The sequence below is a fragment of the Adiantum capillus-veneris genome, chromosome 5, assembly GCF_014529385.1.
Source record: "Adiantum capillus-veneris isolate H3 chromosome 5, ASM1452938v2, whole genome shotgun sequence".
Classification (NCBI taxonomy): domain Eukaryota; kingdom Viridiplantae; phylum Streptophyta; class Polypodiopsida; order Polypodiales; family Pteridaceae; genus Adiantum; species Adiantum capillus-veneris.
In genome coordinates, this window is record NC_140935.1 from 56,073,900 (window position 1) to 56,218,078 (window position 144,179).

The following is a 144,179-nucleotide window of genomic DNA, read 5'->3' on the forward strand; positions in this document are numbered from 1 at the left end:
ACACAACGTTTTAAAACGCTGCCGAAGATGCTCGCCAAGGAGGGTACGACACAGGAAAAGGAAGCGTCCATAAGAACCTGTGTTTCAAAACGCAAGCGACAGAAGGGAGTCGATGGCACCGTCGGCAAGGTGAGGCAAGACGGTTCCCTTCACGTGTCTTCTCGCTTGTTGCTCCACAATACAACTCCTCCTCTTGCGAGGCTCTTTAAGAACGCAGCTATGATACAATTTCAAAGTCGACGATATGAAAGTGTAGAGCCCCGCGGGGGGGGGGGAGGGGGTGTCTTCTGAACCAATCGACCTAGGCAATGAATAACTAAATGTACAATACAGTAGGGGCAAGGGGTCACATATAGCTATACCGCCGCAGTAAATTGCCCTACCCAGACTTTGACAAATAAGTAAAATAAATACCTAAAGGCCAAAATAAATAATGCTAACACATTGAGGAGTTCACTTGAGAGATGCCATAACTCGAGAAGTCTACCTCTCTTACTCTATCTCTGTGATGCAGGCGCAGCGAAGGCCTCTCTCTCTCTCTCTCTCTCTCTCTCTCTCTCTCTCTCTCTCTCTCTCTCTCTCTCTCTCTCTCTCTCTCTCTCTCTCTCTCTCTCTCTCTCTCTCTCTCTCTCTCTCTCTCTCTCTCTCTCTCGTGTCAATAGATTTATGCTCTCATTATTTGATAGTTGGTTCTTAGGGAAGCTTAAATCTATCTGAATGTAGTGACAACATCTTTTCTGGCTTATAGTGTATAGAATGTACATTGATACGTTTTCTTTTTAGAGAATTACCTGCAACTTTGAAATAACCACACACACAAAACCTCCATAGGTGGAGGCAACCCGACTATTCAAGTGAGTCTTCCTGGCCGAAATATCAACCACATGGGAGACACCCCTAATGGCTATAACATGTCTTCGAGCAATCAAGGGGTGTTGAACCCACCACCTTTGAACTCATAGCCTATGACTCTTCCAACTGAGCTAGCACCTGTTCACACATTAGCACAGAGAGATACCAGTATAGAAGGTGCTCCAAAGATAGTTTTAGAAGGAGAGCAATGAGATCTTGATGTACCAATACTTAAGGAAGAGGGAATAGAGGACAAAGGTTCAAGTGGAGGAAACTATAGGATGCATAAGAGGGAAGAGCCAAAACGATGCGAGTGGGGAGAAGGCAGTGGTGATAGAAGCAAGGAAACAAGTATAGTGTTTAATGCAAGAAGATGGATCATCCACATTACATGAAGAAACATCACCATCTAGATCAAACTTTGTCTCATTGAACATATAAATCAAGCAAAATCGAACAATGTTTACGCTACTTGCCCTAAGACTCGCAATTCCTTCTTGTGAGAGGGCACATGCACATGAGCCACACATCCAAAATCAAAGATGTGAAACAACAGCCTTATATCCTTTCATCTTGTAATTACCTGCTTTAATGCCTTAGCACTTGCTACTAAATGTGAGGACAGCTGAGGAGATCATTTAATGTAACATGAACTTTACCACAAAAAGAGGGAGAAGTTTAGCTTTCTTCAACAAATTTTGAGAGATCTTGAGAGATCTTGAGAGAGAGAGAGAGAGAGAGAGAGAGAGAGAGAGAGAGAGAGAGAGAGAGAGAGAGAGAGAGAGAGAGAGAGAGAAAACTTCCATGAGTCAATTCAATAATTTCATAATCAATGCGAACTCCTAGCGTTTGAGACACAAAACAGACATTATGAAATCTCTGCACATGCAAGACATCACGCAAGATTGCATCACCAAAATAATATCACCCACACCAACCTCTAGTGGAGTAGAATCATCACCAATACGTTGAGATGGAGAGGGACTAATAACCATCCATGTGGTGGAAGCTAAGAGGCAAATGTGAGAAGGCCCTAGTATTTGTAATCCACTCCTTGGCCTTAGCCTCAAGGTCTTGTTGATTAGGGTATGCTATAAACCAAGAGACACAAAGGAGAAGAAGAGTGAGCAAGACACTATCTTTGAATTGTGTTCTTCGTTAGTGTTCTCTCACTTTGTCTTTGGTGTTGATCATGTCTTTTGATATTCCTTCGAGCTTGTTAATCGAAATCGCCATATCATGCTTGCAAAAACCATTCTTCATGATGAAGGCCACAAGAAGTAGAATCCAACAAGAGATGAGACACGCAGTGGTCATGACGATAAAGACACCATCATATGCAAACACCGCATATCCAAAAACTCAGCTCCTGCAATACACACAAATAATTATGGCCTCTCACAGTCCAGACGAAACTAGTGGGTTCTGGGTGCATAGTCCTGGTCATTCTTCTTGTGCACTTTTCCGGTGTATGAGGAGAGCGGCCAGGAGTGCCCTACCCGACTCCTAAAACAAAACAAAACAAAACTTATCAGAAACTGCACCTTTTGTGCAGAGCAAACAAAAATCTCACATAAAATTCACAATTACGAAATTGGCATATTAGATGAAAATTGGCACGAAAATCTCTCTCTCTGCGCAGTGGTTATAGCTAGAGATACACTAGAGTGCAATAGCCTATGAGACTATAGCAGCAAGTGTAATTGTTGGGCCTCAAGCCTTCACTTGGTTGTTGAGGCAACGACGCCTGTGCAGTGAATGCATTCTCTCAATTTCTCTCTTCCACCCAAGTGAACTTCACCACAAAAAGAGGGAGAAGTTTAGCATTCTTTGGCAATTTTTGAGAGATCTTGTGAGAGAGAGAAAGAGAGAGCGCTTAGATGAATCAATTCAATAATTTCATAATCAATGTAAACTCCTAAATCTTTGAAGTAGCATTCGAGACACAAAACAATACATTATGAAATCTCTTCATAATCTCTGCAAATGCAAAACATCGTGCAAGATTGCATCACCAATAGCCCCAACGTGGTCTAAGCCTAAGTTTGGATGACATCTCAAGGAATTGGTAAGGAAGTACAAAAGAGCAGTTGGGGTTTTGGAGTGGGGGGAAGAAACCAGGTACTTCAAGAACTCCATCTTGCACTGGTCTGGCTGACTTTCTAAAGTTGTAGGACCCACCTTAAAGCCCCTATTGGATAGAAACGACCAGGAAAGTGAATAATAAGGGTCTGAATTGGCTGGCTCACTTTTGGGACGGTAACATTACGAGCTACAAAACTGTTGACCTTCTGACAACCCAATATCAAACAACTTGATGGCTATGAGATATTGTTAGTCAACAGAGTGATCAAAGAGCTTGACAATGTTGTAATGTTAATCTATAAATCCGGCTTTGTGTGGAATGTCTGGAGATGGCCCGGAAGTAGTCTCTTATGGAAACCTGTCTAAAGGCATATATCATGCAATCATACATGAGAATAATTGGTCTATCTCCCTCAACATAATATGGAAGAGACAATGGCCGGAAGAATGGTGGGAGAAAGTCATGGAGAACATTTGGAAGCCAAAGTGGCTGCATCTTATGAAGATTTTTTTTATGGAAGATTATGTGGGGTGCTCTACTGACGGGCGTAAAGATCCAGAAGTAGGAATTGGGTCAGATAGAAGATTGGGGTGCAGGATAGCTAGTGAGGATCTTGTCCACCTATTTATGGAATGCCAGGCAATCAGAGGCTTGGCAAGAAAAATTTGCAAGTGGGTCCAAAGGACATGGCAGATCAGATTCTTCAAGACTGATTGTTCCTTGCTCTTCCCATATGTACTCAAACTGTCAGGTACTTTTTTCATCATATATGGGCAAGCAAGGAACCGCCATGTGTTTATAGGAGATTTTGACGCGACAAGCATCTCAGAGATTATACAAGAAAGCAGAGTGGTGATCTATACATTCGGACGCAAGCAAGACTCAAAAAACTAATCTAGGGCTACCCATGGTGTGTGTGGTCAAATTGCGATAAGTAAAGCCTTGAACTATAGTTCACCTACTTTGTTAAGCCGATGATAATAAGCCTCGATGAGAGGAGAGGTAGACATCTGACTTGTAATCTTCAACACCTTAAGGCTTGGCCTGAGCTTGAGGTTATTTTGTAATTTTATGTTGTGCTTAATACAATTCACTCACATATCGTGAGTTTTGAAAAAAAACAAAACACAAAAGATTGCATCACCAAAATAATATCACTCACACCAATACGTCAAGACGGAGAGGGACTAATAACCATCCATTTGCTGGAAGCTAAGAGGCAAATGTTTGTAATCCACTCCTTGGCCATAGCCTCAAGGTCTTGCTGATTGTGATCTGCTTCGGGTGCAGGATAGCTAGTGAGCATATAGCCCACCTACTCATGGAATGCCAAGCGATCACAGGCCTAGCAAGAAAAATCTACAAGTGGATCCAAAGCACATGGCAGGTCAGATACTTCAAGATTGATCTCTTCTTTGGTGGCAAGAAGTTAGCAAGTCTTGCTCTTCTCATTTGTACTCAAACTGCCAAGTACTTCCTTCTTTCATCATATATGGCAGGCAAGGAACCGCCGGGTGTTTGAAGGAGATCTTGGTGTGGCAAGCTTTCTCAGAGATTATACAAGAAAGCAGAGTGGTAATCTATATGCTCGGACGCAAGCAAGACTGTTTGACAAAGATTGCACTTCCATAATGTCACAAATAACATTAACAATTGTATACCAATTCATCTGGATTGTTGCAACACAACCATCTGTAATGGTTTACTGGTACTTTGTATGGTATTGGCAACTTTTGAGAGGCATCAATGACCATGCTACCCAGCACTTTATTGTTTTCCAGTGCCTGCAACCTATCAGCTAATGTTTTGATAATAATCAATGTAATGATGGTAGGCCATTCAGATGTGCTTGCCAACTCTAGACTCTTCTGTAATTCTATAGTTGTCTCTCGAGTGGTATTAGGCAATAGAATTGTTGTTGTAGCAAATGTCCCAAGAGCTTGTTCAGAGGGAGTTTTTGATTTCTTGTCAAGTGTTGACGAGGCAATAGAGTTGTTGTTGTTGTTGTAGCTAATGTCCCAAGAGCTTGTTCAGAGGGAGTTTTTGATTTCTTGTCAAGTGTTGACGAGGCAGTAGAGTTCTTCATACGAGCACTTAATTGATCCAAAACTCTCTGGTCAATTTTTGTTTCTTTGTTGCCGGCTCAGATGCACCAATTTCGACCTTCCCCAAATTGCTCTTTGTCTTGACCATATAACCATAGCTATTTGCCATGTCTAGGAGTCCAAACCACTGGTCTGATCCTTTAGCACTTTGTCTCCACTGATTTTTAGCAACACAACTGAACATTTATATGTGGTGGCAAACTAGTTGCTCAATAGAAAAAGTGCCACATACCACGCTTTGAACAAATTTTGTGTTTGAACTTTGAATGTCTGTAATTATGCTGCTAAACAGTATCCAACTAAGATTGATGGCCACTTTACTATTCATAGTCCATGCCAAAATCATGCTAAATAATTTTTTAGACATACATTGGGTTATCTTTATGCTGATGGCCTCAGCTCAAACTTGCAAGTTGCTCTATTTTACAGTGCCTAGACTAGAGTGCCCTGACCACCATCCTTGCTTTTCTTACTGGATTGATCAATTTCATTCAAAAAGTAGTTGATGGTGTCTATAGTGTAAGGTTGGGTTTTCTAATCGAAGGGTAACCCTGGACACATGTGAAATTTTTGCAATAGTCATATGAAGATTTCTACCATTAATAATGAATGTTTTAGTATCACATTCAAAGGTATCTATGACTTTGCCGGGATGATGGTGGCACCATAGCATTTAAGACACAAAACAGACATTATGAAATCTCTGCACACGCAAGACATCATGCAAGATTGCATCACCAACTAATATCACCCACACCAACCTCTAGTGGGGTAGAATCATCACCAATACGTCCAGACGGAGAGGGACTAATAACCATCCATGTGGTGGAAGCTAAGAGGCAAATGTGAAAAGTCCCCAATATTTGTAATCCACTCCTTGGCCATAGCCTCAAGGTCTTGCTGATTACCAAAAGAGAATTTTCACACAAAGGAGAAGAAAGGCACTATCTTTGAATTAAGTTCTTCATTAGTGTTCTCTCACTTTGTCTTTGGTGATGATCAGTCTTTTGATATTCCTTCGTTCTTTCCTTCGAGCTTGTTAATCGATATCGCCATATCATGCTTGCAAAAACCATTCTTCATGATGAAGACCACAAAAATTGCACTATCATTTGCGTTTAAAATCTTTTTTTGCGGGATTTGAAGCCTTTCTCTGTTTAGAAACTTCCCCTCCCTTTGCATTGCCTTCATCGAGAAGTAGAATCCAACAAGAGATGAGACACACATTGGCCATGACGATAAGACACCACCATACGCAAACACCCCATAATCAGAAAACTCAGCTCCTGCAATTCACACATACTTATCAGAACGCGCAGCTTTTGTGCAGAGCAAACAAAGACCTCACGTAAAATTCACAATTACGACATTGACAGATTAAATGAAAATTGGCATGGAAATCGTTGCTGTGTCTTTCCAAACAAAAATTGAGGAGCAAAGAAACAAGGAATTCCGAAACACTAAACTAGACAACATGAGCCAGTAAAATCCCCTCAAAAACACTGTTTCTAAGGGGGGCAATGTGACAAGGGGTGACATTCCAAAATGAATGTCCTAATTTATACCTTGTTGAAGGGCTTTAATGAGAGATCCTAGAACTCGATAACAACAATTCAAGTGAAACATTCTCAAAAAAATTCCGCTTCATTACCTCTAATAACCTCATTTAACCTGCTCAGAGGGCTTTTCAACTTCTTTTCCACAATTTTTGAGACCTTACCGTCTTTGCCAACCCCTTCTCCTGCACTCAAAACATTTTGTTCTGCTCTCGTACCGTTTATCTTGGGTAAGATGCTCAGCTTCATCACACAAAACTTTTGGCCTTGAAGAAGATCCTTCTGCTTCCACCAACGTTTGCTTTAATGCAGCATTCTCCTTCCTCAGTGACTCTATTTCCGCCTGGTGTCGAAGCAACTATTTGCAGAACAAAAGCATCAGTAAACATCACAAATTGAACAACCGCTAGCTCAGCTTGCTGTGAGCTTCCTTATACACACGAAGCAAAAACAAGCATACCGTCAACAGTATTGTGTTTTCAGTCTGCAACCTGTTAACCTGCAATAAGCAACCTCATTGAAGTAATTGCACTTAGTTTATTTATTTTTTGATTCGTAACATTAATGGTGATGGATGTTGCCAAGATATGATTAAAACAAAAGCAACAGCCTTCTATACTAGAAGAACACCCATAGGAGCCTTCTGAGGCACCACAGCTATGAATTGAGAATAAAATCTTACAACCATTGCTGATGTCCATCGATCATGGCTATGGACGTTCCATTCCAGTCTTAGGCCCCTACCATTCACATGAGTCTAGAGGAGCCCTTCAACTAGTCTATGGGTAAAAAGAATGTTTTCAACTCTTACGGCAGCCATTATATGCAGGACTCTTAACACACTAGACTCTCTGTTTGCAGCAAGCATGCCCACCGAATGAACCCAACAAAATGTCTATGTAATAGTCTTGGACACTCTAAGCGAGAAATTAATAGCAACACACGAATAGAAACTGCAAAAAACTGAACTAGGCTTGAATATCTATCTATCTATCTATAAATATATATATATATATATATATATATATATATATATATATATATATAGAGAGAGAGAGAGAGAGAGAGAGAGAGAGAGAGTCCGATCGAGAAATCAATAGCAACACATGAACAAAAACTGCAAATAGCTCAACTGAACTTGAATATATATATATTATATATATATATATATATATATATATATATATATATAGAGAGAGAGAGAGAGAGAGAGAGAGAGAGAGAGTTGACACAGGACGGCGGAGTTCCATCCTCAGATGCACTGGCCAAAAGACTGGCGCCCCTTTCAGTATTTCTTTCTTATTGGTTCGCAAAGATACAACACCAGAAGGGTCCAACTCTCTCTAAGACTCTCTGTCCAAATGCTCTCTGGAGACTGTCCTAGTGGCTCTTATAAACAGTACAAGGGATGCCCAAAAGTAGATCCCCAAAAGCTCTGGTTCAAAAGCACTTGACTTCAAAAGCTACTGCCTCCAAAAGTTGGTGCCTGAGTAGCAGATTCCGCAATTTGCGTCCAGCATGCCACATCAGCACTCAGCGGAAATTCCGATCAAACTACACGACGACACGTTTTGCCACGTCAACAATTTTGCGTAAGTTTTAGGGATCTGAGTAACTATTTATGCCCCTATCATCAGGTTTTTTTAAAACCCTAACCCCTTGTTATAGCGAGCTACCATGTCACAAACTTGTGATATACCCCCCTCTTGAAAGAATTGTAATCGCCCTTGATTACCCTTGCAAACAAACAAAAGCCAAAAAATTTCTTCAACAAACACCGACTCTATGTACTCATGCACCAGAGTGTGCGCTTCCAACACTTGCACAAAACATCTGTCACTAATCAATCACATTTTTGTCAAGGGTCCAAAACACAAATCACGATCATTGTAACCTATTTAGCAATCACATCTAGACCCCTTGCCAATCATTCCACGGATGTCTTAATCCACTAAATCTTGTTACTATCATATTCATATCCTTTCATACATTTCAAGAAAACCATGCCCATGACCATCCCCACAAAACAGTACATTTATAGAGCATACAATCCACAAATCAAACACTTAGTTTACACTGAACACTGAAGTGCAAGCATTCAGTATAGCCATCTCATCAAGTCCAAAACTCTTGATCACCTAGATCCTTGTGTAGCCATCTCATCCTTCCGGAACTCTTGATGCACTCAAAACAATGTCCAGTCATCTCATCTAGGTTGATAAACACTAATTTTATTTGTTAGTTTCCTTTCCTTGATTGTTATTTAGTTTTTGGGGACCCTCTTTTTGAAATCACAAATGCCCGGACATTGCATGGCCAATGAAAATGGCCGTTGGCCAATAGTTTGACCCACAAGAGTCGAGGCCAGACAGCCAGGAGATGGCCGATGGACAATGGAATCTCACTACAAAGAAGTGGCTACGCTCAGTTCAAATCTTTTAGGCCCCTCAACGAGACTTTATAAGTTAGTAGGTACTAGGAATTAAACCAAATGGGACAAACTGGAGACATGGCAGCAGATGAACAATTTGTAGTCCAACACACATCCAAAAGGTAGAATCCCAACTGGGGGCGCCCAAAAGAGAGTAGAGGCTGCATTTCCAGTTTTTTGTGAGTGCATTTTCAAGTTTGAAGCTTTGATGGAAAGCTTGCCTTCTTCCCTTGTCTCATGTAGAGCGATGATTTTCTCTAGTGCATCTCTCTCTCTCCCTTTTGCACATATGGTAATTCCCCACCAGTTGGCCTACTCAAATGACCATGTATAGTTTGCTAAGGCAAGAGCTTGAACCGGATTGGCTAATTGTTTATCCCCCATAGATACGCACAGTTCCATCATGAAAAATTGCCAAAACGGAGAGTTTTCTGGCGTGAAAACTCGTCCAAACCACAAGGGAACTGTCGCATTGCGTGTGCGAGATCTTGAGACACGCGTGGACGTGTTTGCTCCGCTCAAAACGATCCAAAACAGAGAATTACAATCTGTTGTGTTAATTTGCAGGTTTAGGGTTTGCACCTAAACTGCCTAAACTGCGAGATAACACGAAGGGAGCCTCGGGGAAGCCTTGGGGTGCTTATACACAACTTTGGGCACCTCACGTGGCCAAAAATGAAAATTACAGCATGCTGGAATTGACTTGCAACTCACCGGAAAGCTTCTAAAATGCAAGGGAAACCGTCCTAGATGTGTACTTTTGACCTACAGGGTTTTTTGCACCGTTATGCTGCCCAAATTGGGTCACAAACCTGAAATATCAGCCCTTGACAGGTTTGGACAGCTTGGTGAGAGTTTGGTGAAAGTGTTCGGGTCATTTATTTGCAATTGCCTAAAGATATACTGTCACAAACTGCTGATAAGTAAAGTAACTGAAGAACGGAGCCAACCTGCAGATCCCGGCTCAGAGGCCTACAGTTTAAACCCTAGAAGCAGCAGCAAAAGATGAAGCAGGACCAGCGCGCGCGCACACACACAAGATACACAGCCAGCTGATGACGTGGCAGATGTCACGTGACATATCCAACCCTATGTGTCCGTGGACAAGCTATAGCATGATCAGGGTTGGGTTAAGTCAGTCCAGTCAGTCTAGATTAGAAGTGATCTGGTACTTTTGTGAGTCTATTCGTAGACCGTGCATGCCCAGTCACTTAGTGTAGATGCATATCCTCTGGTTGCACACAGCATGATCATAAGCATTCCCATCAGAATCCATCAGAATCCTTCAGGGGAATTTTCCACTGCATTTAGCCTATTTTACCTATTTTTGTACTTATTTTACAGCATGATCATAAGCATTCCCATCAGAATCCTTCAGGGGAATTTTCCAGTGCATTTAGCCTATTTTACCTATTTTAGCCTCATTTTTCACTTATTATTTTTAAGTGACTTTTGTTGAAAAGTAGGTAGGGCAAATTGAGTAAGTTTGTATATAAGCAAACCTAAACTAGCACGAAATGGCAGAAGAGACAACAGGAGCCAAGCTCAGTAGGCAACTTCTCCAACAAGACCCCTTGGTGGATTTCCTGCAAGCAAGAAGAACCATCCCTCACCTAGCGTTTTCTCCATCAAGCACCCTCGCCTAGATCTGCATCAGCATTGCGTTTTCAGCATTTGGATCATCGCCAGAAGCAAGCCTTGCACTAGCGTTTTACATCAGCCTTGCCATCGCCAGCAGACCCCAGATCCTAGCGTTTTTTGAAATCTGCAGCCCTAGCGTTTTTGGACATTCCTAGCGTTTGTAGATTCCAGCCTTTACAGATATGAGCGAGACTTCTTTCCAGGAAGTGCACGCCAGTGGCAGAAAACCACACCACCACCCCCAAAACCCGCTCTCAAGAAATCTTCTGCTCACAAGAAGTATACAGAAAAGGAATTAGAAGAGGTGGTTGATGCACGAATTGTTCAGCTTTTTGACGGGCAGAACAAAGCTAAAAAGCACGGCAAAAAGCAGAAAGGCACTGACTTCCCGCGCTATTTGGGTTGTCAGTCGACATTTGAAAAAGCAAAGAAACAGAAAAAGTGTGTTCCATTTGAAGGAGTACCCAGTTCTTCTTCTTCTTCTTCTGACAGTGCTTCTAGCTCATCTAACTCGAGCGAAGAAGACCGCAAAGGCAAAAAGCGAAGCAAGAAACAACGCTTCGGAAAGGGCAAGAAAAAGGCAAAGAAGCCTAAATCTCGCCCAGTGAGAGACAGTTCTACAGAGGACTCGTCTACAGACAGCTCAGACTCTGATGACAAAAACTTTTATTGAAAGAAGAAGAATTTTTATAAAGTCAACCAATATGACCTTTTGGAAGATAAAAGCAAGAAAGTCCGAGAGACAGTCAATTAAATTTGACACATTTTTGGGATATTCCGATATAGAGATGCTTCGAAGGCTTTGTCTTTGTACAACAGTTTGACGTCGCTTTCGCGGGAGGACGCTACTCGGAGAGCTGCCTCTTACTTTAAGAGAATGCTCGAACTTGGTGGTCCACGCTTCTATTAAACAAGACTGCGCCAGTTAAATGGCTCAAATTTAAGAAGCTTTTTATTTCTTCTTGGCTGACTCGAGAGTATGAACGCGATATACGAGCTGCTTGGAACCATCTTCGGATGACCAAGAAAGATACAGTGGACACTTATTGCAAGAGATTCTGGAGCTCTTTTCTACCCGCCTCTTCATTCAAGAAGATCTCGTTCAGAGAACAGATTGAGCGGTTTACCTTGGGTTTACCTACAGAGATCCGAGATCACTGCTTGGAACAGAAGTCAGCTTCTATTCAGGAGTTGATGAGTCTTGAGAAACGGGGTTTTGCCATTCACTCTGGCAGTCTGACCTACCCCACCAATGAGGTCATGACACAAAGAGCCGAACAGACTTCGACGAATGAAAGTAGAAAGAGAAAGAGCAACTCAGTAAAGAAAGATGCAAGACCCAAGCTTACTCCTTAGGAGCGGGCTCGCTTCATCAGAGAGGGGAAGTGCTTCGAATGCGGGGAAACTGGGCATATCTCCGCGAAGTGCCCCAACAAGGCACCAAATGAACAGGATAAAGAAAGGCCAGAAAGTTCAAAAGCATCTGAGAGACGTGGCAGAAAAGGCAGATAAAAAGCAGAACTGGTACCACATTGCGTGGGGGCTGAACCAAATCAAATGAATGAAAGTACAAACTTTGCCGCTTTTGGGGCAGAGTGAAAGATCAGGAAGCTCTTTTGAAGGAGCCAAGGCCAACTTCTTTTCACTTGGAATTGGCGGCTCGATTTAAAATTACGTCCAATAGGCTGAGGCCACAGGCAGAGGTAGTTCAAGTGGCACCCGGACGGGATGTTTCCATTACACTGAACATTGGCAAACTTCGTATGCAATGATAGGGGTGTTTAGGGCACGAGGAGTTTTACGTATTTGCCTTGGAAGGTTGTGATGTTCTACTCGAAATTCCTTGGTACCACAACAACAACGCCGTGGTTGACTACCGGGTCGAGAAAGCAACTTTGACAAATGAAGGGCTCAGTGATTGTCCTTGATGAATTTTAGTTTCTTTACTCACTTTTTGGGAGAGAATTGAATGATGGATGAAGGTCGAATATGTTTTGACATGAACAAAGGAACGCCAAGATTTTTCTCCACACTCATGCCAATTGTTTTTCAGAGGGCCTGTTAGGCGGGTTACCACCTGCTCGTCCTGAAGATTATACTATTGATCTGATTCCTGGAAGCACGCGACCAAACCAGCCACCTTACCGTGTGAGCCGAGCACAGAACGAAGAGATTATAAACCAAGTGAAAGACTTCTTGGAAAAGGGTCTTGTCCAGCCTAGTACCTCACCGTATTGCTCTTTAGTGTTGTGGTTTTAGAGAGAGACGGATCTTGGAGAATGTGCATCGATAATAGAGCTCTCAACAAAATCACCATCAAGAACAGATTTTCGATCGATGATATACTCGACAAATTACAGGGATCCTCGGGCTTTAGCAAGATTGATTTGAAGAGTGGATATCATCAGATCCGAATCGCGCCCGGGAGACAACTACAAGACAGCCTTTCGGACGACTTTTGGGTTATTTGAGTTTTTGGTGATGCCTTTTGGCTTAACCAATGCTCTTGCGACATTTAACCGGATGATGGATATTATTTTTTCGAGAGTACAGGCTATTTGTTGGCACTTTCTTTGACGATATCATTGTTTTCTCCAAGAATGAGGCAGAACATAGAAATCATCTGCTTCAGGTCTTTCAGGTATTACGAGATCACAAGTTAGTGATTAATGCAAAGAAAAGTGAACTTTTCCTACCACACATACACTTTTTGGGACACATTGTCTCAGCAACAGGAGTGCAAATGGATCCGGCCAAGATAGAGACTATCCGTGATTGGCCGATTTGAAGAATGTCCATGAAGTTAGAAGCTTCTTGGGATTGCGTTCGTACTACAGGCGGTTCATTCGAAAGTTTGCAGAGGTTGCTTCCCCTTTGCATGTTTTGACACAGAAAGGAGTCCCTTTCTCGTGGGGATCCACAGAGGTGACTGCCTTTCAGACTTTGAAAGAGAAATTGACTACGAAACCAGTTTTGACTTTGCCGGACTTGCAAAAGTCGTTTGAAGTATATTGTGATACTTATGGTCGTAGTCTGGATGCGGTCTTAATGCAAGAAGGCCAATGTCATTGCCTACGAGAGCCGATTGTTCTCAAGGCCGGAATTGACAGCACAGAATTATGAGAAAGAGCTTTTGACTCGGTTATCCATTCTCTTACTCAGTGGCGGCACTACCTACTCGGAGCGGATTTTACTGTCTTTACAGACCATCAGAGTTTACACTACTTCTTGTCATAGAAGCAGCTATCGGAAAAGCACATGCGGTGGGCAAACATCTTGTCTTCACAATTTACTTCCGGATTGTCCATGTGTAGGGACAGAAGAAATTGGTGGCAAATACTTTGTCCCGAAAGCCGTTGGTTCTGGCTATTTCGGCGATACATCATAGAAACTTCGAGGTATTGGTCGGTCAGTACGCCACAGATACAGATTTTGCAGATGTATTCCGTTGAATACAGAAAGGGGAGATGGTAGCGGACTATTCCATTCGGGATAGCTACTTGATAAAGAAAACCATGTTGTGCGTTGTACAGCCATTGAGGGAAAAGGGTCTAACCGAATGCCACTATCCGCCTTTTACGGGTCACCGCAGCATTGCTACCATCTTGAAAGGGGTAGAGAGATACTTCTTTTGGCCAAGACTCAAGAAGGATGTGGACGAGTTTGTGCGTAGTTGCTTGGTATGCCAGAAGGTCAAGTTTGACAGGCATAAAGCACAGGGATTGTTACAGCCTTTTACCCATACCCACTTGCCCCTGAGAAAGTATTGCAATGAATTTCATCTCCCGAGAACACAGCGTGGGCACGATTGTTTATTGCCCAGGTCTTCAGATTACATGGCATGCCTGAGACGATTGTCTACGACAGGACCCCAGGTTCACGAGTTTGTTTTGGACGGCTATTTGGGAGAACATATGCACGCGGTTGCAGTTCTCGTCATTGATCCACCCGCAGACTGACAGGCAATCAGAGATTGCTAATTCAGTGGTACTGGATTTGTTGAAGTCTTCTTTGTTGGATTAGAAGGCTACTTGGGAAAGGTTTTTACCTTTGGTGGAATATGCCTACAGAAACACGTTTAAACTCTTTGATGGAGAAGGTGCCATTTGAGATTTTTGAATTTGCTACAAAGGTTCTACCCTTCCTTAGCACGGAAGATAAGATTTTTCTTTGAAGCCGACCTGTTCACGAGGGACTTGGTCCGGAAGGCTTTGCAGAAATTTCAGGAAAGACAGAAAAGGCAGCAGATCGCCATTATCGCGATTTGAAATTGAAGGAGAATGATTGGGTGCTCTTCCATTTTGGAAAGGCACGCCTAAGAAAGAAAAAGGGAAAGGAGCGGCTTCTTTGTAAGCTTAGCATGACATAGTGTGGACCTTTCCAGGTTTTCCGAAAAGATAAATGATATCTCCTTTGGACTGAAGCTGCCAGAATACTCAGAGGATTCACAAAGTTTCTTTTTGTGAGTCTCTTGAAGCCTTTTGAAGGCGATGTGCCTTTTGATGAACAACCCGAATTGGACGAAAACGAGCAGATACTCGTTCCAGAATAGAAATTGGCACGGAAAGAAAGAAAGAAGGTAAAGCGAACTGACGGTTCTTGGTTAAATTCAAGACCTACTTCGCAATGGATGCGAAGCGAATGGAGGAGGAAGACCTAGCAGATATTCCTCGGAATGCGTTTCTTTACCTTGAAGCTTTTTGGTTTAGCATAGTCTATTCCAAATGGAACCCAGAATTCAACTTGGCCGGAGATCTTGTGCAGTGGGATGCACAAGAGGGGAGTTACTCCGCTCCTTTGTCAACAGATGCCTCGATTTTTGAATACTAGAGTCACTAATGTCTCTCTGAGCTTTAGGGATACTGAGAGCTGACAGTATTTTGTTGGATGACTTTATGAAATGGAATTCCGGAAAATATGAAACTGACTTGTTCTTGACTTGTTTAAGTGCAGGAACTGATAGACGAAATGACTGGAGCATTTTGGTCTAATTGATCTCGAATAGACATGGTTGCAATAGGGGTTAGTCAATCGGACATCTATGAGGTCCCGACTGGATCTAGATGCGATTGCTAGCTACATTGCCGATAAAACATGGTCTAAGATCCGAATGAATATTGAATGTCATGTGATGTCCTGTGATGTCTAATGATGTCCTGTGATGTCATGTGATGTGATTGTCGTTTGGTACAGGTGCTAGATGTGTATTCCTAGTACGTAGGTACTAACAGTCAGTGTCTACTAAGGCAATTTCTGGTTTTTTTTGTTTTGTAGGCATAATCAAGGGCGATTACAATGCTTTCAAGAGGGGGGTATGTCACAAACCGGTGAGGTGGCATGCCAGTGCACATTCAGACACACCCGGATGGTACTCCCCTGGTGGCTGTCCCTGTACGGACCCGTACTGATGACGTAGCTGCCCATAGTTAGTGACACGTAGCACTGCTGACGTGGCGTCCGTACTAACACGTGGCAGCAGGTACGGATCTCCACAAATTGCGGCGTGTTTTACGACAAACAGCAGACTACGGCAGCTTTTGGAGGCTTTGCTTTTTGGGCTTGCTTTATTAAAGCCTAAACAGAAGAAAGAATTCTTTTGCTTTATTTTATTAAAAGCATAAGGAAGAGAGAGAAAGTGCCTTTGCTTTATTTTTTTATGAAGGCTTTTAGAACCCAAGCTTTTGATTTTATTTCTCAGCTTTTGGGGCTCTGCTTTTGTCATCCCTTGTACCTTTAAATAAGCTAGCAGGGCTTCTCACAACTCAGAGCATCTGGACGTAGAGTCTGAGTGTGAGCGCCTGCCCGCACTCTTGTACTTTGACCTCAGATTAATACAAAAAGAAATACGGAAAGGGGTGCCAGTCTTTGGGGCCAATATCTCTAGGCACGGAACTCCGCCGGGCCAGTGTCGCATAAATTGTGAACTGTGAACTGTTTTGAAGTGGTTATTTGGTGCTGTCACGGTAGATTTTTGACTTGGAGTGTCCAATTTTGTTACAGGAGTAGTGAGAAAACAAGAGTAGTGAGAAATGTTGTTTTGGTATTGTTTAAACCTTGGAATGACGCAGACGAGATGTCTGGGGAGCATTTCGTTGAATGCTTGGAAACCTCGGAACGACGCAGACGGATTGTCTGGGGAGCGTTTCATTGTATGCTAGAAAACCTCCGAACGACGTAGACGGGATGTCTGGGAAGTTTGGTTGTATTCTTGGACCTCAAAGTGATGTAGACTGCGGTCTGGGGAGTGTTTGGTTGTACCAGTCCTCTGAACTCATAGCCCGAACCTTTTTAGGTTATCTGCGGAGGCAGTGACGAGGTAGACGTTGAGTAGCTTCATACTTCAGACCGTTTGTCTCGGGGTAGTGCCTTAGCGGTGTTGTTCGTTGTGTCTTGTGACATGCATATGTGAGCATTTGTGTTGCATTGTGATGTGCCAACCACTCAATATTCCTTATTGGATGAGATACTTCTGGGAAGTCAACGACCTAGGAGATTAAGAGTTCCGATCTGGAATGAGACTCCTTATTGAATGAGATTCTTCTGGGAAGCCAATGACCTAGGAAATCAAGAGCTCCGATTTGAAATGAGAAAACTGGTTGTCCCTCGGATTGTCCCTCGGGATGACCCTTGCAAATTTTTGAGCTAACTTGAGTTGTCTTGCAGATATGCTGTAATCGGGGACGATTACTTTCTTTCAAGAAGGGGGGATGTCACAAACTGCTGACGTGTAAAGTCACTGAAGAACAGAGCCAACCTGCAGACCCCGGCTCAGAGGCCTAAAGTTTAAACCCTAGAAGTAGCAGCACGAGATGAAGCAGGACCAGCACACACAAACACACAAAAAAAAACACGCAGCCAGTTGATGATGTGGCAGACCTGCATGGATTTCCGGATTTTGCGCTGACAAGTGTTGACGTGACAGTGTACGGATTTTCGCGTTTTGCGCTGACGTAGCACTGTACAGAATTCTGTACTGATGCTTTAAGACTAGTTGCTTTTGATTTTGAATGATTTTCATGTAATTGCTTTTTATGGCCAAGGGCCTTTAAATTTGAGCCAAGGGCTCATTCTCTGGCATGCTTCAATAAGAAGGTGCAGAGGGTGGAGTACCGGCATTGTACTGAGTTCAAGTAATATAAAAAAATACCTAAGGGGCGCCAAGGTTTGGGGCCAATACTCCCTTGGGTGGAACTTCGCCACTCCCCGTGCCGTCTCTCTTTCAGTTGAGTTCCGGAGGGGTTCACTTTACATAGTATATAACCTATCACGTGAGTTCAACAAAAGGGTATTTAAATCCCTTAAAACTTACATAATAAATTTACATAAGGATATGTTATTTACAAATCTCAAAAAAATTTACAGAATTTTTTAAAAAAGGGTTCATTATATTTCCTAGAAAATTCACATAATAGGGATTTTAGAAAAAGAGCCTGAATGCACGTGATATAGTGGTCTTAAATATAGTGAACCCCCCAGGGTTAAGTTGTTATTGAAGTGCATAAAGTTGTTCACTCTGTTCTTTTTCCTTGGCACGTAGTGCCCGTCTTGTGACATATATCGAAAGAGGGCGCCAACCTTTGGGGCCAATAGGGTGTCTATCTACTTGGGAGCACTCTAGCTACCAAGTCGTGAAATGTTTTGAAGTGGTGAATTCCGGTTATAGGTTTGTATTCTAGAGTGCTACAAACCGGTTTCATGGTTCAATTGCCAAGATAAAAGGGCGCTAATCACACTAAATCGTCTGTGTCCTAGAGTGCTACAAGCCGGTTTCATGGTTCCATTGCCAAGATAAAAGGACGCTAATCACACTAAATTGTCTGTGGCATGTATAGGATGCATGCAATCGAGGACGTTTGTGATTTATAGAGAGGGGTATGTCAAGACTGTGACAAAACACTTCATTTGTTGGTTTCCTTCCCTTGATTTTTATTTAATTTTTTAACCCTCTTTTTGAAATCACAAATGCCAAGACATTGCGTGGTCAGTGTGAAACGGCCATCGGTGGCCCATTCCACCTATTCCCTGTTACTATGGAGTGCACCCTGCTATAAATATGTACATGAGGACTCTTGGACAGAGGATGTAGCTCTACGGATTGCACGTCCTGCTTGGATATGCGGCTTTTTCAAGGTTGTTCGGATATAGATTACTCCCCATCCAAGCCTGCCTCGAAGATTACGAGATTAACTATGATGGCATCATTAGCTCTCTCTCACTCACCCCATGAGTATAGTCTCATGGAATGGTCGCCTTGGACAAGAGTTTCAGAGATGCCTTGTGGGTGGAGCGACTGATATGCTTATGCTCTAGGAGCATCACTTGTGTGAGAGCCGTATCACGTGCTGTGGACAGATTTTGTGGTCGCTATGAGACCTATAGGTTAGCTGCTTTTGGGCCCTGTGACATTCACGAAGGTGTATGTATGACTATTGCGGACTCATGGCAGCAAGCCATTGTCGACAGACGTATTAGTGTGCCATGCACGGTCCAGTGGGTCACTATGCAGTTACATGGATGCCTTGTGGGATTTACGCACCCAACCATACGAGTACACGAGCTGAGTTTTGGTTACATTTGGTGGAGTCCCTACCTCATGCAGAGTAGTGGTGCATTGGAGGGGAATTCAACATGCTTGAGGACCTCGAAGAGGATCGGGGATAGTCATACTACTATACAAGGTCTGAGTTGGCCACTTGGGAACGGCTATGTATGACCTTAAGGATCTCGGACGTATGGCAACATGTTGGCTTTGCACGGCCCTCGGAAAACCTCTCTTTTCTCAATCAGACAGCAGAGTAAGCAGAGTGAATCCAGGATAGATCGCTTCTATGCTAGTGATCACTTTTGTGACTTGGGTGGTTCAGTATGCATTTTGGCAAGGACTACTTTCTCTCATCATGGGCAAGTAATCCTTACTCTAGCCGACAAGCCAAGGAGTGACAGTGTTATGTTACGCATCCCTGAGAAGATTCTGTTAGATACAGAGATCAGAGAGCAAGTGGTTACGTTGTGGACCGAGAGTTTGGATACACATGGGGATGTTGCTGCTAGAGTGGTCAATGGCCTCAGAGAGCTTAGTCGTTTCTTCCTTCAAGAGTCGAAAGCACGACTGGCTGCGGTCCGAGAGGAGACGAAGTGACTACGTCACGGTATTGCCTCCTTACAGAGGATGCAAAAGAGACACCTAGATAGTCCCTGGATGGAGGACCGCATGCAACAAGCTCGACAGGAGCTCATCACCATTGAGGAGCGGCGGCATGAGTTTGCTTAAAACCAACAAGCATCTCAATGGACCAAGGCAGGCGACAGAGTTACTGGAAATTTTTTTGAGATGGTGGGTCCCCGCCATGCACAAACAAGTGTTCGCCAGTTGAAGAGATAGGATGGGACGATAGCCACAGAGCCTGAGGACGTACGTGCAGTAGCTACTAACTTTTACCGAGAGTTTCTCTCAGGAGCTGAGCCGCAATCAGATCGCAAGGATGCATGAAGAGAGTAGATGCAGGCACAAATGCCTTGTCTCGTCATTAAAGAGAGGCGACAGATACTTCAGAGCCTTCTCCTGCCAAAGGAGCTTCAGGCGGCTCTCTGAGCACTCCATCGTGGTAGTTACCCCCAGGAGAGGATGGTTTGACTCCCAACTTTTTCTTCAAGTACTAGGAGGTGCTTGGACACGACCTATATACTGCATACCAACACACTTTGCACACTAGAGAGATGACTGATAGCATGAGCAAGGTTGTCGAGGGAGATCGCCAACAACATCTGGAATCCTCGAAAGGACTCTTCACCGGACCACTCTGATGTGTGGGCCGTGCGATACTTGAACTTCATAAAGGTTTGCAAAGTCTTCTTCTTTGGGCTGCGCCGAAAGCGACACAAAGTCATCTTCAATGCTTCCACTTCGTCTAGAGTCATGCGTCGACCTTCTTCAAGAATCTCCGAGGATGAAAATTCTTGAAACCACTTCCAACACAAAAACATGAACATACCTATTTCATGTAAAGTGACTAGAAAAATACTATTCCTTCGAAAAAGCTGTGCATGCAATGCAGATGAACAAAGTGACGGAGTGCCAAACCGTGCATCAAACACACGCAAACAATTGGTCGAATCTTGACTTTATGATCTAAATCAATCAACTGTGGCAAAACACAATGGAAATGCCTATCCTTAATTCTCAATCCTTCTTGTGCTCTTCGGATATTGTGTCATGGCAAGGAAGAGACATGGAATGTGAATTCCTTGGGTAAAAACACTTCATCTTTTCATGAGTAATCCGCATACATCAGTGCTCATTCATGAGTGTATCATGCTCATCGTACAATATGGCATGCCTATGAAAAGGGATCACATAAAGACGGTGACTAAAATACATGAAAGCATCACGAATGAAACACTCAAACAATGCGTGCTGACTAATCACTCGAACACATAATACTTTTTGTGGGGGTTCTTTGGATCTCGAGTCAAGAGCCAAGATTGGTTCTTCGTGATCGAACGAATCTTCCTGTGGGGGTTCTGTGGACCTCTACTCGAGAGCCAAGATCGGTTCTTCGTGATCAATCGAATCTGCAATGAGGTGAGCTTCACTAGAAAAAGTATCAACTAAACCATCATCATTGTAAACAATCACATCTTTTTCCTGCAAATAATCATGCTTGTGAGTAATCACCTTTTCATCATGCAAATCATTATGGTTATCATTATCATGCAAGTCATCATGCTTGTCATTATCATTCCAATCATGTGTGTCATGCTTGGGAGAAGAAGAGACGGAGAGAGTCTCCTTTTCCTGAATCTCTTGCAGCCTGCACTTGAGAAAAGAGTCGCAACATCTCTTTCATGTGTCGGTCGCTCATCTCTTATCTTGCTTTGTTCTCGTGATCAAATTCTGCTTGTCTTTCTTTGTTCTCGCGATCAAATTTGGCTTGTCTTTCTTTGTTCTCTCCTTGTCTTTCTTCGCTCTCACGATCCAATTTGGCTTGTCTTCCTTTGGCTTCCAAGAGTGCTTGCCCGCGCTCACGCGCTATGGCTGCCATTCTGTCTTCGTAGTTACGATCAATTTCTGCTTTTCTTGCTTCGCGTTCTAACTTGCTGTCCATAAACATCTGCTCCAACTCCTCCATAGGAGTTAGTGCAATCCTTGGCGTAGATGGGGAAGGGGGAGGGTCGGAAAAACTTCCTCGTGGGGAAAACTCTTCTTCGCCACTCCCATACTCACCACCTCCATGCGAAGTATCCATTCCGCTTCGGGTGACGACCATCCACTGAGATCTTTGGTTCTTAAGTTCACGAGAAACTTGGGTTCTTGTGGGTCTTGGTTCTTGGGTTCTTGGGGGTCTTGAGGTTCTTGAGGATCATGAGGTTCTTCTTTCACTTGCAATCTGTGTTAGAGAAGGATCTTCTCTTCACCCAAGCTCTTCTCTTTCCTGTGGGCGCACCCCTTGGCAGCCTTGCGCTCACACCAAGTTTTCTTTTTCCCACCTCTCGTCGATTGGCCGGGCCCGCTAAGTACACGGTCTGCTCTCAATGAGTGAAAAGAGAACAAGGGGAGGCTGGATAAGCCCTTCTTTCTTGGGTTTCCTATCACTCTTCAAAAACACGATTAGGAATAGACACACCCAAGAGGACTTAGGTTACGTGCGACCGCAACAAGCAAAAAAAAATTATGTGGTTCTTTCCTTGAGTGATACAAAACACTGCCAAAGCTCTGATACCAATGTAAGGTGCAGCAGAAGTGAATGTTGAACTTTGCTCAACATGAGTGCTCCGATGTCACAAGGACGTGGCAACTGCTAACTTTAGTTGTTGGTTTCTTTCCAAGGGGTTTTGTTTTATTTTTGAGACCCTCTTCTTGAAGAAGCAAACGGTCGGACATTGTATGGCCAATGTGAACGGTAGTTTCACCCGCAGATGGGTAGTGGTCGGCACTGGAATTCGTATGGTAAGAGGGTGTCTAGGCTCAGAGCAAGATCATATAGGTTCCCCGATCGCACTTAGCAAGTTGGTGGATACTAGGAAGTGAACTCAATAAAGGCCTAAAGTCAAGGTGTGACTACCAACAGAAAGTATCCGACAGTTGGGCCACATTGCACTTTTGGATGCGGTCTCAATGAGGATTGATGGTCAGATGACCACAGGGAGCCCAACGGAATCATTTCCTAAAAATTAGGGAATTGCTATTCTGGGCCACGAAATGTGTTCGCGTCATTACCTCCGGTATGACTAGGGGAACACTTTACAACTCTGCCGCGAAGTCAATTGAGCAACTAGTCGGTAGATTTTTAAGCGGCGAACCCGAAACGGGAAATGGTCTATAAATGCGCCAAGTGGCACACTCTTGTGCACTTTCCTCATGCAAGAAGAATTGGCGCTGAATTTCATGCTCGGAGAGGCCTCATTTGCAAACTGTCACAGGTTAAGAGCTATGGAGTGCTTCCTTTCCCTCTTATGTATAGTGCGGTGCCAGAAGCGATGCCCTCCACGCTACGCACTGCTCTCTCTCTCCCCTATGAGCAATATGTTATGCCCCTCTAGTGGGCTTTTCATTTGACCAATGTACAGTTATGTGGGTTCCTGTGCGATTGCCGAGGCAAGAGCCTCTTGCACAGGTACTGGATTAGCTAGCGGCTAATCCCCCACAGGTACAGGTGAATTCGGAGAGGTTTCACGTGAGAAATCTCGTCCGATTCAAAGGGCAAGTAGCCCTACGATGCGGAAGCTCGAGGTCTTGCTACAGATGCGACCGGCACGCGAAATGGAGCCCAAAACAGGGAATTACAGCCTGCTGTGTATTTTTGCAGGTTTAGGGTTTCGGCCCTAAATGGACCCTAATACCCCCAGGAGGTTCAGGGACACGAGGGGACCGCTGTACAGGTGATCTGGCGCATTTTCCGGGCAGAAAACAGAGAATTCAGCGTGCTGCAGATTCTCGCCAGGTTGTGCAAAGTGTCTGTATGCATCGGGAAAGTCATCTATTGCGTGGAGAAACTAACTCTGAAGCGTCCTAGTACAGTTATGTTGCCGAAATCGGGCCAGAACACGTGTTTCTTAGCCTTGATTGTGCGGGGCAGCTCGTAGGAGATCACAGGTTTTATTCCCTTCGTTAAAGAATAAAGAAATACTGAAAGGGGTGCCAATTTTGGGGCCTACAGGTTGTCGGCGTCTGCTCGGAGCATTCTAGCTTCCGAGCCGTGTGTGTACTTAGGTGTTAATCCCCGTTAAAGGTTACCTTTGCAAAGTGCTCTGTGTGTGTCTAAAGTAAAGAATTTCAGGTGAAAGCCAACGCCTACCGCCCCACGGGCCGGTTTCAAGGTTCCATCGCCGGGATATCAATCACTTTTTGGGTAAAGACACAGAGTGCAGGAACGCGGGATTACACTATGCCCGACAAGGGGAAGGGCATTATGGAAGAGGGTTCGTCTTCAAAGGACAGGCAAGAGATCCCTATGGTTTTTGAGATTGGCGAGAGCTCACGGCCACGTCAGTCTGTACCTCCAGTCAATGTGAATGTCCCTCCAGTAGTACAGGGCTTTATGATTGGGCAACTTGCGGATGATGCGTTTAAGACTCAGTTAGTTGCCGCGGTGAATGTCTTTTCGCAGCTGGTGCAGAATCCAAGGTTTATGAAGTTCTTGCAAGCGACACCAATGCAACAACAAAATAGGCAACCTACGCCGCGTACGGAGCTTGTTGATGCTCAAGCCTAGGTACTTCATGCGGCTCAGGAGGAAAGGGAACACTCGCATGTTGTGGAGTCAGGGGCTCTAAAACAGGTTGCTCCTGTGCTTGAACAGGTGGCTAGAACGCCTATTCCACAGGTTATGGCAGTTCAGCCCACCACCTTTCGGAGCCAGCATGCTGTCTTGAATGGACAGGGAACTGGATACCAGGCTATGCACTCAGTTTTTCCACCACCCACGGTACATCCTGGGTACATCCTGAGTATTTCGGGGGTGGATCAGTGTTCCAAAGTATGGCTGGTTATGCGCCTGGAAGTCAGCCGTACATGCCAGGAACAATGTTCCGGGGTATGCAAGGCATCATAGCCAACCCCATGTATGGTAGTATCGGCATGCAGCAAGGTTTTCACTACAACCAGGGCCAGTTTGGGGTGTCACAGGGTCATTTTGGCATGGCTGGTTTTCTGGACAGCAGCCAGATATCGCACCTTTGACGCAAAATGTGAATGGCCAAGATGTGCTGATCATGCCTACTACAATGCCCATGTAGCAGACCATCCCTTATGACAACTTGGGGGCACTAGAGAAGTCGAAGGATTACAAAGAAGATGGTGCAGCTATAAAGTTCAGTACCTTCAGTGGTTTCGAGGATAAGACGAAGGCTCTTACCTTCCTCCAGCAGTTTGATACAGCTTATGCGCGAGGGAATTTTACAGAGGCCTCGAAGGTCAGGAAAGCTCCCACTTTCTTAGAGGACAATGCGCTTACATGGTGGACGACATTGTTAATGCAAGGACAAGCACCCGCCAGTTGTGTTTACTTCAAGCAAATGTTTGCATCTGCTTGGCTGTCAAATGAATTTGAAGCCAACGTCATGACAGATTGGCACCAGCTTACTTCAGCTTCGTGCAAGAGCTTGCTGGAGTACAATAGGAGGTTTTGTAAAGCATTACTCTTAGTGACCTCCTACAGATTTGTGCCATTGATAGAGCAGATAGAGAAGTACTGTTGTGGGTTGCCTAAAGGGCTTCGCGATTACTGTACAAAGAATAGAGTGGCTACCCTCACTCAGCTTATGAAAGTTGCGAACACTGGTCTTGCCTTGTTGAAAGGAGAGGACAGTGGATTTACGAGCAGCGACAAAGGAGGGCACCAAAAGGAAAATTCAGCGAAGAAGCCCTTTGTGAAAACGGCTCCTGATGCGTCATAGGGGTCAGAAAAGGCCACCAAAGACAAGGATTCAGCCGGGACTTCTGGAGCGCAGGCAAAGAAACAGAAAAGGAAGCCTTTTTGTGCGCAAGTCACTCGAGGAAAAGAAGGTCCTAATGGCTGAGAACAAATGCTTTATATGCGAGCAGCCTGGTCACTTTTCTATCAATTGTCCACAAAGGAAAAGATCAGCTGATTCAAAGGATAAAGAAGACCAAAAAGGCAAGAAGCCTAAACCCACGGCAGGTTTAGTGCCAGACATGGTGGGTGACAGGCCCAACACAGATGCCAGTGAGTTATGTAGGGCATGGGGTAAAGTTAGGGATCAGACGGCACTCATTTTCTTTGATCCAAGTACCAAAGCCAACTTTATCTCACCAGAGCTAGCTATGAAGCTGGGCATCAAAGCTGAAGAGATGGGGTACACAGCAGAGGCAGGGTTGGCATGTCCTGGCCACTCAGAGTGTGTTACTCCCATCATTGGAAAACTGCGTCTGCATATTCAGTCATATGTGGACACAGAAGAGTTTTACATCATGCCGCTAGAAGGTTGTGACGCCTTGTTGGGGATCTCGTGGATGTTCGAGTGCATGGAGTCTTGGATGCCTACAACAAAAAGATAACTGTACAACATAGGGGCAAAACTCGCATCTTGGATGTAAAGCTTATAGGAGAGTCAGTCCCTATTGTATCTGCTTCTGCTATCACTTCTGTAATAAAGAATCATCTTTCTGTGTACTTGATTTTTGCACGTGATGTCTCAAATAGTGATCAGTCAAATTTATCTGTGTTAGATAAAGAAAGGTCAGCATTTTTGCAAAAGTTTAGTGACTGTTTTTCTGATTCATTACCGCCGCAATTGCCGCCAGAGAGACCTGAGGACCATCGGATAGATTTGGTGCCAGGGTGTAGCCCACCAAATAGACCTCCCTACAGGGTTAGTGCGGCGCAACAAAAAGAGATTATGGGCCAGGTTGAGGAGTTATTAGAGAAGGGGCTGATTCAGCCTAGTTCTTCACCCTTTTGCTCCCCAGTGCTCCTAGTGCAGAAGAAGGATGGCTCATGGCGCATGTGTATTGATTACCATACGTTGGATAAGAATACCATCAAGAATAGGTTTCCTATTTCTCCAATTGATGATATTCTCGATCGTTTAGAGGGTGCTGCAATTTTCAACAGGATAGACCTTAAGAGTGGGTACCATCATATTCGTATAAGGCCAGAGGATGTGCACAAGAGTGCGTTTAGAACGACATTTGGTCTGTATGAGTTCCTAGTGATGCCATTTGGGCTAACAAATGCTCCTGCCACGTTCAACAGAATGATGGACCGGATTTTCTGCTCACATCAACAGTTTGTTGGGACGTTCTTCGATGACATGATAGTGTATTCGAAGAATGAAGAGGAGTATAGGCGTCACTTGACCATTGTGTCCGAAGAGCTACGTAGTCACAGGTTACTTGCCAATCCTAAGAAAAGTGAATTCTTCCTCAAAGAGATCCACTTTCTTGGCCACATAGTCTCAAAGGATGGTGTTAGAATGGATCCCGCAAAGGTCGAAGCTATCAAGACATGGCCAGACTTGAAGACTGTGCACGAGGTCAAAAGCTTCTTGGGATTGTGTTCCTACTATAGAAGGTTTATCAGAAATTTTGCAGAGATAGCATCGCCTCTTCACGCTTTGCAAAAGAAAGAGGGCACTTTCAGATGGACCCAAAAAGAGATTTTAGCTTTTAGTCTCTTAAAGGAAAAGTTGACTTCAGATCTAGTTATTGTATTGTTTTGCCAGATTTCAGGAAGTCATTTGTGGTCCAGTGTGACGCGTGTGGCAGTAGCATCGGAGCAGTGCTAATGCAAGATGGACGGGTAGTAGCTTATGAAAGTCAAATTTTGCAAGGGCCAGAGAGGACTATGCAAGTCTATGAGAAAGAGCTCTTGGCCGTGATTCATGCGCTTTCTAGCTGGAAGCACTACCTCTTAGGTGCTGATTTTGTTGTTCAAACAGATCATCAGACCTTGCGATACTTCTTGACACAGTCAAAGTTATCTGAAAAGCATATGCGATGGGCAAACATTCTTTCCATGTTCCACTTCCAGATTATGAATGTGGAAGGCAAGAAGAATGTTGTGGCTGATGCATTATCAAGAAAGCCACAAATTTCAGCTATGTCAATTTCTTATAATCATGAGTTAGATGACATGAAGGAACAGTATACTGCTGATGAAGATTTCGCAAGGATCTTTGAACAATTACAAGAGGGGCAACATCACAAGCACTACCTCCTCAGAGATGGTTTTATGATGATGCATGGCAGACTTTGTGTCACTAGGCCACTGCGACATAAGGTCATGGAAGAGAGTCATGTCCCACTGTATGCAGGGCATCGTGGCATTGATGCAACAGTTAAAGCGGTAGAGACATTCTTCTATTGGCCTACCTTGAGGAGAGATGTGGATGCCTTTGTGCAAGCATGCATAGTTTGCCAAAAGGTCAAGTTTGACAAGCAAAAGGCACCAGGATTGTTACAACCACTGCCGATTCCGGATAAGCCATGGGAAAGCATTGCTATGGATTATATCTTTGATCTTCCAAGAACGCCAACAGGGAATGATGGTATATGGACCATTATCTGTAGGTTCAGCAAGCAGGCCCATTTTATCCCTGTCAGAAAGAAGATAAAATCTGATAGATGGCACGCTTGTTCATGTACAATGTGTTTAAGTACCATGGTATGCCACAATCGATTATCAGTGATCGTGATCCTCACATGACCAGTTTGTTCTGGAGAGGATTGTTTGAGAACATGGGCACTACGCTCAAGTTCTCGTCTTCGTTTCATCCACAAACTGATGGACAGTCAAAAGAGGCTAATTCTACCGTCTTAGATCTGCTGAAATGCTATGTGTCAGATAATAAGGGCAAGTGGGAACAGTATTTGCCTATGCTTGAGTATGCGTACAATAATACGGTGCATTCGTCTACTGGCAAAGCACCTTTTGAGATTGTTGAAGGCGGCAAAAAGGTTCCTCCCATTCTGCATACAAAGGACAAGATCTTTGAGGCAGATCGATATGCTGAGAACATGGATGAGATGTATAAGAAGATTAAAGTTGCCTTGGAGAAGACTCAGGCAAAGCAGAAAAAGGCTGCTGATCGTCAGCGTTGTGAATTGCTGTTATCACCTGGTGATTGGGTTCTGTTAAGGTTCGAAAAGGCAAGGTTAGAGAAGATGAAGGGCAAGGAACGGCTGTTTCCTAAGCTCAGTATGCGTTACTATGGGCCTTTTCAAGTGCTTGACAAGATCAGCGATGTGGCTTACAAGCTGAAACTGCCTGATGCGTGGAAGATTCATAATGCGTTTCACATGAGTCTTCTAAGACCCTTCGTGGGTGATGTGACAGAAGATATGCCAGATGAGGATCAGCCAGAAGTTGAGGAACTTGACGAGATCCTGGTACCTGAGTAAGTTTTGGCACATAAGGACAGAAAAGTTAAAGGACAAGTTGCAAGACGCTATTTGGTGAAGTTCAAGAACTATCCGCCTATGGATGCAAAGTGGATGGAAGAGCATGAACTGTCAGAGTCACCAAATGTATTGCAGCTTTACCTTAAAGCCTTTGGGTTACAGCCTACTTATGCCCCAACCCAACGTGTGCAAAGGAGAGGTAATGATAGAGCTAGTACATCAAATGTACATATGAATTCAGTGTAATAGATGGAAATAACAAAAGTACGAAGGCCTCATTAAGTCATTTGTATCTACGTGTTATGACCCTTCTTGCGGATACATGCGATGATAAAAGAGTGTTGATAGCACAAGATCATCAGTCGCATGTATTTATAGCCTGCAATCGAGGACGTTTGCGATTTCAAGAGGGGGGTATGTCACGAGGACATGGCAACTGTTAACTATGTCACGAGGACGTGGCAACTGCTAACTTTAGTTGTTGGTTTCTTTCCAAGGGGTTTTGTTTTATTTTTGAGACCCTCTTCTTGAAGTAGCAAACGGTCGGACATTGTATGGCCAATGTGAACGGTAGTTTCACCCGCAGATGGGTAGTGGTCGGCACTGGAATTCGTATGGTAAGAGGGTGTCTAGGCTCAGAGCAAGATCATATAGGTTCCCCGATCGCACTTAGCAAGTTGGTGGTACTAGGAAGTGAACTCAATAAAGGCCTAAAGTCAAGGTGTGACTACCAACAGAAAGTATCTGACAGTTGGGCCACATTGCACTTTTGGATGCGGTCCCAATGAGGATTGATGGTCAGATGACCACAGGGAGCCCAACGGAATCATTTCCTAAAAATTAGGGAACTGCTATTTTGGGCCACGAAATGTGTTCGCTTCATTACCTCCGGTATGACTAGGGGAACACTTTACAACTCTACCGCGAAGTCAATTGAGCGACCAGTCGGTAGATTTTTAAGCGGCGAACCCGAAACAGGAAATGGTCTGTAAATGCGCCAAGTGGCACACTCTTGTGCACTTTCCTCATGCAAGAAGAATTGGCGCTGAATTTCATGCTGGGAGAGGCCTTGTTTGCAAACTGTCACAGGTTAAGAGCTATGGAGTGCTTCCTTTCCCTCTTATGTACAGTGCGGTGCCAGGAGTGATGCCCTGCACGCTACGCACTGCTCTCTCTCTCCCCTATGAGCAATATGTTATGCCCCTCTAGTGGGCTTTTCATTTGACCAATGTACAGTTATGTGGGTTCATGCGCGATTGCTGAGGCAAGAGCCTCTTGCACAGGTACTGGATTAGCTAGCGGCTAATCCCCCACAGGTACAGGTGAATTCGGAGAGGTTTCACGTGAGAACTCTCGTCCGATTCAAAGGGCAAGTAGCCCTATAGGTGTGGGAGCTCGAGGTCTTGCTAAAGATGCGACCGGCACGCGAAACGGAGCCCAAAACAGGGAATTACAGCCTGCTGTGTATTTTTGCAGGTTAAGGTTTCGGCCCTAAATGGACCCTAATACCCCCAGGAAGTTTGGGGACGCGAGGGGACCGCTATACAGGTGATCTGGCGCATTTTCGGGGCAGAAAACAGAGAATTCAGTGTGCTGCAGATTCTCGCCAGGTTTTGCAAAGTGTCTATATGCGTCGGGAAAGTCATCTATTGCATGGGGATACTGACTCTGAAGCGTCCTAGTACAGTTATGCTGCCGAAATCGGGCCAGAACAGGTGTTTCTTAGCCTTGATTGTGCGGGGCAGCTCGTAGGAGATCACAGGTTTTATTCCCTTTGTTAATGAATAAAAAAATACCGAAAGGGGCGTCAATTTTGGGGCCTACAGGTTGTCGGCGTCTGCTTGGAGCATTCTAGCTTCCGAGCCGTGTGTGTACTTAGGTGTTAATCCCCATTACAGGTTACCTTTGCAAAGTGCTCTGTGTGTGTCTAAAGTAAAGAATTTCGGGTGAAAGCCAACGCCTACCACCCACGGGCCGGTTTCATCCGAACTATGCTCAAGGGTTCCTTTTACTTACGGAAGGGAGAGCCTTCCGTTCCTTTAGTGAGAGAGTGCAATGGACACTCTCTCACTGGATAAACACTGTGAATGAAGGTGCTGAGACTGAGAGATAGAGAGAGAAGAATAAGACACCAGAATGTTGTCAAACCCTCCTGTGAAGGCCCCACTCTCTATGGCGAGAGCGATCTACTTATGATTGCACGAATCTCTACAATGCTTGGACTTGCCGACGATGAGGACGACGATGAGACGGGCTGCAATCTGAAAATGGTAAGGGTTGAAATCTGGAAATCTTTATCTGCTGAATGCTGACTCTATGTCAGTGACGATGTCGATGACGACGATGCGACGACGCCGCGCTAAAAATGTAGATGCTGAAATCTGCATTTTCCGGGCTGAATCTGCAAACTACACTAGATCTGACCGGGCGGCGAGGATCTGCTGCTAAAAGGTGAGATCTGCGAGGTTTGGGACTTCTTCTGCGGTGTCTAGGTGCTGAAATCTGAAAACGCTGGTCTCCTTGTTGATCCTGTCGCAAAAGATCTGCAAAAACACTCAGGTGCCACGCTGATGCAAAAAACGCTAGGGCTGCTGGTGCAAACTACTAACACTAGGGCTGATCTGTGCTTTGTTGTCGCCAGGCTGCTGCAAATGCAAAAAACGCTGGCTGATCTGGGTGCAGAATGCTAGGCCTTCTTGCAGATGCAAAAACGCTAGGCCTACTAGGGATCCTACTGAGAAGGTGCCTGTTGAACCGAAGTTCCTGCTGCCTCTTCTGCTTATAAGTGCTAGCGCTAGGGTTTCTTATATACTTGACTTCCTAATTTGCCCTACTCACTTTCCCAACAAAAGTCACTTAAAAATAATAAGTGAAAGAACAGGGCTTACTGTTGCCAGAAGCTCGCTGCTGCTCACCCCCCCTGCTGCGCACGCAGCTCCCTCGCCTCTGCTCCCGCATCCCCCCTCCTCTCTCGAGCTGCGCACTCCCCTGCTTGCTACCCTGCCCGCTGCTGGCCAGCCCCCAACGCGCTGTTGCACACGTACAGCCAGCCCCCGCGCCCCCAGTTGCCGCCACTTCAACCTCCCGCCCCCTGGCCTCAGTCTTCGTACACCCCCCGCCCCCTATTTTCCACCCCTTTTTCACCTTCTTCTAGCCTATAGGCTGTTTTTTCAGCTTGCTGGCATTCGCCTCGCCTCCAACGACCCTATCCTCTCAGTAGCAGACACAGAATGGCGGCCTCTGCCTGAGAGGGACTCCAGATAAGCCCCCTCGCTCAACACCACGGAGCCGACCCTTCGACTTGCTCTTTCGCCAGCAGAGCATGCGAGCTTGATGGCCGAAGTGGAGTGCTTGCAGGCCACTTCGGTTATCTTAAAATCATTAGCACTCGGCCCAGTTGGGACGAAGTTCGGGATTTACTGCAGGCCCGTCTTCTCTCCGATGTGGGCAAGATTACAAATGTCCAGATCCTCGGGAGAGGGTACTACCAGGTCGAGTTCGAGTCTGCAGACATGGCGACCAAAGTGATCTCGATGAGCCCGCTCAGCATCAGAGCAGCTCGAGCTTACTTCCGACATTGGCATCACGGTTTCGACCCTACTACAGATGTCCTCAAGACTTGCCGATTTCGGTTTTCTTTCCAGGCCTAAGGCGAGAGTACCATCCCCTCCCACCCAGGATTGGTTCCATGTTCGGGGCAGTTTTGGAGTCTCCACGCACGGTAGCTTCAGGTGTAGCAAAGGCCGCAAGACTACCTACTGTGCAGGTTCTTGTTCGTGACACACATTCCCTCCCCTAGGTGGTACTGCTGCCTAGGGTGAGTGGGGGATGGATTAGACAGAGTGTGGAGTATTCAGGGCTCCTGAACCAGTGTTTCATTTGCAGACAGATGGGCCACATGGCAAAGGCCTGTCCTCGCAGGAGACCTCGACCCACAACGCATGCGCAGCCGCCCAAGGCTGAGCATGTCAAGCAGCCATACACAGGATACACAGGCTGGTACTTCGACAGAGACTAGTGACCAGCCAGCTGATGGTTGGCAGCAGGTGCCTGGCCCGCCGCCGTCAGGGAAGAGCTCACCCCACTCCTCCTCCTGGTGGTCAACCTGTTGCAACTTAGCAGCACTGGGTTCCGACTAAGAACCGTTTCTGTCACGTGACACATCCCAACCCTATGTGTCTGTGGACAAGCTACACCACAACAGGGTTCAGTCAGTTCGGTCAAGTCTAGATTAGCAGTGATTTGGTACTTTTGTGAGTCTATTCGTAGACCGTGCATGCCCAGTCACTTAGCATAGATGCATATCCTCAGGTTGCACACAACATCATCATCGGAATTCCCATCAGAATCCATTAGCATCAGTTAGGGGAATTTTCTAGTGCATTTAGCCTATTTTCCTATTTATTGGTATTTTCACTTATTATTTTTAAGTGACTTTCCAACATAAGTAGGTAGGGCAATTTTGCTAAGTTAATATATAAGCAAAACCAAGTTAGCACTTTCTGGCAGAAGAGGCAGCAGGAGCACCTTGCTCAACAGGCAACTTCTCAGCAAGACCAACCCCCGCGACTACTCTGGCGTTTTCTCCACAGAAGACCTAGCGTTTTTGCATCAGATCAGCCTTGGCGATTTGTGCACAGCAGATCAGCCCCGGCGTCATCACGACACATCAGATCAGCCTAGCGTTTTTGCATTTGCAGAACCCCGGCGACAGAAGGACCAATTTCAGGCCCGGGCGTTTTTGGATTTTAGCAGCAAATTAAGCCCGGAAATATTCACCTAAAGTGTAGCAGATTCAGCCCGTAAAGACCATCAGTTTTCAGCCCTAAGAAACCTCATTTTTCAGCCAAGAAAACGCAGCCAAAACAGAGAATTTCAGCCACCAAACAGTCCCTAAAATCAGCAGATAAAGGATCTCAGATTTCAGCCATCAAGTCGCCGTCGTCATCACCGTCGTCGTCATCGGCATAGTCCCGTTGCATTAGTCCATTGCATACGCATTGTACACGTTTGTGCAAACAAGTAGACAACTCTCGCCGACGAGAGTGGGGCCTTCGGAGGAGGGTTTTATAAACTCTCGGGTGTCGTATCTCTTCTCTCTCCTTCTCTCAGTCTCATTCACTTGCACGCACAATATCCACTCACTTTGTTCGTGATCATAGCACTCTCCATAAGACGGAAATCTCTCTCTTTCCCTAAGAATCAAAAGGAACCTTGAGCAATAAAGATCACTAATCTTGAGAAAATACAACATTCATTCCGCTGCACCTAACATTGGTATCAGAGCTTTGGAAGTGTTCTGCATTACTCAAGGAAAGAACCACAAGAACCACAAGAATTTTTTTGCTTCTTGTGATCGCACGAACCCAAGTTTACTTGGGTGTGGCGATTCCTAATCGTGTTTTGTTGAAGAGTGACAAGAATCCAGGCCATTGTGGGCAGAGGGATTATTGTGCCAGGAAGGGCTCAGTGCATCACTATGCAGGTTCAGGGTTGCCTTGTGGGCTACCTGAACATATATCCGCCCAATGTGGCGAGTGCACGAGCAGAGTTTTGGTCACAGATTGTTGAGTCTCTGCCACAAGCAGAGCAGTGGTGCATTGGGGGTGACTTCAACATGTTGGAGGACCCTTCTGACAGGATTGGTGGTAGCCACGCTACTGTGCAGGGAGTTGAACTGGCAGTTTGGGAGAGGTTTTGTATGACTCTGAGGCTTTCGGATGTGTGGCAACACTCTAGCTTTGAGAGGCCCCTAGACAGCCTGGCCTTCTCTCGTTCGGACTGCAGAGTGGGAGGAGTGAATCTATCGCGGATAGATCGCTTCTACACTAGTGACTTTTTCTGTGACTCGGGTGGGACAGTTGGTATCCTGGCACGGACATCCTTCTCGGACCATGCCAGTGATCCTCAGAGTGACACATAGGCAGAGGCGGGGGAGCAAGATGCTACGCATCCCTGTGAGGGTTTTGTTGGACTCTGCACTCAAAGAGCGAGTAGAGGCTCTTTGGATAGAGAGCTTGGACATGCACGACTCTCCTGATGATAGAGTGGCCTCAGGACTAGCTCAGCTTAGTCGTTTCTTTCTCCAAGAGTCCTTGACTCGCCTGACTGCAGTGAGAGAGGAGGAGCACCGTCTCAGACGGGCGTTGCTTCCTTGCAGAGGATGCAGGAGTAGCATCCAGACAGTCCTTGGTTGGAGGAGTAGTTACAGCAGGCTCGCCAGGAGCTTGGCAGCACAGAGGAGCGGCACCATGAGTTTGCTTTTCATCAACCAGCATCTCAGTGGACGCAGGTGGGTGACAGAGTGACTGGTGCTTTCTTCGAGGCAGTGGGACCTCAGCATACGCATGCCAAGGTCAATCAGTTGAGGAGGCTCGACGGGTCAGTTGCTTCTGAGCCAGAGGACATGCGTGCAGTTGCTACTGATTTTTACCGTGAGTTACTATCTGCAGAGCCTCAGTCAGAGAGTCAGGATGCATGCAGGGAGCAGGTGTGGGCGCAGATGCCTTGCCTTGTGACTGAGGAGATGCGCCAGAGACTTGAGCTTCCACTTCAGCTTGAGGAGTTGCACACGACTCTTAGTGCACTCCCCCGTGGTAGCTGTCCAGGTGAGGATGGCTTGACTCCCAGTTTTTTCTTGGAGTACTGGACTTGCTTGGCCCTGATCTCTGTAGTGCTTTCCAGTACATCTTGCACACAGGAGAGATGCCTGACAGCATGAGTGAGGGTTTGATCTACCTCATTCCCAAGGAGGATGGCTCCTTGGATGAGATTCGACAGTGGCACCCCATCACCATCCTCAACTCAGCCTACAAAATTCTTGCCAAGGCTCTGAGTTTGAGCATCTAGCCACTTCTAGAGAGCCTTATACATGGGACCCGGACTGGTTTGTCAAGGAGCGTAGTATCCTTGACAACATCTTTACGTTTTGGGAGGCTTCTGGCTTAGCGAGGCTTCATGGTGAGGATCTGGTGATTCTTCTTCTCGATTTTGAGAAGGCCTACGACAGAGTTAAGTGGGACTTTCTTGAGGGCACTCTATGCAGGATGGGCTTCTCAGATTCTTGGATCAGAGGGGTGTCAGCTTTGTACAGAGAGCACACAGTCAGGTACGTTTGTCAGGAGGTAGAGGCGATCGTCTCATGCTCATACGTTCGGTCAGACAGGGCTGCTCTCTTGCCCCCTTCCTCTTTCTGTTCTATGTTGAGGCGATGAGCAGGTTCTTGGTGTCGCAGCAGGTTGGTTTGTGGGGCTTAGCACTTCCTACTCGGGGAGATGAGCTTCTGGACGCTGAGTTTCCTGCCGACTCAGTCTTGTACTTGGATGGCCAGGAGGCCAACCCTCACAGGTGTGAGCAGGCTCTTGAGACCTTCTGTTGTGCATCTGGCGCACTGATCAACTGGAGAAAGATAGTGGCTTTCTCTAAGGTGCAGCGGAATGAATGTTTGCGCTTTGCTTAAGATGAGTGCTGCGAACTGTGCTCAAGGTTCCTTTTGTTCTTATCGAAGGGAGAGCCTTCCGTTCATAATGAGAGAATGCTACGATCACAAACAAAGTGAATGGACACTGTGCGCGCAAGTATATGAGACTGAGAGATAGAGAGAGAAGAGAGATACGACACCAGAGACGTAAAACCCTCTTCCGAAGGCCCCACTCTCGTCGGCGAGAGTGGTCTACTTATGATTGCACAATCTGGTACAATGGGAATGCATGTGACTGATGCAAGTCTAGGCTATGTCGGCGATGACGACAGGGATAACGAGACCGACCTAAGGGCTGAAATCTGCAATCTTTTATCTGCTGTCCAAAAACGCTATGGGCTGAGATCTGCTACAATCCAAAAACGCTGATTTGGGGGGCTGTTTCTGTGGGTCTTTGACGCTGAAAATCTACAGGTCTAGGGCTTAAAACTAAGGTTTATTTAGGCTGAAAACTGATGGTCTTTCCAGGCTGAATCTGCTACCTCTTTTAGGGCTCAACTTGCAAGTCTTTCATTGCTGAAAACGCTGCAAAGTGTCTGCTGAAAAACGCCATGCTTACACCTATCGAAAACGCTAGGTCAGGGGATCTCAAAAACGCTAGGTCAAGGCTCTGCAAAAACGCTATCTGCTGGGAATTCTCGCGATGATGCTGAGTGAAAACGCTAGGTCTGAGCTTGCTTCCGTCGCGGTGATCTGCTGATGAGAAAACGCTAGGGCTGATTCTTCTTGCTTGGAGGCAAAAGTCCACCAAGGGGTCTTGTTGAGAAGTTGCCTGCTGAGCTTGGCTCCTGTTGCCTCTTCTGCCATTTATTGCTAGTCTAGGTTTGCTTATATACAAACTTACTCAATTTGTCTTACCTACTTTCCAACAAAAGTCACTTAAAAATAATAAGTGAAAAATGTCAAAAATAGGGAAAATAGGTTAAAATTCCCCTGAAGGATTCTGATGGAATCTGATGGAAATGCTGATGATCATGTTGTGTGCAACCAGAGGATATGCATCTACACTAAGTGACTGGACATGCACGGTCTACGAATAGACTCACAAAAAGTGCCAGATCACTTCTAATCTAGACTGACTGGACTGACTAAATCCTTGTCGTGCTATAGCTTGTCCACCGACACATAGGGTTCGATGTGTCACGTGACATCCCCTCCTTTTCAAAGTGAGGTACTGGTACCGAATTGTATGGCGTCGAGGGAGATCGCCAATAGCATCCGGAATCCTGGAAAGGACTCTTCGTCGGCTCACGTTGATGTGTGGGTCGTGCGGTACTTGAACTTCATAAAGGTCTGCAACGCTTGCTTCTTTGGGCCGCGCCGAAAGCGACACAAAGTCTTCTGTGTCTCCTTCAATGCTTCAACTTCTTCGAGAGTCATGCTTCTTTCTTCTTCAAGAATATCCATGGCTGAAAATTCCTGAAACCATTTCCAACACAAAACCATGAACATACCTATTCCATGTAAAGTGAGTGGAAAAAATCTTGTCTTCTCTAAAGACTGTGTATGCAATGTAGATGAACATAGAGACGGAGTGCTAAACCGTTCACTACATATACGCAAACAATGAGATCGAATCTCTCTCTTATGATCTAAAGCAATCAACTGTGGCAATTCACTACGGAAATGCCCATGCTTTGTGCTCATACTTTCATGTGCTCTTTCTACAGGTCATGCCAAGGAAGAGACATGGAACGTGACGTCCTTGAATGCATACTTTTCATCTTTTCATGAAAAATCCGCATACATTCGTGCTCATTCATGAGCGAAACGTGCTCAACGTACAATATGTCATGCCTAGGAAAAGGGATCACATAAAGACACTGACTAAAATATAGGAAACGATCACGAATGAGACACTCAAACAATGCGTGCGTATCAATCATGCGAACACATAATACTTCCTGTGAGGGTTCTTTGGACCTAGGCTCGAGAGCCAAGATCGATCCTTCGTGATCGATCGAATCTGCAACGAGGTTAGCTTCGCTAGAAAAAGCATCCACTAACACATCATCCTTGTGAACAATTCCATCATCTTCATGAAAATCATCATGCTTGTGAGAAATCACATCTTGATCATGCAAATCATCATGCTTGTCAGTGTCATCCAAACCATCATGCTCATCATTATCATTCAAATCATCATGTAAATCCTATGTGTCATGCTTGGAAGAACAAGAGACTGAGAGAGTCTCCGTCTCCTAAATCTCTTGCATCTGTGTCTGAACTTGAGAAAAGAGTCACAAGAACTCTTGCATGTGTTGGTCGCTCTTTTCTTTGATGGCTTTGTTCTCGCGATCAAATTTGGCTTCACTTGCTTTTTCTTCCAAGTCGTACTGCCGCTCTATGGCTTCCATTCTTGCATCGTATTCACGATCTATGGCTGCCCTTCTTTCTTCGTAGTCATGATCTATGGCTGCCCTTTTTTCGTCGTGGTCTAACTTCCTGTACATAAACAACTACGGCCACTCCTTCGTAGGAGTTAGTGCAATGCTTGTCGTAGATGGGGAAGGGGGAGGGTCGGAAAAACCTCCTGGTGGGGAAAATTCTTCTTCGCCTCTCTCATGCTCATCACCTCCAAACGAAGTATCCATTCCGCTTCGAGTGATGACCATTCTGAAATCGTGGGTTCTTGTGGGTGCTTGTGGTCTTGGGTTCTTAAGTTCACAAGGAACTCCGGTTCTTCTTAGAGCAGCGACAGCCTACTTGCACGGAGGAGCACCTACGACAGCCCCTTGTTTCGAACCCCATGGTTAGCACTCAGAGAGGCCACTTGGTTGGTAGTCGGCCTCATGTTTCCTGGGGTCCTATGGCAGCGGGTCCAGCGCGCTCTCTAGGTGACTGGTTAGAGTTTTCAGGCTTGTCATAGGAGTTGCAGGGTTTCCTGCTACAGGGCATGAGAGGTGTGCAAAGCATGTGCCAAGACATCTCAGAGGCAGTTCCAGCTGAGTGGCTCACACCTCTCGAGCCAGTAGCACCCAAGTCGATGGGAGCCTTCACACGACTGGAGGTTCTCATCTCAGTCCAAGCCTGCTCAGAGACTGTGCCATCCCTTTTTTTCGAGTTACAGGGTGAGGGACGCTTACAGCGCGTTGCAGTAGAGGCCCCGCAGGTGGTAGAGTGCTGTTTTCAGAGGATCCGAGTGGTGGGCATCTGTGGGAGGACTTGTATCATCGATCCTGACCCAACAGCTCTCGAGACTGGACACTGGAGACTTTGTGCTTGGGAGTGCTGTCCACTTGCACGAGTACAGTGGGATCCTGGAGAGTCGCTTTGGAGGGACCCTTTCTTTTCTCAAGACCACCCAAGTGTCCCGTTCTTTCAGTAATTGTTCGACTGGGACGTCACATACTAGCAGCACACAGAGAGGCCCGCCCCGCTGCAGCATCTCATTGGCACGAGGAGGGTCTCACAACTGAGTTCTTGGCTGCCTTTTGGGAGAGGTTGTGGGACTCCAGACAGCCGAGGCGAGTCACCTTGTTTCAGTGGCTGGTCGCACCCAGAGCTACAGCAGTAGGAGCTGGCTAGTGTATAGTGGTCTCTCGGCCGCATCTGCAGCTTGTGACCATCTTGTGGAGAGTCAGCATCACTGTCTTTGGGACTGTCCTTTGGCACAGCAAGTGTGGCTTCGTGTTCTTCGGCTGATGCCTGCTCTCTCCACGGCTCGACAGTACACTTGGGGAGCAGCGGCTTGGTCCACCCTCACGGGCCCGGCACTTCAGTTTGAGCTATCTTCTACCAACAGGATGATAGTGATGCAAGGGGGGCGACCTACACTCCAGCCTACCACAGAGCTTACTCCACAGGAGTGGTGTAGTGAGAGAGAGGAGTGTTGGGAGCTCATTAGTGGCCTGACACTCTGGTTCATCTGGCGGGCCCGTTGCTTCCGCATCTTTGAGGCTTCTCCCTATGCCAACAGCAGAGATTGTTCGCGATCTTTGGCTAGAGTTGATCCACACTCTCAGAGGACAGCTCGAGAGACTATAGGGCAGCTCCGATCGCATGCGGGAGCGCAGAGAGGCTTTCCTTCGACTCTGGCGTCCTGGGCCTTTCCATACCATGGTCCAAGGTGTACTTCGATGCCACTATCGACCACCTGTGTGGCTTTTCCCTCCTCCCATCTCTTGATTTAGCCTCATTGTAATATGCTGTTTTTTCATTGGGAGAGTCTCCCTATCATGGTTGTTGTAGCCCTCTCTTGAAGAGGTGGTTATGGCCCTATGGGCAGTTTCATTAACTAATAAAAGGATCTTTTTCTCGGGAAAATAAATAAATAATAAGTGAAAATTGGCTAAAATAGGAAAAATAGGTCTATGCACTGTAAAAATGCTCCTGATGCGTTTTGATGGAAATTTGATGATCATGCTGTGTGCAACCAGAGGATGTGCATCTATTCTAAGTGCCTGGACATGCACGGTCTGCAAATAGACTCACAAAAGTGCCAAATCACTTCCTATTCTAGATTGACTGAACTGAACCCAGCCCTTCTCATGAAGTAGCTTGTCTATGTACGCATAGGGTTAGATGTGTCATGTGACAATTGGCTTATGAGTACACTATAGACCTTACGTTTTGTCCCATAACCTCATCATCTTAATGAAAGAGGCCTTGAAAGACCAAAATTTTCCTCTTTATCAGTGTTTTCAAGACTTTGGTTTTTTAATCATACCAAAAATCTAGTCTCATAACTGAGTTATGAAGCTTGATTTCTTGCTATAATAAGTTTTTTCCTATCCATACACCTTAAAATCTATGCAAAATCTTATTTTGATGAGAATTTATATTCGATTTATGAAAATTTTGTTAAAATTGTACTAATTTTTTTATGATTTTTCCATCATAAAACCTATCATCATAATCTTAATTTGGTATTAATTTGAACAGAATTAAAATTTAGCTATGTTCTTCACCTCATAATTGACCGAAGGTATGAACATGATCTGTAAAAAAAACAAATAGCTTCACCAAATAATTATGACAAGTTAGGCGCTCGCTGCTGCTGTCCCCCCTAGCTGCCCCCCCCCCCCAACAGCGCTGCCCGCCAGCCCCCGCTGCCCTGCCTACTCGCGCTGCCCTGCCTGCCCTCGCCCGCCACTGCCGCCCACGCCCACGCCTGCCACCCTCGCTGCCCTGCCTGCCCACAGCTGCCGCCCACGCCCACCACTGCCACCCCTGCTGCCCCAACCGTCCCCACCCGCCGCTGCCAACGCTCCCGCTTAGCCGCCTCTGCCCCCCCCCCCCCCCCCCCCCCCGCCCCACCCGCTCTCTTTCCTCCCGATAGTTCTCTGCAAGTCGGCTCCTTCAGCACCGGTCTCCTCTGTGGCAATGTTCTGCGCGCCTATTTGCAGAGTCCTCCCGCCGCCCTCTTTTCACGCCACAGCAGTAGACACAGATGGAGGCTCCAGCTTTGCCACAGAGGGACTCGCCCGAAGCCCCCTCGCCCGACCCCGCTGAGCCCACCATTCAACTTGCTCTTTCGCCGACAGAGCAAGCGAGCCTTGCTGCAGAGGTAGAGCGATTGCAAGCGACTTCGGTCATCTGCAAGATTCTCGACACCCGACCTAGCAGAGGAGAGCTGCGTGACCTTCTCCAGGCCCGCCTTCTCGCAGAGGTGGGCAAGATCTTGGATGTCCAGATTCTCGGACGGGGGTTACATCAGATCGAGTTTGAGACATCCGAGATGGCGTCCAAGGTCATAGCCATGAGTCCACTGACCATTCGAGCAGCACGTGCCCACTTTCGACAGTGGAGACATGGTTTTGACCCAGCTTCGCATGTTCTAGTAGAGGAGGCAGACATCCCCATCTCGGTCTGCTTTCCGGGTTTACAGAGGGAGTACATACCACTTCTATCCAGGATCAGCTCAGCCATTGGGACTGTCCTGGAGACACCTCGTACGGCAGCATCAGTAGTTGCCAAGGCGGCTCGCATCCCCTCAGTTCGAGTTTTGGTCAGAGACACCCACACGCTCCCAAAGGTTATCCTTTTGCCTCGGATGAGTGGGGGTTGGTTTAGACAGAGTGTGGAGTACTCGGGCCTCCCGAACCAGTGCTTCATTTGTCGACAGATGGGGCATCTAGCGAAGGCCTGTCCACCGAGGAGGCCTCGACCTGCACCATAGACTCAGCCCCAGCCTGCCAGGGCTAGCCCACAGCCACAGACAGTGACACAACGCACACATGCAGAGCCACCCTCCGAGCCTGGGGCTCCAGCGGAGGAGGGGTGGTAGCAGGCCCGTGGTAGACGACGCTAGGGGCCACAGCGTCAACCTGGCACTCAAAGTGGCCCTCACACGCCTACTCAGCAGCAGTGGGTTCCCACGGGGAACCGCTTTGGTCCTCTTGAGCACGAGGAGGTCCCTGTTCCAACCCCCACCCCAGCTTCACCCTCGACAGCCTCTCCCCCCCCAGAGTTCCCTCCCTCTTCCTCATCCTCCCCCCCGCCCGCTGCACGTCGCCTCTCCACCTCGCCCCTCTACCTCTGTCACCCCCTCCCGCCCCTCTTCTCCACCGCTTCCCCAAGCTCCTTCTCCCCCCCCTCCTACTCCAGTTCCACAGTCGACCCAGGGGGCAGGGCCTTCTCCGGTGGCTAGGAGATCTCTTGGCAGCACCTTTGCCACGAGTCGCCTAGCGAGAGAGGGCTTCCCTTACAGGTATCCCTCGTGGTCTGACGAGCATTGACATCCGGCGCCGCTGGGACTTCTTCGACCACGGCTTCACTCGTTTCTCGGTGATCCCTCTGCAGACCATGAGGCAGCCTGCTTCAGGGTCCATGCTCTGTTCCTTGCCGCTAGGGGGACTGAGGCCTTGGACTCAGCAGTTGGTTTCTCCTTCCCCCTCTGCGGCAGGGCCGAGACAGAGTGGACCCTCGACTCAGTGTTGGGATGGTTGCATACACAGGTCCTAGAGTTCTCTCACCACATGGGAGAACTTGGAGTTACAGACATGCTGCAGAGCTTGTGGCCATTGGCCAAGTTTGCGGTGACACCCCCAGACTCAGCAGGATGTAGTCACATTGTGGTGTACTTCTTTGCTGATACGCAGTGTTTGCCATGTTATGTATACATTCATGAGGACTCCTGGACAGAGGAGGTTGCTTTACGCACGGCTCGCTCTGCTTGGGCTTGGGCTAGGCACTCACTACAGTCACGCCTATCTAGAGGACGCTCGGATACGGATTACTCCCCATCCAAGCCAGGCTCGAAGATAGCACGTCTAGCTGCTGCGGCAGCATCTGTTCTCTCTCGCTCCCCATGAGGATCGTCTCATGGAACGTGCAGGGACTAGGTGGGCCCCAATTTTAGCGTCAGCGGGGCCGATTGCGTAAGGAGCTTCAACGTTGCCTTGTGGGAGGAGAGATTGATCTCCTTATGCTTCAGGAGCACCATCTGTGTGAGAGCCACATTCGGCGATGTTGTCAGCTTTTGCGTGGACGATATGATACCTTCTGGTCAGCTGCTTTTGGACCTGGAGGTATCCAGGGTGGGGTATGTATGACTATTGCGGACTCATTGCAGCAGGCCATTGTGGGCAGAGGGATTATTGTGCCAGGCAGGGCTCAGTGGATTACTATGCAGGTTCAGGGTGGCCTTGTGGGCTTCCTGAACATCTATGCGCCCAATGTGGCAAGTGCTCGTGCAAAGTTTTGGTCACAGATTGTTGAGTCTCTACCGAAGGCAGATCATTGGTGCATAGGAGGGGACTTCAACATGTTGGAGGACCCTTCTGACAGGATTGGTGGCAGCCATGCTACTGTGCATGGAGTCGAGTTGGCAGCTTGGGAGAGGTTGTGTATGACTTTGAGGGTCTCGGATACATGGCAGCACTCTGGTTTTGTGAGGCCCCCAGACAGTCTTACCTTCTCTAGATCGGACCGCAGAGTGGGAGGAGTGAATCTATCGAGGATAGATCGCTTCTACACTAGTGACCACTTTAGTGACTTGGGAGGATCAGTGGGCATCCTGGCAGGGACCTCCTTCTCGGACCATGCACCAGTGATCCTCACAGTGGCAGACAGGCAAAGGAGTGGGAGCACGATGCTCCGCATCCCAGAGAGGGTCTTGTTGGACACAGTACTCAGAGAGAGGGTAGAGGCTCTCTGGACAGAGGGCATGGACAGACAAGATTCTCTTGCTAACAGAGTAGCCTCAGGCCTAGCTCAGATTAGCCTTTTTTTTCTTCAGGAGTCCCTGGCTCGCCGGGCTGCAGCGAGAGAGGCAGAGCAGCGTCTCAGACAGGGCATTGCTTCATTACAGAGGATGCAGGAGCAGCATCCAGACAGTCCTTGGTTGGAGGAGCAATTACAGCAGGCTCGACAGGAGCTTGCTAGCACAGAGGAGAGGCGACATGAGTTTGCTTTCCACCGACAGGCATCTCAGTGGACTCAGGTGGGTGACAGAGTGACTGGTGCTTTCTTTGAGACAGTGGGACCTCGGCACTCACATGCCAAGGTCAGTCAGTTGAGGAGGCCCGATGGGTCAGTTGCTTGTGAGCCCGAGGATATGCGTGCAGTTGCTACTGACTTCTACCATGAGTTACTGTTTGCTGAGCCCCAGTCAGAGCGGCAGGATGCATGCAGGGAGCACGTCTCGGCATAGATGCCATGTCTTGTGACTAAGGAGATGCGTCAAACGCTAAAAATGTCACTTCAGCTTCAGGAGCTGCACACGGCTCTTAGGGCCCTCCCCCATGGTAGCTATCCAGGTGAGGATGGGTTGACTCCCAGCTTTTTCTTGGAGTACTGGGACCTGCTTGGCCCAGATCTCTGTAGTGCTTTTCAGTACATTTTGCACACAGGAGTGATGCGCTGACAGCATGGCTGCATGAGTGAGGGCCTCATCTACCTCATTCCCAAGGAGGGTGGCTCCTTGGATGAGATTCGACAGTGGCGCCCCATCACCATCCTCAACTCAACCTACAAAATTCTTGCCAAGGCTTTGAGTTTGAGGATTCAGCCACTTTTAGAGAGCCTTATACATGGGACTCAGACAGGTTTTGTCAAGGAACGCAATATCCTTGACAACATCTTTACTTTCTGGGAGGCTTCTGCCCTGGCACGGCTCCGTGGTGAGGACCTCGTGATTCTTCTTCTCGATTTTGAGAAGGCATACGACAGAGTTGACTGGGACTTTCTAGAGGGCACTCTACGCAGAATGGGCTTCTTAGATGCTTGGATCAGAGGGGTGTTAGCCTTGTACAGATAGGCTCACAGTCAAGTACTTTTGGCAGGAGGTAGAGGTGATCACTTCATGCTTACACGCTCGGTTAGACAGGGCTGTCCTCTTGCCCCCTTTCTCTTTCTGTTCTATGCGGAGGCAATGAGCAGATTTTTGGTGTCACAGCAGGTTGGTCTACGGGGCTTAGCACTCCCTATTCGGGGAGATGAGCTACTGGACGCTGAGTTTGCCGATGACTCAGCCTTGTACTTAGATGGCCAGGAGGCCATTCTTCACAGATGTGAGCAGGCTTTGGAGACCTTCTATTGTGCATCGAGCACACTGATCAACTGGAGAAAGACAGTGGCTTTCTCGGTTGGTAGTGCTCTTGTGCCAGATTGGATGCTAGGAGAGGGCTTCCGGTGGATTCCCCCAGGGACTGCAGTTCGGTACTTGGGTTGTCAGGTTGGTTTAGAATTGTCTCCCGAGTAGCAAATTGCTCCCCTTCTCCTGTCTATCAGGAGAAAGTTGTTACATTGGAGCTCAGCACGACTTTCTCTGGCTGGCAGAGTAGTAGTTGCCAACCAGGTGTTGTTGGCGAATATGTGGTACATCACTTCCTGCTAGATCTTCTCGAGTTCTTGTATCAGCCAGGTAGAGAGGCTAATCAGGAACTTCCTTTAGTCAGGACATGACACTCAGATAGCCCGAGCCAAGGTGGCTTGGCAGGTCATCACACTTCCTTGTTCTCAGGGAGGGCTTGGGATCATTGATCCAGCACAGCAGAGCAGAGCCCTTCTTGGAAAGTTCGTAGTCACAGGACTTCCTCCAAGTGAGGAGCCCTGGAAGGAGTTCTTGCTGTAGAGGCTTCGTGCCAGGGTGCCTCAGTCAGGAGGCCCTTGGCAACCTTCGACCAGATGGATCTTTACAGAGATGCGAAGAGTTGGTTTGAGCAGGAGACTGGAGGACCGCTTCGCTGTGAGTTTGCTTCGATCTTGGGAGCTCTTACGGCGTGGCCTAGAGCAGAGACAGCCGACGTGCACGGAGGAGCGCCTACGGCAGCCCCTCGTCTGGAACCCCATGGTTAGCACTCAGAGAGGCCACTTGGTTGGTAGTCGGCCTCATGTTTCCTGGGGTCCCATGGCAGCAGGTCCAGCACGCTCTCTTGGTGACTGGCAAGAGTTCATAGGTTTGTCAGAGGAGGTGCAGGGGTTCCAGCTACAGGGCATGAAAGGGGTGCAGAGCATGTGTCAGGACATCTCAGAGTCAGTTCCAGCTGAGTGGCTCACGCCTCTCGAGCCAATAGCACCCCGATGGATGGGAGCCTTCAAATGACTGGAGGTTCTCATCTCAGTCAGGGCCTACTCAGAGACTGTCCCAGCCCTGTTCTTTGAGCTTCAGGGTGGGGGACGACTACAGCGAGTTGCAGTAGAGGCCCCGCAGGTAGCAGAGTGTTGTTTTCAGAGGATCCGAGTAGTGGGCATCTGTGGGAGGACTTGCATCATAGACCCTGACCCAGCAACTCTTGAGACTGGACACTGGAGGCTATGGGCTTGGGAGTGTTGTCCATTGGCACGAGTACAGTGGGATCCTGGTGAGTGGCTATGGAGGGACCCCTTCTCTTTTGCAGACCACCCAGGAGTCCCTTTCTTTCAGTACACTGTTCGGCTGGGACATCATATACTAGCAGCACAGAGAGAGGCCCGCCCCGCTGCAGCACGTCATTGGCAGGAGGAGGGTCTCACAGTCGAGTTCTTGGCAGCCTTTTGGGAGAGGTTGTGGGACTCCAGACAGCCGAGGCGCGTCACCTTGTTTCAGTGGCTGGTCGCACACAGAGCTACAGCAGTAGGGAGCTGGCTAGTGCATCGTGGTCTCTCGGCCGCATGTGCAGCCTGTGACCATTTGGTGGAGAGTCAACGTCACTGTCTTTGGGATTGTCCCTCGGCCCAGCAGGTGTGGCTACGAGTTCTTCAGCTGATGCCTACTCTCTCCACGGCTCAACAGTACACTTGGGGGGCAGCGGCTTGGTCCACTCTCACGGGCCCGGCACTTCAATTTGAGTTATCTTCCACCAGTAGGATGATAGTGATGCAGGGGGGGCGACCTACACTCCAGCCTGCTACAGAGCTTACTCCACAAGAGTGGTGCAGTGAGAGAGAGGAGTGTTGAGAGCTCATCAGTGGCCTGACACTTTGGTTCATTTGGCGGGCCCGCTGTTTCCGCATCTTTGAGGCTCACTCTGTTCCACCAACAGAGACTATTCGTGACTTTTGGCTAGAGCTGATCCATACTCTCATAGGACAGCTTGCGGGACTACAGGGCAGCTCTGACCACATGCGGGAGCGCCACGAGGCTTTCCTTCCACTCTGGTGCCCTGGGCCTTTCTACACCATTGTCCAGGGTGTACTCAGATGGCACTACCGTCCAGCTGTGTGGCTCTTTCCTCCTCCCATCTCTTGATTTAGCCTCATTGTATATATGCTGTTTTTTCATTGGGAGTCTCCCCATCATGTTTGTTGTAGCCCTCTCTTGCAGAGGTGGTTGTAGCCCTGTAGGCAGTTTTCATTAACTAATAGAAGGATCTTTTTCTCGGAAAAAAAAAATGATTATGACAAGTTGCTAGAAAAACAAGATAGTTTAGTCAGTGTAGGAGGGAACGGGCGAAACGCAGCCCATACGTTTCGAAACGGCGTTCCGGAGAGTCCCATTCCCAAAACGGAGTCGAGAACGGAACATCGTTCCGGAACAAGGTGTAACCGGAACGGTGTTCCGAAATGGGGAGAACACAGGGGAATGCGGGGCAGAACGGGCAAAAGTAGGCATTTGGGGGCATATTTGGGGCTGCTTGAGGGACATATTTGGGGGCAGTTTTGGGGTTGTTTAGGAGTTGATTTGGGACTAAGTTGAATGGAGGTAATTAAAGCCTTACTTCAGTCAACCGTTCCGGCCCCGTTCTCGTTTCGGGCCCCCTTCCTCCTCCCCGTTCCCGTCCCATTCCGGACCCTCCCGTTCCCGTTCCCGTTCCCCGTTCTCGTTCCTGGTAACTATGAGTTTAGTGTCTCAGGACACTTGAGTGTCCGATTACAAAACTAGTGTTAACGGTTTGGTCACTTGAATATCGATCCTCTCCCTCATTCTATTTGTGAACAAAGGATAGAAGGCTTGCCAGATGTTGAGAGTAAGTAAGGACAATGCACTCCATTCATTTGTGACAAGAGGCATAGAGAGGCGATTCCAAAGAACTCTACACACCTAGCTATTGCAGTTTCGGAGCTTATTCGACCCGACCTTTGTGGATCTATGTAGACTTCATCCTTAGACAGAGCTCTGTACTTTATATAGTTGGATGATTTCAAGCGCTTTACTTGGGTATACTTCCTCAAGCACAAGGACAAGGCTGTTGAGATGTTCAGTAACTGGCGTACACTTGTGGAGAAGATGCCTGGCAAGCAGGTCAAGATTGCCGAAGAACTTAAGGGTTGAGTCAATTGCTACAGCATTTCATACCCTCAACTAGTCTCCTATGACTTTGCTCCCTCGATTTACTCCATTTGAGGCTTACTTCATGCATAGACTGGTCTCCAATTTTTGAAAGACCGTTTGCAAAAATTGCTTGTGAAATTCAGAATCACAATCACTGACAATTTCATCAAGCAAACCAGATAGTTTGAATAAATGTTCCACAAAGAGCTGAGCTAACTCATAGCCCAAAGTACGATGTATGCCAGAGTGCCTTGCACTTGGTGCATCATGACACTTGAACAAAATTTACCTATGGATATCCTCATTAACGGGCACTCACATTTTGCCTTGCTTGAAAAGTAATCCATTACCAATTGAATACTTCTTTGCTATCTTTCTCTCCGTAGCCAGCCCGAGCGTGTCCGGACTACCATGACTTTCCGGGCTACACATTCCGTCTTGGACTTGTTGCCAGATTACACCAAAGTGACGATCGGTTTGGCAACGCCCTTTGAGAGAAAGATAGAAGTCAGTCAAAATTTCAGCAAACGAAACAGATTTACCTCAGAGATCCTACTAAGGGCATCGGCTACGATACTGGTAGCACCCTTACGATAGCGTATCTCGAAATCGAACTCTTGTATGAGTTCGGCCCACCTTGCCTTTTGAACACGAAGGTCAGACTAATAAAAAAGAAGACAAAGTGCCTAGATTGTCGATGGCGTTTACCGAAGTATTCGCCGGTGTGCGGAGGTAGACGTCTTCTTCTTTCGCTTGGGACACGCCTTATTGCCGCGGAAGTGGCCGGTCTGGTGGCAGTTAAGCATAAATTTTTCTTTTGATCCGCCATATGAGTTGCCTTTGATTTGCCGTTATTCTTGGATTTCTTCCGCAGAGGGTCTGATGACTAACTTGTGGCTGACAAAGCGTTCGAGTGCTTGAAATTTTGATGTGCAGGAACCACGGTGAGGAGTCTCCCCATCCATCGGGCTACCTCCAAAGGCCGCCAAGGTATTATCATAGTAATTGGCGAGCTTATAATGTCCTCAATAGAAGTAATTGGATTGCGTAATACTTTATGTTGATATGTTGGCGGCAATCCGAAACGGTACAACATCTGCACGATGATCGTAGGGTCATCAAGAGCTTTCGTCTTATGGAGAAGTGTAAGGTGCAGTGGAAGTGAATGTTGAACTTTGCTCAAGATAAGTGCTCCGAACTGTGCTCAAGGGTTCCTTTTACTTACGGAAGGGAGAGCCTTCCGTTCCTTTAGTGAGAGAGTGCAAATGATCACAAACATAGTGGATAAACAGTGTGAATGAAGGTGCTGAGACTGAGAGATAGAGAGAGAAGAATACGACACCAGAATGTTGTCAAACCCTCCTCCGAAGGCACCACTCTCTATGGCGAGAGCGGTCTACTATTGATTGCACAAATCTCTACAATGCAATGGACTTGCCGACGAGGTCGACGACGATGTGACAAGACGGGCTGAAATCTGAAAACGCTAGGGGTTGAAATCTGCAAATCTTGTATTTGCTGAATTCTGACTCTATGTCGGTGACGACGGCAAGGACGACGATGCGACGACGACGCGCTGAAAACGCAGATGCTGAAATCTGCATTTTCCGGGCTGAATCTGCAAACTGCGCTGGATCTGACCGTGAGGCGAGGATCTGCTGCGGGAAGGTGAGATCTGCGAGGTTTGGGGGTTCTACTCCTGAGTCTTGATGCTGAAAACTGAAATTGCTGGTGCTTTTAATGGTCTTGTCGCGGAGAATCTGCAAAACGCTAAGCTGTCATGCTGATGCAAAAACACTAGTGCTGAATGTTGTACTGCTGCAAAAACGCTATGCTTCTGCTGTAGTCTGCTCCTGCCGGGGCTGATCTGCAATGCAAAACGCTGGCTGCCTTCATGCAAAAACGCTAGGTTGGATCTGGGGTCTCCTTGCAAAAAACGCTAGGTAAACTGCTTGGGGGGTCTTGCTGAGAAGATGCACTGTTGGATATCAGGTCCCTATTGCCTCTTCTGCTAGATATTGCTAGCGCTGGCTTTCTTATATACATGCTTGTTCAATTTGCCCTACCCAATCCCCAACAAAAGTCACTTAAAAATAATAAGTGAAAAATGGCTAAAATAGGGAATTAGGTCTGTGCACTGTAAAAATGCTCCGATGGGTTCTGACTGGAATCTGATAGTCATGTTGTGTGCAACCAGAGGATATGCATCTACTCTAAGTGCCTGGACATGCACGGTTTGCGAACAGACTCACAAAAGTGCCAGAACACTTACTAATCTAACTAGCTGAACCCTAGTCATGAAGTAGCTTGTCCACGTACACATAGGGTTAGATGTGTCACGTGACAAGAAGATCCTTGAAAGCCTGTGAGTAAGCATCTAGAGTCCGCTTTCCCATCTCACAACGTAAATACTTCTTAAAGCATTCGATCCTATCAACCTGCGCAAAGCGGGCGCGAAAGATCGGGTGGCTTTGCCCAGGTTGTGGGCTGCGGTCGTAGCGTAGCCCACCAAGAGTAGGCTTTGCCCTTTAGCATGAACATAAGCTGCTCAAGACGTTGGGTGTCCGTAAAATGATGCATATCGAAGAAGGTGGTCTATTTTGCCAGCCACGAGTCTATAGCGATCTCTTCGCACTTTTTCATTTTCCCTTTGAAGGGGTCGGGATAGAGCTAAAGAGGCAAGGTACCCATGCTGACAGGCGAAAACTGGACCTGTGCAGAGCATAGTTGTCTCTGCACCTTTACTAACTGTTGCCGCAGCATAGTAACAAGAGATGTGTCGGAGGCAGATGGCGGGAAAGAAGAACTCTCGGGACAAAGCCCGTGCGTGTGTGGAATCGGGAGGAGAAAGAGGCGCCTCCTCCATGGGTTCATACATGCTAGCAGTGCCTATCTCGTGCGGAGAAGCGTCGCGTGATGCCATAGTGCTTGGATCTACGAGTAAATACGGGAGTATGTAGCAGAAGCTCGCTTGGGAGATACGCCCAAGACGTCCAGTATAATAAGCAAGTGAGAGATAGCGCAAGAAAGATGGCCGACGGGCTAGAGAGAGATTGGTCTACGCGCGAGATGGACTTCAATGACGTATAGTATACCCACGCTCGCCGGTGTGAATATATAAGAGAGCGGGAGGGGTAAACTGCCTAGGGGATAGTGTGTGGCTTGTTAGGAGTTTCACACTAAAGTAGCCAGGCGTTTTGTTTAATTTAATAAAAGGGCCATTTGGCATTTAGACTCAATCAAAATCTTGGGCAACTACTCACTTGAAAAGGTGGCCGCTTGAGTGTAAAGGGGCCCAAAAAATAAACCTTTAGTGAAAAAGAAAGGACGAGCGAACGATGCCGCCTTCAAAGCCGCCCTGTGCGTGAGCCCCGCTACATTGTCCCCGACCCACCGTCCTTGGTGCAGTCGTCTTTGACACGAGAGCGGAATCATCACGCTACATAAGACAAGGGAGAAGGCAAGGTTTCAATTAAAGCTATGATCACTGGCACCCACTACTCACACACTCTTGAGTTCATTTCATGAAGCAAAACAACCTCCTCTCTCAATTTGGGCACCCCCTCTTCAAGCTGACTTGGAAAATTTATTTGGAGCCGCCAAGTGTCCCTTATGCCTCTTTTGAGTTAATTTCCTAGTACCCACCCAAATGTTGAACTTTGCTCGAGATGAGTGCTCCGAATTGTGCTCAAGGGTTCCTTTTACTTACGGAAGGGAGAGACTTCCGTTCCTTTAGTGAGAGAGTGCAATGGACACAAAAAAAGTGGTGAACACTGTGAATGAAGGAGCTGAGACAGAGAGGTAGAGAGAGAAGAATACGACACCAGAATGTTGTCAAACCCTCCTCCGAAGGCCCCACTCTCTATGGCGAGAGCGGTCTACTATTGATTTCACAAATCTCTACAATGCTACGGACTTGCCGACGATATCGACGACGATGAGGACGACGACGAGACGGGCTGAAATCTGCAAATCTTGTATCTGCTGAATTCTGACTCTATGTCGGTGACAATGTCGATGGCGACAATGTGACAACGACGCGCTGAAAACGCAGATGCTGAAATCTTTGTTTTCCGGGCTGAATCTGCAAACTACAATGGATCTGACCGTGCGGCAAGTATCTGTTGCGGGAAGTTGAGATCTGTGAGGTTCGGGACTTGAGGTGCGGAGTCTTGATGCTGAAAACTGAAAGCGCTAGTGCAAGGGATGGTCTTGTCGCAGAGAATCTGCAAAAACGCTATGTTGACTGATGATTCAAAAACACTAGGGCTGAATGCTGTGGTCTGCTACTGCCAGGGCTGATCTGCAACTGCAAATGCCAGGACTGAATCTTTATGGAAGCGCTAGGCAGTGTAACACGGAACGGGTAGAACACAGCCCATACGTTCCGAAACGGCGTTCCGAACGAGTCCCATTCCAAAACGGAGTCGAGAACGGAACACCGTTCCGGAACAAGGTGTAACCGGAACGGTGTTCCGAAACGGGGGGCACACGGGGGAACGTGGGGCAGAACGAGCAAAAGTAGGCATTTGGGGGCATATTTGCGGCTGTTTGAGGGACATATTTGGGGGAGTTTGAGGACAGGTTTGGGGACAGATTTGGGGGAAGTTTTGGGGTTGTTTAGGAGTTGATTTCGGACTAAATTGAATGGAGGTAATTCAAGCCTTACTTTTGTCAACCGTTCCGGCCCCGTTCCTCTTCCGGGGCCCCTTCCTTCTCCCCGTTCCCGTCCCATTCCGGACCCTCCCGTTCCCGTTCCTGGTAACTATGGCGCTAGGTTGTTGCAGCAGAAAACGCTAGGTATCTGCTCCAAAAACGTTGGCTGATCTTGCTTGCTTAAAAACGCTGAGTCTTCTTGCCCAGGGGGGGGAGTCTTGCTTGAGAAGGTGCACTGTGGATGTCAGGTCCCTGTTGCCTCTTCTGCCAGAAAATGCTAGCGTTAGGTTTCTTATATACTTGACTTGCTAATTTGCCCTACCCAGTTTCCCAACAAAACTCACTTAAAAATAATAAGTGAAAACTGGCTGAAATAGGGAAAATAGGTCTATGCACTGTAAAAATGCTCCTGATAGGTTATGATTGTAATCTGATGATCATGCTGTGTGCAACCAAAGGATATGCATCTATTCTAAGTGCCTGGGCATGCACGGTCTGCGAACAGACTCACAAAAGTGCCACAACACTTCCTAAGCTAGGCTAACTGAACTGAACTAAACGGAACCCATGTTATGAAGTAGCTTGTCCACATACACATAGGGTTAGATGTGCACGTGACATCCCCTCCTTTTCAAAGTGAGGTACTGGTACCGAACTGTATGGCGTCGAGGGAGATCGCCAACAGCGTCTGGAATCCTGGAAAGGACTCTTCGCAGGCCCACTTTAATTTGTGGATCGTGCGATACTTGAATTTCATAAAGGTCTGCAACGCTTGCTTCTTTGGGCTGGGCCGAAAGCGACACAAAGTCATCTATGGCTCCTTCAATGCTTCAACTTCGTCTATAGTCATGTGTCTACCTTCTTCAAGAATCTCCGAGGATGAAAATTCTTAAAACCACTTCCAACACTAAAACATGAACATACCCATTTCATGTAAAGTGACTATAAAAATTCTAGTCTTCTTTAACGACTATGCATGCAATGTAGATGAACATATAGACGAAGTGCCAAACCGTTCATCAAACAAACGCAAACAATGGGGTCGAATCTTGACTTTCTGATCTAAATCAATCAATTGTGCCAAATCACAATGGAAATGCCGATGCTTGATGCTCAATCCTTCTTAAATTCTTTCGGATACTGTGTCATGCCAAGGAAGAGACATCAGAGTTACCGGGGAACGGCATTTTAGGGCCTTGGAACGCCGGAACGGCGTTCCGGCCGGCTGGAGGTTTCTGGAACGCGTCAGAACGGAACGGCGTTCCGGCTGAAAGCTGTCACAGGAACGGGACCACCGGAACGGACTGGAACAGGACAGAACGGGCCGGAACGGCCGGAACGGCCCCAACGGCAGTTTTTGAAATTTAAAAAAATGACTGTTGGGCAGCCAACGGCCATTTTCAGCAGTGAAAAAAGTATATAATGCCCCCTCCTCCCCCATTCTTCACACACTCATCAAGCCTCAAGGCCCATTCTCCCTTGCTTGAGCCTTGCTCTCAACTCTCAAGCCAAGCTCATTCTCCCTAGCTTGCTCTCAACTCTCAAGCCATAGTGTGGCACCGCGGAATGCCTCAAGGCTCAAGCTCTCAACCTCTCTCTCTCTTGGGCTAACTTCTAAGTTCTAACCCTCAACTTTCAAGGCTCAAGGCTCAAGCTCTCAAGGAATCAAGCGGCAAGCCTCTCTCTCTCAATCCCTCTCTCTCTCTCTCAAAGTTCAAGATCAAGCTCTCTCTATCACGGATAATCCATCATCCATGGCCTCTTCTTCTCGTTCAACCCCCTCCGTTCATGCGGGCAACACTCAAAAGGCGAAGGAATGGTCGTGGTGGGATGAAGTGACCTCGGAGGGCACCTTGTCGGCGGCGGGAGGTTCTCGTGCATGGGGATGCAAGCTATGCTCTTACACGCGGAAAGGGGGGCATGACAAAGTGAGGGCACACTTTCTTCGAGTGCCGAGACATGAGGTGAAATTTTGTGCCAACGTAAGCATCGAGAAGAGGAAGGAGCTCGAGGAAAAGGATCGGCAATTCAACCATAAAGCCAAGCCGGCACGCAAAGGTATTGATCCAAAAACCCTCATTTTCCCTTCTTCCTCTCTACCCGGTGTAGGTGTTGGTGCATCTTCAAAAGGTCCAAGTCGTCGCCAAAAGACCGTTGCCACCTCTTGGGACCCAAAGAAGAAGGAAGAGGTGGATGCGGCCGTGGCCCGATTCTTCTATCACGACCATATCCCATTTGTCGCAGCGAGGTATGTTCATTGTTTTATGATTCATCAATCTTCTCTCTCATTTCTTCCGTTATCGTCGTTTCCACTTTTTTGATACTAACCTCTTCTATGTTTGATCGAAATAGGTCGGAGTATTGGAAAGTCATGGTGCAACAGATAGGAGAGTATGGCACCGGCTATGTGCCGCCATCTTCAGAGGCTCTCCGAACCACCTTGCTCGATCGAGAGAAGGCTATCGTGGAGCAAGCAACCCTCAACATTCAGCGTCTTTGGGCAAAACATGGCGTTTCCCTCATTGCTGACGGGTGGAGCGATACAAGGAAGAGATCTATCCATGGTCTCGTCGCATACTCCAGTGGAGAGATGTACTTTGTGCACTCTCATGATGCCACTAAGAGTGGCAAGTGCGCCGATGTCCTCTCTACAGAGTGGACAGCGGCCATAGAAACCATCGGTGAGCAACACGTGGTGGTCTTTGTCACAGATGGGGAGGCATCAAACAGGGCAGCAGCAGCTATCATAGAGGGCCACTATCCGCATGTGACAGTGTGCTTTTGCATGGCACACTGCTTGAACAACCTTCTAAAAGACATCAGCAAGCTAGACTGGATTGCTCCAGTCATTGCTGATGCAGTGAAGATGGCTACTTTCATCAACAATCACAACTTGGTTCGGAGTGAGTACCTCAAGAGGTCGGGCGGCAAAGTGCTTCTAAAGTATTCAGATACCCGCTTCGCATTCAACTTTCTTCTTGTACGCAGGCTGTTTGAATGTCAAAATGCGGTCCGACAGGTCTTCATCAGTGATGAGTTCACCACCTCCCCCTATGCAAAGACAGTTGCAGGGATTTTGTGCAAGGATAAGGCAGAGGATCTTGAGTTCTGGAAGGAGCTCAAGAGTCTAGATGCACAGGTAAAACCGGTGGTTCATTTGCTTCGAGTTCTGGATGGCATGGATCCTTGCATTGGCAAGATTTATGAGGCAATGGACCGCATGATTGAGCAGCTTGCACAGCTTGAGCCGAACGCAGAGCGATATGAGGAGATCCATGCGCTTTGCAGCTCGAGGTGGAATTCATATGCCTCTCCTTTACACGGGGCAACGTACATGGTGGATCCAGAGTTCCAAGGTGCAGGGCAAGAGACAGATAGGGAAGTCATGAACCAATTTACAGAGATCTTAAACAAAATGGTTCTAGACAGAGATGGGCGACGCATTGTCAGAGATCAGCTGAGACAGTACAGAGAGATGCGGGGGTCATTTGGCAGTCCAGATGCTCAGATTGATCGTAGGAAAATAGGTTCAGTGCTTTGGTGGGAGGACTATGGCTATGATGGCCCTGAGCTTCAGAGATTGGCGATCCGTATTCTCAGCCAGTCAGTTAGTACCTCATGCTTGGAGCAATTGTGAAGTACCTTTAGCCACATTGCTTCCAAGAAGAGAAATCGGCTTGGAGTGGAGAAGGCTAATGATCTTGTCTTCGTCAGCGCAAATTTGAAAATGCTTTGCAAGAGTACACACAAACAGATAGATCCTTTTACACAGTGGGAGATGGAGCAAGAGGCTTCTCAGGCGGGTGGAGATGCACATCCACCAACACCAGGTACTTCATCTGAGGCTGAGATCGAGCCGGACCTAGACCTCGATGATGAGGAATGGGAGGATGTGCATGATTTACAGCCGGCTACTACCGATTGGGAGGCCTCTCAGGCTAGTGGCTCTTGAGTCTTGAGTCTTTGCCATTTATCCACCTTTTTGTATGGCTGCTTGAGCCTTGCCCTCTTTGCCATTTGTAGCTACTAGCATCTTTATGGTATTTGTCACCTTCAGTCTTTTGGTATTGTGGTCACTGAAGTCTGGTTTGAACTTTGCCCCCCTTTGGTTTTTTTGTAGCACCTTGGCCGCTGGCGGCCCTTGAGGCTTGTTACTATGTTAGCCATAATTAATTCCAAAGTGTTATCTCTGACTACTACTCTTGCAATTATTTGAGAGCATTGTGTATGTACTATGGGCATTGTGTTTGCTCATTGTTGTTCATCTGGCTATGTACTCTGGGCGCCTCACATCCCAATCAAGTCATAATAAGGTTAAATGGTCTTCGAATCGTGTTTTTTCAATTTTGTGGGTATTAGAGTCAAAGGACTCTAATACTACTTGTATTCAAACACATAACGCTAAAAAAAATAATATTTGGGTGTTTTTTTAGCCTGCCGTTCCGCGCCGTTCCCGTTCCGGGCCCATTCCCATTCCCCCGTTCCGCAGGGAGGCCCGTCGCCGTTCCCGTTCCGCTTTCCGGGTAACTCTGAGAGACATAGAATGTGAATTCCTTGGGTGCAACTTCCAACACAGAAACATGAACATACCCATTCCATGTCAAGTGACTTGAAAAATTCTAGTCTTTCGAAAAAACTGTGCATGCAATGCAGATGAACAAATAGACGAAGTGCCAAACTGTTCATCAAACACACGCAAACAATGGGGTCGAATCTTGACTTTCTGATTTAAATCAATCAACTGTGGCAAATCACAATGGAAATGCCCATGCTTGATGTTCAATCCGTCTTGTGCTCTTTCTGATACTGTGTCATTCCAAGGAAGAGACAAGGAATGTGAATTCCTTGGGTGCAAACTTTTCATCTTCCAATGAGAAATCCGCATACATCGTGCTCATTCATGAGTGAATCGTGCTCATCGTACAATATGTCATGCCTATGAAAAAGGATCACATAAGGACAGTGACTAAAATGCAGGAAAGCATCACGAATGAAACACTCGAACAATGCGTGCTGACTGATCATTCGAACATATAATACTTCCTGGGGGGGTTCTTTGGACCTAGGCTCGAGAGACAAGATCGGTTCTTCTTGGGGGGTTTCTTTGGACCTCGACTCAAGAGCCAAGATCGGTGCTTCGTGATTGATTGTCTCTGCAATGAGGTTAGCTTCACTAGAGAAAGTATCAACTAACACATCATCCTTGTCAACAATTGATCGTCTCTGCAATGAGGTTAGCTTCACTAGAGAAAGTATCAACTAACACATCATCCTTGTGAACAATCACATCATCTTCATGCAAATCATCATGCTTGAGAGAAATCACATCTTGATCATGCAAATCAGCATGCTCGTGAATAATCACATCTTGATCATGCAAATCATCATGCTTATCATTATCATGCAATTCATCATGCTTGTCATTATCATCCAAATCATGTGTGTCTTGCTGTGGAGAAGACGAGACTGAGAGAGTCTCCTTCTCCTGATTCTGTTCAAACTGCGCCTGCATATTAGAAAAAAGCCGCAACAACTCTTTCATGTGTTGGTCGCTCTTCTCTTGTCTTGCTTTGTTCTCGCGATCAAATTCTGCTTGTCTTTCTTTGTTCTCGTGATCAAATTTGGCTTGTCTTTCTCTGGACTTGCGATCCAACTCTACATTTCTTTCTATGGCCACCAAGCGTGCTTGAGCGCACTCATGCGCTATGGCTGTCATTCTTTCTTCGCGTTCACGTGCTATGGCTGCCATTCTTTCTTGGTACTTACGATCAATTTTTGCCATTCTTTCTATTGTTCTTGCTTCGCGTTCTAACTTCCTGTCCATCATCATCTTGTCGAAAGCTGCCATAGGAGTTAGTGTGATCCTTGTCGTAGATAAGAATCTGCAAACTGCGCGGGATCTCACCATGCGGCGAGGATCTGCTGCGGGAAGGTGAGATCTGCGAGGTTTGGGGGTTCTGTTGCGGAAACTGACTGCTGAAAACTGAAAACGCTGAGTCTAGGGCTGATTCCGTCATGAAGGTCTGCAAAAACACTGAGGTTGATCTACAAACCAAAAACGCTAGGGGCTGAAATCTGTCTTTGCTGAGGAAACTGCTAAAGTTGGGGATTCTGCTTGTTTGGTGTCGCCAGGAATCTGCAAATGCAAAAACGCTGGCTGAATTGGATTCTTGATGCAAAAATGCTAGCCCTGCTTGCTGTGTTGCAAAAACGCTAGGCCTTGCTAGGGGGTCCTGCTGAGAAGGTGCCTGTTGAACCGAAGCTCCTGCTGCCTCTTCTGCCAGAAAGTGCTAGCGCTAGGTTTCTATAAATACAAACTTAGCAAAATTTCCCTACCTAGTTCCCAACAAAAGTCACTTAAAAATAATAAGTGAAAATTGGCTAAAATAGGGAAAATAGGTCTATGCACTGTAAAAATGCTCCTGATGGGTTCTGATGGGAATCTGATGATAATCTGATGGTTATGTTGTGTGCAACCAAAGGATATGCATCTAATCTAAGTGTCTAGACATGCACAGTCTGCGAACAGACTCACAAAAATGCGAGAACACTTCCTATTCTAGGCTGACTAAACTGAATTGAACCCATGTCATGAAGTAGCTTGTCCACGTGCACATAGGGTTAGATGTGTCACGTGACAAAATCATCATGCAATTCATCATGAAGTTAACGAACGGATGGAAGGATCAAGATACCCTATCTCATGGGGCTCAAATGCAAAATCTTTTCCACTTTTGGCAAGCATTTCTTTCAAAACATACTCTTTCAACCTCTGTCAACCTATCCTTGCAACCAACCTTTAACTCCTAAGAATCTTGCATAAACTTAAGACCAACCTTACTTGGGTCATGATGACTAGGTTACAAAGTAGCTTTCTCCATCTTATCCTTGTAGCCTTTTGGTAGAGGTAATGCCAGTGGTTTTAGTTTCTTCTACATAAGTTCAAAAATTCCAATTCCTAGCTTTGGAGTGGCAGAAGCCGTACTCAAATTGAGTATTGGGGAGTATAAAGATACTTTCCACATAATCGACTCCCATCATATTAAAGAGAGTCTGATCCTGACAGAAAGCTGGAGGAACATCTTCTTTCAACAACAATCAAAAGCTTCAACAAAGACAACGGTAAGACTCCATGAAGCTTCTCAAATCCATGCAAAGAAGAAATTGTGAACCATCACGAAAAAAGGTAAAGCAAAGGTAAACACTGAAGTATGTCAACCTCGCCGGACGACTTTACCTTCGACGAGCTTCCATCAAACTTCCAACGAAGCCTCTACATCAAGAGCCAAACCATCAACAATGCAATGGCCACATTATCATGCAAATCATGTGTGTCGTGCTTTGAAAAAGAAGAGACTGAGAGAGTCTCTTTCTCTTAATTCTCTTCAATTTGCGCCTGCACATTAGAGAATAGTAGGACAAACTCTTGCATGTGTTGGTCTGTCTACGCTTCACGCTCTAACCGTCTTTCATTGCGCTCGCGAGCCAATTCAGCTAGTCTTTCGGTGTGCTCACGATCCAATTTTGCGTTTTTTTCTGTGGCCGCCAAGCGTGCTTGCTCGCACTCACGTTGTATGGCTGCCTTTCTTTCTTCGTGCCACACTTCTCGTTGTCTACCTTGTCGTACCATCATGTCCATCATCGACTTGACCAAAGCCTCCATAGGAGTTGGTGCAAACCTTGGCATAGATGAGAAAGGGGGAGGGTCGGAAAAACCTCCTGATGGAAAAAACTCTTCTTCGCCACTGACATGCTCATCACCTCCATGCGAAGTATCCATTTCGCTTCGGGTAATGACCATACACTTGAAGCCTTGGGTTCTGAAGGTCACGAGGAACTTGGGTTCTTGTGGGTCTTGGGTTCTTGAGTTCTTGAGTCTTGAGGTTCTTAGGTTCTGGAGTCTTGAGGTTCTTGAAAATCTGGAGTCTTGAGGTTCTTGAGGTTCTTGAGGTTCTTCTTTAGCTTGCAATCTGTGTTAGAGAAGAATCTTCTCTTACCCAAGATCTTCTCTTTCCTGCGGGCGCACCCTCCGCGGCCTTGCGCTCACACCAAGGTTGCTTTTTCCCACCTCACGTCGATTGGCCGGCCGCTAAGTGCACGGTCCACTCTCAATGAGTGAAAAGAGAAACAAGGGGAGGCTGGACAAGTCCTTCTTTCTTGGGTTACCTGTCACTCTTCAAAAACACGATAGTGGACTTAGGTTACGTGTAACCGCAACAAGCAAAAAAATTTATGTGGTTCTTTTGGTTCTTTCCTTAAGTGATACAAAACACTGCCAAAGATCTGATACCAATGTAAGGTGCAGCCGAAGTGAATGTTGAACTTTGCTCAAGATGAGTGCTCCAAATTGTGCTAAGGTTCCTTTTACTTATGGAAGGGATAGCCTTTCGATCCTTTAGTGAGAGTGCAAATGATCACAAACAAAGTGGGAGACACTATGAATGAAGGTGCTAAGACTGAGAGAGAGAGAGAGAGAAGAATACGACACCACAATGTTGTCAAACCCTCCTCCGAAGGCCCCACTCTCTATGGCGAGAGCGGTCTACTATTGATTGCACAAATCTCTACAATGCAATGGACTTGCCGACGATGTCGACGACGATGAGGACGAAAACGCTAAGGGCTGAAATCTGCAAAGCTTTTAGCTGCTGAATTCTAACTCTATGCCAGTGACGACGGCGATGACGACGATGCAACGACAACGCACTGAAAATGCACATGCTGAAATCTGTGTTTTCCGCGCTGAAACTGCAAACTTCAACGGATCTGACCGTGCGGCGAGGATCTACTGCAGGAAGGTGAGATCTGCAAGGTTCGGGACTTGTACTGGGGAGTCTATGTGCTGAAAACTAAAACGCTGGTCTAGATCTAAGTTCTATTGCGATGAATCTGCAAAACACTAAGCTTGCTTGTTGGGGGCGATCTGTTGTGCAAAAACGCCAGGGCTGAGTTGATGTACAAACGCTAGACTTACAGATGGCTGAAAACGCTAGGGTTTCTGTTGCAAAAACGTTAGGGTTTCTGCTGTCTTGCTGCTGTCGGGGCTGATCTGTTGTGCAAAAACGTCAAGGCTGAGTTGATGTAAAAACACTAGGCTTACAGATGGCTGAAAACGCTAGGGTTGTTGCGGGGGGGAGTCTTTCTGAGCAGGTGCCTGTTGAACGGTGTGTTCCTGCTGCCTCTTCTGCCAGAAAGTGCTAGCGCTAGGTTTTTTATATATTGGCTTAGTGAATTTACCCTACCTAGTTTACCAACAAAAGTCACTTAAAACTAAAAAGTGGAAATTGGCTAAAATAGGGAAAATAGTTTTATGCACTGTAAAAATGCTCCTAATGGGTTCTGATGATCATGCTGTGTGCAACCAGATAATATGCATCTACTCTAAGTGCCTGGATATGCACGGTCTGCGAACAGACACAAAAGTGCCAGAACACTTCCCAAAGCTAGGTTAACTGAACTGAACTGAACCCTTGCCATGAAGTAGCTTGTCCACGTACACATAGCGTTAGATGTGCACGTGACAACCAAGGTTTCTTTTTCCCACCTCACGTCGATTGGCCGGCCGCTAAGTACACGATCCGCTCTCAATGAGTAAAAAGAGAAACAAGGGGAGGCTGGACAAGTCCTTCTTTCTTGGGTTTCCTGTCACTCTTCAAAAACACGATTAGGAATCGACACGCCCAAGAGGACTTGGGTTACGTGCGACCGCAACAAGCGCAAAAAAAAAAAAAACATGTGGTTCTTTCCTTGAGTGATCCAGAACACTGCCAAAGCTCTGATACCAATGTAAGGTGCAGCGGAAGTGAATGTTGAACTTTGCTCAAGATGAGTGCTCCGAACTGTGCTCAAGGGTTTCTTTTACTTAGGGAAGGGAGAGCCTTCTGTTCCTTTAGTGAGAGACTGCAACGGACACAAACAAAGTGGTGAACACTGTGAATGAAGGTGTTGAGACTGAGAGGTAGAGAGAGAAGAATACGACACTAGAATGTTTTCAAACCCTCCTCCGAAGGCCCCACTCTCTATGGCGAGAGCGGTCTACTATTGATTGCACAAATCTCTACAATGCTATGGACTTGCCGACGATGTCGACGACGATGAGGACGACGACAAGACGGGCTGAAATCTGAAAACGCTAAGGGCTGAAATCTGCAAATCTTGTATCTACTGAATTTTGACTCTATATCGGTGATGATGTCGATGGCGACGATGCGATGACGATGCAGTGAAAACGCAGATGCTGAAATCTGCGTTTTCCGGGCTGAATATGCAAACTACACTGGATCTGACCGTGCGGCGAGGATCTGCTGCGGGAAGTTAAGATCTGCAAGGTTCAACACTTGCGGTGCGGAGTGTTGATGCTGAAAACTGAAAATGCTACTGCAAGGGATGGTCTTGTCGCGGAGAATCTGCAAAAACGCTATGTTGACTGCTGATTCAAAAACGCTATGGCTGAATGTTGTGGTCTGCTACTCCCGGGGTTGATCTGCAACTGCAAATGCCAGGGCTGAATCTTAATGGAAGAGCTAGGTTGTTGCAGCAGAAAACGCTAGGTATCTGCTCCAAAAATGCTGGCTGATCTTGCTTGCTTGAAAAAGCTGAGTCTTCTTGCCGGGGGGGTCTTGCTTGAGAAGATGCACTATGGATGTCAGGTCCCTGCTGCCTCTGCTGCCAGAAAGTGCTAGCGCTAGGTTTCTTATGTACTTGACTTGCTAATTTGCCCTACCCAATTTCCCAACAATAGTCACTTAAAAATAATAAGTGTAAAATGGCTAAAATAGGGAAAATAGGTCTATGCACTGTAAAAATGCTCCCGATGGGTTTTGACTGTAATCTAATGATCATGCTGTGTGCAACCAGAGGATATGCATCTATTCTAAGTGCCTAGGTATGCACGGTCTGCGAACAGACTCACAAAAGTGCCAAAACACTTCCTAAGCTAGGCTAACTGAACTAAACTGAACTGAACCCATGTCATGAAGTAGCTTGTCCACGTACACATAGAATTAGAAGTGTGCGTGACACTAGACACCCTTTCTCGGATTCCAGTGCCGCTGGCCCGACCATCTCGTGGCGACTTGCCCTTCTTGACTGCGGGTGAAACTCTCGGTTGTCGGCCATTTCACACTGGCCACACAATGTCCGGCCATTTGTGACTTCAACAAGAGGGTCCCAAAAATTAATTAAAAATCAAGGGAAAGAAACCGACGACTAAGGTTAGTGGTTGCCACGGCCTCGTGACATCCTTAATGAAGCAAGCAAGTTGATACCAATGAGCATATTACCTACTTGAAACACCACCTAAATACTACCAATCAGTGCGATTTACTTTCAAAGAAAGAAAAAGGCTAGCTATTCATCTTGATCTGATCTGTGTAGATAATTCAGCTTAATTTCCATAGGAAAAGCAAAAGACCGCATTTAACTAACCTCCCCATGAGTAGGCTCCTGAGAAGATTGCCCTTTGTCAGCAGCCCTGGACATATTCTGCATAGAACTTTCTAAAGAATGCATTGATGCAAGGCCCTTTGAAGAGAAAATCTCCGGTAAAATCTTCCCGTCAGTGACAGTCAATGTTCTTTCCTCATTACTAATGCCCTCTTGAGAACCTGAAGACCCCGCACTAATGCCCTCTTCAGAACCTGAAGACCCCGCAAAAGACTTCACTCGCTCATTCACAGAGGAAAAGGCTTGCTGTTAGCTCCACGAAGCACACAGCAGAAACCACAAGCAAACAAACAAAGCACGGTTTTAGTCACTATAATTATGATAAGGATCGATAGAACAGTTCACATATTCAATATACCTACCTCCATAAGTTGTTTGAGCTGCAGTACGGTCCCAGGCTTTAGCGTTATACCTGCGACAAAAACAAAACTCTCAATAGCAACAAGAGAAGTTCAAAGTTACGAGTTCAACAACACATCAATTCACATGTCCACCAGCACAGCTGCTCTTGCACGAGGTTTCAACGAGCTCTAGAGCGCAAACGGCCTGGCAGCTTCCATGGTTTAAGGAGATACAATTCGATTGGATAGCAGCATATAAAACAGTTTTAGGTGAAACAAACTAAGAACAAAATGATTAAAGCGTACTTCATGCTACAAAATATTCTTACCAATCCCAAATCCATGGCCAAGACCAACGCCACATCCAGCTCCGGCCTGTATATTCTTGATGCCCAACTTTTTCCCCTGAAAAAAGAAACCATCTGTTTGGACAAAACCACTTCTATCCCACAAGTAGCCTTTCTTCAAACTATATAGACAGATTCATGTTACCAGACTGTCTACATGAGGTTTGAAGCTACTAAAAGAGCCAATGGCTTCACCAGCCACACTCCCTACCACAGGTATGCTCCCTGATCCAGAAGAAAAGAGGTGTAAGAAAAATGTAGCAGGGCCTACACATTTATCGTTTACTAGGCACATCTGCCCCTCAGCAACTGTATGTGCAACATCTTAACCATGTGTTTCTAGCACAATGTTCTGACTTACTTAGCCCATCCATGCATTTTAAAGAAACAGTGATCCGGCCCTATATAAGGACGCTTTTTAGCTCTTTATAAGGCTCGCTTGCTACAAAAGAGGCCTGACCAAGATATGAAGAATTGATATTGTGCACAGAAAAGGCTAAGGCTGATTAACCACAATGGACTGATCACCATCAACCTTCGGTGAAAGCGACTACATAGTATACACACCTCACTTTGGATGCGCCATGGTCAAATATGGTAACAAACTACTCACATGTGGGGCAATTCACGAAGCTTCAATGATGAAGCCCTATTTTTTCTTTTGCAAGACAAATCTAACAAAACTGATGTATCCAAATTAAATGCTATGACTTGAGCAGCCAAACTCTTGCATGTTCTATTGTTTGCTCTTTTGTATTCTACTAGAGAGAAACAAAACAGTCACATTTTGGTTTTTAATGATAAATTTCCCCTTCTTGTATTCGACTAGAGAGAGACAAAACTGTCACATTTTGATTTTTAGTGATAAATTTCCCCTTCTTGATTGCTTAACTTCTGTCAACAAGCACGGTCCTTCAAAAATTAACAAATGAGAATCTAGATATATACGAAGAAACAATCGGAGAGAAGATAACGAGATGTAAAGGCTTGCCAATGTGGTTTGGAGCAGGTATAAAGAAATGCATACGCATAAATATATAAGCAAAAATGATGCAATTGAGTGTTCTCTCAACCCAAAAGGATTAACGGTTTATTAAAAGCAAAGATGTACATGTTAGAGTGTTGGAGGTCATCTCCTGGTTTTCCCGTCTAAATCTTGTGAGTGAGGGCTTCTTTGTGGCTATGCTCGCCCTTATGAGAAAAATGCTAGGCTGAGGGTCTCCTTTATACTGACTTTTTAGGTGAAGTCGGGAAACTTGTGCTAGGTCGGGAAAATGTGCAAATGTGCACACATGGGATTTTTCTGACGATAAATCAGTGGCTACTGATCTCCATGCAGGCCATAAGATGATCTCGAATCCATGGCCTTCTAGATGATATCCTCCATGGCTACTTTTGAGAGAGAGGCTCCCCCAAGTGATGTGGAAATGTCCAAAAGTCGGGGATTGTGATGACACATCTACTCGCAAACATTGGATTGCCTCCTGGATCAAGAATTCCCTTGTTGGATGAACGAGTCCCCGTTTCTCCCTGTTAGGGCGTGAGGGCTGTTTTGTGGCTATGCCCGGCCAGTGTGAGGTTGTTTTCTTATGTCAGGTTGTGTTTAGCCTTGGGTTTTGGCTTGGTTCCATGGCCATCTATGCTCCTGCAAGCTGGGAGTATTTTTCCCCAACCTTGGCACATTTTTCCCTTGAGCCCTATGAGCCTCCAGTGCTCCCTCCTGAGTTCCTCCTAGTTTTTCCCATTTTCCAGGCTCATGGAGCTGGAGGAATGGGTCAGGCAGCCAATCTAAGGGCCTATATAGGGAGAGGGGGGGTCACATCATTAGCACTATAGTTGAGCCCAGAGGGGGGGCACCCTTCCTTGGGTGCCCTAGAGGGGCTTGTGAGCTATGCATGGGCAGCCAACGTTTTTGCTGTAGATCAGCCCACGTTTTTGCTGCAGATCAGCCCAGTGTTTTTGCCCAGCAGATCAACCCCAGGCGTTTTCCATGGGCAGCCGCTGCATCGCTTAGAGACCATCTCTGTTATGTTCCGCTTACAGGAGAGGAGATCTGGTCTAAGACACCATCGGGATGGGCGTCCGATGTCCGGGCAAACGTAGTGTGAACCCGGTTAGTATAGCCGACCACTTTTATAAAAGGGAGGCCAAGTTCTCGTTTGTAACTATGGACCCCAACTAGCAGAGTACTAGTGGTTAGCCCGTGAGGCTAGGAGTGTGCAAGGTTACCTCGAGGAGGTGAGGCCGGGTGGTATGGGACACTTGGTCTTACAGGTGCACACCTACGTCCTCAGATGCTAGCTCCATCACGGGGGTGCTACCGGATGGTGGCTATGGTCGGGTGGTGTAGATGGTCCATGTAGTCGGGAGATCCTCTCCAAGTGTTCGTGTCATAGTATCAGAGCCAGCTTGGCTCCAGGAAGGACCACGTGCACACCTATGGATTGATTCGAGTCAAATAACCTCAATTTCATGTAATTTTTTATGAGTGTTGTTTAATTATCTGTTTTTCTTCTCGACATAAGCGTGTACGTGAAAATCAACACTCCTTTGGCTGATTTTGGGTGAAAATCAGAAGCTTTTTTATTAATTTTGCTGATTTTTTATGAAAATCAGAGAATTACTCATTGACGTACCAATTTATGATTACAATCAGCATATAGTAATCTTCTCAATCTCTCTGTATTCTCCCTCTATGCAAAGCAGAGAGAGAGAGAGAGAGAGAGAGAGAGAGAGAGAGTAGTACCTCTCTATGTTGGACACAATATTGTTGCAGCGTGGGCAGAGTCAAAGGAATCGAAAGGAGGAAACGCTGGCCTCTCCAGTGTGGAGAAGTTGCAACGCTCGCTCCAACATGGGCTCTTTCTTGTGTGTTAGTGTAACCGGCCCGTAGGGCGGTAGGCGTTGGCTTTCACCCAAAATTCTTTACTTTATACACACACACAGAGCACTTTGCAAAGAGAACCTGTAATGGGAATTAACACTTCAACTCACACACGGCTCGGAAGCTAGAATGCTCCGAGCAGACGCCGACAACCTGTAGGCCCCAAAATTGGCGCCCCTTTCGGTATTTCTTTATTCTTTAGGAGGGTAAATTACAAGGTAAGGTCCTGGGAATCCTTCACGTGTATCCACCTAGATACCATTTGATTTGGCCAAATTTCGGCAGCATAACAGCCCCAAAACTTGCGCGAAACCAATTCCCCTGCTGGAACTCGCTTGCACTATACACCCTCTGATTCCTGTCCAAAAACAGTAAATTCAGCACGCTGTATTTACTGGTTTTTGCCCTGTTTTCAGCCCCAAACAGTCCCCTAACTGTCCTTTGCCAGTGGGGCACGATTCCCAGTGATCCTGGCGTCCGTACGGCTGAAAAACAGTGAATTTACAGCGCATACACAGCGCTGATTTTGCACCTGTTCGGTGAGGTTATGACCCTCACCAGTGCCTGCTTTGGAGCAGCAGTTAGCTACCCCTGTTCCTGCTCAAGGAGGCTCTTGCCTCAGCACAAAAGCATGAACCCACACAACTGTACATCAGTCAAATGAGTAGCCCTCTTGTGGGGCATCACATAACTGCACGTAGGGGAGAGAGAGAGCAGTGTGTAGTGTGCAGGGCATCACTCCTAGCACCACACTGTACATGAGAGGGAAAGAAAGCACTCCATAGCTCTTAACCTGTGACAGATTGCAAATGAGGCTTCTCCCAGCTTAAAAATCAGCGCCCATTTTTCTGGAAGAGGCAAGTCCCTGAAAATGTGACACTTGGCGCATTTACAAGCATTTTCCCGTTTCGGGTTCGCCGCTTAAAAATATCCCAACCGACGCGTCAGTTGACTTCGCGGCAGAGTTATAAAGTGTTCCCCTAGTCATACCGAAGGTAATGACGCGAACACATTTCACGGCCCAAAATAGCAGTTCCCTAAATTTTAGGAGATGCTTCTGTTGGGCTCATACTGGTCTTCTGACCATCTATCCTCATTGGGACCGCATCCAAAAATGCAATGTGGCCCAACTGTCGCATACTTTTTGTTGGAAGTCCCACCTTGACTTTACGCCTTAATTGAGTTCACTTCCTAGCATCCACCAACTTGCTAAGTGCGACGGGGGGACCTATATGATCTTGCTCTGAGCCTAGACATCCTCTTACCATACGAATTCCAGTGCCGACCACTTCCCGTCTGCGGGTGAATCTACCGTTCACATTGGCCATACAATGTCCGACCGTTTGCTACTTCAAAAAGAGGGTCTTAAACAAATAAAATAAACCCCATTGGAAAGAAACCAACAACCAAGGTTAGCAGTTGCCACATCTCTGTGACATGGTTAATAACTGCCACGTCCTCGTGACATACCCCCCTCTTGAAATCGCAAACGTCCTCGATTGCATACCATAAATACACGCCACTGATGATCTTGTGCTATTAACACTCTTTTATCATCGCATGTATCCGCAAGAAAGGTCGTAACATACATAGATACAAATGACTTAATGAGGCCTTCATACTTTTGCCATTTCCATCTATGGCACTGAATTCATATGTACATTTGATGTACTAGCTCTATCATTACCCCTCCTTTGCACACGTTGGGTTGGGGCATAAGTAGGCTGTAACCCAAAGGCTTCAAGGTAAAGCTGCAATACATTTGGTGACTCTGACAGTTCATGCTCTTCCATCCACTTTGCATCCATAGGCGGATAGTTCTTGAACTTCACCAAATAGCGTCTTGCAACTTGTCCTTTAACTTTTCTGTCCTTATGTACCAAAACTTGCTCAGGTACCAAGATCTCATCAAGTTCTTCAACTTCTGGCTGATCCTCAACTGGCATATCTTCTGGCACATCACCCACGAAGGGTCTTAGAAGACTCACATGAAACGCATTATGAATCTTCCATGCATCAGGCAATTTCAGCCTACAAGCCACATCGCTGATCTTGTCAAGCACTTGAAAAGGCCCATAGTAACGCATGCTGAGCTTAGGAAACAGCCGTTCCTTGCCCTTCATCTTCTTTAACCTTGCCTTTTCGAACCTTAAGAGAACCCAATCACCAGGTGATAGTAGCAATTTACGACGGTGACGATCAGCAGCCTTTTTCTGTTTTGCCTGAGTCTTCTCCAAGGCAACTTTAATCTTCTTATACATCTCATCCATGTTCTCAACATATCGATCTGCCTCAAAGATCTTGTCCTTTGTGTGCAAAATGGGAGGAACCTTTTTGCCGCCTTCAACAATTTCAAAAGGTGCTTTGCCAGTAGACGAATGCACCGTATTATTGTAGACTTTTATGAGTGTAGACCATCTGCATGGTTTGATTCATTGGTACTTTGCACTTCAATCATTGAATTTCATAAAAATGTTTCGTGTTCTTTTGTTGAATTTCGGGATTCTGACAAATCCACCTTTAGCGACTTATTTCAAGGATGTTTTTCCTAATGAACTACCTCATGGCTTGTCGCTTTCGAGAGAAGTAGATAATGTCATTGAAGTGGTGGCTAGTAGTCAATCTTTTACGAAGCAACCCTATCTGTTTAGTAAAACTGAGGAGGACAAGATTCAGTGACAATCAAAAACCTCTCTCGACAGGGGTTTTGTTCGGCCAAGTAATCCCCCTGTGTAGCACTTGTGTTACTTTCTCAAAAGAAGGATAACACTACGTACTTTTGCGTAGTAATATTGAATAAGCTCACTGTCAAGAATAAGTATCTGCTCCCCCGTATGGATGATCTGATAGGTCGACTCCATGGAGCGTTGTCTTTTACGAAGATAGACCTACGATCGAGCTATCATCAGATATGGACCAAACTGAAAGATGTTCCTAAAACAGGTTTCAGATGATGAATGATCTGCTGAGACCGTTCCGTTGTTGTATTTCTCGATGACATCTTGATTTATAGCCGGAGTTTGTCTGAGCAAGGTACTGAAAGCTTAAAAGCTTTATGTTAAAGCCTATAAGTGCTAATTCTTTAAGAAAGAGCTTTTGTATTTGGGTCATATTATTACTCACGATGGAATTCGCGTTGACCCTGAAAAGCTGGATAAAGTGCAAAATTGGCCCATTTTAAAGAATGTACACCAAGTAAAGTCCTTTCTAAGCTTTACTGGATTTTTTGCAAATTTATCAAGGATTACTGAAACCGGCCCGTAGGACGGTGGACTTTGGCTTTCACCCGCAACTTTACTTTAAGCTTTAACACACAGAGAAACCTTGCAGAAGGAACCTGTTAGGTGCAACGGAATGATTGTTTGCGCTTTGGTCAAGATGAGTGCTCCCGAACTGTGCTCAAGGTTCCTTTTAGTTCTTATGGAAGGGAGAGCCTTCCGTTCTTAGTGGAGAGTGCTCTGATCACGAACAAAGTGAATGGACACTGTGCGTGCAAGTGTATGAGACTGAGAGATAGAGAGAGAAGAGAGATACGACACCAGAGACGTTGTAAAACCCTCCTCCGAAGGCCCCACTCTCGTCGGCGAGAGTGGTCTACTTATGATTGCACAAAGTGGTGCAATGATGATGCAATCTGGGACTGCCGATGACGACAACGGTGATGACGACGACGACTTTATGGCTGAAATCTGTGGTCTTCTATCTGCTGAATTTCGGGACTGTTTCGGTGGCTGAAAATCTCTGTTTTGGCTGCGTTTTTATGGCTGAAAATGGGGGTTCTTTTGCATCCAACTAGGGTTGAATTGTCTGCTATGGAGACTACTGAAAAACGCTGCTACAACCGCTTCGGAATGGCTGAAAACCAAATCGCTGAGGCTGATCTGTATCCTTTAGCAAAAACGTTACGCTATCTGAAATCGCTGATGGAATCCAAAAACGCGGATGGGCTGAAATTGGAAATGCTAGCAATTGAAGGTGTTGGCGATGAGAGAAATCTGCAACGCTAGGTATGCTGGTGAACATGCAAACTGAAAACGCTGGGCTCATGTGTGGCGAAGGTGGGGGAACCAAAAACGCCAATGGTACTACTGGGGTTCTGCTGAGAAGGTGCCTGTTGAGCATGCGCTTTGCTCAAGATGAGTGCTCGGTTCCTTTTAGTCTTATGGAAGGGAGAGCCTTCCGTTCCTAGTGGATAGTGCTATTATCACGAACAAAGTGAATGGACACTATGCGTGCAAGTGTATGAGACTAAGAGATAGAGAGAGAAGAGAGATACGACACCAGAGACGTTGTAAAACCCTCCTCCGAAGGCCCCACTCTCGTCGGCGAGAGTGGTCTACTTATGATTGCACAAAGTGGTACAATGACGATGCAATGGACTGATGCAATCTGGGACTATGCTGATGATGACGACGATGATGACGACAACGACTTTATGGCTGAAATCTGTGGTCTTCTATCTGCTGAATTTCGGGACTGTTTCGGTGGCTGAAAATCTCTGTTTTGGCTGCGTTTTTAATATTTATGGCTGAAAATGGGGGTTCTTCTGCATCCAACTAGGGCTGAATTGTCTGCTATGAAGACTGCTGAAAAACGCTGCTGCAACCGCTTCGGAATGGCTGAAAACCAAATCGCTGAGGCTGCTCTGTATCCTTTAAATGCTAGGTTGTCTCAAAAACGCTGATGGGCTGAAATTGGAAATGCTAGCAATTGGAGGTGCTGGCGATGAGAGAAATCTCCAACGCTAGGTATGCTGGTGATGATGCAAACTGAAAACGTTGGGCTGATGTGTGGCGAAGGTGGGGGGACCAAAAACGCCAATGGTACTGCTGCGGTTCTGCTGAGAAGGTGCATGTTGAGCATGTGCTCCTGCTGCCTCTTCTACCAAAAAGTGTTAACTTGGGTTTGCTTATATATTAACTTAGCAAAATTGCCCTACCTACTTTTGTTGGAAAGTCGCTTAAAAATAATAAGTGAAAATACCAAAAATAGGGAAAATAGGCTAAATGCACTGGAAAATTCCGCTGACTCAATCTGATGGATTCTGAAGGGAATTTTGATGATCATGCTGTGTGCAACCAGAGGATATGCATCTACACTAAGTGACTGGGCATGCACGTCTACGAATAGACTCAGAAAAGTGCCAAATCACTTCTAATCTAGACTGACTGGACTGACTGAACCCTAATCATGCTGTAGCTTGTCCACGGACACATAGGGTTGGGATGTGTCACGTGACAGAACCCTCCTGTTCAAAGTGAGGTACTGGTACCGAACTGTATGGCGTCGAGGGAGATCGCCAATAGCATCCGGAATCCTAGAAGGGACTCTTCGCTGGCCCACTCTGATGTGTGGGTCGTGCAGTACTTCAACTTCATAAAGGTCTGCAACGCTTGCTTCTTTGGGCCGCGCCGAAAGCGACACAAAGTCTTCTGTGGCTCCTTCTTTGCTTCAACCTCGTCTGGAGACCTGCTTCTTTCGTCTTCAAGAATCTCCATGGCTGAAAATTCCTGAAACCATTTCCAACACAAAACCATGAACATACCCAATTCCATGTAAAGTGAAGGGAAAAAATCTTGTCTTTTCGAAAGACTGTGTATGCAATGTAGATGAACATAGAGACAGAGTGACAATGCGTTCATCAAACACATGCAAACAATGAGATTGAATCTTTCTCGTTTGATCGAGAGTAATCAACTGTGGCAATTCACAACGGAAATGCCCATGCTTAGTGTTCATACTTTCATGTGCTCTTTCGGAAACTGTGTCAAGCCAAGGAAGAGACATGGAATGTGACTTCCTTACATACATACCTTTCAGCTTTTCATGAAAAATCTGCATACATTCGTGCTCATCCATGAGAGAAACGTGCTCAACATACAATATGTCATGCCTAGGAAAAGGGATCACATAGAGACGCTGACTAAAATACAGGGAACGATCACGAATGAAACACTCGAACAATGCGTGCGTATCAATCATGCGAACACATAATACTTCCTGTGAGGGTTCTTTGGACCTAGGCTCGAGAGCCAAGATCAGTTCTTCTTGGATGATCGAATCGTCCTGTGGGGGTTCTTTAGACCTCGACTCGAAAGCCAAGATCGGTTCTTCATGATTGATCGAATCTACAACGAGGTTAGCTTCGCTAGAAAAAGCATCAACTAACACATCATCCTTGTGAACAATCACATCATCTTCATGCAACTCATCATGCTTGTGAGAAATCACATCTTGATCATGCAAAACATTTTGCTTGTCTTTATCATCCAAATCATCATACAAATCATTATCATTCAAATCATCATGCTTCTCATAATCATGCAAATCCTGTGTATCATGTTGTGGAGAAAAAGAGACTGAGAGAGTTTCCTTCTCCTGAATCCTTTCAATCTTGTCCTGCATATTAGCAATGAGAGATAGAGAATGAGCAATGTCCTCTCCATGAATGACAATTGGAGAATCACTTGTGGCATTGAGAGTTGTTAGTCTTAAAATCCATGAGAGCGTCATTATCACGAAACCATCGAATGCCCAAAATCATATCACATCCTGAGAGAGGAGAAACAACAAATCTTCTAGTGAAGGCAGTCTGTTGAATTGCAAACAACACATCAAGGCACTCCTCCGTGATGAGAGCGTCCATATTGGGACGAAAGCTAGAGACCTCGATAGGAGATCTCGGACTAACTTCGAGGCGGGCTCTCTCAACAAAAGAGGAACTGATCACATCATGCATACTACCTGGGTCAAACAATATGACAAAACGGTGCCCCAACGTACGACCATAACATTTAATGAGAGAATCATCAATGGGAGGGTCCTGAGAAACTTGGGGCATACTCGTGTTATCATTCATTACATTGATAGAGGAAGTGGGTTCTGTGGATTCTTTAGATTCATTCGATTCAAGCTTAGAACATGTTCTTTTTATGTGACCCTTAATGTGACAATGAAAACGACCTTCCTTAGAATAAGTGTTTTGTTCTTCTGACGTGATGTATCCTTCTACAATTCCTTGTGCTACCTTTTCATCTGGAGTAAGCTTAGGTTTAGCAATTGTGTTAGCCTTATCCTTAGATTCATTGGAAAAATTCTTTTCCGAGAGATTGTTGGAAGATTAGTTAGAAGAGTTACCATTCTTACCGTTCTTAGGGTTCTGAGAAGTCTGCGAGGTACTTGTGGAAGTCTTGTTCTCCTTAGGCTTGCCCTTGTTGTGCTTCATCTCCTGTGCGAGAGCAATCGCTACCGCCTTGTTGAGATCGATTGGATCGAGTACCTCGACATCGTACTTGATATACTCATCCAATCCAAAGGGAAAAGCGTCTTTGCGCTCATCATCCGATTTCCGTAATTGAGTACCGAGCTGCAAAACACGATTAGAAAAAGACATAACCTGCATACCATTTGGCTTGAGAGAGCGTCAATCGTCCTTCAATCGTGCGAGGTACTGAGGTGGCATAAACCGCGCCTTGAGCTTGTCTTGGAAATCAGCCCAATTGAAGGAAAGGGGCGTGAATCCGTCGGCTTCCTCTAGGTGCACGGCTAACTGTGCCTCTTGCCATGCGTGGTACCAATTAATGGCATCACCAGCAAGGTACATAGCTGCCGTCAAAACTTTGCTATTTCTTGTCTTCTTAGTTGTCCCAAAATAAGCATTAAATTGATGCAACCAAGAATGAATAACCGTAGCATCCATCTTACCGTCATACTTAATGAAAGTCAACTTCTCTGACTGGATGGTTGGAATCCGCGTCGTGGCTTGCGCCACTAGATGAACTCCCACGATCTTTGGGTGGTTCGGTCTTCGAGGCAAGTACCTATCGAACCAATTCTTGAGTTCGTACCTCTCTTTGAGCTTCACGCTCGGTCTCCAAGGCCGCGCTTGGTGCTGCCGCTTCCTCCTTTCTTAGTTCTGCTTTTCGTGCGTTGTGATCGCGTTCTAAAGCCAGGCGATTTTCTTGTTGTTGTGCCGCAAATCTTGCGTTTCTTTCGTCGCGCTCACGGTCCTTAGCTGCTTGCTCACGGTCCTTAGCTTCTTCTTGTTCTGCTTTGCTTGCGAGTTGTGCCAACGCAACTAGATTTGTTTCTTGTTGTTGTGCCATTATGTCCAACATCGACTTGACCATCATCTCCATAGGAGTTAGTACAACTCGTGGCGTAGATGGCGAAGAGGGAGGGTTGAAAAAATCTCCTGGTGGGGAAAAATCTTCGCTGCCTCTCTCATGCTCATCACTTGTATGCGAAGTATCCATTCCGCTTCGGGTGACGACCATGCACTATGATCTTTGGTTCTTAAGTTCACGAGGAACTTGGGTTCTTGAGGGTGTTGGGTTCTTGGGTTCTTGAGGATCTTGAGGTTTTCTTTCGCTTGCAAATCGCGTTTGAGAAGGATCTTCTCTTCACCGAGTTCTACTCTTTTCCGCGGGCGCACCCCTTGGTGGCCTTGCGCTCACACGTGCGACCTCAACAAGCAAAAAAAATTATGTGGTTCTTGTGGTTCTTTCCTTGAGTGATACAGAACACTGCCAAAGCTCTGATACCAATGTTAGGTCCAGCGGAATGATTGTTTGCGCTTTGCTCAAGATGAGTGCTCCGAACTGTACTCAAGGTTCCTTTTATTTCTTATGGAAGGGAGAGCCTTTCGTTCTTAGTGGAAAGTGCTATGATCACGAACAAAGTGAATGGACACTGCGTGCAATTGTATGAGACTGAGAGATAGAGAGAAAAGAGAGATACGACACCAGAGACGTTGTAAAACCCTCCTCCGAAGGCCCCACTCTCGTCGGCGAGAGTGGTCTACTTATGATTGCACAAAGTGGTACAATCACGATGCAATGGACTGATGCAATCTGGGACTATGCTGATGATGACGACGGTCATGACCACGACGACTTTATGGCTGAAATCTGTGGTCTTCTATCTGCTGAATTTCGGGATTGTTTCAGTGGCTGAAAATCTCTGTTTTGGCTGCGTTTTTATGGCTGAAAATGGGGGTTCTTTTGCATCCAACTAGGGCTGGATTGTCTGCTATGGAGACTGCTGAAAAACGCTGCTGCAACCGCTTCGGAATGGCTGAAAACCAAATCACTGAGGCTGCTCTGTATCCTTTAGCAAAAACGCTAGGCTGTCTGGAATCGCTGATGGAATCCAAAAACGCTGATGGGCTGAAATTGGAAACGCTAGCAATTGGAGGTGCTGGCAATGAGAGAGATGTCCAACGCTAGGTATGCTGGTGATGATGCAAACTGAAAACGCTGGGCTGATGTGTGGCGAAGGTGGGGGGACCAAAAACGCCAATGGTACTGCTGGGGTTCTTCTGAGAAGGTGTCTGTTGAGCATGTGCTCCTGCTGCCTCTTCTGCCAAAAAGTGTTAACTTGGGTTTGCTTATATATTAACTTAGCAAAATTGCCCTACCTACTTTTGTTGGAAAGTCACTTAAAAATAATAAGTGAAAATACCAAAAATAGGGAAAATAGGCTAAATGCACTGGAAAATTCCCCTGACTGAATCTGATGGATTTTGAAGGGAATTCTAATGATCATGTTGTGTGCAACCAGAGGATGTGCATCTACACTCAGTGATTGAGCATGCATGGTCTACGAATAGACTCACAAAAGTGCAAGATCACTTCTAATCTAGACTGATCACTTCTAATCTAGACTGACTGGACTGACTGAACCCTGATCATGCTGTAGCTTGTCCACGGACACATAGGGTTGGGATGTGTCACGTGACAGAACCTGCAACGGGAATTAACACTTCAAAGCACACAGCTCGGAAGCTAGAATGCTCCTAGCATACGCTGACAACCTGTAGGCCCCAAAAACTGGCACGCCTTTCGGTATTTCTTTATTCCTTTAGAGGGTAAAGTTACAAAACTAGATTCTTGGGGATCTTCACCTGCATCCAACTAGATTACACCTGTTTTGGCAAAATTTCGACAACATAACGGCCCAGCACACAATAGCTCTTAACCTGTGAGACAAGAAATAAAAAATGCGCCCCCTTGCTGATTTCTACTCGCCCCCTCTTCATATGTTTGGCAAATTGGCCAAAAAAGTGCCACTTGGCACGCATGCATGCAATTTCCCCTCATTGGGTTTCCCGCTTAAAAATCTCTTAGCTGGTGCATCAATTGACTTTGCAGCAGAGTAATAAAATGTTTCCCTTGTCGTTCTGAAGCTAATGACGCAAACAGATTTCGTGGCCCAAAATAGCAGCTCCCTAAATTTTAGGAGATGCTTCCATGGCACTTCCACTGGTCATCTGACCATCTTTCACCATTGGGACCACATCTAAAAATGGAATGTAGCCCAGTTCTCAAGTGATTTGCTCTGGGTGACCCCACCTTGTCACTGTGCCTCTATGGAGTTGATTTCCTAGTATCCACGAGCTTATTAAGTGTGGCGAGGGGACCTAGATGACTTTGAACTCAGCCTAGACACCTTTTTACTACTAGAATTCCAGTGCCGACCAGCTTCCCATCTACAGGTGAAACTACCGTTTCACACTGGCCATACAATGTCCGGCCATTTGCAACTTCAAAAAGAGGGCCTCAAAAATTAAACGAAAATCATCGAAAAGAAACCAACTAAGGTTAGCAGTTGCCACGTCCTTGTGACATAACCCCCTCTTGAAATCATAAGCGGCCTCGATTGCTTATCATAAATACATGCCATTGATGATTTTGTGTTGTTAGCACCCTTTTATCATCACATGACTTAATGAGACCTTCATACTTTTGTCATTTCCATCTATGACACAAGTGAACATTTTACATTTAACATTTAAAGAACGATGCACATTTCTATTACACTGAATCCATATGTACATTTGATGTGCTAGCTCTATCATTACCCCTCCTTCGCACACGTTGGGTTGGAGCATGCGTAGGCTGTAACCCAAAGGCTTCAAGGTAAAGCTGCAATACATTTGGCGACTCTAACAGTCCGTGCTCTTCAATCCGCTTTGCATCCATAGGTGGATAGTTCTTGAACTTCACCAAGTAGCGTCTTGCCACCTGTCCCTTGACTTTTCTTTCCTTATGTGCCAAAATCTGCTCAGGAACTAAAATTTCATCAAGTTCCTCAACGTCTGGCATGTCCTCATCTGGCATATCTTCTAGCACATCACCCACGAAGGGTCTTAAAAGACTCACGTGAAACGCATTATGAATCTTCCAAGCGTCAGGCAACTTCAGCCTGTAAGCAACATCGCTGATGACCCAAGTAACGCATGCTGAGCTTCGGAAACAACCGTTCCTTGCCCTTCATTTTCTTCAACCTTGTCTTTTCAAATCGCAAAAGTACCCAATCACCATGTGAAAACAACAGTTCACGACGGTGACGATCAGCAGCCCTTTTCTGTTTTGCCTGAGTCTTCTTCAGGGCAACTTTAATTTTCTTATACATTTCATCCATGTTCTCAACATACCGATCTGCCTCAAAGATCTTGTCCTTTGTATGCAAAATGGGAGGAACTTTTTTGTCGCCTTCAACAATCTCAAAAGGTGTGTTGCCAGTTGACGAATGCATCCTATTGTTGTACGAGCTGTCACATGCACATCTAAACCTATATGTACATGGACAAGCTACTTCATGACAAGGGTTCGGTTCAGTTCAGTTCAACTAGCTTAGGAAGTGTTCTGGCACTTTTGTGAGTCTGTTCGTGGACCGTGCATGTCCAGACACTTAGAGTAGATGCATATCCTTTGGTTGCACGCAGCATGATCATCAGCATTACCATCAGAATCCATCAGGAGCATTTTACAGTGCAAAAAACCCATTTTCCCTATTTTAGCCATTTTTCACTTATTATTATGGGGAAATTGGGTAGGACAATTTGACAAGCAAGTATATAAGAAAACCCAGCACTAGAAATTAAGGAACCCAGTGTTCAACAGGCACCTTCTCGGCAAGACCCCCCTGGCATGATCACCTAGCATTTTCAGCCAAAGAACAAGCCAACGTTTTCAGCTTTGCAGATGAGCCCAGCGTTTTGCATTTGCAGCAGCCTAGCGACAACAGAACACATCAGATACACTAGCGTTTTTCCAACAGTTCACAGATCAGCCCTAGCGTTTTTGCATCAGGCAGTCAACCTAGCGTTTTGCAGATTCTCCAAGATAGAACCAGCAATTAGATCAGCGTTTTCAATTTTCAGCATATAGACTCCGCACTGCAAGTCCTAAACCTCGCAGATCTCACCTTTCCGCAGCAAATCCTCGCCGCACGGTCAGGTCAGCCAGCGTTTGCAGATTATGCCCGGAAAACGCAGATTTCAGCATCTGCGTTTTCAGTGCGTCGTCATCATCGACATAGAGTCAGAATTCAACATATAAAGATTTGCAGATTTCGGCCCTTAGCGTTTCAGATTTCAGCCTCTTCGTCGTCCTCCTCATACATCGTCGGCAAGTCCATTGCATTGTAGAGATTTGTGTAATAAATAGTGGACCGCTCTCGCCATAGAGAGTGGGGCCTTCGGAGGAGGGTTTGACAACTTTTCTCGTGTCGTATTCTTCTCTCTCTCTCTCTCTCTCTCTCTCTCTCTCTCTCTCTCTCTCTCTCTCTCTCTCTCTTTTTTTTTTTTTTTGGGAAAAAGTCAGGGCTGTATATTACTGAGTACAAAATAATCCCAACGGATGCCAAAATAGCCTATCATGTGGGGTGTACAAGCTGAATGTAAGGAGGAGAGCCATTATAGTGACTACTCGACTAGAACAATCTCATGGTGGTCGGTGTGAGGAGTGGAGGAGAAACCACTGAGGAGGGGCATAATGCCAAGTAATCAGACCACCTGTCAGTGTGAAGAAGAGTGGGGATCTTGCCCAACGCCGAAGGAAGGCAAATCGACGAGCCTCGGCTGCTCGAGATGTACCTGAGTAAGAATCCCATTGCCAAATCAGGGTGTGAATGATGTCCAGCCAAATGGCAGTGAGGATATCCTGAAGGAGCTATGGAGCCGCACTGAGAATGTGAAGACAACGAGCTCTCCAAATATTCCATAGTGTAATACTAGTGATGACTGAAAAAACTGCGTCACGTGTCTGAGTATCCCCCTGCCAAGCAATCTGTGGTAGCATAGCCAAAGTCCCTCGCCGATAACTAGTCGAGGTAAGCATGAAGGCTGGATCTGTGGCTGAGCCCTCGTAGAAAAAATGCGGGCCGGGCATCGGCATCAACCATGAGACAGATCCCCAAGTGAGAAATCCATGCTGAACACCTGTTCTGCTGAGTAGAAGCAAACTGCAAGCCACACTACATGGGAAGCTGAGCATGACCAAAGACAGTGGGCAGGTGACTCAAGTTGTCGCAAAGGACAGCAAGTACATAACGGATCATGACCCATAGTAGCTAGCCAAGTCCCAACTGGTAGTCCTGCATGAGCAATCATCCACATGAAAAAGGAAATACGACGAGCCACATGTAAATCCCAGATGGCGGACCAAAACTGCTGCAGATAGGCATGGGAGAGGCCTGAATGTAACCAGAAACGCATACGAGTGGGCTACTGTGGTTGCTGTTCTCCTGGGTCCCAATAAAGCTAAGATAGGGCACGACCCTCCCACACCCAAAGCCTCCAAAGTGCAACATCAGCGAAAGCGAAACGGGGGTCAACACAACAACGCTTCCCGCGTGAGCCAACTACTCGTATGGCCTCCCATCGAGCGCCGGGGGAGATAAGTAGTGGAGAAGTGGCGGCATATGTCAATCTAGCATGAATCCCCTAAGAGTTGTCAGTATCAACTGTGAACAGCATGGTGTCCAAACGAACTAATAAGAGAGTGCTCTGATCAAAGAGGCCTTCCCAGCCACAATGAGGGGGCATCTGAACCGTGCATCGCATGACTGCATTCCACTGTGAAGGAACGGCAGAATCAATCTCAAGCAGTCTGTCTGTCACCCCGCGACCAATGTCATAATGTTCTGCCACAAAATCTGCATCCAGCATACGTGTCTCATGAAACAACTGCATAGAGGCAGCAGGGCCAGTGTCCCAAGCAGCCCAATTAATGTGAGTTCTCTCTCCAAGCTGATGAGGTGGATTAACCGAAGAATCAAGAACTGTAGCATTCCAAGTGAGAGGCTGGCGCTCAATCTCCTCACGACATGAGGGAGGTGAGCGTACGATAGCTCGTCGCATGGAAACCCAAATCTTAAGGAGCGATAGGAGAAAGGGTGAGAGGGTGGAAGTGGACAAGGGGGCATCCGTAAAGAGAAAACGATACCCTGAATGCCAAGTATGACCGTCTCTAGTGCCGAGTCGTGGAGTCATTGTGCAAAGAGCGGCCTGAAGAAGCATCTTCCAAGGTTCTTGGCCGGGAAAAAGACCCCGAACAATAAGCTTGGTAAGAAGTGCGCGGCTCTGTAACTCTGGATCAATATGCCAAGGCCTCCCTCTGACCTAGGCTGAATGATCATGGACCAGCGAACTCGAGCACGAGTATCAATAGTTCCATCTGTGCCACTCCATAAAAAGTTCCTCACTAGTCGGCGGAGCTGAGCTATCACACCGGAATGTAACATCCAACAAGAGGCCGTATACGATACTGTAGCCAGAATGACCTGGTTGGCGACCAATGCACGGCTAGCCAACGACAGATGACGTGAAGACCAATGGCATAGCTTCCTGCGAATAGACTGTAGTACGGGTGCAAACTGTTGTTGTGAGGAAACATCAAATCCAACCTGAAAGCCCAGATATCTGCATGTCTGACCCGGCTGCAGCCATGTGAAACCATCAGCTACCCCCCAAGTAGGTATGTCATCACTGCCAACCAATAACCCATAGGATTTATGCCAGTTAATGCGTGCACCACTGGCAATGCAAAAAACCTGTAGGGCCTCCCGCATGGCGTCAAGAGCGGGTAGCAAATAGCGCAACATGAGCATAGTGTCATCAGCAAACTCTCGATCAATAACTCTCTCTCTCTCTCTCTCTCTCTCTCTCTCTCTCTCTCTCTCTCTCTCTCTCTCTCTCTCTCTCTCTCTCTCTCTCTCTCTCTCTCTCTCTCTCTCTCTCTCTCTCTCATGTCCTACGCGCCAGTCTCTGACCTCCTACGCGCTGGTCTCCTACGCGAGCTGCACGTCCTCTCCCCCTGCCTGCTGTGATAGCGCGTCCAGCCCCTGCACATTCTCCTGCAGCTGCTGCCGCACTAAGAGAAAAAGCGAGGCCAGCAGAGGGGCAGAAATGGGTGGCCGGCTATTGTAATGGCACGCGCTAGAGCTGGGCAACTCAGACGCGACAAACAGCCGTTGGCCGCAGCAAGGGAGGATGTGGACGTGGACGTGCACTAGGGGACGAAGCAAAGGAAGCAGAGGGATGCGAGCCTGTGTAGGCTAGGGTTGGTTGCAAGCTCCTCTACGCGTAGAAAGACTTTCTACGTGTAGAAAGACTTTCTACGTGTAGAAGGTCCTGTCCTACGCGCGCCCCTGCATTTATCTACGTGTAGTTACTCCTACGTTAAAGTTTAAAGATTTTTAAAGTTTTAAGTTAAACTTTTAAGTCTTGCCCTATTCTCAATCCCTCACCCTAGTACCCTACCCCACATTTGTGGCTCGGGCTCGATGGATCCGCCTACCGAAGGGGAAGGGCCGGGTGTAGATAGCTACACCACCCCAAAAAAAACAACAGCTACATTTAAACGGAGAAACAGAGATACTGTACTATCACCAGGATCCTTACGAGTTGGGAAATCCTCCAGGATACATAATGAGCTAATAATGGAGAAGGTCCAGGTGATGCTCAAATCAGAGCTAAACTATATGAGGGATGACATCAGGAAGGAAATGCACGCGAGCGATGAGAGCTACAGGAACTCCATGTATGGAGACATGATGAGAGAACTAAGGAGAGAGATCCGGAGGATACAGAATGAGGAAATTCAGATCTTGAAAACGGAATTACGAAACCTAATCAAGGCCGAAGTAAATGTAAGAGAATGCGTTATGCAAAAGAAACTCGATGAGGCAGTAGCAAGTTTTGAAGCATGGAGAACAAATATGGAAAAGCACATGGGGGAAAAAGATGCAATAATCGAGGAGCTAAAAGGAGAACTTGCGGCTTGCAAATCTGCAACTAAGGAGAAGGGAGACGACCAACCTTCGGTGCTGAAGGAGCTCGAGGACATGAAGGATCAGATGAAAGCTCTAAGGGAAGGAGAAAAACAGAAATCGAAAACGCCATCTTCATGGGCGGAACGTCTTGTTAAGACACAAGAAAAGGTTTATGAGGCAGAAAAATGGATTGAGGATGCGAAGAAAGGGAAGGCCCAGATGCCCGAGACCACACCTACCTCCACCATTATTAATATGACCATTGAGGAAGAGCAGAAAAGGAAGAATCGGGCTCTGCATGTGCGGGTCACAGGAGTCAAAGACAAAGAGAATGTAGATGAAGAAGTGAAGGAACTGCTATAACGCATGGGCATCACAGAGCCTACTCACACAAGTGCATGGAGAGTGGGCAAGAAAGGAATCGATGAGAAGGGAAACGTAAAGGATAGGGTACGTATCCTCCGCTTCCCGAATATAGAAATAAGGAAAGAATTTCTAAAGAAGAGGCCAACTCTTAAGAAAACCGGTATTTTCCTGGGAGATGACCTTACATTGGCACAAGTGGCACACATGCAAGAGTTGATGCCAGAGATCAGGGCAGCAAGAGAAAAGGGGAAAATTGCCTTTTATAGAGGAGGGAAAGTAGTGGTTCTGGAAAAGCACTCATCATGACGGTGCGAGACCTATGGGGCGACGCTCCGCATAGCGGCATGGAATTGTAATGGATCATATAGGCTAGATGTAGGTGCCTTTGAAGACAGCTTTAGGGACAAAGACATAGTTTTCTACTCAGAGACACACCAGATACCGGGACAGCTTATGCCACATGTCAAGGGTTATTTATGGGAAACAGCTGGTCGACCAGACAAGAGATCTCTACGGGGTAGCCGGGGTTCAGGAGGAGTAGCAGTCTTATTTAAAGAGGAGCTGAAACCACTACCACAAATTATCAGGAAAGATGAGCAAGCAAGGTATATGTGGGTGAGAATGAGAGACGAGACAGGTAGATTTCTATATATCGCTATATGCTACTTCCCTCCAAGTACATCAGTCTACTCCTCACCTAGAGGACAGTCCCCTTTCTCCATATTGAATAATGACATATGGGAGTTCTCTAGAGATGGAGACATCGTTCTCTTAGGAGACTTTAATGCCATAACGGCCAACTCTCAAGCAGTATTCTATGATACTTCTCAGGAAATGCTCAAAGAAGTGGATTTATCACAAAGGGGACTTACTAGAAACTCAAAGGATAAGGAACACACTGAATATGGGAGACATCTCATGGAGATGGCAACTATACATGGTTTGGCCATACTTAATGGTCTAGAGAATTTCCCTTTATCTGGGGGATTCACATGCTTCCCGCACAGGCATGGGGCCAGTACAATGGATTATGTCATGACTTCACCAAGCTTTATTTCTAGTATCGAGGACTTTAAGGTGGGACCCAGACCGGTTGGGATTGCAGTGGATCATGCTCTCTTGACCCTATCAATCTCCTTCCAATACAATGCCTCTCAAGCACAAAGGAAGAAGACACACACAAGATATACTTTCGCGCCAGAGACTTATTCAGTCTATGTGGAAAAGATCTATAATAGGATGTCGGCAGCCGAGCCAGTATATACTGTAGAGGAGATTACTTCTCAGTTAACAGAGATACTACATGGAGCAGCACAAGAGGCATACCCACATACTCAACCTGATCAGAAGAGAGGATCTAGGAACATGCCTCAAAACAGTTGGTATGACGAGGAATGCAGAGAGACGAGAACCCAGGTCCAGAAAGAGCTTACACTTGGGATCATCACATATAAGCAATCTCGGATTGCGCTTCAGCGTATAGTACGTCGCAAGAAAAGGGCATTCTTAGCCAAACTGGAGAAGGATTTATATCAGCTCTTCTTGAGTCGGGACTCACATGAGGCCTGGCGTTTATTTCACGAGCACTCACCACCTCCGACGATTACTTCTCCTGAGATTTGGGGTCAATATGTAACATCATTATATATGGTATCTGGACAGCCTCCATTACCAGATCCGCTAGAGCCATGCCCTACTACTAGTACTTTCTTTACTACGGAAATGGTGAAAAAAGCCATTAATAAGATGAAGACAAGAAGAGCATATGATCATGATGGTTTAGTAGCAGAACATCTGATCCATGCCAGGGATCTACTTTCAGAAGTCCTTGCTCGTCTGTTTAATCGGGTCATGTGTGAAGGATTACTTGAATCTTGGAAATTATCTACTATTGTACCTATTTTCAAATCAGGGGATCCTATGATACCCGAGAACTACTGTACCATTATGGTAGGTCACACATTGACCCGACTGTATGCATCCATTCTTGAACAAAAATTGAGTAGATGGGCAGAGAATGAGGGCATAAGGGCAACGGGACAAGCTGGATTCAGGAGGGGTTATTCCACTTTAGATCATATGCTTACGCTCAGAGCCATTATTGAGGAAGGAAGAGCAAGCGGGAGAAGGATGTATTGTTGCTTTGTGGATTTCGGAAAGCTTTTGATACAGTACCAAGGGCCAGATTGATGCGCAGGATGCAAGAGTTAGGGGTCTCCAAAGAGATTATTTGGGGGATCATGGCCTTAAACGGGTCAGTAACTGGTTATGTACGTACTCCAGAAGGGGATTCCGACATTGTTCATTCCACCGTTGGAGTAAAGCAGGGATGCCCACTGTCCCCTACTTTATTTGGTATGTACATAGATGAGGTATCAGATTACATTGATAGAGAGGGTGACAGAGGTGCTCAACTTGCAAGGTCATGGATCCCTTTGTTGTTGTATGCAGATGATATTGTATTGATAGCAGAATCACCAGATGGAATGCAGAGGCAGCTAGATGCATTACATAAATTCGTGGAGGACAGTGGACTGTCGGTAAACTTGGGCAAAACCAAAGTTATGGTGTTTAACACCACACCGCAGTGGGTTAAGAGATCGGCACCTACATTTGCATATGGCAAGGATACAGTAGAGTACACAGATGCATACACATACCTTGGTGTGGTATTTGTAGGACCGAAGTTTACTCTTAAGAAAGCAGCGGATGCTAGATTGTCCAGAGCCTCTGCGGCCTTGGGAGGGTTGGAGAGGATGTGTTCACAAGTGCAGTTTCAGAAACCACGAACAAAACTTTGGCTCTTTGATACTGTGGTGGCTTCGGCTATGCTTTATGGGGTCCAGATTTGGGGACCATCTGTGGATCAGGATAATCGGAAGTCAATGGAGAGACCTTTGGTATCTATGATTTCCCGAATGATTAGAGCCAAGGCCTCCGTACCACACGCGATTACCCGAGCGGAACTAGCTGCCCCTCCGATAGAAATTGAAGCTCTTACCAGATCAGTGTCCTTTATACATGGTTTGTGGGATACAAATAATTGCCGATATACTAGACTGGCCCTCGAATCCTCTCGACAATTAGCAATGAAAGGGGATACATCATGCTAGTATGCGCAACTGTCCTCGTGGTTTCAGAGACACAGGTTCAGTATGGAAAGATTACCCCCCTTCCAATACTCTCTTGAGGCTCCATCACAAGCAATTACACGAACGGAGATTAATAAAATCATCCGTCAGGATCTTATACAGCTGGATACTAAGCGGACATGGGTAGACCCTACACAAGAATTGGGCACGAAGATGGCCGACTACAAAGAAAACTTCCTACAGCTATCTGAAGATGGATTTGTGATTCGCCCGAGCTACATGGATACCCACCTGTCTCATGGTTTGAGATGTGCTATTGGTCAGATTCGTACATCCTCACACCAGCTAGAAATTGAATTTGGCAGATTTAGGGGAATCCCACTTGAGAGCAGAATTTGCAAGTTATGCGGAGCCGGAGACAAAATTACACTACATGTGCCATTGCACCGTATACTATGAGATACGTGGGTGTTTCCATTGCCTATTTAAAGAAGGCTTTGGACCTCTAGATAGAGTCATGCAATACCAAGATCAAAGATGCTTAGGCTTGTACCTACTAGAACTACATCGGCACAGGGATAATCTAATGAGAAGACAAAGAGCACTACAGCCTCAGAGGTAGATCACAGATTTCTTCGGATCAAGAGAAGCAGGAGTGGAAGGAGAAGCAAGAGGCCAGCAGCCAGCACAAAGGAGTACCCACATTCATACCAAAGGCACCCTCATTGACAGGGCGATTGAGCTTAGGAAATTGGGACGACCACGACCGAGATGCAGAAGCACACTTCATCCGAGGAGACTACAACAAAGGAATTAGAAGCATTCTAGCCAGACACCCAGAATGCTCCTAAGAAGTTTATTTAATACTTTGTATTTAGTTTTCCACAGTTATTTTAACACTTTCACACTTTTCACACTTAGTACTTTAGTACTAAGGTACCCAGACACTGTAACAGATTCACCACTTTTGTATCAGTTTGGTCTCATAGGTCATTCTAGCCTTTTGAAGACGTTAATATAACATTTCATTTCATTTCTATCTCTCAGTCTCAGCACCTTCATTCACCGTGTTTACCACTTTGTTTGTGATCATTTGCACTCTCTCACTAAAGGAACAAAAGGCTCTCTCTTCCGTAAGTAAAAGAAACCCTTGAGCACAGTTCGGAGCACTCACCTTGAGCAAAGTTCAACATTCACTTCCGTTGCACCCTACATTGGTATCAGAGCTTCGGCAATGTTCTGGATCACTCATGGAAAGAACCACTTTTATTTTTTTGCTTGTTGCGGTCGCACGTAACCCAAGTCTTCTTGGCATGTCAATTTTTAATCGTGTTTTTGAAGAGTGACAGGAAACCCAAGAAAGAAGGGCTTGTCCAACCTCCCCTTGTTTCTCTTTTCACTCATTGAGAGCGGACCATGCACTTAGCGGCCGGCCAATCGACGTGAGGTGGGAAAAAGCAACCTTGGTGTGAGCGCAAGGCCGCCAAGGGGTGCGCCCGCGGGAAAGAGAAGAGCTCGGGTAAGAGAAGATCCTTCTCTAACACAGATTGCAAGCTAAAGATGAACCTCATGAGCCTCAAGACTCCAGAACCTCAAGAACCTCAAGACTCAAGAACCCAAGTTCCTCGTGAACTTAAGAACCCAAGACTTCAGTGTATGGTCGTTACCCGAAGCGGAATGGATACTTCGCATGGAGGTGATGAGCATGGCAGTGGCGAAGAAGAATTTTCCCCACCAGGAGGTTTTTCTGACCCTCCCCCTTCCCCATCTACGCCAAGGATTGCACTAACTCCTTGTAAGGTGCAACGGAAGTGAATGTTTGAACTTTGCTCAAGATGAGTGCTCCGAACTGTGCTCAAGGTTACTTTTCTTATGGAAGGGAGAGCCTTCTTTTATTAATGAGAGTGCAATGGACACACAAAGTGAATGGACACAGTGCGAGAAAGTGTATGAGAATGAGAGATAGCAAGAGAAGCGAATACGACACCAGAGACGTTGTAAATCCCTCCTCCGAAGGCCCCACTCTCTATGGCGAGAGTGGTCTACTTATGATTGCACAAATCTCTACAATGCTTGGACTTGCCGACGATGTCGACGACGAGACAAGCTGAAATCTGGAAACTCTAAGCGCTGAAATCTGTAAATCTTTATCTGCTGAATTCTGACTCTATGTCGGTGACGATGCCGACGACGACAGTACGACGACGACGACGCGCTGAAAATGCAGATGCTGAAATCTGCGTTTTCCGTGCTGAAACTGCAAACTTCGATGGATCTGACCGTGCGGCGAGGATCTGCTGCGGGAAGCTAGGGGATCTGCTGTCTTGGGGTCGTCGAGGCTGCTCTGCAATGCAAAAACGCTAGGTCTTCTGTTGAGAGAAAACGCCTTAGTTGTTGCGGGGGTTGGTCTTGCTGAGAAGTTGCCTGTTGAGCAAGGTGCTCGTGCTGCCTCTTCTGCCAGAAAGTGCTAGCGCTAGGTTTTTATTTATACAAACTTAGCAAAATTGCCCTACCTACTTTCCAACAAAAGTCACTTAAAAATAATAAGTGAAAAATGTCAAAAATAGGGAAAATAGGTCTATGCACTGTAAAAATGCTATTGATGGGATCTGACTGGAATCTGATGGTCATGTTGTGTGCAACCAGAAGATATGCATCTAATCTAAGTGTCTGAACATGCACGGTCTGCGAACAGACTCACAAAAGTGCCAGATCACTTCCTATTTTAGACTGATTTGACTAAACTAAACCCTGATCATGCTGTAGCTTGTCCACAGACACATAGGGTTGGATGTGTCACGTGACATCCCCTCTTTTTCAAAGTGAGGTACTGGTACCGAACTGTATGGCGTCGAGAGAGATCGCCAATAGCATCCGAAATCCTGGAAGGGACTCTTCGCCGGCCCACTCTAATGTGTGGGTCGTGCGGTACTTGAACTTCATAAAGGTCTGCAATGTTTGCTTCTTTGGGCCGCGCCGAAAGCGACACAAAATCTTTTGAGTCTCCTTCAATGCTTCCACTTCTTCTATGGACGTAGATCCACCACTTCCAACACAAGAACATGAGCATACCCATTCCATGTAAAGTGACTGAAAAAAATCTCGTCTTCTCTAAAGACTGTGCATGCAATGTAGACGAACAAATAGACGGAGTGCCAACCTGTTCACCACACACACGCAAACAATGAGATTGAATCTTGTGTTTCTGATCTAAATCAATCAACTGCGGCAAAACACAATGGAAATGCCTATGCTTAATGCTCAATCTTTCTTGTGCTCTTTCTACGACTGTGTCGTACCAAGGAAGAGACATGGAATGTGACTTCCTTGAATGCATACTTTTCAGCTTTTCATGAATAATCCGCATACATCTGCATACTCAATTTGCCCTACCTACTTTTCATGAATAATCCGCATAATAAGAGAAAAATGTCAAAAATATGTAAAACAGGCTAAATACACTGGAGAATTCCCCTAATTGATTCTGATGGATTCTGATGGAAATGCTTATGATCATACTGTGTGCAACCAGAGGATATGCATCTACACTAAGTGACTGGGCATGCACGGTCTACAAATAGACTCACAAAAGTGCCAGATCACTTCTAATCTAGACTGACTGGACTGACTGAACCCTGATCATGTTGTAGCTTGTCCACGGACACATAGGGTTGGATGTGTCACGTGACATCCCCTCCTTTTCAAAGTGAGGTACTGGTACCGAACTGTATGGCGTCGAGGGAGATCGCCAATAGCATCCGGAATCCTGGAAAGGACTCTTCGTCGGCTCACGTTGATGTGTGGGTCGTGCGGTACTTGAACTTCATAAAGGTCTGCAACGCTTGCTTCTTTGGGCCGTGCCGAAAGCGACACAAAGTCTTCTGTGTCTCCTTCAATGCTTCAACTTCTTCGAGAGTCATGCTTCTTTCTTCTTCAAGAATATCCATGGCTCAAAATTCCTGAAACCATTTCCAACACAAAACCATGAACATACCTATTCCATGTAAAGTGAGTGGAAAAAATCTTGTCTTTCTCAAAGATTGTGCATGCAATGCAGATGAACAAAGAGACGGATTGCCAAACCGTTCACCACATACACGCAAACAATGAGATCAAATCTTGTCTTTCTAATCTAAATCAATCAGCTGTGGCAATTCACAATGGAAATGCCCATGCTTGGTGCTCATACTTTCATGTGCTCTTTCTACGAATGTGTCATGCCAAGGAAGAGACATGGAATGTGACTTCCTTGACTGCATACTTTCTAGATTTTAATGAACAATCCGCATACATCCGTGCTCATTCATGAGTGAAACGTGCTCAACGTACAATATGTCATGCCTAGGAAAAGGGATCACATAAAGACGCTGACTAAAATACAGGAAACGATCACGAATGAAACACTCGAACAATGCGTGCCTATCAATAATGCGAACACATAATACATCCTGTGAGGGTTCTTTCTAATCTAGACTGACTGAACCCTGATCATGCTGTAGCTTGTCCACGGACACATAGGGTTGGATGTGTCACATGACATTTGATATTTTTCACTTATTATTTTTAAGTGACTTTTGTTGTTCGGTGCAGCGGAATGAATGTTTGCGCTTTGCTCAAGATGAGTGCTTCCGAACTGTGGTCAAGGTTCCTTTTGTTCTTATGGAAGGTAGAGCCTTCCGTTCTTAATGAGAGAGTGTTATGATCACAAACAAAGTGAATGGACACTGTGCGTGCAAGTGTATGAGACTGAGAGATAGAGAGAGAAGAGAATATGACAGCAGAGACGTAAAACCCTCCTCCGAAGGCCCCACTCTCGTCGGCGAGAGTGGTCTACTTATGATTGCACAAACTCGTACAAACGGAATGCATGAGACTGATGCAAGCCTAGGCTATGTCGACGATGACGACGGTGATGACGAAGTCGACCTAAGGGCTGAAATCTACAATCTTTCTACTGCTATCCAAAAACGCTATGGGCTGAAATCTGCGACTAGTCCAAAAACGCTGATTTGGGGGCTGTTTTCTGTGGGTCTTTGTCGCTGAAAATCTGCAGGTTTAGGGCTGAAAACTGAGGTTTCTTTAGGCTGAAAACTGATTGTCTTTTCGGGCTGAATCGGCTACTCTTTTAGGGGCTGATCTGCAAGTACTTCATTGCTGAAAAACGCTGTAGGCTGAGGTGGTATCTACTGAAACCGCTAGGTCATGGATTCCCAAAAACGCTAGGCATGCTGATGTCAAAAACGCTAGCTGTGTCTGGAATTTCTTCTGGCGATGAATGCTGATGCAAAACGCTAGTGGCTGAACTTGCTGGCGACGGCTGCCTGATGCAAAACGCCAAGTGCTGGGAGGTATGGCGATGACCCTCTTGATGGAAATGCCAAGGTGCTGAGTCCTTTGCTTGGAGGGGAGACCACCAAGTTCTTATTGAGAAGTTGCCTACTGAGCTTAGCTCTTGTTGCCTCTTCTGCCAATTAGTGCTAGTCTAGGTTTGCTTATATATAAACTTACTCAATTTGCCCTACCTACTTTCCAACAAAAGTCACTTAAAAATAATAAGTGAAAAATGTCAAAAATAGGTAAAATAGGCTAAATGCACTGGAAAATTCTCCTAACTGATTCTAATGGATTCTGATGGGAATGCTTATGATCATGTTGTAGCAACCAGAGGATATGCATCTATACTAAGTGACTGGGCATGCACGGTGTACGAATAGACTCACAAAAGTGCCAGATCACTTCTAATCTAAACTGACTAGATTGACTGAACCCTGATCATGTTGTAGCTTGTCCACGGACACATAGGGTTGGATGTGTCACGTGACATTTGTTGGGAACTAGGTAGGGCAAATTGACTAAGATTATATATAAGAAAACCCAACCGTAGCATTCCACAGCAGAAGAGGCAGCAGGAGCACCTTGCTCAATAGGCAACTTCTCAACAGAACCCCGTTAGAAGACCTAGCGTTTTGCAAATTGCAAGACCTAGCGTTTTTGGATGTAGCAAAACAGCACCACAAAGCCTTGGCGTTTTTGCATTGCAAAGAAGTTTCGGCATTAGTAGACACAGCAGAACCCCTTCACGACAGCAGATCAGCCCTAGCGTTACTGGATTTTCTCCAGCAGCAGAATTCAGCCCCTAGCATTTTTGGATTAGCCTGGTCCTCAGTGTTTTTGCAATTCCGTCGCGACAAGGCCACAAGAAGACCAGCGTTTTCAGTTTTCAGCAGTTAGCACCCGCAGTACAAGTCCCGAACCTCGCAGAGGTCACCTTCCCGCAGTAGATCCTCGTCGCACAGTCAGATCTCGCGAAGTTTGCAGCTTCAGCCCGGAAAACGCAGATTTCAGCATCTGCGTTTTCAGGTGTCGTCGTCGCATCGTCGCCATCGACATCGTCACCGACATAGAGTCAGAATTCAGCAGATAAAGATTTGCAGATTTCGGCCCTTAGCATTATCAGATTTCAGCCCGTCTCGTCGTTGTCCTCATCGTCGTCGACATCGTCGGCAAGTCCAAAGTATTGTAGAGATTTGTGTAATCATAAGTAGACCGCTCTCGCCATAGAGAGTGGGACCTTCGGAGGAGGGTTTGACAACATCTCCGGTGTCGTATTCTCTTCGATCTCTATCTCTCAGACTCATGCACCCTCATTCACAGTGTTCACCACTTTGTTTGTGTCCATTGCACTCTCTCACTAAAGGAACGGAAGGCTCTTCCTTCCGTAAGTAAAAGGAACCCTTGAGCATAGTTCGGAGTACTCATCTTGAGCAAAGTTCAACATTCACTTCCGCTGCACCTTACATTGGTATCAGAGCTTTGGTAGTGTTCTGTATCACTCAAGGAAAGAACCACAAGAATTGTTTTTGCTTGTTGCGGTCGCACATAAACCAAGACCTCTTGGGCATGTCGATCCCTAATCGTGTTTTTGAAGAGTGACGGGAAACCCAAGAAAGAAGGGCTTGTCCAACCTCCCCTTTTGCCTCTTTTCACTCATTGAGAGTGGACCGTGCACTTAGCGGCCGGCCAATCGACGTGAGGTGGGAAAAAGCAACCTTTGTGTGAGCTCAAGGTCGCAAAGGGGTGTGCCTGCGGGAAAGAGCAGAACTCGGGTGAAGAGAAGATCCTTCTCTAACACAGATTGCAAGCGAAAGAAGAACCTCAAGACCCACAAGAACCTCAAGACCCTCAAGAACCCCAAGAACCAAGACCCCCAAGAACCCAAGACCACAAGAACCCACAAGAACCCGAGACTTCAGTGGATGGTCATCACTCGAAGCGGAATGGATACTTCGCTTGGAGGTGGTGAGCATGGGAGTGGCGAAGAAGAGTTTTCTTCACCAGGGGGTTTTTCCAACCCTTCCCCATCTACGAGAAGGATTGTACTAACTCCTTTGGAGGCTTTCGATCATATGATTATGGACAGAGAGTTAGAACGCAAAGCAAGACAAGCAGAATTTGATCGCGAGATCAAAGCAAGAAAAGAAAAGAGTGACCAACACATGAAAGAGTTCTTGCGACTTTTTTCTTTTGTGCAGGCGCAGTTTGAACAGAATCAGGATAAGGTCAATCACGAAGAACCGATTTTGGCTCTCGAGCCTATGTCCAAAGAACCCTCAGAGGAAGTACTAAGCTGCTACCCGACCATCTTGCATTAGCACTGCTCTGATACTATTGCCACCACTGTAACAGGGAACGGGAGGAACACAGCCCAAACGTTCCGAAACGGCGTTCCAGACGAGTTCCGTTCCAGAAACGGAGATGGGAACGGAACACCATTCCGGAACGGGGTGTAACCGGAATGGTGTTCCGGAATGGGCGGAACATGAGGCGGAACGGCGAAACGCGGGGCGGAATGGGCAAAAGTAGGTATTTGGGGGAAAAAAAGTGGGCTTTTAGGGGCAGATTTAGGGCTGTTCGGGGAACATATTTGGTGCAGGGGTAGATTTGGGGGCAGTTTTGTGGTTGTTTAGGAGTTTATTTAAGACTAAGCTGAATGGAGGTAATTCAATCCTTACTTTAGGTGGACCGTTCCGCCCCGTTCCCGTTCCAGCCCCCCCTCCTCCTCCCCGTTCCCGTCCCGTTCCGGACCCTCCCATTCCCGTTCCCCGTTCCCGTTCCGAGTAACTATGATTGCCACACGCGTCACATTGGACCACAAATGACTTCCTGAGATCTGGTAAAACAATCACGGGATCTGAAGTCAACTTTTCCTTTAAGAGATTGAAAGTTGAAACCTCTTTTTAGGTCCATCTGAAAGTGGCCTCTTTCTTTTGCAAAGCGTGAAGAGGTGAAGCTATCTCTGCAAAATTCCTGATAAACCTTCTATAGTATGAGCACAATCCCAAGAAGCTTCAAACATCCTGCACAGTCTTTAAGTCTGGCCATGTCTTAATAGCTTCAACCTTTGCGGGATCCATTCGGACACCATCCTTTGACACTATGTGGCCAAGAAAGCGTATCGCTTCCAAGAAGAATTCGCTCTTCTTAGGATTGACAAGTAACCTGTGATAACACAATGATCAAGTGACGCCTATGCTCCTCTTCATTCTTCGAATAAACTATCATGTTATCAAAGAATGTGCCAACAAACTTTTGATGCGAGCGGAAAATTTGATCCATCATCCTATTTAACGTAGCAGGAGCATTTGTAAAACCAAATGGCATCACTAAAAACTCATAGAGACTAAATGTCGTCCTAAACGCAGTCTTGTGCACATCCTCTGGCCTTATCCGAATCTGATGGTACCCACTCTTAAGGTCTATCCTGCTGAAAATTGCAGCACCCTCTAAACGGTCAAGAATATCATGAATCCTTGGGATAGGAAACATGTTCTTGATGATATTCTTATTTAACGCACGGTAAGCAATACACATGCGTCAAGAGCCATCCTTCTTCTGCACTAGGAGCATTGGGGTGCAGAAAGGTGGAGAACTAGGCTGAATCCGCCCCTTCTCTAAAAGCTCCTCTACCTGGCCCATAATCTCTTTTTGTTGCGCCACACTAACCCTGTAGGGAGGTCTATTTGGTGGGCTATACCCTGGCACCAAATCTATCGCATGGTCCTCAAGCCTCTCCGGCGGCTGTCACGAGGACTCGGCAACTGCTAACCTTAGTTATTGGTTTCTTTCAGATGATTTTCGTTTAATTTTTGAGACCCTCTTTTTGAGATTGCAAATGGCCGGACATTGTATGGCCACTGTGAAGCAATGGTTTCACCCACAGATGGGAAGTTGGTCGGCACTGGAATTCCAGTAGTAAAAGGGTGTTTAGGCTCAATTCAAAGTCGTCTAGGTCCACTTGTCGCACTTAATAGATGCCTACTAGGAAATTAACTCCATAGAGACACAGTGACAAGGTGGGGTCACCCAGAGAAAATCATCCGAGAACTGGGCTAAATTGCATTTTTGGACGTGGTCCCAGTGGTGAAAGATGGTCAAATCACTAGTGAGAGTCCAATGGAAGCATCTCCTAAAATTTAGGGAACTGCTATTTTGGGCCATGAAATCTGTTCGCGTCATTAGCTTCTGAATGACAAGGGGAACATTCTATTACTTTACTACTAAGTCAACTGAGCAACCAATTGAGATATTTTTAGACCGGAAGGTACAAAACGTGAAAACCATGCATAACTGCCACTTGGCACATTTTTGGGCATTTTCCACCTTGAGAGAGAGCAGCGTTAAAATAAACGTGGAGACTGCATTTTTCAGCCGTATGGTGGATTATTGCACGTACCAAAGCTATTGTGTGCAAGCTTTCCCCTATAGGCACACGTACCCGGCAAGAATAGCCAGTGCGATGTCGGCAGAGACAGCAGAGAAGGGAGCGCTAGAGGAGAGATGGAGCTGGTAGTATTTTTAGCATGAGGGGTGAGAGAGAAAGATCGCAATGTTTGTCACGTGACACATCCAGCCCTATGTGTCCGTGGACAAGCTACAGCATGATCAAGGTTCAGTCAGTCCAGTCAAGTCTAGATTAGAAGTGATCTGGCACTTTTTGTGAGTCTATTCATAGACCGTGCATGCCCAGTCACTTAGCATAGATGCATATCCTCTGGTTTCATACAGCATGATCATCAGTATTCCCATCAAAATCCATTAGAATCAGTTAGGGGAATTTTCCAGTGCATTTAGCCTATTTTCCCTATTTTTGACATTTTTCACTTATTATTTTTAAGTGACTTCCCAACAAAAGTAGGTAGGGCAATTTTGCTAAGTTAATATATAAGCAAACCCAAGTTAGCACTATTTGGCAGAAGAGGCAGCAGGAGCTTCCCGCTCAACAGGCAACTTCTAAGCAGTTACCCCTCAAGCACCTAGCGTTTTCTGTCTTGACAGTTTCCGCATCGGCAGCAGTACCCAGATCCATGGCGTTTCCATCCTTTGCATGATCGCCATCACCCTCAGCATCCCAGCGTTTCCAGATTCCCATGATCGCCATCAAATTCCAGCTTTGCTAGCGTTTTTCCAATTCAGCCCATCAGCGTTTTTGGAGGCATCAAGCTAGCGTTTTTGCTAGCAACAGAGCAACACCAGCGTTTTTGTTTTCAGCCTGCTCTGCAGCAGAATACTCAGCGTTTTCAGCATACACAGGAGGTAGCAAATTCATCCCCATTGGTTGCAGAAGTTCCCCCAATTTCAGCCCATAAAAACGCAGCCAAAACAGTCATTTTCAGCCACCGAAACAGTCGCGAATTTCAGCAGATAGAAGACCTCTTAGGTGCAGCGGAATGAATGTTGTATTTTCTCAAGATTAGTGATCTTTATTGCTCAAGGTTCCTTTTAGTTCTTAGGGAAGGAGAGAGCCTTCCGTCTTATGGAGAGTGTTGTGATCACGAACAAAGTGAGTGGATATTGTGCGTGCAAGTGAATGAGACTGAGAGAAGGAGAGAGAAGAGATACGACACCCGAGAGGTTGTAAAACCCTCCTCCGAAGGCCCCACTCTCGTCGGCGAGAGTGGTCTAACTTGATTGCACAAAGGTGTACAATGCAAATAAATGGACTAATGCAACGGGACTATGCCGATGACGACGACGGCGACTTGATGGCTGAAATCTGAGATCCTTTATCTGCTGATTTTAGGGACTGTTTGGTGGCTGAAATTCTCTGTTTTGGCTGCGTTTTCTTGGCTGAAAAATGAGGTTTCTTAGGGCTGAAAACTGATGGTCTTTACGGGCTGAATCTGCTACACTTTAGGTGAATATTGCCGGGCTTAATTTGCTGCTAAAATCCAAAAACGCCAGGGGCTGAAATTGGTCCTTCTGTCGCCGAGGTTCTGCAAATGCAAAAACGCTAGGCTGATCTGATGTGTCGTGATGACGCCGGGGCTGATCTGCTGTGCACAAATCGCCAAGGCTGATCTGATGCAAAAACGCTAGGTCTTCTGTGGAGAAAACGCCAGAGTAGTCGTGGAGGTTGGTCTTGCTGAGAAGTTGCCTGTTGAGCAAGGTGCTCCTGCTGCCTCTTCTGCCAGAAAGTGCTAACTTGGGTTTGCTTATATATTAACTTAGCAAAATCGCCCTACCTACTTTTGTTGGAAAGTCACTTAAAAATAATAAGTGAAAATCCCAATAAATAGGAAAATAGGCTAAATGCACTGGAAAATTCCCCTAAGTGATGCTAATGGATTCTGATGAGAATTCCGATGATCATGCTGTGTGCAACCGGAGGATATGCATCTATCCTAAGTGACTGGGCATGCACGGTCTACGAATAGACTCACACAAGTGCCAGATCACTGCTAAATCTAGACTGATGGACTAACTAAACCCTGCTGTGGTGTAGCTTGTCAACGGACACAGGGTTGGGATGTGTCACGTGACATGCCCTCCTTTTCAAAGTGAAGTACTGGCCGAACTGTATGGCGTCGAGGGAGATCGCCAACAGCATCCGGAATCATGGAAGGGACTCTTCGCCGGCCCACTCGGATGTGTGGGTCGTGCGGTACTTGAACTTCATAAAGGTCTGCAACGATTGCTTCTTTGGGCCGCGCCGAAAGCGACACAAAGTCTTCTGAATCTCCTTTCTTGCTTCAACTTTGTCTAGAGTCCTGCTTCTTTCGTCTTCAAGAATCTCCATGGCTGAAAATTCCTGAAACCATCTCCAACACAAAACCATGAACATACCCATTCCATGTAAAGTGAAGGAAAAAAATCTTGTCTTCGCTAAAGACTGTGTATGCAATGTAGATGAACATAGAGACGGAATGCCAAACTGTTCATCAAACACATGCAAACAATGCGCTCGAATCTTTTCTGTTTGATCGAAATCAATCAACTGTGGCAAATCACAATGAAAATGCCCATGCTTGGTGCTCATACAATCATGAGCTCGTTCGAAAACTGTGTCATGCCAAGGAAGAGACCTGGAATGTGACTTCCTTGAATGCATACTTTTCAGCTTTTCATGAAAAATCCGCATACATTCGTCTCATCCATGAGAGAAACATGCTCAACATACAATATGTCATGCCTAGGAAAAGGGATTACATAACGATGCTGACTAAAATATAGGAAATCTTCACGAATGAAACACTCGAACAATGCGTGCGTATCAATCATGCGAACACATAATACTTCCTGTGAGGGTTCTTTGGACCAAGGCTCGAGAGCCAAGATCGCTTCTTCAAGCTCTATCGAATCTTCTTGTGGGGGTTCTTTGGACCTCGACTCGAAAGCCAAGATCGGTTCTGCGTGATTGATCGACTCTACAACGAGGTTAGCTTCGCTAGGAAAAGCATCCACTAACACATCATCCTTGTGAACAATCACATCATCTTCGTGTAATTCATCATGCTTGTGAAAAATCACATCTTGATCATGCAAATCATCATGCTTGTCATTGGCATCCAAATCATCAAGCTTAACAATATCATTCAAATCATCATGCTTATCTTTCAAATCATCATCATGCTTCACACAATCATGCAAATCCTGTGTATCATGCTTTGGAGAAGAAGAGACTGAGACAGTCTCCTTTCCGTGATTCTGTGCAAAGTACGCCTGTACTTGAGAAAAAAGCTGCAAGAACTCTTTGTTTTGTCGGTCGCTTTGTTCTTGTAGTGCTTTGGTCTCACGCGCTATGGCTGCCATTCTGTCTTGGTACTTACGCTCGATGGCTGCCATATCTTCTTCGTAGGCTTTTCTTTCTGCTTCTCTTTCTTGGTCCAACTCCTCCATAGGAGTTAGTGCAATCTTTGTCCTAGATGGGGCAGGTCAGAAAAACCTCCTGGTGGGGAAAATTCTTCTTCACCTCTCATGCTCATCACCTCCAAGCGAAGTATCAATTCCGCTTCGAGTGATGACCATTCTACAATCATGGGTTCTTGCGGGTCTTGGGTTCTTAAGTTCACGAGGAACTTGGGTTCTTGCGGGTCTTGGGTTCTTAAGTTCACGAGGAACTTGGGTTCTTGGGGGTCTTGGGTTCTTGAGGTTTTATTTCGCTTGCAAATCGCGTTGGAGAAGGATCTTCTCTTCACCCGAGTTCTACCCTTTTCTGAGGGCGCACCCCTTGGCGGCCTTGCGCTCACACCAAGGTTGCTTTTTCCCACCTCACGTCGATTGGCCGGCCGCTAAGTGCACGGTCCGCTCTCAATGAGTGAAAAGAGACACAAGGGGAGGCTGGACAAGCCCTTCTTTCTTAGGATTCCTGTCACTCTTCAACAAAACACGATTAGGAATCGCCACGCCTAAGTAAACTTGGGTTCGTGCGATCGCAACAAGCAAAAAAAATTCTTGTGGTACTTGTGGTTCTTTCCTTGAGTAATGCAGAACACTTCCAAAGCTCTGATTCCAATGTTAGGTGCAGCGGAATGAATGTTGTATTTTCTCAAGATTAGTGATCTTTATTGCTCAAGGTTCCTTTTAGTTCTTAGGAAAGGAGAGACCCTTCCGTCTTATGGAGAGTGTTGTGATCACGAACAAAGTGAGTGGATATTGTGCGTGCAAGTGAACGAAACTGAGAGAAGGAGAGAGAAGAGATACGACACCCGAGAGGTTGTAAAACCCTCCTCCGAAGGCCCCACTCTCGTCGGCGAGAGTGGTCTAACTTGATTGCACAAAGGTGTACAATGCGAATGCAATGGACTGATGCAACGGGACTATGCCGATGACGACGACGGTGATGACGACGGCGACTTGATGGCTGAAATCTGAGATCCTTTATCTGCTGATTTTAGGGACTGTTTGGTGGCTGAAATTCTCTGTTTTGGCTGCGTTTTCTTGGCTGAAAAATGAGGTTTCTTAGGGCTGAAAACTGATGGTCTTCTACACTTTAGGTGAATATTGCCGGTCTTAATTTGCTGCTGAAATCCAAAAACGCCAGGGGCTGAAATTGGTCCTTCTGTCGCCGGGGTTCTGCAAATGCAAAAACGCTAGGCTGATCTGATGTGTCGTGATGACGCCGGGGCTGATCTGCTGTGCACAAATCGCCAAGGCTGATATGATGCAAAAACGCTAGGTCTTTTGTGGAGAAAACGCCAGAGTAGTCGCAGGGGTTGGTCTTGCTGAGAAGTTGCCTGTTGAGCAAGGTGCTCCTGCTGCCTCTTTTGCCAGAAAGTGCTAACTTGGGTTTGCTTATATATTAACTTAGCAAAATTGCCCTACCTACTTTTGTTGGAAAGTCACTTTAAAATAATAAGTGAAAATCCCAATAAATAGGAAAATAGGCTAAATGCACTGGAAAATTCCCCTGGGCCCTAACTGATGCTAATGGATTCTGATGGGAATTCCGATGATCATGCTGGGTGCAACCGGAGGATATGCATCTATGCTAAGTGACTGGGCATGCACGGTCTACGAATAGACTCACAAAAGTGCCAGATCACTGCTAAATCTGGACTGACTGAACCCTCCTGTGGTGTAGCTTGTCCACGGACACATAGGGTTGGGATGTGTCATGTGACAAGACCACAGATTTCAGCCATCAAGTTGTCATCGTCATCACCGTCGTGATCGTCGACATAGCCTAGACTTGCATCAGTCTCATGCATACCATTTGTACCAGATTGTGCAATCATAAGTAGACCACTCTCGCCGACGAGAGTGGGGCCTTCGGAGGAGGGTTTTACAACGTCTCTGGTGTCGTATCTCTCTTCTCTCTCCTTCTCTCAGTCTCATACACTTGCACGCACATTGTCCATTCACTTTGTTCATGATCATAGCACTTTCCATTAAGAACGGAAGGCTCTCCCTTCCATAAGAACTAAAAGGAACCTTGAGCACAGTTCGGAGCACTCATCTTGAGCAAAGCGCAAACAATCATTCCGCTGCACCTAACATTGGTATCAAAGCTTTGGCAGTGTTCTGTATCACTCAAGGAAAGAACCACAAGAATCACAAGAATTTTTTTGCTTGTTGAGGTCGCATGAACCCAAGTTCGCTTGGGCGTGTCGATTCCTAATCGTGTTTTGTTGAAGAGTGACAAGAATCCCAAGAAAGAAGGGCTTGTCCAGCCTCCCCTTGTGTCTCTTTTCACTCATTGAGAGCGGACCGTGCACTTAGCGGCTGGCCAATCGACGTGAGGTGGGAAAAAGCAACCTTGGTGTGAGCGCAAGGCCACCAAGGGATGCGCCCGCAAAAAGGAGTAGAACTCGGGTGAAGAGAAGATCCTTCTCAAACCCGATTTGCAAGCGAAAGAAAACTTCAAGAACCTCAAGATCCTCAAGGACCCAAGAATCCAAGAACCAAGACCCCAAGAACCCAAGTTCTTCGTGAACTTAAGAACCCAAGAACCCAAGTTCTTCGTGAACTTAAGAACCCACGACTTCCGAATGATCATCACTCAAAGCGGAATGGATACTTCGCTTGGAGGTGATGAGCATGAGAGAGGCGAAGAAGAATTTTCCCCACCAGGAGGTTTTTCCGACCCTCCCCTTTCACCATCTACGACAAGGATTGCACTAACTCCTATGGAGGCTTTCGACAAGAGGATGATGGAAAGGAAGTTAGAAAGCAAAGAAAGAATAGCAGCCATAGAGCGCAAATACCAAGAAAGAATGGCAGCCATAGCGCATGAGAGTAAGCAAGCACGCTTGGAAGCCAAAGCAAGAGAAGCAGAATTTGATCGAGAGAACAAAGCAAGACAAGCAGAATTTGATCGCGAGAACAAAGCCCTCAAAGAAAAGAGCGACCACCACAACAAGGAGTTTTGGCGACTCTATTCTCAAGTTCAGGCACAGATGCAAGAGATTTGGGGAAAGGAGACTCTCTCAGTTTCTTCTTCTCCAAAGCATGATACACAAGATTTGCATGATTGTGAGAAGCATGATGATTTGCATGATGATGATTTGATTGACAATGATAAGCATGATGATTTGGATGATAATGATAAGCATGATGATTTGCATGATCAAGATCTGATTTCTCACGAGCATGATGATTTGCATAATCAAGATGTGATTTCTCACAAGCATGATGAGTTGCATGAAGAAGATGTGATTGTTCACCAGGATGAGGTGTCAGTGGATGCTTTTTCTAGCGAAGCTAACCTCGTTGTAGATTTGATCAATCACGAAGAACCGATCTTGGCTTTCGAGTCGAGCGAAGAGCCCCCACATGACGATTCGATCAATCACGAAGGATCGATCTTGGTCCAAAGAACCCTCACAGGAAGTATTATGTGTTCGCATGATTGATACGCACACATTGTTCGAACGTTTCATTCGTGATCGTTTCCTGTATTTTAGTCAGCATCGTTATGTGATCCCTTTTCCTAGGCATGACATATTGTATGTTGAGCACGATTCTCTCATGGATGAGCACGAATGTATGCGTATTTTTCATGAAAAGCTGAAAAGTATATATGTCAGAAAGTCACATTCCATGTCTCTTCCTTGGCATGACACAATTTCCAAACGAGCACATGAAAGTATGAGCACCAAGCATAAGCATGGGCATTTCCATTGTGATTTTCCGCAGTTGAATGATTTCGATCAAGCAGAAAAGATTCGACCTCATTGTTTGCATGTGTTGGATGAACGGGTTGTCACTCCATCTCTATGTTCATCTACATTGCATACACAGTCTTTAGAGAAGACAATATTTTTTTCCTTCACTTTACATGGAATGGGTATGTTCATGGTTTTGTGTTGGAAATGGTTTCAGTAATTTTCAACCATGGAGATTCTTGAAGACGGAAGAAGCAGGACTCTAGAAAAAGTTGAAGCATCGAAGGAGCCACAGAAGACTTTGTCGCTTTCGGCGCGGCCCAAAGAAGCAAGCGTTGCAGACCTTTATGAAGTTCAAGTACCGCACGACCCACACATCAGAGTGGGGCGGCGAAGAGTCCCTTCCAGGATTCCGGATGCTATTGGCGATCTCCCTCGACGTAATACAGTTCGGTACGAGTACCTCACTTTGAAAAGGAGGGGATGTCACGTGACACATCCAGCCCTATGTGTACGTGGACAAGCTACAGCATGATCAGGGTTCAATCAGTCCAGTCAAGTCTAGATTAGAAGTGATCTGGCACTTTTTGTGAGTCTATTCGTAGACCGTGCATGCCCAGTCACTTAGCATAGATGCATATCCTCTGATTGCACACAACATGATCATCAGTATTCCCATCAGAATCCATTAGAATCAGTTAGGGGAATTTTCCACTGCATTTAGCCTATTTTCCCTATTTTTGACATTTTTCACTTATTATTTTTAAGTGACTTCCCAACAAAAGTAGGTAGGGCAATTTTGCTAAGTTAATATATAAGCAAACCCAAGTTAGCACTATTTGGCAGAAGAGGCAGCAGGAGCTTCCCGCTCAACAGGCAACTTCTCAGCAGTAACCCCTCAAGCACCTAGCGTTTTCTGTCTTGACAGTTTCCGCATCGGCAGCAGTACCCAGATCCATGGCGTTTCCATCCTTTGCATGATCGCCATCACCCTCAGCATCCCAACGTTTGCAGATTCCCATGATCGCCATCAAATTCCAGCTTTGCTAGCGTTTTTCCAATTCAGCCCGTCAGCGTTTTTGGAGGCATCAAGCTAGCGTTTTTGCTAGCAACATAGCAACACCAGCGTTTTTGTTTTCAGCCTGCTCTGCAGCAGAATACTCAGCGTTTTCAGCATACACAGGAGGTAGCCGATTCATCCCCATTGGTTGCAGAAGTTCCCCCAATTTCAGCCCATAAAAACGCAGCCAACAGTCATTTTCAGCCACCGAAACAGTCCCGAATTTCAATAGATAGAAGACCACAGATTCCAGCCATCAAGTCGTCGTCGTCATCGTCGACATAGCTTAGACTTGCATCAGTCTCATGCATACCATTTGTACCAGATTGTGCAATCATAAGTAGACCACTCTCGCCGACGAGAGTGGGGCCTTCGGAGGAGGGTTTTACAACGTCTCTGGTGTCGTATCTCTCTTCTCTCTCCTTCTCTCACTCTCATACACTTGCACGCACATTGTCCATTCACTTTGTTCGTGATCATAGCACTTTCCATTAAGAACGGAAGGCTCTCCCTTCCATAAGAACTAAAAGGAACCTTGAGCACAGTTCGGAGCACTCATCTTAAGCAAAGCGCAAACAATCATTCCGTTGCACCTAACAATGTTATTCTCAGCCCAATAGTCAATGCTCGTGGTTTTTTTCAAAGGCCTTGCTTTATTCTAAGTATAGGCTGTCGACTTACTAAGTTGGCAGCCGATCACTTTTTTTTAAAAGTGTGAACCTGTTAACTCAATAAAACTTAGTGAGTTGAAAATTGGTACCATACACAATTCCCAGGCGTCGCGGATGTAGGTCTTAGACATGGATGCAATGCAAACACACATTTCTCGCAGGAAAGCATCTGCTTTTCCCAAAAAACACTTAAATATATTCCGCTTTTTAGAAAAAGCTTCTCAAAACCCATCTTTATTCTTGTCCTTGCAACGTTATTCGTATTCCTTTTTCCAGTTCAGATTTCCTACCATACCATTGCAATATTCCTGTCCGATGCTCCCGTCACCCATCACCTGACGCATCAGGAGTATCCACTTTCCGGTCTCTCCTACTAAACTAATGGTACAACCACTTCGCAATACTTAATGTCACCCATCATATGACATATTAGAGTTGTCCGTTCCTGATGGCTTTTAATAATTACAGTAGATCTACAATTCTTAACCTTTACGTTTCAAGTGCACACATTTAAATAACCTAATTTCAATAAATAGAAATAACTCAAAAAAATAAGAAAATACTTCATTTAGCAACACACCATGTCAATGGTCTCGTATGCAGGAGCAGATGGCAGTGTCGGTAGCAATCGCAGTTGCGTGTACCTTAGGTCTATCCAGTTGGCATGTCAGTTCTATACCGGACAACCCTTGGTCACTTGTATGAGCAGCTTGTTATCAACATGGAGAGCCTCTCCCACATCTCTCTCTCTCTCTCTCTCTCTCTCTCTCTCTCTCTCTCTCTCTCTCTCATGTCATGTCTCTTTCTACCTCACTCATCTCTCTTCTCCACAGGTGCCTTAATCATGTATGTGGCATTGCAGGTGTTCTAGATCAGAGTCGAGATGTCCACCGAATCACAAGTCAGTTCTTGTCTGCATTGCATCTTCCGCTGCCACCTTTCATACCTCTAACCTAGACCTACAGGCTCATCATATCAGATGCCCACCAGAGTGTAATAACATCTGTCAAAACACTCGGTTCCAAAACTAGAAAACCTAATCTATTGGACTCATCCAGACATGCAGGTCCTACGAACAAGCACACAAAATTGCCGGTACTAATCCTCCTAGGATTCTAGACACTCCTATCTAGGGCTCTGGAGTCGATGTAGCATGTCCACGTGGCACAAAGACCCATGTGCACGTGATATCTAGATCGGAGTTGAGGTATTCACCAGATCATGAACCAGTTCTTGTCTTCATTGCATCTTCCGCCACCACCTTTGACATGGTATCAGAGTCCTTGGTGAAGCAGCCACCTTGGATGCTCGGATTTAGCTGAACTGGTGCCGTTTTGGACTTGATTGAGAGAGATAAAGCTTGCTATTTTTTTCTTGGTTTTTCTCCAGTTTAGGTCTGATTTGGGTATGTGGAGGCTATGGACCCTCGTCTACGACTTCCCCATCTTTACTCTTGTTTACCCGAACCTCTCTTCGCTGAAGGGAACCCAACGGAGGTTTAAACACTTCTGGAGTAGGTTTCTACTGGTGTGTTTTCTTCGAGGAGATGGATTGGCAAATTTGTTGTGCCTTTTGCAAATGCACGTCTTTCTTGGAATTGTCGATGGGAGCTACCTATCTGATGGGTAGCAGGTTGCAAAGATGTAGGTGGTGATGGTTCATCTAGATTAGGACAGCTTCTACTCATGCTGCTACCATTGCCTCGGCAAAGATGCCGACTATCGGCATTGCCCTTTAGCCACTTCATTTGCCTCTTTGCCCTACTTCCATTTCAAGTCTTTTGTGTTGGACACACACACACACACACAGTCCAACACAAGTAGAGAAACTATCATCATTAACACCTTGAGAATGTCTTATATAACCTACATGCTAATGTAAGTGACCTCATTGATTAAGTCCTAGTAGGATGGAGTGATCTCATAGCTTAGGTCATAAGTGGGGGGGGGGGGGGGGGGGGTTGCATAGAAATAGTTCCTACTAGCATCCCCCCTTTAGCTCATAGGTGAAGTTAGCCTAAGAGATGACAAAATATTCAAGAGGATATAAATGAAAAGGAAGTTGTGTGAATAAAAAGAGGAAAGCGGGATAACTTTTCAATCACCCAAGAGTGGTTGATTAATTAGCCTAGTTCCTAAAGGTTGACCATGGCCTTTCCACTTCGTGTGTGTGTGTGTGTGTGTGTGTGTGTGTGTGTGTGTGTGTGTGTGAGAGAGAGAGAGAGAGAGAGAGAGAGAGAAGGCAATTGGAATACTCTATCAATCACCCAAATGTGGTTGGTTGGTTATCCAAGTTCCCAAAGATCAACCATGGCTTCTCCTTTTACCACGCAGAGATCCTGTGTTTGCTTGCTTTACCATAGTGAGCTGCCAAAGTTAGCCTCATTTGTGCAGCCCTCAACTCAGAGACTGCCATGGGTGGATCGAAGTTCAATGTTATCCTGTAACTAGACCAACTCATGTGCAAAGGGTTACAACCCAATGGTACTGCAGTCTCAGCGAGACACCTCTCTCTCTCTCTCTCTCTCTCTCTCTCTCTCTCTCTCTCTCTCAAAAACAAGGAATGCTTACGAAGATTGAAGGCACGGCCCACGCCAATTCCAATGCCACAGCCAACACCAAAGCCTGTAAAGACCTGGCCTACACGCAACGTAAATGGATTGTGCAATCGCAACGCCGCCCTCTCTTGCTCCTGCTGCTGCATCAACATCACCGGTGCATGCAAGTCGACCAACTCGTCTCCGTTAGATTGAGAAGAGGATAAATTTTAACGTCGAACAACCCCAAGAGACAGAAAAGAGTGTGTGTGTGTGTGTGTGTGTGTGTGTGAGAGAGAGAGAGAGAGAGAGAGAGAGTATTTGACACCTCTTTTTTGGGGGGTTTGACCTCATGGCTTCTCCTCACAAAGCATATATCTTAGCGCACTCGTTGTGTTATGCAAGGGAGATAATAACATTATATGAACTCGGTCAGTTGTTTCATTTTCTATCATCATAGTACTTACTACTTACCCTTCACTTTTGTAGTTCAAACCAAATGTTTCTTAAAGTTTTCTTTCAAATAAACGGAGTGTGACGGGTGCATGTCCTCTCCTTTGAAAATTTTAAGCTACATTATATATAGTATAAATAGTTTTGGTTCGATTGTAATTTTAGTTCACGAGTTCACCTCGACTAGTTCAGACCACCAAAATGCAATGCACATAGGTTGCGAAGTTTACATGCAAGTTCACAATGAGTTCACGTTCACTTGATACGCCTAGTTTACATCAAGTTCACATTCAAGATCAATGGTTGTGATCTTCATCGACATACGATACACATTTTCAACCATAGATTCACTCTAAAATTGTGTCGTCAATTAGTAGGGGAGAGAGAGAAGTTTTCAGTGGCGTAAGAAATTATCCTAAAGGATCTACACACACACACACAAAGTGTGTGTGTATGTGTGTGCGCTCGTGTGAGAGAGAGAGAGAGAGAGAGAGAGAGAGAGAGAGAGATGCTCTCTTGCAATGTATTTTTCCTAGCCTTCCCTTGCATAGTTTTTAGCCTTAGTATTACTTTAAATTCCTACACCAACTTCGCGATTGTCTAATTCTATTCCAGCCATTGATAATTTTGTTATCGATTTATTCCATTTATGCTAGTGTTTGTATTGTCATAAAACACTTACACGAACAATACACAATGCATGCAAGCAAACACCACAGGAATCATGTTTTCAAATAAAGAGATTTTGTTACATTGAAAATTAAAAAGAGTAGGATTCAAAGTGTTGATATTAATGCTTTTGTTAAACTTGCTCTTTGCTTTTATGGACCATTCTGCATTACACAGTTCATCAATAATGTTTCATTTGAACTTGATTTGCCTTCAAACTGGCACATACACTGCATTTTACATTAGTTTGTTGAGATTGTTTAAAGGACCCCTACAATTGACTAAGAAGAAAGACTTGTCCTCCCTGACACCATAGTAAATCATGAAACTATACTACTCGCACTAGCATGGTTTACAATTATAAATACATTTTGACATTTAAAGGCCACCCTAAAGAAGGTGACCGCTAGATGCCAAAAGAATTCTTTATAGAGATTTTCGAATCTTCTCTCCACTTTTCAATTATCCACATGTTAGCTACACCATAACCACAAGAACATCAGTCAAGTATAAACAAGTCCAGCTATCTCAGTTTTCACGATGATGCTAAACCACACTAGTTTTCTATTTATTGATCGTTTTAATAAGCATGCATATTTTATTACATGCAACAAAACTCTCACTACACATCAAGATGCACTCATTTATTTGAAAACTATTTTTACACATGATGGTTAACCTAAAATCATGATATATTATCGAGATCAAAATTTTGTAGTGCATTTTGGATCACTCTTTTTGGAAATATGGGCACTACACTTGATTGGTTTCACATCATGTTTTCATCATTAATGTAATGGACAAAGTGAAGTGACTAATTGCACAATCATTGATTTATTGAAAACATATGTGTACTAAGAGCATAAAAAGTGAGATGATTACTTACACGTTTTGCAATTTGCATGCAACAACGCTAGTCGTTCTCCCCACCTTTTGAAGTTGTATATAGACATTCACTTTTTACACCAGCTTCTTGATTGTCTAATTCTACTCAATCTGCTAATGATTTTTTTATTAATTTCATTCCATTTATCTTAACATTATTTCCATAAACCACCAACAAGAACAATACACTAAGTATGCAAGCAAACATTGTAGGAATCATGTTTTCAAGAAAGGAAATTGTGTTATGCAAAGAATTTAAAAGCATAGGATTCAAAGTGTTGATATTAATTAATGTTTTGTTAAACTTGCTCCTTGCTTTTATGGACCATTCCTCATTTCACAAGTCATCAATAATCTTTCATCTAGACACATGGCACATACACAATGCATTTCACATTTAGTTTGTTGAGACCATTTAAAGGTCCCCTACCATCTCCTCCACTCTATGATAAACCACCATTGCTTGTTGACTAAGATGAAAGACTTGTTCCTAACACCATAGTAGATCATGAAACCATCACCTTGCACTAGCACAATTTACAATAAATACCTTTTGACATTTACAGGCCACTTTGGATAAGATTCATGTTGCATGCTTGATCTTCTCTGCACGATACAATCATCCACATGTTAGTTAAACTACTAACCGAGAACAACCACCTTGCACTAGCACAATTTACAACAGATACCTTTTGACATTTAAAGGCCACCTTGGAGAAGATTCATGTTGGATGCTTGATCTTCTCTCCGCTATTCAATCATCCACATGTTATTTAAACTACTAACCACAAGAACAACAACCAAGTATAAAGAAGTCTAGTTATCCCAAATTTCACGATGATGTTAAACCACATCATCACGATCATTTCCTAGGCATCCCAAGTCAATCACTCAAGAGGATGGGCAAAATCAAGTAGTTTCCATGTTATCTTTTTGTGTCTGCATGCTTACAATATATTGTCTCATTTTAGAAATCAAAATTGGGTGTCTTTTTCAAAATTGTTCTAGGCTCCTTGTAAAAAAAATTGCATAAGTGTTTTAAAATTTGGCATTGAAAAGATCACTCTTTTATAACCCCTTTGAAAAACATGTACACTTACCATGCCTAGCAATAAGGATAGTACACGTGCATCCACTCATGTCAACACCAAGAGAAAGTCTCAACCTACCAACTATAGTGAGCAGTCCAAAAGATCCAAGGGGCCTTGCATTGTCGTGCCAATTTGTTTGCACAGGTAAAAGGTCGAGAATTCTCTTACTAGAATGTATGTCAAAGATTGTGCTTAGATGGGGTTTAGATCAGGCTTGCAACAAAAACTGTTCACTTGTGAGTTGGATGCGAGAATTCTGAAATAAAAAATCAATTGTGAAAGATTAATATATTGGAATTTATGCACACGCAAAATGGAGATGTGAAAGCCAACTTGAATGCTATGATTGAAGTTGGCAAGGCAGAGGCCGCGGTGGTGGGCTTCAGGGTCCAATCAAGCCCAAAAATGGCTATTTTGGGAGAAGTTTTGAGGCTTTTTTGAACCTTCAGAAGTTGGGCTCATGGGGGAGCACCATATTACATCCAAAAAACCCACATACCATTTGAAGGCCAAGCTTATGAAGAATATAAAGCAAAGGAAACCTCCTTTACTAGCATGCTTTGAGGAGAGGATATAGGGAGCTCTCCTTCTCTTGGCGAAGGTAGGCCTACATGTTAGGTCCTCCTCATGGGGGCACATGCACGCATGCATGGTGGTGGTTTTAGTATTTTGTATTGGCACCGTTGGTGGAGGCACTATTGTTAGCCGTTGTTGTTGGACTCTGTTGCTCACAAATGGGTGGCCATGGGCCAACCCCGTTACTGTTACCATATACATGTGGTAGTGATGTGTGTGAACACACTAGGACCGCCGGGGCATTTTTTCCCTCTTTAGGAGGTTTTTTCCCCCGTGCATTGTATATACGCCCATCACTCTAGGGCTATCTATCTTTCCATTGCACACTAAGTAACACACTCTCTATTGTGTGCCTTGAGCTTCCTTTGTCTTCTCCAAGCTGTGTGTGTTTCTCTGCAACCCTAATTCCAACAATTGGTATCAGAGCAGGTCACGTCCTCCCGGGCTTAATCGCTAGCTGCTGCAGCACACACCTGCTCACCTTGTCCGATTTCAGTTAGCTTTGTTGAGCGTTCGAAGGTCGACAAAAATTTCGGGAGAGCGCGAAGACCTTGGTCTGCTCAGAATTTTGATTTGGGCTCATTTCGGCCTCCATTTCCACTACAGGCAGTACTGCACAGGCTATTTCGTCATTTTGTGCAGAATTTCTATCAGTGCCGTTTTCTGCATAACATGTGCCTTATAGTCTTCTACGGTTTGTGCTATATAGCACAGGTTGTTCCTGCTCCATTTCTCCTATTTTCGGGCAGTTTTCACATCAGGTGCAGCATTTACCATGGCTGACAACAACAACACAGATGTGTTCAAGATGTTTGTTGCTGAGGACAGGTTGGATGGGGACAACTACCCTATGTGGGATTATATGATGCAACATGTTCTTGTGTCAAAAGGTGTCTGGACCATTGTGTAGGGCATTGATGTACGTCCTGGTTGTGAGGATGTAGGCGATGTTGAGGATGTTGCAGGTCTTGCTGCAAGGATTGCAACTGTTAGAGTTGTTTTGCCTATGGCAGAACAAGCTCATTGGGATGTTAAGGATGCGCAGGCTCATGCATTGATTGCGTTGTCTGTGAAGCGCACCATTGTTCCTCACATCCGTTCAGCAAAATCAGCAAAACAGGCTTGGGATATTTTAGCAGGTCTTTATGCAAGCCGCAATGAGGCTAAAATTGCTTTGCTGCGTAAAGAGCTGGAGTCGAAGATTATGCATGAGGAAGATGATATGGACACTTTCCTTGCTAGTGTCAAGGATATCAATGAGCAGCTTATTTCTGCAGGTGAAGTCATTTCAGATAGTTCCCTTGTGCAGACTGTTCTTGATGCCTTACCAGATTCCTACCAGACTTTTGCTAGTACTTGGAGACTGATGACCCAAGGAAATCCTGAAGTTGTCAAGTTTGATGCATTATGCACATTGCTGTTGCAAGAGTCACTTTCCAGAAAAAACAGGACTAGGCAGCGTGCAGTTGAACAGGCTTTTATTGCTTCTCAAAGAAAGGGTGGTAACAGTAATGCAGCCGCTTCTTATGGTTCTGCTGCGAGTGGCAAAAATTATGTTCCTAATGCTTCTGCTGTGCTGTTGCAAGAGTCACTTTCCAGAAAAAACAGGACTAGGCAGCGTCGTGCAGGGCTTTTATTGCTTCTCAAAGAAAGGGTGGTAACAGTAATGCAGCCACTTCTTATGGTTCTGCTGCGAGTGGCAAAAATTATGTTCCTAATGCTTCTGCTGGCAGCAATTCGTCTGGAAATTCTGGTGATAAGGGCAAAAAGAAGATGCGTTGCCATTATTGTAAAGCCAATGATCACTTGATCAAGTCGTGTCCTAAGTTGAAGGCCAAAGAGGCTAAGAAGAAAGAGGGTGGTTCCACTGCAAATGTTGGTTCCACTACAAATGCAGCCATTGTTGAGTCTTCTGTGAAAGGAGACTGTGTTGTTGATGTTGATGCAGAATGGGCTTTTAGCGCAGAGTGCACTTACAATCCTGCTGTCCATGATGCATGCTTGTCAGTTGTTGCTGCAAACTCACATGTGTGGTATTTCGACAGTGGTGCTACAAAGCACATTACCTCACATCGTGAATTGTTTACCTCTCTTGAGTCTATCCCTCATGGGAATTCAGTCACTTGTGCCAACAACGCCTCTTATCCAGTTCAGGGAGTTGGAAAGATTGTGCTCACTGCTGCTAATGGCAGTTCCTTCACACTTGTTGATGCACTTTATGTACCTGGGATCAAGAAGAATCTCTTGTCTGTATCCGCACTTGCTAGACTTGGACTTGTAGTCAAATTTGTGGATGACAGATGTACAGTTCATGATCTCAGTTTTGGTGATGAAATTGTTGCATCTGGCCTTTTGTGCTGTGGGCTGTATAAGCTCACTTTGTATGACAAGTGTGGAAAAAACTTTGCAAATGCTATTGCAGATTCAAGGGCTATTTCAGATGCAAAACTTTGGCATGCACGTTTTGGTCATCTGAATTTTGCTGCGTTTGCTGCGTTTGCAGAAATCTGATATGGTTGCTTCTTTGCCACCTCTTGAAGCACCTGTCAAGCATGTTTGTGAAGGCTGCATTTTGGGTAAGATGCAGCGTTCTAAATTTCCAAAGGATGGTTCAGTTCGGGCCACATGCAGGTTGCAGCTTGTGCATAGTGATGTTTGTGGGCCCATGCAAATTCCGTCCTTGGGCAATTATCTGTACTTCGTGACTTTCATTGATGATTACTCCAGGCATGCATGGGTATTTCCGCTTAAAGCGAAGTCCGAAGTTTTTATGTGCTTCAAACAATTTCTGGCTATGGCTGAAAATGTCTCAAAATGTACTATGGGCACCCTCCGTTCCGATCGAGGGGGGGAGTATATGTCTCATGAATTTAATGCATTTCTGGCTAGTCGTGGGATAAAACACCAATGTACAATGCCTTATACACCTCAGCAATATGGTGTTGCTGAGAGGAAAAACAGGTCACTGACGGAAAATGGCACGATGTATGGTCAAAAGTCAAGCTTTACCGCATTCTTTTTGGCTTGAGGCCATCATGTGTGCCACTTATGTACTTAACAGGTGTCCTGCGAAAGCTTTGCAGTCTATTACTCCATATGAATCATGGCATGATATAAAGCCTTCTATTGAGCACATGCGTATTTTTGGCTATTTGGCATATGCTTTGGTGCCACAAGTGCAGCGCAGAAAATTGGATGATAAGGCTGTCAAATGTACTTTTGTTGGTTACAATGCTGAATGCAAAGGTTACAGGTTGTATCATCCGCAAACAAAACGTATTCTGGTTTCACGGGATGTAGTGTTTGTGGAAGATTCTATTCAGCCCTTGCTGTCATGTACTAGAGACAGTAATGTAAGCTCACAGGACATTTATGACGCTTTGTTGCCTCTTTTCAGTGGTGGAAATACGAATGTAAGTTCCAATGAGGCAAATGTACAGCCTATGGGGGTTTCTGAAAATGTCATAGATCAGCCTATTATTGATGCAGATGTACATGATGTACTTGATGAGGAAAGGGCTGAAAATGAGCAGGCTAGAGGTATGCCAAAATGGCTGGTGCACACTTTGCGTGACAGTAAATTGGATGCACCTTTGTCTAGTCGTACTCGTTCAGGCTCTCGCCATGCATCTTATGCATCAGATTGTTATGCTTTGGCTGTGTCTAGCTTACATGATGTTGAGGAGCCTCTGACTTTTGATGAAGCACAAAATTCAGAAAATTGGATGGCTGCCATGCAATCAAAATATGATGCACTTATAGAAAATGACACATGGACTTTATGTGATTTGCCTCCTGGCAAAAAGGCCATTGGTACAAAGTGGGTTTACAAGTTGAAACACAAGCCGGATGGTGAGATCGATCGCCATAAGGCTCGACTTGTTGCAAAGGGTTATGCACAGCAAAAAGGCAAAAAGGCATAGATTATGAAGAGACTTTTGCTCCCACTTGTCGTATGACTACTGTGCGTTTTCTATGTGCATTGGCAGCTCATTTTGGTTAGGATGTACATCAATCAGACATTGTTACTGCTTTCTTGAATGGTGACATATTTGAGGAAGTTTATGTAACGCAGCCTCGCGGTTTTGTCATAACAGGACAAGAGGACAAAGTGTGCAAATGTAACAAGGCTTTGTATGGGTTGAAGCAATCTCCTCGTGCTTGGTATGAGAAAGTTGACACTCATTTGGTCAAACAAGGCTTTCGTAACAGTCCAACAGAAAGCACATTGTATGTAAAGCGTGAGGGTGATGTATTTCTCATCGTGGTTCTTTATGTTGATGATTTACTGATCACTGGACCAAATGAGAGACATATTGCTGAATTTAAGGCTGATTTGAATGCTACTTTCAAGATGAAAGATTTGGGGCTGTTGCATCATTATTTGGGTATACAGTTTAAGCAGTGTGATGGTGGTATTGCCTTGTGTCAGAAAAGTTACATAGAGACATTGCTATGTAAGTTTGGACTTGAGGATTGCAAACCTATTGCCACTCCCATGGAAACAGGTTTGAAGTTGAGTCTACATGATGCTGGTGATCGTGCTGATGTCACTCTTTACCAAACTGTTGTTGGCTGCCTCATTTATGTATGCAACACGAGGCCGGATATTCAGTTTGCATTCTCACACGTCAGCAGATTTATGCATAGCCCAGGGTCTAAGCATTGGCAGGCTTTCAAGAGGATTTTCCGCTACCTTAGCGGCACTTTACATATTGGCTTGTTTTATCCCAAGGCGGGATCATTGCCGCCAGACTTACATGCTTTTTCGGACTCAGATTGGGCTGGTTGTTTTGACACGCGAGTGTCCACAAGTGGTTTTTGTTTCATGCTTGGCAGTTCATGTATATCATGGTTGAGCAAGAAGCAACCTACTGTGGCCACTTCGAGTTGTGAGGCTGAGTACAGGGCAGTCTTTACAGCTACGGTTGAGTGTGTATGGCTCAGACGCCTTATGGCTGATTTGGGTGTTGGACAGGACACTGCCAACACCCAAATCAGCCACAAGATTGGGCTGGTTGTTTTGACACGCGAGTGTCCACAAGTGGTTTTTGTTTCATGCTTGGCAGTTCATGTATATCATGGTTGAGCAAGAAGCAACCTACTGTGGCCACTTCGAGTTGTGAGGCTGAGTACAGGGCAGTCTTTACAGCTACGGTTGAGTGTGTATGGCTCAGACGCCTTATGGCTGATTTGGGTGTTGGACAAGACACTGCCAACACTGCCAACACTATCTACACTGACAGTCAGAGCGCATTGGTAGTTGCGAGGAACCCAGTTTTTCATGCTCGCACAAAGCACATTGAGGTGCATTACCACTATGTCAATGAGAGGCTCTCAGCAGGAGAGATCAGCTTGGCTTATGTGCCAACACAGGACAACCTTGCAGATCTTTTCACAAAGGCATTGTCTCGTGAGAAGCTTGAAGCTTTCCGCAAAGCTTTGGGCTTACTCCCCTTTGTGGACTGATCCTGTCCTTAGGGCATGGCACTTCCCTTTACTCATGTGCCAGCTCTCGTTCACCGCATCACTCCAGGGGGGATTTGTTACCATATACATGTGGTAGTGATGTGTGTGAACACACTAGGACAGCCGGGGTATTTTTTCCCTCTTTAGGAGGTTTTTTCCCCCGTGCATTGTATATACGCCCATCACTCTAGGGCTATCTATCTTTCCATTGCACACTAAGTAACACACTCTCTATTGTGTGCCTTGAGCTTCCTTTGTCTTCTCCAAGCTGTGTGTGTTTCTCTGCAACCCTAATTCTAACAGTTACATTGGTCACTCCCCGTAGGGACTTTTCCCCTATTGAAATGGGAACACCATGATTCTTCCTTAAGGCAAACAAGGGAAAAATCATGTGTGGAAGCGGATGGAACTTGCTAGAAATAGAAAAAGTTCCAACCCTTTTGGGCTATTCTGGGAGAAAAGCAAAATAGTCAAGAGAAGGTTTCAAGAGAAGGGTTTTGTTTGGTGGGGGGTCACTAGTTTTGGAATGGGAGTGCTTGGGAAGAAGAAGAAAAAAAGAAGTAGAGTTTTAGAGAAGTGGATAGTTTTTTTCTTGGCATCAGTATTTGTGAATTAATTTATAGAGTTGATGTTCATCTGTGGAAGCTTCACCTTCATCAAAATCTTGGTGTGGAAGCCTACAAAGGGAAATTATCTTTTATTAGATTTGGTCTTTGGAGCTAGATTGGATCTATACAAATAGATTATCCTTGGATTGTTGGGATATTCCATCTGGATTTTGAGCATATAGTTGATTAGCTTTGATTGGGTTATTGATTTCTTAGATTTGGAATAAACTACATCTTGTGGCTCCTGATCTTTTTCTAATCATCTTGATCTCTCTTTGATCATTTTGTAATTAGTTAAGTATTACTCTAAATCACTGTCTTAACACTCTTATTTAATCCAGTTCTACTCCTCTCACAACCAAAGGCCAGTGCTTGCCCAATCTCCTCTTGAGCAATAACTTCCCTAATATCTTTTTGGTGATCCGATAAGAAATCTATCGGAGTGAGAAGAGTAAGCCATGTCACTCAATGCTCATGATAACAGATTACGATAGATTATGTAGCAAGTTTGCATTAACAATACCTGTGCCATTAGCCGGTGATGATTAATCAAAGCTGTATGGGATTTGGAATCTTGAATTCAAGTGAGGCAATTGGTAGTTGATAATTAGGTCAATTTAAAGGACAATATATTTCTAATTTTTGAAAAGCAATCTATGGAAATACAAAGGGGTTGAGGAGATAGAAGCGATAAGAGAATTTTGTTTTGATTGTGGTCTAGAACTTCAAGGGCATGTAGAAGAAATTCAAATTGCTCATGGTACTTCTTGGGTAGGTTTTAAGAAAGCTCTGAAGGAGGAATATTTTTTTTGAGGACAAAAAGAGAGTGACATGGTAGAGGTTTATGAAGTGGAATCAAGAGTGAAATAAAGGTTTGTCTGCACCAAAATTTTTAAGGGAGCTCGAGAAGATGTTTAACGAGTTGTCCACAATTGAACAAGGATCACTAAATCTGGAGAAAGTGGAGCTCAATGATGATATAAACCAAATTTTGATTTTTTAGAAGAACAAGATGATTCATTTAATGGAAATTGGTATGTTCTACAACTAACTTGGGGAAGCGAGGCATGAAGAAGGCGTTGGAAGATATGCATGCTAATATTAATATTGCCTATGCACTAGCCTATGATTTATAGTTTTAAAATAATTTTCAAGTGAACTCTGATGATGAAGCTCAAGAAAATGGAGTGTTTGGCCATATGCTATGAAGATTGCATGATAGGGGAAGATTACTCATCAATGACTATACCAAGTGGGCACTTGTATCTAGTAAACAAATGAATGGGAGGATCTTGTTCATTGTTTCTCAGTATAAACTTATATTCCTAGATCTGAAAACAATGAGGCAATCATCAACGAGAATTGTAAAATTTAGGAATCAAACATTGCACATACATTAATTGAGCAACTACGTCTAGTAATTAGAAAGAACAAGTAGATCTAGTAAATAGAAAGAGGGGAAGAAAAACACACATGACCTTTGGTGAAAGGCCTAGGGTCCTTTTATAGGCCCTTAGCCCTCCTGCAAGAGACCTCTTGACATGCATGAGTGGTTTAGGGGCTTGCCCTCTATGGACCTACTATAGCCCTAACATTACTCCCCCTGGAGAAGCATTTTTGTCCTCAAAAGAAAAGTGGAAAAGTTTCCTTAAAGACACTAATACTTTCCATAGTGGCACCTCCCTCGGGTCTAGCTATCCACTTGACCAATACCACGATAGTCAGGAGCATGTGCATCTTCCTACGGTTCAGTAGAAGGTTCAATGAAACCAACAAGAACATCTTGATCGTCTACATTGTTGTCCCTTTGTAAGAGTTTTCAAAAACAGCTTATATCTAAAATTGTTTGAGTTACCACAATTAAGAGGTAACTAAATGAATGATCAATTTTCAAACTTTTTTGAAGGTGCTGGAACACGTAAGAATTCCTCTTTTTAACTTTCTATGAAAGTGACTTACCAACATGTCTCATCAGCATAGTTCTTGTATCTATCTTATTGATGAGAAACATTTAGCATATCCATGTGATCATGGACAAAGTCCTAGACTTCCTGACATGCCTCAACATTAGCCAACCCCATCATAAAATTGTTCATAAGCATAAAGTGCTCTCTCTCTCTCTCTCTCTCTCTCTCTCTCTCTCTCTCTCTCTCTCTCTCTCTCTCTCTCTCTCTCTCTCTCTCTCTTCGCGTACATCGTCAATAATGTGCTACGGGATTTGCAAGGTATGCATTTTTATCAGTTTTATGGCTTGCAGTACATTCTTCTCGGTATTTTGCAGGGACACCCCATTCTCTGTTTGTTGCAATGGTATCAGAGCTGAGGCTACGCTGCAGAGATTTTAGATTCGGATAACCAAAAGCTAAGTGCTCTTGTTTTCTTCTGGTTTTCAAAATTTATCATTCTATGTCCTTGTTTTATATTATCTTTTTCATGCAAATCTGGTGTTAATCCTTCATTCATTTGTAATTCGTGAAAGATATCTGAATAAGATAGTAGAAATGACAATTTTATACTATGAGCAAAGTTTACATAGTATTAATATATATATATATATATATATATATATATATATATATATATATATATATATATATATATATATATATATATATATATATATATATATATATATATATTAATAAGCACGATAAAAATCGTCATAGGATCTGTACAGTAGACGAAGAAGCTGAGAAATTATAAAAGGAGTAGAAAGAAATCAATTCTAACCCAAAAAAAAACCTCAAGAATCTATCTGTGACCTCCAGTTGACAAGGCACTCGATTGACAAATCTACTAATATATCTCAGCTTAGTGGGAACGACCATCAAGGTATTTTCGTGAGAATCACTGATAAGCCATAATAATATTTTATTTTCATTAAAGAACATAGTGGAAGCAGTGACATCGTGATTCTAGAGAAGGTGACGCAAGAGGGCAAGGCAAATCACAGATGGTGTGGGGATGTGCAATAGGTATGTAGGTGCTTCCCACCTTCACCAACCACCTCCAAATTAGCCCAAATTTTGCGAAATACAGGTGCGAGCATCTACTGCAGCAAGCAGCGCGAGCTCATTCGTAGCCTAGTCCAGACAAGCAAACAGCTAGTCAATCATCAACAGGGTAATGGAGAGCCCATTTACCATAGATCGAAGGAGGTCAATCTTGGTCTTTTGCTCTGAGGGCTTGCATTAGACCCCTTTTCCATAGGGGAGGATCTCATGGAGGTCAAAGCCTCATCACCACAAAGCAGCGGCAGTAATAGCAGCAACGACAGTGATAACGACGACAATGGAAATATTATAGTCTTCAGTGCATGCCTCGCCAACTGGGGCTCAACCACCACCGGCATGAAGTGCTGGATGGTGTGCCGCCCACATCTCCCCAGCTGCCTCACTCTCCCCTTTGACATGCAATTAGTGCCTACCTCAGCTTTGGATAGTAGCCACCCACCCTCCCCCAGTTGCCTCGTCGTCAACTTTGGCATGCAAAGTGCCACACAATGGCTGCGGCACACCACTAGTAGTTGCCGGTTTTTGTTTCTCGCTTGCCATCTAATATCGAAAACACTGCATCACATGCACGCCCATGGCTGGTAAAAAAACCACAGAAACTCACACACACAGTAGCTACAGATCCCTATCTCTCTCTCTCTCTCTCTCTCTCTCTAGCCATCTTCCCACTCTCCCTCTTTGTCTCTTACATTGCGCTATACAATCAAATCGGATGTGGGTTCCTATATTTTTTGTTTGTTTGTTACTTGAGTTTATCTGTGCTATTTAGTAAGAAATGCAAATTTTTTCTTCTCGCTACGTTGTCTCACATTTCCGTTTCGGCAAGGTTATGGATAAATTTTTACTTGTGTTCCAGCTTAATTTATTTTTAACTTTGCGATTGGCGAGTCAATGTGCCAACACTATACGTTCTGATTGTGTAATCAAACACTAATATTGAATCAAATTCTAGATAGGCAGGATATTCTTTTGTTTCATTGCAAATTACTAACACAAAATTAACACATTTTGGATTTGTTAACTCTACTTTGGTGAAAGTTTTACAGTTGCCACTTTCTCTTACTTGTGCCTCTCTCCACACGCACACACAAGCATATATATTTTCAAATGTAGTATACATCTAGGTACATACATCCAATACCTCCTTGCTTTCTTAACTTTTGAGCTATGAACCTAGCCATTTTTCATATGGTGGCCCCTGGGGATTCACCATGGAAAACTTACCGCACCACGTAAGTGTAGGGGAGGGGGGTTTTTTTACAAGTCACATAAGCATATAAGTTAGGGATAGGCCCCCATTAATATATCTCGCAAGCTTAAAAATAAGGGAGGGGGTATCATATTTATTTGTGGGGGGGGGAGTGAGAAAAGGAAAAAATGAGAGGAAGTTTTTGTGTTTCAAAATCATGGCTTCCCAACCCGGGATGTCCACTATGGAATATGTAAGCTAGCATGTGCGTTCAGTGGAAGGGTATTAAATTTGCTAAAGTCTTACATAACTTATTTTACATTAGGGGCATAAATAATCAATAGAGTTAAATTTATTGAAGGGGTTTTTAAAATCCAAAACATCCAATATGGCACATTGTCATGTAGTTTATGAATTTTTGGGCTTTGTAGTAGCAGAAGGTGGACAACATACTTCTTTCAGCAATATGTTAGTACTAATGGGTGCTGACGACAATCAATCACTAATGAACGAGGAACTTGTGAAGCGAGCTAATTGGCTGCTGTTTGTGGTGGGGGGGGCTAAGGATCTGCCCGAGTTTGGTCTTTCTTATGTGGCATGGTCCCTTTTTGAAACAACACACAAGTAGGTGTCTTCCCTCCATCTTGTGTGGGCTCAAAGTGGTTGTTGCTTTTTTTGAAGGAAAATATGTGTTGCCCTCTGCTTTGTTCCCTGATGTGCACCATATCAAATGGTGTTTCCAATCTTTTTGGCCTGCCATGGGGAGGCCTTTGTGAAATGTTCATTTTTTTTGCAAGTGACGTGGAAAACTTCATGGCCGCTTTTAGATATAAGGCACAAGTAAGGTAGAGGAGCCAGTAAGGAGCTCCGATGTTGAGCCAATCCTTTTGGCAATAAAAGAGATGTTTTTGCTCCCTTATGACGATAATGGTGTTAGTGCAGTGGCCAAAAAATCGTTGACGCGTCACATCTCCATTGGACTAGACTAGGGCTTCATCCCTACTATCGTGCATTGCTCTAGACATTCCCCATGCTAGCTTCCTCAAGGCTCACATTTATTGTTACATACAAATGCGAAGATGCAACTTTTACTTCCTGTCTGAGCACCGTCCTCCTCGATGAGAGCTGCTCTCTTTTCCAAATTCCCAACTGCGAATTTAAATTTTAGAGCAAAATTTGAAATTTCAATGTTAGAGGTAACTTTCAAAGTTTGTTGACGAAGTTTGTTGGCGCAATAGAGGTATTTTTGGACTATTGACTTTAGTCTTAGCCCCTGTCACACTGGGGCAAGAATACCACGACTGTGTTGAGATGATGTGCAGTAATTCGACGAGGTAGTAGTGAAAGTTTATTGCTTGGAGGGGCGACCTAGCAAGCCCAATGATCTTTTCATTTCGTGGCCAACCTTCAAAAAGTAATACGCAGGAAGCATTTTGATAGGCTTCTAATGATGGTAGCTCTTGGCTACACGACACTGAAAGAGGGGACGAGCACCCTTGTGTGATAGTGTGATAGGGGCATTAGTGTTCATTTGAGTGTGAAGTGAACACAGCTAGGGTTTTACTTGTGCATGAGATTGTATGGCGGGGCTATGGAGCGCATGAATGGATGCAATTTGGGTTTGATTTTTAACGTGCTCAACCTCGACAGTACCCTCAAGGCATGGTGAAGTCAGAAAAAATCTCTCTCTCTCTCTCTCTCTCTCTCTCTCTCTCTCTCTCTCTATTTAAAAAAAAGTGGCTCTCCATTGTGACTTTCATCACCACAATTTTGGAGCATTGAGAGTCACTCATCAACCATACACATACTACACACATGTAACTTTGGTCCCATAGGTCATATTTGACCTCCGAGGACGATAATAAAATCTATCTATCTATCTATCTCTCTTTTTCTCAGCGAGAGATCTCAGGGAAGCCTCTCTCTCTCTCTCTCTCTCTGTGATTTTCATTGATGCAACAACTTGACATCCTTGCTTTGGTTCCTATTTTCAACACATTCGTTACCACCAAATTCAACATATGATGGAGGTGCATGTGGGTGAGAGCAACAACATCGTTGCTTAAAACAAGTAAAGGGGATATGGAGCTCCGAATAGAGGCAAAGAGAGGACGAGGCAACTCTTCAGGAATCAAGTCCCAATACACATAAGATTTTCAAGCTCAAGAGTGTTAATGGGGGAGTGACAGCAGGTTCCACCAACAAGAAGCATAATGTGAGGCAGACGTGGACACTGATGCTGAAGATGAGGAACTCTTGGAAACTGAAGAGGGATTGGCTACAAGATGGCCTGCACTCTCGACATCCCCTCCTGCCAATGTCTTTACTTGCCTTACAGACATCATGTCTGGGTGGTTCTTGCTTCCCTTTTAAGTTTTGCGTTGCTTTTTTGGAAAGCTAATTTAGCACTTTGCCTTTTCAAGAGAAGACAAACGCTCTTTCATCAAGGCATTGAATTGTGGGATTTCTCTTTTAAATTTTGGCCTGGTAGGCCAACGTGTAGGTAGGCGTGATTGTTGTGCCGATCATGATGCTTTTTTTTTTGGGGGGGGGGGGGGGGGGGGGGGGGGGGGGTGGAGCTTGTCATCAATTCAAAGGATGCTCGTTGAAAGCGCTTTGTCGCTTTTGGTCAACCAGCTATAGTCGCTTGCATTTTTTTGGCAATCAACTACGGGTGCTTGGCCATGATAGCAAGCTGACCGAAATTTAACATAAACCAAAGCAAGTAGGCGTGCTCTCAAAGAGTCATCTTAAAACATGTTGAGGTAGTCATGGAGGAGTTGCTGCCAATGATCAAGTGAGTATTGGGAGAGTCACACTACAAAACCCATATCAATGTGCACTACATCCATGTTCATGTGTGATGTAGGTCTAAGAGCTCGAGTTCCAAAGTTGCATGAGAATTCACTAGTAGCCCCCAAAAAAATGGCGCTTGAGTTGAACATGCTCCATTTTGAGTTGTGAAGCGAGAGAGAGAGAGAGAGAGAGATGCAGAAGAGTTGAAGTAGAGGAAGCTCCACTGTGTTTTCATCAATGCTCAGAGATTTTAGGTACACCTTCCAAATTTTGTTTTTGCATACATCACACTGCGTATGGAAACCAATCCGCCATAGACATTTTATCCGCCATAGACTTATGCTCTAATGCTGTGAGGAAAGCTATGCGGACCTCGTAGACGACTACACTCTACTACCTTGCCTTGTAGCTACTTTCCCCTTGCCATACTTCTGGAACATGCAGAGATAGGCTTTTAGAGATTTTTGGGATATTGGGAAGCAAAAGCATCGGGTCTTACAAAGGATGGTGCGATCCTCCAATGGCACAGTTGTTGGCTTGCCTGCTAATTTGGCTTGCACAACAACCTGCAATCCCACTGTCTTTGTTAAGTTTTGCGTTTGCCCTGCAGAACTTTTCTTGACCGAGGACGACGCATAGAAGACATCAAAACTCTGCTTTCGGAATGAGGAGAAATCGTAGCCTGTAGAAGGCGACCTTCCATAGTGGTCACCACCATCGCAACGAGCCGCTACCGCTTCTCATAACGCCTCTCATAGACCCACTGCGTCCAATCAACATCAAAGCACAGGGCTCTCTTTGGCCATGTAAATGGTCTTCACTATCTAATAGACCTGGTTATGGAACCATTCCACGCATCCCCTCCAGATTCCTTGTGAGTAAATAGCACTTACTATCCGCAAGTGATCCAAAACTTATTTTTCATGATGGCATCAGATATCTTCTCTGTTCATGTCACTCCTGGGTGAGGCAGGGCGGTTTCAAGACATCCGCCACCACGTTCCCGACAACACTTTGATCATGTCCGATTGCTTGGCAGTCTCTGGGTTGCTGCTCGCCCTCTGAAATATATTACCCCTGTGAAAGAGAAAGTTTGACTCTCTCTCTCTCTCTCTCTCTCTCTCTCTCTCTCTCTCTGTTTTACCTACTTGGTTGCATGGTGAGCGGCAGATACATCACAGGCTACAATGAGGCATGGCTCGACCTCTCTCTCTTCTGCCAGCGACTAAAATTCAAATGGGCCTAGTTTTATGGGTGCCAATGTGTACTCCAAGTAGGTGGCACACGTCACAACTCAATATGGGGAGACAACATTGCTATACCATATTGCCACCAAATGGGGTGCAGATATTGATGCTTGTGATAATGACGGGCGAAGTCCGCTTCACTAGTAGAACAGATACCACATATACTCTTTGTTTTACAACTAACAAAAAAAAAAGTGATACTATATTATGGGAATTTTAGGGCTGCATACAAGGGTTTTGTAGATTGTGTGAGTTGCTTCTTTTCATGGATGCCTCCCGGAATATACAAGATAAAGAAGGTAAGTACTTCTTTCTGGTGCCTTTCTATAGCCATGAAGGTTGATTGTTTAGCTTACTTTCCTTGCTGTTGTTTTGTGCCTTTGAAGAATAGGATGCACCCCTTTGCATTGGGGAGCTATTAGAGGGAACTTGGAAGCATGCATTGTGCTGGTCCAACCAGGGACATTGGATGATTTGATGGCTACTAACTACACTACGTGTACAGTAGCTCAGCTTGCTTCTGATAAAGGCCACAGGCATGTGGCTTTGTTTTTGGTAAGTAACCATGTCTTGTATTTTGAAGGCTCATCTCTATACTTGCTTATTCTATTATTCTCCCACTGCTTTTGCCTATGCATTCCAATGCAAGGAGTGTTTTGAAAAACCGAAGCGATCACAAGGGTGGCTTAGGAAGGTTAACAAAGTTGGGTCTTGTTCCAATCTTGTGGGTCTTAATTGTTGGATTGCTTATGGCTTAAATCAATTGTGTCATCATAAGTAAGTATGTTGAAGCTTTTTTCTGTACTATGGACTTTTGTTAACTTTGTATAAACAATTTCTTTTTTTGTTACCATATACACGTGCTAGTGATGTGTGTGAACACACTAGGACCGTCGGGGCATTTTTTCCCTCTTTAGGAGGTTTTTTCCCCCGAGCATTGTATATACACCCATCACTCTAGGGCTATCATCTTTCCATTGCACACTAAGTAACACACTCTCTATTGTGTGCCTTGAGCTTCCTTCGTCTTCTCCAAGCTGTGTGTGTTTCTCTGCAACCCTAATTCCAACAATTGGTATCAAAGCAGGTTGCGTCCTCCTGGGCTTAGTCGCCAGCTGCTCCAGCATACGCCTGCTCACTTTCTCCGATTTCACTGAGCTTTGGCAAGCGTTCACAAATCGACAAATACTTTGGGTAAGCTTGTAGAGCTTGGTCTGCTCAGATTTTTGATTTGGGCTCATTTCAGCCTCCGTTTCCACTACAGACAGTACTGCACAGGCTATTTCGTCATTTTGTGTAGAATTTTTGTCAGTGCTCTTTTCTGCATAACAGGTGCCTTATAGTCTTCTACGGTTTGTGCTACATAGCACAAGTTGTTCCCGCTCCGTTTCTCCTATTTTCGGGCAGTTTTCACATTAGGTGCAGCATTTACCATGGCTGACAACAACAACACAGATGTGTTCAAGATGTTTGCTGCTGAGGACAGGTTGGATTTGGACAACTACCCTATGTGGGCTTATATGACGCAACATGTTCTTGTGTCAAAGGGTGTTTAGAACATTGTGCAGGGCATTGATGTACATCCTGGTTCTGAGGATGTAGGCGATGTTGAGGATGTTGCAGGTCTTGCTGCAAGGATTGCAGCTATTAGATTTGTTTTGCCTACGGCAGAACAAGCTCGTTGGGATGTTAAGGATGCGTAGGCTCATGCATTGATTGCGTTGTCTGTGAAGGGCACCATTGTTCCTCACATCCGTTCATCAAAATCTGCAAAACAAACTTGGGATATTCTAACAGGTCTTTATGCAAGCCGCAATGAGGCTAAAATTGCTTTGCTGCGTAAAGAGCTGGAGTCAAAGATTATGCATGAGAAACATGATATGGACACTTTCCTTGCTAGTGTCAAGGAGATCAATGAGCAACTTATTTCTGCAGGTGAAGTTATTTCAGACAGTTCCCTTGTGCAGACTGTTCTTGATACCTTACCAGATTCTTACCAGACTTTTGCTAGTACTTGGAGACTTATGACCCAAGGAAATCCAGAAGTTTTCAAGTTTGATGCATTATGCACATTGCTGTTGCAAGAGTCACTTTCCAAAAAAAACAGGACTAGACAGCGTGCAGTTAAACTGGCTTTTATTGCTTCTCAAAGAAAGGGTGGTAACAGCAATGCAGCCACTTCTTATGGTTCTGCTGCGAGTGGCAAAAATTTTGTTCCTAATGCTTCTGCTGGTAGCAATTTGTCTGGAAATTTTGGTGATAAGGAAAAAAAGAAGATGCTTTGCTATTATTGTAAAGCCAATGATCACTTGATCAAGTCGTGTCCTAAGTTGAAGGCCAAAGAGGCTAAGAAGAAAGAGGGTGGTTCCACTGCAAATGCTGGTTCCACTACAAATGCAGCCATTGTTGAGTCTTCTGTGAAAGGAGACTGTGTTGCTGACGTTGATTCAAAATGGGCTTTTACCGCAGAGTGCACTTACAATCCTGCTGTCCATGATTCATGCTTGTCAGTTGCTGCAGATTCACATGTGTGGTATTTCGACAGTGGTGCTACAAAGCACATTACCTCACATCGTGAATTGTTTACCTCTCTCGAGTTTGTCCCTCATAGGAATTCAATCACTTGTGCCAACAATGCCTCTTATATAGTTCAGGGAGTTGGAAAGATTATGCTCACTGCTGCTAATGACAGCTCCTTCACACTTGTTGATGCATTTTATGTACCTGGATCAAGAAGAATCTCTTGTCTGTATCCGCACTTGCTAGACTTGGACTTGTAGTCAAATTTGTGGATGACAGATATACAGTTCATGATCTCAGTTTTAGTGATGAAATTGTTGCATCTGGGCTTTTGTGCCGTGGGCTGTATAAGCTTACTTTGTATGACAAGTGTGGACAAAATTTTGCAAATGATGTTGCAGATTCAAGGGCTATTTCAGATGCAAAACTTTGGCATGCACGTTTTGGTCATCTGAATTTTGCCAGTTTGCTGTGTTTGCAGAAATCTGATATGGTTGCTTCTTTGCCGCCTCTTGAAGCACCTGTCAAACATGTTTGTGAAGGCTATATGCTGGGTAAAATGCAACGTTCTAAGTTTCCAAAGGATGGTTTAGTTAGGGCTACATGCAAGTTGCAGCTTGTGCATAGTGATGTTTGTGGGCCCATGCAAACTCCATCCTTGGGTAATTACCTGTACTTTGTGACTTTCATTAATGATTACTCCAGGCCTGCGTGGGTATTTCCGCTTAAAGAGAAGTCCGAAGTTTTTATGTGCTTCAAACAATTTCTGGCTATGGCTGAAAATGTCTCAAAATGTACTATGGGCACCCTCCGTTCCGATCGAGGGGGGGAGTATATGTCTCATGAATTTAATGCATTTCTGGCTAGTCGTGGGATAAAACGCCAATATACAGTGCCTTATACACCTCAGCAAAATGGTGTTGCTGAGAGGAAAAAAAGGTCACTGATGGAAATGGCACGATGTATGTTCAAAAGTCAAGCTTTGCAACATTCTTTTTGGCTTGAGGCCATCATGTGTGCCACTTATGTACTTAACAGGTGTCCTACAAAAGCTTTGCAGTCTATTACTCCATATGAAGCATGGCATGATACAAAGCCTTCTATTGAGCACATGCGTGCTTTTGGATCTTTGGCATATGCTTTGGTGCCACAAGTGCAACGCAGAAAATTGGATGATAAGGCTGTCAAATGTATTTTTGTTGGTTATATTGCTAAAAGCAAAGGTTACAGGTTGTATCATCCGCAAACAAAACGTATTTTGGTTTCTCGGGATGTAGTGTTTGTGGAAGATTCTGTTCAGCCCTTGCTGTCATGTACTAGAGACAGTAATGTAAGCTCACATGACATTTATGACACTTCGTTGCCTCTTGTCAGTGGTGGAAATACGAATGTATGTTCCAATGAGGCAAATGTACAACCTATGGGGGTTTCTGAAAATGTTTTAGATCAGCCTATTACTGATGCAGATGTACATGATGTACTTGATGAGGAAAGGGATGAAAATGAGCAAGCTAGAGGTATGCCAAAATGGCTAGTGCACACTTTGTCTAGTCGTACTCGTTGAGGCTCTCGCCATGCATCTTATGCATCAGATTGTTATGCTTTGGCTGTGTCTAGCTTACAAGATGTTGAGGAGCCTATGTCTTTTGATGAAGCACAGAATTCAGAAAATTGGATGGTTGCCATGCAATCAGAATATGATGCACTTATAGAAAATGACACATGGACTTTATGTGATTTGCCTCCTGGCAAAAAGGCCATTGGTACGAAGTGGGTTTACAAGTTGAAACGCAAGCCGGATGGTGAGATCGATTGCCATAAGGCTCGACTTGTTGCAAAGGGTTATGCACAGCAAAAAGGCATAGATTATGAAGAGACTTTTGCTCCCACTTGTCGTATGACTACTGTGCGTTTTCTATGTGCATTGGCAGCTCATTTTGGTTGGGATGTACATCAATCAGACATTGTTACTGCTTTCTTGAATGGTGACATATTTGAGGAAGTTTATGTAACGCAGCCTCGTGGTTTTGTCATAAAAGGACAAGAGGACAAAGTGTGCAGATGTAAGAAGGCTTTGTATGGGTTGAAGCATTCTCCTCGTGCTTGGTATGAGAAAGCTGACACTCATTTGGTTAAACGAGGCTTTCGTAACAGTCCAACAGAAAGCACATTGTATGTAAAGTGTGAGGGTGATGTACTTCTCATTGTGGTTCTTTATGTTGATGATTTGCTGATCACTGGACCAAATGAGAGACATATTGCTGAATTTATGGCTGATTTGAATGCTAATTTCAAGATGAAAGATTTGGGGCTGTTGCATCATTACTTGGGTATACAGTTTAAGCAGTGTGATGGTGGTATTGCCTTGTGTCAGAAAAGTTACATAGAGACATTGCTATGTAAGTTTGGACTTGAGGATTGCAAACCTATTGCCACTCCCATGGAAACAGGTTTGAAGTTGAGTCTACATGATGCTGGCGATCCTGCTGATGTCACTCTTTACCAAACTGCTATTGGCTGCCTCATTTATGTATGCAACACGAGGCCGGATATTCAGTTTGCAGTCTCACAGGTTAGCAGATTTATGCATAGCCCAAGGTCTAAGCATTGGCAGGTTGTCAAGAGGATTTTCCGCTACCTTAGTGGAACTTTACATCTTGGCTTGTTTTATCCCAAGGGGGGATCATTGCCGCCAGACTTACATGCTTGGACTCAGATTGGGCTGGTTGTTTTGACACGAGAGTGTCCACAAGTGGTTTTTGTTTCATGCTTGGCAGTTCATGTATATCATGGTTGAGCAAGAAGCAACCTACTGTGGCCACTTCGAGTTGTGAGGCTGAGTACAGGGCAGTCTTCACAACTACGGTTGAGTGTGTATGGCTCAGACGCCTTATGGCTGATTTGGGTGTTGGACAGGACACTGCCAACACTATCTACATTGACAGTCAGAGCGCATTGGCAGTTGCGAGGAGCCCAATTTTTCATGCTCGCACAAAGCACATTGAGGTGCATTACCACTATGTCAGGGAGAGGCTCTCAGTAGGAGAGATCAGCTTGGCGTATGTGCCAACACAGGACAACCTTGCAGATCTTTTCACAAAGGCATTGTCTCGTGAGAAGCTTGAAGCTTTCCGCAAAGCTTTGGGCTTACTCCCCTTTGTGGAGTGATCATGTCCTTAGGGCATGGCACTTCCCGTTACTCATGTGCCAGCTCTCGTTCACCGCATCACTCCAGGGGGGATTTGTTACCATATACATATGGTAGTGATGTGTGTGAACACACTAGGACCGTCGGGGCATTTTTTCCCTCTTTAGGAGGTTTTTTCCCCCGAGCATTGTATATACGCCCATCACTCTAGGGCTATCTATCTTTCCATTGCTCACTAAGTAACACACTTTCTATTGTATGCCTTGAGCTTCCTTCGTATTCTCCGAGCTGTGTGTGTTTCTCTGCAACGCTAATTCCAACATTTTTGGCATCTTTTGTCACTACTTCTGCAACATCAAGGCTCTATAGGATAACATCACTAGTTGGATTTTGGGTGTGGTCCGCGGTCTTCTGTGGCACTGGTGGGTTGTTCCTTTTGTACAGATGTAGTAGGTAAGGGCCTTTACCTTAATACTCGTGAAGTTTTCAGGTTGTAGTTTTTCAGATTTCTAAATCTTTCTTACAAAAAGGTGACTTAAGTTGCAAGATGTTCTGTATTTAAATGTGATTGCTTGTCACTGAGAAAACTTTAAATCATTTGATTCGAAAGATTTTTGAAAGCATGGATTTTGATGTAAATAAATCATTCTGGAGACAATCCTGAGCTTGTGGTAGCTGTGTTTTCCCCCCTAGACTCAGGTACTATATCAGCTCCCCGTGCTTTCTGTTTCTAGTTACATATTGATTTTCATGCCCTTTGAAGAAGTACACAACCAAGTGACCAGCCATTTTGACCATCACCAAAATAGACTTGCAAATATAAAAATTTCTTGCTCAGAAATCGTGCTTAGGCTACATGCCGACATCACCAGATTTCAACAAAAGTGTAACAACACCTAACTTGGCTGTGTACAAGAATTTATGCGACGTTGGTACTGCATGCTCAATTTTTAATTAATGGATTTGTCTGGTCATGCATCTCTTGCAAACAAGGTTACAAGGGTGCTAGACATATATCAACCATTTGAGTTTTCTGTATGCTCATGTAGGTGCCCATGCTATTTTTTATTGATGGTTTATGTAGGAATAAAGAGAGGAGGGTAGATAGACCTTTTGTATTACTGTATGTTTGAAAAGAACGCATACTTAGGCAACACATTAGTTAGTATGTCTGGAACGTCGTCTCTTAGAACACACTGATAAGGAAGATATGCCCAACAAGGGCAAGGCATAAAAGCTCTGGGCGGTTTTTAGCAGATGAGAAGCAAGGAAATCTCTCTAGATGCAGTCACCTACGCTTGCATTTTGAAGGCATGTGGCACTATGCAAGACTTATGTGGGCCAAACTATTCTTATGGAGAAAACAGAAATAGAGAGAAAAGTAGCTTGCACAACACATAAGCCACTTGTGTTCTCTAGACGCTTAGAGTCTCCAACCTCTAGCTCCTCTCTTTGATACATAGATAAAAAAGTGTTTCCCTGTTGCTGTAGTCTACCGACGACATTGGGGAAGCATGAGTGGATTCATGTTGATGTTGGCATTAGCTTGGGCCCTGAACAAGATAGAGGAGAGCACCGTGTGCACGAGGTTGTAAGCAGGTCAAGAGTTGCATGGCCGTCAAGGCTTAAAGAGCATAGCATGGTGTGTGAAGTAGAGAAGGGATCGGCCATAGGGCTGGCAAGGAGAATCTAGGAGGTGAAGGGCGCCGCCTTGAGGTGAGCAAGGCCTGGTGGGAACAGGTTGGTGCTGCTTTGGTAGTATAAAGGAGCTGGCGAACCCCTACGAGGGCCATATTGGGCAGTCGCTGACTACAAGAGGGATCAAGATGATGTAAACACCAGCTAGCTCTTCAAAAGGGTTACATGAACCTAATCTATTCAATATTTATCGACATAGGGTTTTATGTTTCATGGAACGACTGCTTTGTGCAGCTTGTGGGCTTTGATCGTGATCAAAGGAAGGGATTGTGCATATGTGGCAAATTGAAACACGTATGATTTCTTGAAGATGGCTAAGTCGGGTTTGGAGGCCAGGGCCCTGGGCGCACTAGAGACAGTGCAAAGAGAGGCGCTTGGCAGGATTTCGGGGGGGGGGGGGGGGGGGGAGTTGGCAACTTCTATGGTTGTGTAGGAGGAAGTTGAGGACAGTATGAGGAAGTAGCACTCCAACAAGGCTTGTGCAGGGTGTGTGGGGTGGGCTTGGGCTACGATGGCATTAGAGACACTACAAAGAGCGGGCGTGCTTGAGCATCCAAAGCAAACAAACACACTCATGTCCTTGCTGATGTAAAAGCCAGCATGCAGTTTTTTTAAAAAAATTCTCTCAAAGTTTATTTCCAAAATAATGTCTTTAATTATGTTAAGAGCTTGTTCACATGAAACATTTTTAATATGAAGGAAATAAGGAAAGTGATGTTTGATGATGATGATGGTATTGAGTTTAACCCTGATCGCATAGATCTTTTGAGGTCTCCTGGGATAGCTTCCTACGGAGTTGAAATTTTCCTCTTCTTCTTCTTCTTCATAAGGGAACAATGCCTTCCCCATGTTGTGACATATCAAAGCTATAGACTTTATTATTGCATCAATCACCTACTCGTAGCTATGAGATGATATTATGACCCCCAAGCTCCTTGCACATCTCCAGTGTCAAAGCAAGCGAATGCATGTATAGAATTCATGTCATGTCCAACTGTTGTCAAAGCCCGTGCATAAGCCTTACTTGCATGCTGAAATCGCAAAGTTTTTAGCTCATGTAGCCACAATTCCAATGCCTCCCAATCCGCAAGAGCAACGTAGCTCTCAATGATACATGCAATAAGAAATTGAGCCCCATCGGCACCCAGAGAACTAAGGGCATCGTCTATCTGCTGCAAGATCCTTGAGAAAGCAATAGCAACACTCTCCAATTGTCCTTGGATCCCATCAACCATAATGGGTAGCCTCCCTTCAATTATCCTAGTATCAAACATCCCCCTTCTCCACATCGTCTCTAGGCTCACCAACTCTTGCTTATCCTTCTGTAGCTGTTGTCTTGTGATCTTGAAAGTGGGAGAGGCCTCCCTTGATATCACATTATGTTGTGTTGATTGTTTGCTATGTGTTGTGCTCACTTTAAAGCTTCTTTCAAAACTAATAGGATTATTTTCCTTGACATTGCGTGCATCATAGGCCTCAATGCTGCTTGGCTCTTACCTTCCATGGAAACATCACGACCCTATATAAGTCGTAGATGTTGCGGTTGTTGTTGTTGTGCTTGCATATGTTATTTAAGATGAATTTTATGCAATTTGAGAAGAATTTTTTGTATACAAGATAATAAAATCATGTTTGTTCGGTTATGTAGGTACTTGTTCTTGACCATCAAAACGTTGATAGCTTCTCGCAAAATGTTATCGACATAAGAGGTGAGGACTCGCTCCTCACTCAAGATTTGGCTTCATTTCTAAAGTTTTCATAGCTTTCAAGCTTTCAACATGTAGTCTTTGTGGTAGTTGATTTGATCTTGAATTGTACATGCAACAAAATGAGAGGATGTTACTCGTGTTTGTTCTAGCTAATTGCACCCTTAGTAACAAAGATTTATTTTTTGTTGTCTTGTTTATTAATTTGGCTTGAAGCATGAAGTGGGCCTGAAGTTTGAATGTCTGGCAAAAATTATCACCCAAAAACAGTAGATTGTCCATCACTAAGACTGCAAATAATACAAGTGAAAAAAATGCTCATGGTTCCTCAAGTACAAAGCATGCTATTTGTTTGCGTCTTTTTTTTTCAACAAACCGTCATTCGGTACTTGTTTGGTCTCTTATGTACACTTGGATCGATTTAAAATTTTGAGATATTTTTTGGCTAGCAAATTGTGTACAACATTCAATCACATATAGATAGGAAAAGGTTGAAGGTGATCTCTTTTGGTGGGATGATGCAATTCATGCATTTATCTTGATAGAAAAAACCAAGATTGCACACTTGTGGGATGGAAGGCAAAAGAAATTTATACGTTGTGGACAGATTGTTACATTGTTAGGTGTTTTTCATGCTTCAAATCTTACTGGTTGGGTATGAGAAGGTGTGGAGAAACAAACTCGGTTTGATTATATGTAATGATTGGTCATTGGTATGCATTAGAACTTGGATGAATTTTGGGGAAGTTTTCTATCAGGTCACACATCAAATTTTGCATCAAGCCGGTCATAGATAAGGGCTGATTTAGAGCATGTCAAGGGTTGATTTACGCTATCTTTGGATGGATCAAAATTGGACAAGTATCCAAAGTGCAGGCTGATTGGGCGCACAGTTTCAAACTAAGACACATTGTAGATACATCCGAGTCGGTTCCTTAGTATGTTATCGGTCACTATGCTACACACTCTTTGATTAGTTTTACTCGGTTAGATCATGTGAGACCTAAATTTTATATGTAAGATAGTTTTTTTCATTGATTGCCGTATAAGCATAGAAAGGGGGGGGCATTACTCCTAATACGAGTCGTATATAGGAGTTTTATCAAAGTTGTCCGCTCGTAGGTGATAGCGGGAAAAAGAGCAGTGCAATCGGGTGGCCTCTATACTCGTGCACACTCCACAAACCACGCCTCATGCAAACAAGCAAAGAACAAAACAAAGGGGGCACCACCCTAAATTAAGAGGTTTAGGGACCTCACACATAGTGCACATAGGCAAGTGAGACTTCTGGCATTATGATGGCATCAAAACATATCGCAAAACACATAGAAACGAAGCTTAGGGACCTTATGTAGCATATATATACACAAGACATCAGCTTAACAATACAACGGCATCTGATCATACATAACAAGGATATAGAGAAGCAAGCCAAGGATGGCATAACCCCTTGTCAAAAACAATCAACCCAGCAAGTAGGTATGATCCTACTAGCAACACATCAATACCTTAGAGAATGATGGCGAGGATGGTGGCCATGGAGCATGAGAGAAGACTCCTTATTTAGGTTTTAGGGCTAGTAATGTAGCATACTAGAGGGAGAGAGAGAGAGGGAGAGAGAGTAGAGCTCCATCCATAGCTCCTCGTTGTGAGCAATGTCGTCATAGCTTCGTTGCTTGGTGACGTGGGTGAAGTGTTAGTTTTGAGTGAGAGAAGGCCTCCTTATAAAGGTTTCTGAGAGGATTTAGAATTAGGGATAAACATGCTTAAATCCGCTGATTGGGGTTACTTTTTGCTTAGGGTGGTCAACAGATTGAGGTCACCTGATATGTCACCATCAAGATATTCTCTAGAGTGATGTGAGAGGGGAGGGTAAATGCTGATTTTTCTGATTGTGACAAATGGGGATAAGGCCTTGACCAGCATTTAAGAGCAGGTAAGGTGGCTGTTGAAACTGGAGGTTCTGCACATGTCAGGGGGGGACCTGCGGGGGGGAGGTGGCAGTTGGGTCCTCCTGAATATCAAATTCTCAAAAAATCCTCAACCATGGCTTCTTTTGACATGTGTTCTTTGAAAAAATCAGCATGTCTCTTTTCAACTCAAAAGTCTTTATCCCTGTTGACTCACCTTTACCATAAGATTTTCTCTTTTTCTCCTCCTGTAATTGCATTGTTGATGCCCAATCACTGCTTCTAGTAACAGTGAACTGTTACCTACCAAATACTTATGGTGCAGTAAAAAATATTTACCATGGGTAAAAAAGATACTGTAGGTAAAAAGTGATTTGTATTTACCATGTAGGTGAAAAATATTTACTGTAGGTAAAAAATATTTACTGTGGTAAAAAATATTTACTGTCGGTAAAAAAGTGAAAATGGAGTATGCTGTGCTGTGAGTCCACACGAACATCCTCGTGTAAATTTCACTAGAAATTCACACCTAGAATGGGCTATTCTGTAAGATATAGGTTGTAGGCATGCATAAGAGCTCGTTCCCACGTATCTTCTGTCCATGGAACTTTTTACTCTTTGGTGCTTGTGAAGTAGATTTTTCTTCTCTTTCGAGATCCCTTGGACTAGAGTATCCTCATCTCCCCAACAACTGGCTGTGCCTTTATTGCATCTTCAGAAGGGGTCCTAAAAACCATGCATCATATAGCCCTCCCCCTTAAGCTAGAGGTATTTGATGCCTCTAGCTGTAGGTTGTGCTACAATAGGGTTCTCTTGAATACTTACCCACCTGGTACCAATTGAATTTGCCATGTTACTGCTTTCTTGGCTGATGCACCCTGTTTAGTCCTTTCTGATGAATAATTGTATCCATCCATGACTAACAACTAGTCTCCTAGACCCTTGAAAGCCATACCCCATCCATTGTCAATATCCACTTTCACTGGTAGCATTCTCTTTTTTTCTTTTTTTCTTCTCTTTTTTTCCTTTTTTTTTTTTTTTTTTTTTTTTTTTTTTTTTTTTTTTTTTTGAAACGACTATGTACATGATTGTTACCTTAGTTGGAGCTCGAATATGATGAGCTCTCCTTTGAACCATCCTTAGCATTGATTTCACCAGCATATGGCTGTGAAAGACGACATTGGTAGGCCTTCAATCGCCAACCATTTACCGGGGTCTGATGTACCTTACCATCTAGGTCACCTAGTTGGTAACTACCATTTGAGAACCTCTGTATCACTACAAAAGGGTCTTCCCACTTAAGCAAGAACTTACCATCCTTGCTGCGATCAAATCGATTGTCGTATCTGAGCACTAAAGAACCTTCCTTGATACCTTTCTTGACAAGGTTGCGATTGAACTTCTTTCGTTTCTTCTTTGCCTGGGCTACATAGTGCTTCACTGCTGACTCTCGATCTAGCCCTAACCTCTCCAAATCGATGATTCTTCCTTCCACCTGCTTCTCTTGACTATCCTCTTGATGTGATTTTAGAACTCGGAGGCTCGCTAGCTCCACTTCTATAGGCAATAATGCCTCTTGCCCGTAAACCAAGTGAAAAGGTGTATACCCCAAGGATGTTTTAAAGGATGTTCTGTAGGCCCAAAGTGCTGCATCTAGGTGTTTGTCCCATGCCTTAGGATGTAAATGCACTTGCTTAGTGATGATTTTACATATAAGACCATTTACCTTTTCGACAAGACCATTGCATTGAGGGTAGTATGGTGTAGAGTGCCTGCGCTTGATTTTTAACTTGCTCATCAATTGCCCGACTAAATCAGTTCGAAATCCCGGTCCCCTATCCGAGAGAATCTCCAAAGGTGTGCCAAAATGGCAACAAAGGCATTCAAAAATGAAATCACTCACGTCCTTGGCTGTGATGCGCTTTGTGGGACGAGCTTCTGCCCATCTGGTCATGTACTCCACCCCCATAATGATGTATTCCTTCCCTGATTGAGTGTAAGGTAGTGGCCCTATTGCATCTATCCCCCATTTTTCAAATGGCCCATAGGTTTTGATTGGATGCTGATTTTCATGGGTAAGACGCCTTGGTCCAGCTTTTTGGCAAACCTCACATGTGCGGCACCAATGTTGTACATCTCGATGGAGGCTTGGCCACGTGAACCCTGCTTGTAAAATCTTTCTGCTAGTAATCTCTTGTGCAAAGTGGCCACCACACACACCTTCATGACAACTAAACAAAATATCCTTTATCTCTTGGGATGCAGGAACTCTCCTTAAGACAGCATCTTTCCCTCTACAATACAAGTCCTCATTCACTAAGCTATAGCTGGTAGCCTTTTTTGCCAACCACCTATGTTCACTTTTAGTCATACCAGAGGGTGCTTCACAATGCTCAAGAAAGTAAAGTAAATCATGCAGCTCCTCCTTTCCCTGGTATAAAGGACTTTTCACAAGGATAGCACCTACTATGAGAGTTTGTAGTTCTTCACCTGCTAAGGCATCTGCTTCTCGATTTTGATCTCTAGGTACAAAGTGCACTCGAACTTCTTTAAAACCCTTCAACAAGGCCTTTGCTTTCCTCATCTTAACAGACAATTTGTCATTTTTACAGGCCCATACACCAACCATTTGCTTAACAATCAACATGGAGTCACCAAAAACATTTAGCTTTGTGATGCCCTGAGAAAGACAACATTGCAACCCTAAAACAAGGGCATGGTACTCTGTCTCATTGTTAGAATGAACCTCTTTTAGATGAAACCCTTTTGCAAAGATCTTCTCCTTCTCTGGACCTAATATTACTATGCCTGCTGATGCCTTGTCTTTGGTCCTCTTGTAAGCCCCATCAAAATACAGACTGTGTTCTCCCAGTAGAACTTCAGGCTCCGGGATAGGCGGTACCTTACTAGGTGCCTCTTTCTTGGCCTTCTCATAACACCTTTGTGTGAGGACATCTGCCAAACAAGCACGGGTGGAATCCTCTACTTGTAGTGTGTAGTCAAACTCTTGAAGCTGCACCACCCACTTTGCTATTCTTTGAGACAATTCCATGTGTTGTAGGACATATGGAAAAACCTCCTCAGTTGTGATCACCACAAATTGCCTCGGAAGTAAGTAAGCCCGAAACTTCTCCACTGCAAACTTAAGAGCTAGCACCAATTGCTCAGTTGCGCTGAAACCCTTTTCAGCAGCTGTCATCACTCTACTAGAGAAGTAGACTGGTCTCATGAGAGATGTCTTTGGGTCTTTTTGCATCAAGACAGCTCCTAGAGCTTCTGGACCTACACTAGGATTTACATAGAATAATTCACCCCATGTGGGTTGTAGGATGACAGGCAATGAGCTCAAAATGGTTTTAACTTCTTGAAAGCACCTTTCACCCTCCTCACTCCATGTCAATGTAGTGTGTTTAGTGAGCTGCTGCAAAGGATAGATTGCCTGAGAAAGGAGATGTATGAATCGTCCCATGCAGCGAACCTTTTGAATGAAGGAGACTAGTTGCTTCACGTTTGAAGGAGTAGGTAAAGCTAACAATGTCTTTACCTTTTCAGGGTCAGCCTCAATACCATCTTGAGACACAACATGGCCTAGTAGAGTGACCTTGCTCTCACCTATGTGGCACTTGTCTTTATTCAATTGCCCACCCAATTGGGCCAGACGGGTGAAACCTTCATCAACCTTGGACAGATGTACTTCCCTAGAGCTGTAAATGCAAAAATCATCAATGAAGACTCGTATGGACTTACCAAAGTAAGGTTGAAACACCAAGTTCATAAACCTCTGGAAAGTAGCTGGGGCATTAGTTAAACCAAAAGGCATAACTCTATAAGCAAAACACCCCCAAGGTGTTATGAAGGTAGTATTTCTTTGGTCTTCATCTGCAATTCTGATTTGGAAGTAGCGTGAGTACCCATCACGCACTGTGTACCTTTCATGACTAGCCACTTCATTTAGTATTTCATCTTGAAAAGGTAAAGGAAAATGGTCCCTTTTTGTGGCTACGTTTAGAGGCTTGTAATCCACACATACCCTCCACTTCCCATTTTTCTTTGGTGCTACCACAACTGGAGACACCCACTCAGAATCTTCCACTAGGTAGATAAATCTTGCCTTGAGTAATCTTTTTACTTCTTTTAAGAGTGCATCTTGTTGCACTAGCCCTAATCTCCTTAGCCTTTGCACCACTGGTTTGGCACCTTCCTTTAATTGGATATGGTGTTGGGTTACCATCACTCCTTTAATGTGCTCGTAATCAGTTATAAAGAGGCCAGCATGCTTCTTTAGTACCTGCAAATAGGGTTCTCTCTCTTCTTCTAGTAGGTCCTTAGCTAGCATCTCCTCTAAGCCTGTGGCTTCTTCCTTGTTTAGAGAGTCTTGACCACCTTCTCCTTCTGGGTTTCGCAGTATTATACCCATGACTTCCAAAGAGCTAGCATCCTCCTCAGATGACTCATTCTCAGATGAAGAGCAACTGCTTGTGCTCCATTCATCCATAGAAGTCTCCATCTCTAGGTCTTGTTGTCTACCCTGCTTCATGTCATACACAATTTTTTGTTGCTTGCCGCCTACCTTATGATTTGGTCGCAACTCAAGGGAACCTGTCTCCCAATCTTGCCTAGCTTTCATAGCCATAAGCCAAGGTCTTCCAAGGATTAGCGGATAGCCCTCCCCCTTAGTTGGGATCACATAAGCATCAATTGAGATTGCCACACCAAAAGCTGAAACCTTCACTCCATTAACCTTTCCCACACAAGCCACCCTTACATTATTTGCCATCTTAGCTTGTAAGGAAGTTTGCTCATTGACTTCCAAACCCAACTTGTGCATTAATTTCTCTGTCATAACACAAATCTCGGCTCCACCATCTACGTACACATTGGAGACTCGCTGACTCTTAATCTCTGCATCAATGACTGGCACGATATCCTTCATGCCTCTTGCACTAATAGACCCAACTGACTTTGCCTTAGCCCTCCTGGTGCTGACCATCTTAGACCAGGTTCTACGCATCTTGCTCACATTTGCTACCAGGTCGTAAGGTATGGATCCTACCCCAAGTGGAAAGTCTTCTACTCCTATGTGCCTCCTTGACCTACTCTTCCTTTTCTTGTCTCCTATCACTTGGGAGGAACCCTCATTCCCTTTATCCGGCTCTGAAGCTTCCATTTCATCAATTCTTTGTCTCCTAACTCTCTTTATTGGCATGGCAACAGCTTCCTCCATTTTTTCTTTCCCTTTATCCTTACCATTGTCAAGACTTATGACAGAGACAGCCCTGTCCTCCCCTCCCGATGGTAGTGGAGGGATCTCTGCTGGTGCTTGTGGTGGTGGAGGAGGGGGTCTCAATATTTGGATTGGTGGAGCCACGTGTGCATTTTGTCCATTTAGTGGCCTAGCTCGAGGAGGAGTGACTTGCTGGCGAGGAGGCCGTCTTTGATTACCATTTCCATGATAGCGTCGTGGATGGGGGCAATAATACATGCCGTGACCTACCTCTCCACAGTTGTAGCAAATGTACTCACGTGCTTGCCTTTGTCCTTCTTGTCTATTTCGTTCATTTCCTGGCTGGGGAGCCCTTACACCTTGAACCAGATTGATGGACAGGCTCTCTAGTTGATTGGTGATTTGTTGAAGTAATTCTTGTTGAGAGGACTCTTGGTCTGTTGCTCCTGTCCCTGCTACTACCCTTGCCGTAGGTTGAGCTAGCGGT

General features: G+C 45.1%; 1 protein-coding gene across 3 annotated transcripts; it reads right to left on the reverse strand.

Moving 5' to 3' along the window:
- Positions 1 to 5,627: 5,627 nt before the first annotated feature.
- On the reverse strand, positions 5,628 to 109,810 carry LOC147457352 (dynamin). 3 transcript variants are annotated; one of them, XR_015188102.1, is made up of 8 exons: positions 109,524 to 109,809; positions 66,084 to 66,163; positions 65,921 to 65,996; positions 65,613 to 65,662; positions 65,233 to 65,496; positions 7,060 to 7,098; positions 6,695 to 6,957; positions 5,628 to 6,329 (listed from the first exon to the last, which is right to left on the reverse strand). XR_015188102.1 is itself a non-coding variant. In XM_086512249.1 (8 exons), exons 1-8 carry the CDS (start codon positions 109,660 to 109,662, stop codon positions 6,323 to 6,325), a joined length of 849 nt encoding a protein of 282 aa, XP_086368375.1. In that variant the 5' UTR covers positions 109,663 to 109,810; the 3' UTR covers positions 5,628 to 6,322. The 3 variants fall into 3 exon arrangements, 2 of the variants coding, with proteins under 2 accessions (XP_086368375.1, XP_086368376.1); XM_086512249.1 differs by having other exon boundaries at positions 6,764 to 6,957; positions 109,524 to 109,810; XM_086512250.1 differs by having other exon boundaries at positions 6,818 to 6,957.
- Between the last annotated feature and the right edge of the window lie 34,369 nt (positions 109,811 to 144,179).

What these genes read in the sequence shown, in the direction of transcription:
- LOC147457352 (XM_086512249.1), bottom strand. Translation starts at nt 109,662, where the DNA reads ATGTTGATGCAGCAGCAGGAGCAAGAGAGGGCGGCGTTGCGATTGCAC. An exon ending in TGGCCATGGATTTGGGATTG is followed by an intron (nt 65,663 to 65,920) that starts GTAAGAATATTT and finishes TTTTTGTCGCAG; the next exon opens with GTATAACGCTAAAGCCTGGG. An exon ending in AAAACACAATACTGTTGACG is followed by an intron (nt 6,958 to 7,059) that starts GTATGCTTGTTT and finishes TTCTGCAAATAG; the next exon opens with TTGCTTCGACACCAGGCGGA.